The sequence below is a fragment of the Cynocephalus volans genome, chromosome 3 (genome assembly GCF_027409185.1).
Source record: "Cynocephalus volans isolate mCynVol1 chromosome 3, mCynVol1.pri, whole genome shotgun sequence".
Taxonomy (NCBI): Eukaryota; Metazoa; Chordata; class Mammalia; order Dermoptera; family Cynocephalidae; genus Cynocephalus; species Cynocephalus volans.
In genome coordinates this window covers 8,960,482-9,102,938 of record NC_084462.1, presented here as the reverse complement: position 1 = coordinate 9,102,938, position 142,457 = coordinate 8,960,482, and the positions used below count along the sequence as shown (strand labels likewise).

At 41.7% G+C, this 142,457-nt stretch overlaps 3 protein-coding genes and 1 pseudogene across 3 annotated transcripts; 1 reads left to right on the top strand and 3 right to left on the bottom strand.

The window, feature by feature from the left end:
* Positions 1-20,702: 20,702 nt before the first annotated feature.
* Positions 20,703-24,717, bottom strand: LOC134373841 (leukocyte immunoglobulin-like receptor subfamily A member 5). The gene is given in 6 exon segments (XM_063091867.1): positions 20,703-20,839; positions 20,989-21,039; positions 23,538-23,840; positions 23,973-24,257; positions 24,449-24,484; positions 24,648-24,717. Coding segments are annotated over 6 exon segments (846 nt in total). The 5' UTR covers positions 24,682-24,717.
* Positions 24,718-41,855: 17,138 nt separating this feature from the next.
* On the bottom strand, positions 41,856-104,055 carry LOC134372394 (leukocyte immunoglobulin-like receptor subfamily A member 6; annotated as a pseudogene).
* LOC134371660 (putative killer cell immunoglobulin-like receptor like protein KIR3DP1) lies at positions 54,021-100,811 on the top strand. Its single transcript, XM_063088514.1, is given in 7 exon segments — positions 54,021-54,132; positions 59,100-59,165; positions 59,405-59,440; positions 60,232-60,513; positions 61,809-62,117; positions 63,445-63,744; positions 100,672-100,811. Coding segments are annotated over 7 exon segments (1,245 nt in total).
* Positions 104,056-123,424: 19,369 nt separating the features above from the next.
* Positions 123,425-127,458, bottom strand: LOC134373840 (leukocyte immunoglobulin-like receptor subfamily A member 5). Its single transcript, XM_063091866.1, has 6 exons — positions 127,389-127,458; positions 127,182-127,225; positions 126,717-126,996; positions 126,285-126,584; positions 123,711-123,761; positions 123,425-123,561 (listed from the first exon to the last, which is right to left on the bottom strand). The coding sequence occupies exons 1-6, from the start codon at positions 127,420-127,422 to the stop codon at positions 123,425-123,427; spliced, it is 846 nt and encodes a 281-aa protein (XP_062947936.1). The 5' UTR covers positions 127,423-127,458.
* Between the last annotated feature and the right edge of the window lie 14,999 nt (positions 127,459-142,457).

The following is a 142,457-nucleotide window of genomic DNA, read 5'->3' as shown; positions in this document are numbered from 1 at the left end:
CCTGGGGGTTGGGGTCCCTTCAAGATTAGGGTCTTTCCATCCTCTTTAAATCTCTCCAAGGCAGAGCTAGGTCATGAGGGAGGGAGTCTTGACATATCTCTCTCTGTCCCCAGCGGTGCAGATGAATGAGACCATACTGCACAGTAGGATAGACAAACACACAGGGTATGGGCGTGGACACTTGGGGGCTGGGCTTTCTTGCCATAGGGCTGTTCCATCAGCAGCCCCAAGCGAAGAGGAACTGCTCTCCCAGGGAGGCTGCATCTTATTTGTCCAGGGCATGGGCTGGGGAGAGCATCAGGGTCTCTGCAGAAAATTCCAAAGAAGAAAAAAGGGGGGTGGTGGGTGGTTCTTGACCCCTGGCCTCTGTCTTTCTGACCTGTCCTCAGGTCACTGAGGGCCAGGATGTAGCAGCAAATAGACCAGGTCCTTTTCTGAGTCATCCCTTTCCAAGGAAGTGTTACTGAGAGCTTGTCCTATCAGAGCTTCTCCCATGAGGTCTCTTTCACTCCTTCAGCCCGTCCATCATCACATGGTTGTGGGGTCCTTACTTGGCCATGGGCATCTCACCTGCCCTGGAGATGCTTCAGGGAAGATGCAGGTTCATGCTTCATGGCAGACTCAGATCAGCAGAGACACACTGAACATTGACTGTGCAGTTCAAGTTGAGTCTTGTGGCAAAGAGCACAATGGCGAGATGCAAGAAACTAAGGGAAGAAAACACAACTCTTCTCCTGGCTTCTCTGAAATACTCTCCATTGACTTCCCTACTTGCGTGTGTGTGTGTGTGTGTGTGTGTGTGTGTGTGTGTGTGTGTGTGTGTGCGCGTGCTGCAAAAGCATCTACCCTCATCTTCCTGGAAACAAATTTCTGAGTCATTTCTGACTCCTCAGTGCCTGTGTTTCTTTTCCCAGAACTCTCCTCCTCTTCCTCTCTTTTCCCCAAGGTATTGGGTCAGTTAAAGCTGTGACTTATGAGGTAAAACTCATCCTTATTTAAATTGATGTTCATCATCTACTCCATCTGTGACTTGAGCACTAGGATAATGATATAATTTTTTTTTTACTAATTTTTAAAATTTATTCTCTTCTAAGTTGATTTGAGAGACTAAATTATGATTTTTTTCTCTTGAACTATCCTTGTTAGCTTTTCATGATAGCCTATCAAAATGTGTTAAGAAGTAGTAATTCTGGACAATTGTGGCAAAGAATTGTGTTTAATCTTCATGAAGGTTTGAAAGAATGCATATAGCAAAGTTGTGGGAGCAGAAGTTTATTTCCTTGGAAGATTTTAATTTTTGGATATGTCTTATAAAATAACTCACTGATTCTTAGTATCTTTGTATTTCAGAGGCTGTTTTGAAATTTTTTGTGATATTTTTCCACTTCAAGTAAGTAAGATAATTTTTTTAATAATGTTGACTTATAGTGTTTGAAGTCTGCAGGATCTGCAGTGTATTCCTTGTTTCATTTCTGACATTGGTAATTACCCTAGGGTAGGATTCTCATCCTCATGCTGTGATTCTGCCTTCATGCTTTAGGGAACAATGGGATGGATTAGTTCTGTGATTTTAAAGAGAAAGCTAATTTTTATTTAAATGTTTGTCTATCATCTTCTGGCCATATAGATCAGCATGTTAACTTTTCGTATGGGCCTCCGTTTCCTCATCTGAAGCATGTTGTCATCACAGTGGTCCTGGTGGTCAGTGGTGCCTGTGTCATGGGAAGAAATCAATCATGGTTAATTTGCAGATAGCTTAAGACATGAGAAGTTTGAGACATAGAGGATCCTGGTGTCTGACTCCTCAGTCAAGGTGGACAATTGATGCGACCACTCAAGAATTTCTGTCTCTTCCTAACACTAAGAAATGTTGCCTACAATGTTTATGATATATGTAGTTATGATTGTATGCAGGAAAAAAGAAATGAAAGTTTCTGAATAGACAGACCAGAAAAAAGAGTAGAGACCAAATCTAAGTGGCCACTAGTGTCTGGTACCATCAAGGAGTCATTAAAGAGGAGGTTTCCACCTGGAGGTGGTACACAGGAGGAACTTCAGGGCCGCAACAGATAGGGAGGAATCCCGGGTTATGTGTTGAGGCTGGAATCTGTGGTTTTCTCTCCTTTAGGGAAGCTAACCTCTATAATATCTCTGCTCTGTAGACTGCCAGAGATGTGCGTGTGTGTGTATAACAGATTCACTGCAGTATTTTCAGACATGGGCGTCTGTTCCATGTGTGAGTGTGAGGCTCCCATTGGATGCATCCCTGTCTGATGCAAACCACAGCAGACACTAAGTTTGTGAGGTAGATATCGTGTGGCAAGGGCATATGAAACAATCCCCCAGTTTCAGGCTTGAAATCCAAGGAAAGCCATTGAAGAAACCTTTTTTGGAAAATGAGATGTGAAGGAGGTGAGCCATCCAATCAAAATGACCTGCAAAGAGTAATCTTAATAACGATAAAAGTGCTATGATTGACAATCTACAGGCTCAGTAACGAGAGTTGTCAAGTCCAAAGAAATAGAATACTAACAGTGTTTGAAACCAATTTTAAATAAAGCATATTTAAATATCCAAAATAATGCAAGAGGAATTTTTTTGGATAAGAGAATATGCCTTATACCACAGACTAATGACCATTATAGAAAGGCGTTAGCAATCTCAACAATTCCATGTTGACTACAGTCAAAATAGTCATCACATCAAAAATAAGACATAGCTGAAAAGACAATTATGAAATTAGAAAACAAATTTGTTGGGATCATGTCCCCCACGTTAACCCCATCAAGTCAGGCTTCACCTTCATGAGGAATGAGAAAGGACTGGGGGTGTATTTCTTAACCATTGGATGTATTTTCCTTTCCAAGGATTATATTTTATCCTTATTTAATACGCAAAAATAGGTTTTAAGTATTTTGATTAAGGGAGTGAGAGAGAAGAGAAGGCATTCAGAGAGCCACATTTTCCCAGATATTTTACTATTTTTCCAGTCAGTGAATGAATTTCTAAAGGATGTAACTCATTTAGAAGATCAATGAATCCAAATGTAGAATGTGAAATATCACAGTGAGAAAAAATAAAATAAAAAAAATATTTAAAAATCACGCACATGCACACACATACACACACACAGGAAAACACATGCACAATCATACACAGGCTCACAGAGAGACATATATCTATTTATCTCTATCTGTCTATCTATCTATCGATCTATCATTCGATCAATTGATCGATCGATCTATCACCTATCTAGAGTCCTCAGAGTTCAGCTAAAGTGTAATTAGAGCCTGTTTTAAATTTATAAAAAGATAAATAAATCATTTTCAGAAAATACATAAATTTTTCTCATATCTTGGCTTTTGTGAATTATGTTGCAATGAACCTGGAAGTGTAGACAGGCCTTAGTATACTGATTTCGTTTTTAGGCTAGGATTATATACTGAGAAATGACATTGCTGGATCATATGGTAATCGTCCTTTCATTTCTTTTAAGAACCTCCACATTTTCCTCAAATAACGCTACTAGTTTACATTCCCAGCATCAGTGTATCTGGGTTCCCTTTTCTTCACATGCTGGCTAACGTATGTTATCTTTCATCTTTTAAATTATAGCCAATGTGAGAGTATGAGGTGACATGTCATTGTGTTTTTTATTTTTAGTTAATTTTATTTTATTTTATTTTTTTTTAAGGTTAGGACTGCTTTTATTTTTTTTTTTTTATTTTTATTTTTTTTAAATTTTATTTTGTCGATATACATTGTAGCTGATTAATGCTCCCCATCACCAAAACCTCCCTCCCTTCTCCCTCCCCCCCTCCCCCCCAACCATGTCCTTTCTGTTTGTTTGTTGTATCAACTTCAAATAATTGTGGTTGTTATATCTTCTTCCCCCCCCCCCCCGGTTTGTGTGTGTGTGTGTGTGTGTCTGTGTGTGTGTGTGTGTGTGTATGTGTGTGTGTGAATTTATATATTAATTTTTAGCTCCCACCAATAAGTGAGAACATGTGGTATTTCTCTTTCTGTGCCTGACTTGTTTCACTTAATATAATTCTCTCAAGGTCCATCCATGTTGTTGCAAATGGCAGTATTTCATTCGTTTTTATAGCTGAGTAGTATTCCATTGTGTAGATGTACCACATTTTCCGTATCCACTCATCTGATGATGGACATTTGGGCTGGTTCCAACTCTTGGCTATTGTAAAGAGTGCTGCGATGAACATTGGGGAACAGGTATGCCTTCGACTTGATGATTTCCATTCCTCTGGGTATATTCCCAACAGTGGGATGGCTGGGTCGTATGGTAGATCTATTTGCAATTGTTTAAGGAACCTCCGTACCATTTTCCATAGAGGCTGCACCATTTTGCAGTCCCACCAACAATGTATGAGAGTTCCTTTTTCTCCGCAGCCTCGCCAGCATTTATCGTTCATAGTCTTTTGGATTTTAGCCATCCTAACTGGGGTTAGATGGTATCTCAATGTGGTTTTGATTTGCATTTCCTGGATGCTGAGTGATGTTGAGCATTTTTTCATATGTCTGTTGGCCATTTGGATATTTTCCTTAGAGAAATGCCTACTTAGCTCTTTTGCCCATTTTTTAATTGGGTTGCTTGTTTTCTTCTTGTAAAGTTGTTTGAGTTCCTTATATATTCTGGATATTAATCCTTTGTCAGATGTATATTTTGCAAATATTTTCTCCCACTCTGTTGGTTGTCTTTTAACTCTTTTAATTGTTTCTTTTGCTGTGCAGAAGCTTTTTAGTTTGATATAATCCCATTTGTTTATTTTTCCTTTGGTTGCCCGTGCTTTTGGGGTCGTATTCATGAAGTCTGTGCCCAGTCCTATTTCCTGAAGTGTTTCCCCTATGTTTTCTTTAAGAAGTTTTATTGTCTCAGGGTGTATATTTAAATCCTTAATCCATTTTGAGTTGATTTTAGTATATGGTGAGAGGTATGGATCTAGTTTCATTCTCCTGCATAACGATATCCAGTTATCCCAGCACCACTTGCTGAAGAGGCAGTCCCTTCCCCAGTGAATAGGCTTGGTGCCTTTGTCAAAGATCAGATGGCAGTAAGTGTGAGGGTTGATTTCTGGATTCTCTATTCTATTCCATTGGTCAGTGTGTCTGTTTTTATGCCAGTACCATACTGTTTTGGTTATTATAGCTTTGTAGTATAGCTTAAAGTCAGGTAGTTAATTTTAATTGACACATTGTAACTGTACATCCTTATGGGGTACAATCTGATGTTTTGATACATACTTACACACACACACACACACACACACACACACACACACACACACAGTATGATGATCCTGTCAGAGTAGTTATGTAACTATTAGCTCATGCATTTATCATTTGTTTGTAGCAAAAACCTTCAAAAGCCTCTCCTCTAGCTTTTATATAATATACAAAACTTAACAGTTAACTATAGGTACCCTACTGTGCATTAGAATGCCAGAACTTATTCCTCCTATCGAATTGTGATTTTGTATCCGTCGGCCCGACTCTGGCTGTTTTCCCTTCCTCCTCCTCCTTCTAGTCTCTGATAATGACAGTTCTACTCCCTGTCTCTATAATAGCAATTTGTTTTTTGAAGGGAATCTTTTCCCTTTATTTTTATTATTTGATTTTATTTTTGGAGAGAGAATTTACATGTCTATATTTTAAAATTTAATTTTTAAAATTTTAATATATCAATGTACAATGTAGTTGATTTTTGTGTCCCTTTACCAATTCCTCTTTTGCCCGTCTCTCTCCCCTCTCCCCAGATCCATACCACATCTGTTCCCTTATCTCAATAAGTTCAAGATATTGTTGTGATTGGTTTTTATTTTTTAAATTAATTATTTATTTTAATTTTTAAATTTATTTTTTATTATACATACTTGTGGGGTCCAATGTTGATTTTCAGTAACTGTGTACAATGTGTGGTGGTGAGATCAGTATAGTTGGCTTATTCATCGTTACAATAGGCAATCATTCTTTGTTGGCCAATTCCTCATTAGCCCCGTCCCTCTTTCCCTCCCCTCCCCTTTTCCACCTCTATTTTCTGAAAGTTCAATATATTACTGTGATTGTTGTTTTTTTTCTTTCTTTCTCTCTATCTCTCTTTATTGTTCATTTGTTTATTTATGGATTCAGCTCCCAGGTATGAGTGAGAACATGCAGGATTTCTTTTTCTGTACCTGGGTTGTTTCACTAAGGATAATTTTCTCCAGGATCATCCATGCCGTTGCAAATGGTATTATTTCATTCTTTTTTATGGCTGAGTACTATTCCATTGTCTATGTGTACCACAATTTCCTCATCCAGTCATCCATCAGTGGACATTTACATTGGTTCTATCACCTAGCTATCATAAATAGAGCTGCAGTAAACACGGGAGTGCTGGTATACCTTCGACCTGATGTTTTCCAATCCTCTGGATATATCCCTTGTAGTGGGATTGCTGGATCATATGGTAGTTCTGTCTGCAGGTGTTTAAGGAACCTCCATACTGTTCTCCATAATGGTTTTGCTAATGTACAGTCCTGCCAACAGTGCAGGAGGGTACCTCTCTCTCCACTTCCTCACCAGCATTTGTTATTCTCTGTCCTTTTTATAATAGCCAGTCTGATTGGGGTGAGGTGATATCTCAATGTAGTTTTGATTTGCATTTCCCTTATGATTAGTGATGCTGAGCATTTTTTCATATACCTGTTGGCCATTTGTATGTCTTCCCTTGAGAAATGTCTATTCAGCTCCTTTGCCCAATTTTTAATTAGATTATTTGCTTTTTGTTTTTTCACTCTGAAGTTGTCTGAGGTCTTTGTATGTTCTGGATATTAACCCTTGTCAGATGCGTATTTTGCAAATATTTTGTCTCATTCTGTAGGATGTCTTCTCACTCTATTGCTTGTTTCCTTTGCTGTGCAGAAGATTTTAGTTTGATATAATCTTATTTGTTTATGTTTTCTTTTGTTGCCTGTGCTTTTGGGGTGTTTTTCATAAAGTCAGGGTCTAGTCTTAAATGTTGTAATGTTTGCCCTATGTTTTCTTCTAGGGATTTGAAAGTTTCAGGTCTTATGCGTAGGTCTCTAATCCATTTGCTACATGGTGAAAGGTACGGATCAAGTTTCATTTCATTCAGCACCATTTGTCGAAGAGGTAGTCTTTTCCCAAATGTATGTTTGTGGTGCCTTTGTCAAAGATCAGTTAGCTGTAAATATGTGGGTTGATTTCTGATTTCTCTATTCTGTTTCATTGGTCCAGATGTCTGTTTTTATGCCAGTACCATGCTGTTTTTATGCCAGTACCATGCTGTTTTTATTCCTACAGATTTGTAATATAGTTTGAAGTCAGGAAGTGTAATGCCCCCAGCTTTACTTTTTTTGCTCTTTGTTTTTTTTAACTAGTGCATTAAAAAAATTTTATTTATTTATTTTTTATTGGTTATGAATATTTATGAGATACAAAGCTGATTGTCACCCCTCATGCCCATGATGTGAGGGCCAGATTCATACTGGCAGCATACTCATTACCACAAATTGCATTTGTATCCCGTGTCCCCCACACAATTATCCTCAACCTTCTTCTCCCTCCCTCTTTTCCTCCAACTCCACTTTGTAGCCTAGGGAATGTTCTCTCTCTCTGCAAGTCCAGTGCACTACTGTGGTCTTTCTTTTTGCTCAGGATTGTTTTGGCTATTAAGGTTCTTTTGTTGTTCCATATGAATGTTAGGATTGATATTTCTATTTCTGTGAAGAATGCCATTGGTATTTTGATGGTAATCACATTGAATGTATAGATGGCTTTGAGTAGTATGAACATTTTTACTACATTGATTCTTCCAATCCATGAACAAGGAATGTCTTTCCATCTCTTAGTGTCTTCTTTAATTTCTTACAGAAGTGAATAGTCCTCATTGTAGAGATCATTCCCTGCTTTGGTTAGATTTTTTCCCAGGGGTTTTTTTTTTTTTTTTGAGACTATTGTAAATGGTCTTGCTTTCTTGATCTCTTTTTCTTCTCATTTGTTGTTGGAGTATAAAAACACTACTGATTTTTGTATGTTGATTTTGTGTCCTGCAACCTTACTGACTTTGTTTATCAGCTCCTAGAGTTTGTTGATAGTGTTTTTTGGGATTTGTATATATAGAATCATGTCATCTGTGAACAGGGACAATTTGATTTTCTCTTTACCTATTTGGATGCCCTTTATCACATTCTCCTGTCTAACTGCTCTGGCAAGTACTACGAATACTATGTTAGAAAGGAGTGGAGAGAGTGGGCATCCTTGTCTTGTGCCTAATCTTAATGGAAAAGCTCTCAGCTTTTCCCCATTGAGGATGATATTGGCAGTGGATTTATCATGTACAGCTTTTATTATGTTGAGATACCTTCTGTCAATACCTAATTTGTTGAGAGTCTTTGTCATGAAGAACTGTTGAATTTTGAAATGCTTTTTCTGCATGTATTGAGATGATCATATGGTTTTTGTTTTTCATTTTGTTGGTGTGGTGTATCACATTTTTTGACTTGCGTATGTTGAACCATCCTTGCGTTCCTGGGATTAATCCCACTTGATCACTGTGTATAATCTTTCTGATATGTTGCTGTATTCTGTTTGGTAGTATTTTGATTTAGCATCTAAATTCATCAAGGAAAATGGCCTATAGTTTTCTTTTTTTGTTGTATCTTTGTCTGGTTTTGGTATCAGTGTGATGTTGGCTTCATAGAATGAGTTTGGGAGAATGGTGTCTGTTTCAATATTTTGAATAGTTTTGAAAGAACTGGTGTTAGGCTTCTATTCAAGTTGGCAGAATTGATGTTCCCCAGCATCATTCCCACAAAGTAATTTACAACTATCAAAAAGCACCGACACCCAAGCTGGGGCTTCTAGAGCTCAGGAGAAGAGGAGGAGAGACCCACAGAGTGCACGAAGGTGGGAGAAGCCATGATAAAAGAAAGCAAAAACCACTCTGACCGTTTTGAGCCCCTGCTGTGTCCAGGCTGGAGCTGCTGAGTGCAGAGAGCAGGAGCTGGCAAAAGCCACAGGTGTGCCCTTTGGATGAAGTTGCTTGGAGGTGGCAGGGGAGAAGAGGGCCATGGTGGCTCCTAGGCCAGCAAGACCACTAATAGGGTTCCTGTGGACCCACATGGGAGTGAAGTATCAGAAGAACTGAAAGAAGGAGCTACTCAGAGGCTGGTGAGTCATTGCAAGGGACTGACACATGGCCTGTCCCATTGGATGGGTTTGCAGCATGGGTGGTGGGAGAGATCGGCCCACCAGGAGAACACTGGGGCTCAGCAATGACAGCTGATCTGCACCCTAATCAGCGAAGGACCACTCAGAGGAGATTGGTCAGGAATATAGGATTGCATGGGATGCAGTTTAATGAAAAGACTCAGGCCCAGACCAGAGTTTCTACATGACCTAGGTGCTCCAGACCTCTCCAGAGCTGGAAGTACCTATAAAGTCAGCCATTAAAATGTTAGCTACACAAAAAGCCTTCCCTAGGGAATCAGCAGCAAAGCAGAAATTTAGCTCAACCACAGAGATCAGTATTTATCCCCACAGGAAGTCCCCTCATTTTAGAAGTAAGCAAAGGACAACAAGTTAGTTCCAGTGCAGAGTTTAAATGGTGGGAACAGGAAATAATCCAACACCAAACTGAAACAAAAATCAAAGTACCTGTAATCAGAGACAAAGTTTCATATTAACTAGTAAGGGTCTCATTTCACTGAAGAACCTAATACCTAGAATAATACCTAGAATGGCCAGAATTTCCTTAGAGCTTCCAAGCCAGATAGTGGGGAAGTCCAGGGGCCTCAGCAATGCCCTCCAACACCCACAACCAATCCTGAGAGTGGGGGATGAGGCCCTTGGTCATGCCCCCATGACATGCCCAGCCAGCCCAGTAGTGACCACCGAGATACTGAAGGAAGTACCCTTGGCTCTCCCAACTTGGGGCAGTGGGTCACTGAGGGCCTTGGCCACGCTCCCCTTACATGCAGCCAGCCCAGCGTGAACCACCAAGCTGCCACAGGAAGCACCACAGTCTCTCCTCAGCTGGAGTGTGGGGGACACATTGTCTGTGGCCACACTCCCGACACATGCAAACATCTCATGGACAACCATCAAGCCATAGCAAGAAGGGCCTCGGTTTCTGAGCTGGGATGGTGGGGGATGAGGGCTTTTGCCACATCCCCCAGACATCTGTACCTGGCCTGGCAATGACCAAGCCACTGCTGGAAGCCCCGTGGTCTCCCTTGTGGGTATGAGGGGGGTGCCACAGGCCTCAATCCTACCCCTCCTCCTTCCTCCTTCTTCCATCCCATTTCTTTCCCTTTTCCACTCTCCCCTTCCCTCCCCTGCTCTGCAACAACATCCTAGAATGTAAAAAATAATATTAATAAAATTACATTTTCTTTTTTAAAAAGTAGAAGTGGTATTAATTCCTCTTTAAAGGTTTGGTAGAATTCAGCAGTGAAGCCATCTGTTCCCGGGCTTTTCGGTTTTGGAAGATTTCTAATCATTGCTTCAATGTCGTTGCTTGTTATTGTTCTGTTCAGTTTTTCTATGTTTTCTTGGTTCAATCTTGGTAGTTTGTATGTTTCTAGAAATTGATCCATTTCCTCCATATGTTTAAATTTGTTGGTGTATAGTTGTTGTTCATAGTAATCTCTAATAATTCTTTGTATTTCAGCTGTATCAGTTGTAATATCCTCTTTTTCATTTCTGATTTTTATTATTTGGGTCTTCTCTCCTCTTTTTTTTAGTAATTCTGTTTAGTGGCTTGTCTATTTTGTTTATCTTCTCAAAAAACCAACTTTTTGTTTCATTTATCTTTTGTATTGTATTTTTGGTCTCTATGTCATTTAGTTCTGCTCTGATTTTTATTACTTCTTTCCTCCTATTATCTTTTGGATTGGACTGTTCTTGTTTTCGTAGTTCCTTGAGGTGTAAAGTTAGGTTGTTTATGTGGAATCTTTCTGTTCTCTTGATGTAAGCATTTATTGCAGTAAACTTTCCTCTTAGTACTGCTTTTGCAATATCCCATAGGTTTGGATATGATGTGTTGTTATTGTCATTAGTTTCAAGAAATTTTTTGATGTCCTGTTTGATTTCTTCTTTAACCTGTATGTCATTCAGAAGCATGGTGTTTAATTTCCAAGTATTCGTTTGATGTCCAAAGTTTCTTTTGTTATTAATTTCTAATTTTAATCCTTTGTGGTCTGAGAAGATGCATGAAATGATATCAATTTTTAAAAATTTGTTGATACTTGATTTGTGACCTAATATGTGATCTATGTTGCAGGATGTTCCATGTACTGATGAGAAGAACATATATTCTGTAGTTGTTGCATGAAATATTCTATATATATCCACCTAGTCCAATAGGTCTAGAGTGTAGTTGAAATCCTGTGTTTCCCTACTGACTTGTTGCCTAGATGATGTTTCCATTGTTGAGAGGGTGATGTTCAAGTCCTTAATTATTACAGTATTGAGGTCTATCTCTGTGTTTAAGTGTAGCCATGTTTGCTTTATAAATCTGAGTGCACCAATGTTGGGAGCATATATATTTATGATTGTTATGTCTTCTTGGTGGATAGATCCCTTTATCATTATATAATGGCCTTCTTTATCTCTTTTTATAGTTTTTGATTTAAAGTTTATTTTATCTTATATAAGGCTAGCTACTCCTCCTTGTTTTGGGTTTCTATTTGTGTGGTATATCTTTTTCCATCTTTTCACTTTTAATCTGTTTGAGTCTTTACAGGTGAGGTGGATTTCTTGTAGGCAGCATATAGTTGGGTCTAGTTTTTTAATCCATCCAGCCAGTTGATGTCTTTTGAGTGGGGAGTTCAATCCATTAACATTGCTATTGGAAGATATTGTTTGATTCCTGTCATTTAATTGCTTTTGTGTGGCTTTTTAAAGTGTCTGTGTTCCTTTCTTTCCCTGCTATTCTATGACTTCACACCTTGTTGGGTTTTGAAGAGGAATGGTATAGGATTTTCCCCCTCTTTCTCTTTTGCCTGTGTCTTTTATCCGTGTGATTTATTCTTCCTAGTGCATTCATGGTGGGGATTATTTTTTAGGGGGTTCCAGTTGTAGGACTCCCTTGAGGGTTTCTTATATGGCTGGTCGTGTGGTACAGAATTAGTATAGTTTTTGTTTATCTGGGAAATACACTAGACCTCTTTCATATCTGAAGGATAGCCTTGCTGGGTATAGTGTTCTTGGTTGACAGTTTTTCTCTTTTAATGCTTTAAATACATCATCCCATTCTCTTCTGGCCTACAGGGTTTCTACTTAGAAGTCTGCCATTAGTCTGATGGGGACTGTCCTATAGGTGACTCGATATTTTCTCTTGCTCTTTTTAGGATTCTCTCTTTGTCTGTAACTTTCACCAGTTTAACTATGATGTGTCTTGCAGAGGACCTTTTTAGATTGAACTTGTTTGGGGATCTTTGTGCTTGTTGTATTTGGAAATCCATTTCTCTACCAATACCAGGGAAATTTTCTGCTATTATATCATTGAATAGGTTCTCAATGCCTTTTTCTTTTTCTTCCTCTTCTGGAACACCCATAATTCAGATGTTTGTATGCTTGGGGCTCTCTGATAGTTTTCAGAGATATTCTTCACTTCCTAAAATTCTTTTTTTTTCTTTGTCTGCTTGGGTTATTTTGAAAATAGAGTCTTTGAGGCCAGAGATTCTTCTGCTTGCTCTAGTCTGCTGCTAAAGCTCTCAAATGTTGTTTTTATTTCATTGAATGAGTCTTTCAGTTCCAAGAGTTCTGCCACATCCTTTTTTATGGCATTAATCTCTTTGTAGATTTCCTCCTTCATATCTCGGATTATTTTTCTCATTTCATTGTGCTGCCTATGCATCTCTTTTTGTATCTCACTGAGTTTCCTTATGATTGTTGCTTGGAATTCTTTTTCAGACCATTCAAGGGCTTCTCGTAGACTGGGATCTTGTGTTTAAGTGTTATTACATTTTTTGGGGTATTCCTAGTTTCTTGTTTTTTCATATTTCTGGTATATCTATGTTGATGTTTGGTCATGTGGTGGAACAGTTGCTTCTTCAGTTACTTGAGTTTCTTTTGGAGAGAAATAATCTCTCCTGAAGGTTTGTTTTATGTTCCCTGTTGGGTAAGATTGTTCGGTTTTGATTCCACATAGACTTTGGTTGGGAGGAGACTTCTGGGTCTGCTGTCCAGTGATTCATACCTCCTGGAATTGGAGGTTGCAAGACGTGGGACTCTTGTGGCTGGTGCTGAGCCTCTGAGGCCTCTTGCAGGCAAAGATGTGAGGGGAGGGTTTCAAAAGCAGGTGTAGGACTGTTCAGGTCTCTCCTGGCAAATGCTGTGAGGATTAATGTTCTTGGGGCTGGTGACGGTCTGCTGAGGTCTATTCCAGTGTGAGCCACAGGAGGCAGGACTCCCAGGGCTGATATATATGTGCTCAAGTCACTCCCAGTGAGAGCTATGAGGGGCAGGGCTCCTTGGGCTGGAGCCAGACTTCTGGGGGCCCTCCCAGTGAAAGTCTTGCAGAATGGGATTCTGGGTGGTATTGCTGGGGTGCTGAGGCATCTCTCTGCAAAAGCTGTGAGGGAGTGTGGTCCTGGTGGTGGCCTAGAGATGCTCAAGACAGTACTGGCAAGAGCTGCAGGGGGAGGGCCTCCTGGGTTAGGTGCGGCACTCTCAAGTCTCTGCCAGTGAGAGCAGTGGGCGGTGGTGCTCTTGGCTTGTTGCGTAACTGCTGGGGCCTCTTCCTCCAAAAACAGCAAGGGGCAGAGCTCCCGGTACCAGGGTGTTGAGTCCTCTTCCTGCCACAGTCGCAGGATGTGAGGCTTGTGGGGCTGGCATGAAAGAGGTCAAGTTACTCCCTGTAGGAGCGGTGGTCAGGGGGCTTTTAGGTCTGCTGCGATGCTGCTGCAGCCCTTCTCTGTGGGATCCACGAGGAGCAGGGCACTCACAGCTGATGCCAAGCTGCTCTGATCTCCATGTAGCAAATGCCTGAAGGGGAGGGGCTGTAAGGTTTGCTACCCACCTGCTCCAGTGTCCTGTTAAGAAAGCCCCACAGGGTGTGGGCTCTAGAAGCCATGGCCACACCCCGGTTTTGGGTGATAGGGGCTGCACGGTGGCTGTGGTGGATTTGCCTGGCCTGCAGTTTCAGTGGTTGGGGCTGCAGCTTCTAGATGGCATGAGCCACACAGTGGTGAGCACAGGTGGCTGTTGTAGGGTGCATGAGCAACTTCCGTAGAGGACGATGAAACCCTGTGCAGGGGCCAGACAATGGCACTGGCAAGCTCGTGGTAATAAAGGTGAGCTCAGGCAGGAGTAATCGGGGGTTACCGCTGAGAAGTGCTCCAGATGAGTAGACTCTTCATTGCTCAAGGGAGAATTTCTCTTGCTCTGATTTCTGCTGTCCACTCTCTGTTCTGGAACTCTTCTGTGGAAGAACTGGATGCTGGGCACCTCTACTCTGCTATCTTGTCCCTCTCTCCTAGATTTTAATTTAAATCTGTTGTGATTGTTATGTCTTCTTTCCCACCCCCATTTGTTTGTGTATTTATTTGCTTATTTATTTTTTTCTCCCACAGATAAGTGAGAACATGTGGTATTTCTTTTTCTCTGCCTGGCTTATTTCACTTAGTGTAATTTTCTCTAAGTCCATCCTTGTTCCTATGAATGGTAGTATTTCATTCGTTTTTATAGCAGAGTAGTATTCCATGGTGTAGATATACCACATTTTCCTTATCCACTCATCTGATGATGAACATTTATGCAGTTCCAACTCTTGGCTATTGTAAGTAGTGCTGCAATAAACATTGGAGTCCAGGTATCTCTTGGATTTAATGATTTCCATTCCTCTGGGTATATTCCCAACAATGGAATAGCTGGGTCATATGGTAGATCTATCTGTAATTGTTTGAGGAACTTCCATACCATTTTCCATAAAGGTTGTACTATTTTGCAGTCCCACCAACAGTGTATGAGGGTTCCTTTTTCTCCACAATGTTGTCAGCATTTATCAATCTCAGTCTTTTGTATATTAGCCATCCTAACTGGAGTGAGATGGTATTTCAAGTGATTTCGATTTGCATTTCCCAAATGCTGAGTGATGTTGAGCATTTTTTCATGTGTCTGTTGGCCATTTGTATATCTTCCTTAGAGAAATTCCTATTCAGCTCCTTTGCCCATTTTTTAATTGAATTACTGTTTTTTTGCCGTAAAGTTCTTTGAGTTCCTTGTATATTCTGGATATTAATTCTCTGTCAGATGAATATTTTACAAGTATTTTCTCTTCCTCTGTTTGTTGTCTTTTCACTCTGTTAATTGTTTCTTTTGCTGTGCAGAAGTTTTTAGTTTGATATAATCCCATTTATTTATTTTTTCTTTGGTTGCCTGTGGTTTTGGGGTCATACTCATGAAGTCTGTATCCAATCCCACCTCCTGGAGTGTTTCCCCTATGTTTTCTTTGAGGACTTTTGTTGTTTCAGGATGTATATTTAATTAGCAATTAATTTAAAAAAATTTTTATTTTGTCGATATACAGTGTAGTTGATTATTGTGGCCCATCACCAAAACTTCCCTCCCTCCTCCCTCACCTCCCTCCCACGCAACAATGTCCTTTCTGTTTGCTTGTATCAACTTCAAGGAATTGTAGTTGTTATATCTTCTTCCCCCCCCTCCCCGGTTTTTTATTTGTGTGTGTGTGTGTGAATTTATTTATTTATTTTTAGCTCCCACCAATAAGTGAGAACATGTGGTATTTCTCTTTCTGTGCCTGACTTGTTTCACTTAATATAATTCTCTCAAGGTCCATCCATGTTGTTGCAAATGGCAGTATTTCATTCGTTTTTATAGCTGAGTAGTATTCCATTGTGTAGATATACCACATTTTCCGTATCCACTCATCCGATGATTTACATTTGGGCTGGTTCCAACTCTTGGCTATTGTAAAGAGTGCTGCGATGAACATTGGGGAACAGGTATACCTTCGATAATTAGCAATTAATTTTGCAAGACAAAAAACCCCACATGATCATTGTGGTTTGAATTTATATATACTATGTATAAATAGTTATTTGTCAATTAAAAATAAAATTGGATGAGCAGCACAGCCAGAATCTCAGCAGCCACATGTAGGCCATGGCCAACCTAACTAATAGCAGCTCCCTGGGGACCTCAGAGACATGGAAAGCATACCACTTCTCATGACTAACTGCATGAGTATGCCTGCGGTCCTCAGCATCTGAGGGCCACCCTGCCACTGCTGCAAGCACTGCTGACATATGAGTGGTCCACCATAGCTGTTTCCCCTGCTAGGGTGGCTTGCTGCTACAGCAGCAGCCACTGTTACCTTATAGTTGGCATGCTGACCGCTTGACAGCATTGACAGAAGGACAGTCACAAGTGGAGGCTGGTGAAAGAAGTGGGCTAGTGCAGGCCCATGACTCATTGGCCCAACCCACAGGAGATATTATGCTGCCACATGTCGTACCACACCTGAGGGTGGGAGGTAGGTGCATAGCCCATGAAATCACCTTGATCTGGGTCAAGACACACAGAGAAATCCTCAAGAGTGCAGAAATCCAGGATAATCAAACATAGTCAGGAAGAAAACTCATGATCACCACTAATCCAATCCCCAACCAGGGGAAGCAAGGACCAGGAGCCTCTGCCTGTAAGAAAGAGGAAAGAGAAAACCCATCCAGGGTCACTATTCAAACTGAGGAGCTCCAGTATACCACAGTTCACCCATCAGGATAATGGGACACTAGCCAGTATTCCAACCAAGCCTTCCCTGGGTCACCAAACCACGCCAAAGAGTGACAGGGAAACCTAGGCACTTCTTGCAAGAAACTGAGAGCTTTTCCATATCTTCAATGAACCAACACAGTGTTACTAACCTCAGTAAGGGAGGTTAGTGCCTGAGTGCCTAAGCCACAGAGGCATTCACATACAACTCCAACAATGAATATGACTAAAGTACCCACATGGAGAGTACATGACTGCATCTATCTGGAAATAACACTAAAACACCCCAGTAAACAGTCAACATAAAACACATCTGCAGGAGGAAGTCTCCATCCTCAGAGCCAACTCCAGAATAATAGATGAAGCATCTGCTCTCCCAGATGACCAGATATCAACCTAGAGATACTAGAAATATGAAAAAGTAAAATAAAAAACCCAAGAACACATGACACCACCAAGGAAACACAATAATTCTAAAGTACCAGAATCCACAGAGCAGGGAGCCCTTTAAATGACTGAAAAGAAATTCTGAGCAGCAATCTTACAGAAACTCAATGAGATACAAGAAGACTCAGTTAGACAACAGAACAAAATGAGGAAAACTATCCAGCATATAAAGGAGAAAATTTACAAAGTGATCAATACCTTGAAAAAGAATGTATGAGAACTTCTGGAGCTGAAGGATGCACTCAATGAAATAAAAAACACAACTAAGAGGTTAAGCAGTAGCTTAAAGTAAGCAGAAGAGAGGATTTATGATCTTGAAGACAATCTTTTCAAAATAAGCCAGGTGGGCAAAGAAAAAGAATAAAGAATACAAAATAATGAAGAAAATCTAAGAGAGCTAGCAGACAATCTTAAGTGCAAAAGGGGAGGGGGAGGGAGGTTGGGGATAATTAGGTGGGGGATACAGGGTACAAATGCAATTTGTGGTAATGGGTATGCTGCCAGTATGAAGTTGGCCCTCACATTCATGGGCACGAGGGGTGACAATTAACTTTGTATCTCATGAATATTCATAATTTAAAAAAGGCACAAGGGAAATCTTTGTACTATCTTTATAACTTCATATAAATCTATAGTTATTTAAAAATTAAAGATAAAAATGCAGGAACTACAATTGTTACGATCTATCCAGCACCTATTCTTTCTTCCTCTGATAAGTGTCTTGATTTTACTTTGAAGCTACTCTTTCCTTTTTGGATATGATCTCAGTGGGACTAAAAAAAAAAAAAAATCTGAATCATGGTGTTCCTGAAGGGGAGGAGAAAGGAAAAGGTATTGATAACTTATTCAACGAAACCACAGTGGAAAACTTCCCAAGTATAGGGAGAGATGCAGACTTTCAGATCCAGGAGGCTCAAAGATCACTAAACAGATTCCATCCAACAAGATCCCCTTCAAGACACATTATAGTGAAACTGGCAAAATTCAAAGACAAAGAGAGAATCCTAAACACAGCAAGAGAAAAGCATCAAGTCACCCATAAGCGAGTCTGCATTAGACTAATGGCAGACTTCTCAACTCAAACTCTATAGGCCAGAAGACAATGGGATGATATTTTCAAAATACTAAATGAAAAAAACTGCCAGCCAATAATACTATACCCAGCAAGTCTATTCTTCAGAAATGAGGGAGAACTAGTGTATTTCCCAGACAAAGAAAAACTGTGGGAGTTCACCATTACATGACCAGCCCTGCAAAAAATTCTCCAGGTAGTCCTACATCTGGAATCTGAAAAACATTAATCACTCCCATGAATACACGAGAAAGAACAAAACCCACTGGTTGAACAAAAATGCAAATGAGAAAGAGAAGGAAACTAAATCTTACCACCTCAAAAAACCAACAAACATGGAAGACAAACAATAAAATTGGAAGAAAGGAACAAAAGATATTTAAAACATCTAAAGGGAAATTGATTAAAAGCCAGGACTAAGACAATATCTTTAAAGAACAACCTTAAATGTAAATGGATTGAACTCTCCACTCAAAAGATACAGATGGACAGATTGGATTATGAAGCTAGACCCAACTGTATGCTGTCTTCAAGAGACTCACCTTGCTTTTAAAGAAACATGTAGCCTAACAGTGAAGGCATGGAAATACTGATATTTTATCTTTTAATGATGCTATTAACAGGAACAGTATTACACTCATAAACTTTCATTTATTTAATCATATAGTCTTGAAATACATACAGCAAAATTTGATACATAATTGGTGATTCAAGTAGCATTTATCAGAATCTAATAGATTAAGGGGACGAAAAAGAAAATCTATGAGTAAGTAATTCAGTGTAATGCTTGTTCTAATATACATACATATGGTAAATATTTGAAATTACATACAATATAGAATTTGTGTAGAAAAAATGAAATCTGATATATATCTATAGATACATAGATATGTTAATGTGTGCATATCTTTACATATTACATACACATATATACATATATACTATGCATATAGATGTGTGTGTATATATATATCAACAATGAGGGAATGTACATACTTAATGCATGCATTAGACATAAAATATTAGGTATTTCCTAGAGAAGAAAAGAAGTATTTCTAAATCTTTCCAAATGGCTCTCTCATACATTATGTTCCCTGATATCCTGAAATGCAGTTAGCAGTTAACAGTAAAAGAATATCATGAAAACACCTCAAAATTGCTTGAGATAAATTTTCAATAATTTTATGGAAAATATATTTAAATTTAAGATGTACTATAAAAATTCTTTTTAGTTCATGGATGTTTGTATTTTAATGTGTTTGGCTAATAGGAACAGCACTCCTATGAAAATAATGAATGTATTCTGGCGAATATGTACATATTTTGCTTTAGGGTATGAACTTAAGGGCCATAGATATATGTCTCTTTATTTTAACCATATAATTCAAATTTATTCCCTTAACTGGTGAAAGCAATTTGTACTCTTATTAGAAATGTACTAAACTTCCACATGCTCAATATTCTCTCCACAAATTGGTGTTGTATTAATTTCTTTTGCCTCTACTGTGCTATAAGTTTGGCATCACAATTTTCTTGGAACTGCACCCTAACAATGTGGGAGAAGTTATCATAACCTTTGAACAAAAGGAAACATAGATGCACATTGAGGATTCCATAGAGATACATTACAGCTGGTTCACACTCACCGCGAAAGAGAATTCTGTCCACTACTTCCCAGCTCTGCATTCAGTGTCACATTAGCACCTTGGAACTGGCCGTGAAAGGAGTATTTATATCACAGCAACAAGCACATGCCACCAATCAAGGCTTTTTAAAAAACATTTTTTTCCCAGAGAGCCAGTGTTACAGCATGCCACCAGGCTGTTCCACCAGACACCAGTGTGTTAGTTCCTAGTGATGATATTTCTGGAGATGCTACATAGGCAACATTTGATGAACAGTGACAGGTACCATAGCATCATTTTGTAATTACCCTTTTGGATTCTGGCTAGAATCTGATTTTTGCTCATTTATTCAGTTATTTAAACTAAGTTCCATGTTATTAGCTGAAAAGATAATCAATGAAATTGCTAATATATATATGTAAATATATCAGAGAATCTGGTAGTTGGAAATTAAGAAAAATGTGTCGCATGAAAGTGGAGCAGAGCATGAAGTCACAGAAGTGAGGACCCAAACCTGCCAAAGGTACATAGGCTCCTGTGTAGGAGAGAGAATGGAAGGGGACAGTCTAGGAAAGTCGACAACGAGAGGGAGGGAAACTACCATAGTTTAATAGAAGAAAAGTCCTCTAAGACAACACCCCAGTCATCTTCTTGCACCAAAACCTTGTTTACTTCCTTTGACATTCTCAGCAGATGGTTCTCCAATTAATGCTGTGAATTTTCTTCCGGAACCTCCTGGGATCATCAGATGTATTTCCAAGCCTCCACGATGCTCATAGTGCATTGTTCTCTCAAGTTTACCTCGTGGCTGCATCTTGGGGGCTTCTGTGGCTGTGCTGAGCCTGAAACAGCAGAATCCCGAGGACCACCAGGATCAAACCAGCCATGCTCATCCTGATGAGATTCTCTACTGTGTAATCCTGGGGGTGTGAGGCTAGGAATTGTGGACAAAGAGGTCACAGTAGTCAGGGAAAATCAGAATCATTCCAGGATCCCTTGCTGTTCACCCAGGCATCCTCCTCCTCTTCACTGAACTTGACTCTCTGTGTTCAGCCCCATAACTGAGAGTATCTCCATACTCACCAGTCCTGGAGTCTGACTTGTTTTGTGGTGGGCTAAAGGTGTCAGCTGCTTCTGAAAACTCAAAAGGGAGGGTGTTGGTGAGGACTTGAAGAGACCTGAGTCTTTCCCCTGAGGTCTGTGTTTTTATTTCCTCCACTTCTCATGACAAAACATCTACGTAGTTGCTTAATACATCCTTTTTTTTTTTTTTTTTTTACTGTGGCAGAGTTCCTTTGGTCTCTTCATGGGATGCTTCCACCTCTCTGTATTCTCTGAACTTAGACCTTTGTCTGAGTCACTTTGGAATAATGTTTACCTGATCTGTAAGAGCTCAGGATTGGTGAGAAAAAGAAAGTCTGAAACAATTAAACTCATGTATGCTCTGTGTTCAGACTCGGACACAAGACCCTGTAAGGTTTACCCTGTACAGGAGCATTTTCATGTCTTTATCAACTAAAAGTCTAGCATCCTTGGATGAGAGGTTGGTTGTCAGGGGCTCGTAAATGTCGGGAGCAAAAAGAGGTGAAAGTCTGGAGCTTTCTCCCCTGCACTCCTCCTCCGCCAGTTCTTGTGGTGTTTGACCATTTGTTTATCTCTTGTTACCTAATTATATAGTTAGGAAAACTTACACATTGTGACACACACACACACACACACACACAGATATTTATTTTCTAAATGGTGGCCTTACCAGAGGTTCATAAAAGTATTTCTGCTTTTATAGAGCATGAATGTAGGTATGAAAACTAATGACAAACATGAGGAACATATTAGAAAAAATATTAAGTATGTGGATGAAAATATATGTAAAATAAATACATGTAAGCTTATATAGAAATGTCCTTGAAAAAGTTTGTGGATAGTATTATATTTTAATTCTATTTTTTCAAAAACTTTTTGTAGTACCCTCATATATACATACGTATAAATTTATGTATTGAGTATAGAATCATACATACCTGGGTGTATGTATATAACTTTAGATTTTTTAAAATATGTAGTTACATATATTCATATTTAAAGTGAGAAATTGGCATACAATTTAGAGACAAAGAAATGAAATTTCTATTTTCTTGTGGTTGATATGTATTTTGTTCCTTTTTCTATTATTTTAATTTATCAATAAATTTCGATTTCCATGTCCCTTTACCAATTCCTCATTTTCCTCCCTCCCCCTATTGGAGCAGATCAATTGAAAAGTTATTGGAAGTGCGATAATCTATAGTAAGTTAGTACAAAATAAAATGAACATGTACAAACCAATAGCTTTGTCATGTTTAGTAAATTCACTTAAAAAACATAAAGGAATCAATTAATTATAAGTTGTTAAAGTAGTTGAACAATTGAGAACAAGTTCTGAAGTTCTACTGCACAGTAGGGTGACCCCACCCATTCTATTGATAGGGAGACTAAGGCTCAGAAAGGTAAATTGCCTGCCCCAGGTTACCTAACAAGACAGCAGCAGAGCTGGGAATTGAACCCAGGTAGTCCAACTTCTAATCTTCGATCTTTAAGCCAGAGCTGAGCATCCTAAACTGAGGGAAAGAGTCTGCATGGTCCCTCCCCCTGGACCAGCTCCCCGATCCTGCACAATGTCACCATCACTGCTCAGATGGGACAGGGCCACTGCAGAATCAGGTCCTGGGAGGCTTCCCCGGGAGGCTTTCTCTCCCAGGAGGTCACAGCCAGAAGGCAGAACTGAAAATTACTTTAGGATCCGGGGCAGGCCCTTTCCTTTTACACTTGGAGAAACTGAGGCCCAGATGGGAAGTCCTGTCCAAGTCTGTCTCCAGAGGAGCCTGAACTGAGGATATAACTCAGCTGTTGCCTCTTCTGAACCCCACCTTCACCTCCCAACACAGCCCCTCACTTACCGTCTTGGGTGCCTGACTCTGTGGAGGTGAGGGGCTGAAAATTGAGGGACTGGAGCTGCTGTGCTCCTCACTTCAGTCCAGCTGCTCCTCCCCCAGGTTGGGCCACTAATATCTTTCTCTGCCTGGACCACCCACCCCTCAACCACCCCAGCCTCAGAGCCCCTGGCGGCCCCTGTGGTACCGGCTGACATCTCTCTGGGACTTCCCAGCTCCCCTGGACACAAGCCACGCTGAGAACTGGAACTAGGACTTAGATCAGCTGAGGGTCTCTTGAGGCAAGCCTGGGGAAAATTGTAAATTCTCTTGACAGAGGTCCCTGTGACTCACCAACTGCTGAGCTGGGCCCTGTGGGTGGGGGGCTGCTGCCCCCTGGGGATCTTAGGAATAAGGACAAGAGAAGTGTGAGGTATAGCAGCTGCCCCCAGACCCATTTCTGCTCAGTCTTATCTATATCTGCCCTGTAGCCTCCCAAGACCCTCCCTCTGCCCACCTGACACCTTCGGGAGATATGAACATGGAAAGGGACAGGCTTGAAAAAACTCCTGATGGCCTCCTCCTTTCTGAGGAATGAATTCCCCTCTGGCTGACCCTCCCTCAGGGTTTCCCTTACTCCCATCCCAGCCCAGAGCTCTCCTGGGGGCAGGGTCCTGATTTGACCCTTTGAGCTAAGACGGGAGAGGTTTAGAAGCCCCTCACCTGAGACCACGAGCTCCAGGAGGTCACTGGGTTCTGACCACAGCTGGGGTGTGTTCCTGTAATAGCCATAGCATCTGAACGTCCGCCTGTGCATTGCGGTCATGGAGCCCACAGAGAACAGGGCCTGGAACTACCAACCAGTGTGTTGCTGTAAGTTCAGGGTCTGGGAGAGATTGTTTTCTCCTTCCTCAGTCAGAACAAACGTGCCAAATCTGAGGCTTGAGATACACTGGAGGGTCACATTCTCTCCTGTAGTCACAACAGGGCTGGGCAGGGCTGAGAGGGTGGGTTTGCTGTAGATTCCTAGAAGTAAAGGAGGCGGGTATGTTGAATGGGGCTCACACCACTGGGCTTTGAGAGGGGAAGACACCCCTGAGAGCAGACCCCCTTCCTGCGGGCAAAGCCTGCGGCTGGGACCCATGAGTGTCCTCTCACCTGTCACCACCAGCTCCAGGGGGTCACTGGACTCTGACCAGCCAGCAGGGCTCCGATAGTAACAGTGATATCGCCCTGCATAGTCCTCTGTCATGGATGGGATGGGGAACTTGGCCTTGTTTCTGGGCTCCAGTGGGCTCCGTGTGTCCCAGGGTGCTGATCTTCCCTCTTTATACAGGTGGTACTCCTGGGCCTCCAGGGTCCCCTGACACCAGATGGTCACGGGACTCCCCGAGGTGATCACAGAGCCTGGTTCAGCCCAGACTGTGGGTTTTGAGAAGTTCTCTGGAAGGAAAGCACAGGTTGGATCCCAAGACATTCCCCGCCCCCTTGGATCTCCCCTCTCATCCCCATGACCCTCCCAGACACTTCCCTCAGTCAGCCCAGAACTGCTGTCCTCCACACCCAGCAGCCCTGAGGTGGACCCCTGTCCCTAGTGAGGAGGTTGAACCTGGGACATCTGGAGACAGACTCACCTGCCTGCACTTGGATCCTGTGGCGCAGACTCACACCTGGAAAGAGTTCACTGTGAGAGACTCACCACCTCCAGGCTGGTCAGATCCTCTCCTCTGATGAGCCCTTCTGATTCCCTGGGGTCTCCTAATGCACGAGGGCTTGGCTGTGGGTGGAGTCCCTTGCAGCCTAAGGTCTCCCGTCCCCCTCCTCAAATCTCACCAAGGCAGAGCAGGGCTGTGAGGATGGGTGTCATGGTGCCTCCTCCCACTGGCCCCAGCTGAGCAGATGGATGAGAACCCAGTGCCTGGCAAGACAGACAGACACACAAGATGTGGATGTTTGGAAGCTGGGTTTTTTGTCATGAGGTTGTCTCATAAGCAGCCCCACAGGAAGAGGAACTGCCCTCCCCAGAAACCTGGCTTTGGTTTCACCAGGGCTGAGGCCAGGACAGGAACCAGGCTCCCTGCAGACATTTCAGATGTAAATGGGGTCTCTCATGACACCCAGACTCTGCCTGACCTGTCCTCATCTCACTTAGAGCGAGCCGGTGCCTTCCTGAGTCTGTCCCTTCCAGGTGAGGGTGACTGAGGCTTCTCATTCCCTCTCAGAGCCTCCCCATAGGGTCTCCCTCACTCCTTCAGCCCGTCCATCATCACATGGCTGTGGGGCCCTAACGATGGCCAGTCGTCTCACAGGCCCTGGAGATGCTTCAGGGAAGATGCAGGTTCATGCTGCACGGCAGACTCAGATCAGCAGACACCCATTGAATATCTGTGCAGTTCAAGTTGAGATGCACTGTGGCAGAGGGCACAAAGGAGAAATAAAGGGAAATAAAGGAAGAAAACACCACTCTTCTCCCATCAGTTTAGTGTGGGTTTTCTTCTAACTAATGTTCTTCTTCACTGTGATGTCTTTTTTTGTCTTCTCAACAGCATCTACCATTATGTACCTGGGAACAAACCTCTGAATAACTCCAGCCTCTCCAGGGCCCCTGATGTTTGAGCATTTCTTTGTACTCCATCTGGTTTCTTTTTGCTTGATATATAGGGAACAATTACTACAGTTCAGGCTCTGATTTGTGGGGTGGGGACAGGGAAGCTGATTTTTATTTAATTGGTGGCTATCATTTAAAACTGCCTGTTTGGCTCTAAACACTCATGTCTCTTTTCTGAGCCTTAGTTTGCTCATTTGGAGCAGTTTGTCATGAAGCCCAGTCCTGAGAGGGATTGTGGTTGTCAGTGGTGTCTGGGTAATAAAAGGGGCTTAATCATGGTTAATTTTCAGACCAGGTTATGACATGAGGTGTCAGGACATGAGGAGATCCTTGTGTGAAATTCTACAGTCAAGGTGGAAGATTGATTTACCCATTTAGGAGCCCCCATCTGTTCCAAACACTGCAAAATACTACTTTCAGTGTTCTGAAATATGTAGCCATCATCCTAGGCAGGAAGAGAGAAACAAACATTTTTGAAATAGGCAGGCAACCACAAGAAAAAGCAGAAGCCAAAGTTAAGTGGCCATTGGTGTCTGAGGCCATCAAGCAATCATTCAGGAGGAGGTTTTTACTTCTGTGTGGGAGAAGAGGAACCCTAGTGTCCTTATACACAGGGGTATGGTCAGGTCTCTGGGGTGAAGTCGGAAGCTGTGATTCCCCTTCCCTGTGTTTGCAGATGTGCACTGGCATGTCTGTGCTCACAGACCCGGGCCCATGGTCAACACTGAGCCACCTCCCCTGTGTGTGTGTGTGAGGCACATTCACAGTAGCGTTTTCAGACATGCGCGTCTGCACCATGTGTGAGTGTGAGGCTTGCACTGGATGCATCCCTGCAGGGAACAACCCTGGGAAGACACTAAATTTGGGAGAGTGGACACCATAGAGAAGGAGTAGCTATAGCAATCCCCCTTCATCAAGCCTTACTCATAGGGCAGCCATGTAATATTCCATGAAGGATGAGGTACATGGTAGGTGAGCAGTCCAACAATCATGGAAAACACAGAGTAATATGTAAAAAGATAAACTGTGCTACAAATGACCATCTACAGACCATAATTGGAATTATCATATCCAAGGAAATAGAATACTTGGCATTTATGAGACTCATTTTGAATTAAGAATGTGTTTAAATATCTGAAAAAAAAGGAAGGAACTGAATAGTTTAGACAAGAATATGAATTATACTTTAGGAGAATTGGCAATATTAGAAATGAGTTAGAAATCCAATTGAATGAACACAATTAAAACATTCATTTCATCAAGGACAAGACAGATCTGTCAATTATAAAATTGGAGTACAGTATTGAGGACATTTTTCAGAATGTGGAACAGTGAGACCACAAACAGAAATTTAATGTACTTGGGGAAATAGGAAGAGGAGGGACAATAGCATCACTATTGTATGTATCAGAAGGAAAGAAGTGTGAATGATGTCTGCTAACAGCCCAAGAGATAGTTAATCACTTAACAGAGATGAAGAAAGATCAACTAAGTACTAGGGTGCATGCGTTTAAAAATGTTTCCATATCTTGACAGTTTATAAATAAATAAAGAAAACCCAGAGTAAATTTACACACACACACACACACACACACACACACACACACACACACAAATCATATGCTGAATAAAACATTTTAAAATAGTTAATTGTATTATCTGTGAATTTCACCTCAATTAACAAATATAAAATGGCATCTGGCTTGGCGTCTTCAAAAAAAATGTACTAAAACTACTTACAACAGAAAATGCCTGTTACCCTCAATAGAATTACAAGCTCATTTGAACTGGATTTCCCAAAGCAAACATAGATGCCAAAAGATTTTAGAAAACTACCTAAGGAATTAATTGTTAGTAGTGAATTCTATACTGAACCATAATATTATTGAAGGGGAAAGCAAAAGGGTCAAGAGGGACAAACTGGTGAGCCGGAGGCGACTCAGGGCACTTCTGACCAGTTGGGACTCGTGTCTTTCATGCTAAACCATCCTTGTGAGGCTGTCGTCACTTGAGATGAAGAGGGGTTGGGAGGTAGAGCTCTTAACCATGGGATGCATTTTCCCCTTCAAGTAGTTGTATGTTAACCTTTACTTGAAATAAGAAAAAATAAACAAATGGGACTATATCAAACTAAAAAGCTTCTGCACAGCAAAGGAAGCAATCGACAGAGTGAAATGACAACCTACAAAGTGGGAGAAAATTTTTGCTAACTATGCATCCAACAAGGGATTAATATCCATAATATACAAGGAACTTAAGCAAATACACAGTAAAAAAACAACCCAATTATAAAATGGGCAAAGAAGCTGAATAGACATTTTTCAAAGGAAGACATACAAATGGCCAACAGGTACATGAAAAAATGCTCAACATCACCAGTCATCAGGGAAATGCAAATTAAAACTACATTGAGATATCACCTCACCCCAGTTAGACTGGCTATAATCAAAGAGATGGTGAATAACAAATGCTTGTGAGGGTGTGGAGAGTAGGGAAGGCTCCTGCAGTGTTGGCGGGACTGTAAATTAGTACTACCACAATGGAAAACAGTATGGAGGTTTCATAGACAACTGCAGATAGATTTTCCATATGACCCAGCAATCCCACTTCAGAGTATATACCCAGTGGGATGGAAATCACCATGCTGAAGGGATACTTGCACTCCCATGTTCATCACAGCTCTGTTTTCAATAGCTAAGACATGGAACCAACCTAAATGTCCATGGATGGATGACTGGATAAGGAAACCGTGCTATATATACACCATGGAATACTACTCTGCCATGAAAAAGAATAAAATTCTCCCATTCACTGCAACATGGCTGAGCCAGAGAAACTTATGTTGAGTGAAATAAGCAAAGCACAGAGGGATAAATACCACAAGTACTCACTCATATGTGGGAGCTAAGAGAGAAAGAAGGAAGGAAAGAAAGACCACAGTGGTTTGTTGGAATTGCAGAGGGAGAGAACATACGTAGGGATAAAAAGTGGAATGTGGACGGGGACAGAGGCCAGACATAATTGCCAAGGGGACATGTGGTATAATTGCAATTTGTGGCAATGGGCATGCTGCAAGTATGGATCTGGCCTCACGCCTTGGGCATGAGGGGTGACAATCAGCTTTGTATCTCATGAATATTCATAACCAATAAAAAAATAAATTGACACAGAAAAAGCATGTGACAAAATTCAAGATCTCTTTATGATAAAAACTGTTAACAAAGTAGGTATAGAAGTTATGCACTTCAATACAATAGAAAAGACATGTATGACAAACCAACAGCTAAGATGATTCTGAATGGGGAAAAGGTGAAAACTTTTCTTCTTAGATCAGGAACCAGACAAGGATGCACACTTTTACCACTTATATTTGACAGAGTACTGGAAGTTTTAGCAAGAGCAGCTAGGCAAGAAAAAAAAATAATAAAGGACATCCAAATTGGAAATAAGGAAGATGAACTGCCCCTGTTTACAGATGACATGATATTTGACATAGAAAACACTAAGGACGCCACCAAAAAACTGTTCGAACTAATAAACAAATTTATTAAAGTTTCAGGATACAAAATCAACATACTAAAGTCAGTAGTATTTATGTATACTGACAGTAAACTGTCTAAAAAAGAAATCAAGAAAACAGTTCTTTTTATGATAGATATAGTTATAAAAATATGATACCTATGATATATTCAACCAAGGAAGAGAAAGACCTGTACAAAGAAAACTACAAAACTTTGAAGAAAAAAATTGAAGAGGACATAAATCAATGGAACGATATCCTATGTTCATGGATTTGAAGAGTTAATATTGTTAAAATGGCCATTCTACCTAAAGTGATCTACAGATTTAATCCAATCCCTATCAAAATATGGATGACATTCTTTACTGAAATAAAAAAATACTAAAATTTATATGGAACCAAAAAAGACCCTGAATAGCCAAAGCAATCCTGAGAACAATGAGCAAAGCCAGAGACATAACACTAGCTGACTCCAAATTATACTACAAAGCTATAGTAACCCAAACTGCATGGTACTGGCATAAAAACAGACACATAGATCAATGGAACAGAAATAAATTCACGCATCTACAACCAAATGATTTTTGACAAAGGTGCAAGAAAACACATTGAGGAAAAGATAGTCTCTTCAATAAATAGTGCTGGGAAAACTAGATATCCTCATGCAGAAGAAGAAGATCAGAACCCTCCCGCTTCCCATATACAAAAAATCAATTCAAAATGGATTAAATCTTTAAATATAAAACTGAAATTAAGAAACTATTAGAAGAAAACTTAGGGAAAACAATCTATAACATGGGGCTGGGCATGGATTTTAAAAATAAGACTTCAAAAGCATGAGCAATAACAGCAAAAATAGACAAGTAGAATTACATCAAACTAAAAATCTTTTGCACATCGAAGAAAACTATTAGAGTGAAGAGACAACCTACAGAATGAGAGAAAATATCTGTAAACTACACATCTGTCAAGGGGTTAATATCAAGAATATATAATGAACTTAAACAACTCAATAGCAAAAACCAAATAACCCAAATGAGAAATGGGCCCAGGATCTTATGAACATTTCTTAGAAGAAGAGTTACAAGTGGCCAACAGGCATATTAAAAAATGCTCATCATCACTAATCATCAGAGAAATGCAGATCAAAACAATAATGAGATACCACCTCACCCCAGTTAGAATGGCTATTATCAAAAAGTCAAAAGAAAACAAGCATTGGCAAGGTTGTGGAGAAAAGGAAGTACTTGCACACTGTTGGTGTGAGTGTGTATTAGCACAGTCATTATGGAAAACAGTATAGATGTTCTTAAGAAATTAAAACTAAGATTATCATTTGATCTGGCAATCCTATTACTGGGCATATACTCAAAGGAAATGAAGTCAGTAAGTCAAAGATACATCTGCACTCCCACGTTTATTGCAGCACGACTTAAAATAGCCAAGATATGGAATCAACATAAATGTTCCACAACAGATAAATGGATAGAAAATGTGTGGTATATATACACAATGAACAACTATTCAGCTATTTTTTTTTCTTTTTTTAAAAAAATTTATTTATTTATTTTCTTCTTTAAATTTTATTTTGTCGATATACATTGTGGCTGATTATTGCTCCCCATCACCAAAACCTCCCTCCCTTCTCCCTCCCCCCATCCCCCCCAACAATGTCCTTTCTGTTTGCTTGTCGTATCAACTTCAAATAATTGTGGTTGTTATATCTTCTTCCCCCCCCCCCGGTTTGTGTGTGTGTGTGTGTGTGTGTGTGTGTGTGTGTGTGAATTTATATATTAATTTTTAGCTCCCACCAATAAGTGAGAACATGTGGTATTTCTCTTTCTGTGCCTGACTCGTTTCACTTAATATAATTCTCTCAAGGTCCATCCATGTTGTTGCAAATGGCAGTATTTCATTCGTTTTTATAGCTGAGTAGTATTCCATTGTGTAGATGTACCACATTTTCCGTATCCACTCATCCGATGATGGGCATTTGGGCTGGTTCCAACTCTTGGCTATTGTAAAGAGTGCTGCGATAAACATTGGGAAACAGGTATACCTTCGACTTGATGACTTCCATTCCTCTGGGTATATTCCCAACAGTGGGATAGCTGGGTCGTATGGTAGATCTATCTGCAATTGTTTAAGGAACCTCCATACCATTTTCCATAGAGGCTGCACCATTTTGCAGTCCCACCAACAATGTATGAGAGTTCCTTTTTCTCCGCAGCCTTGCCAGCATTTATCGTTCATAGTCTTTTGGATTTTAGCCATCCGAATTGGGGTTAGATGGTATCTCAATGTGGTTTTGATTTGCATTTCCCGGATGCTGAGTGATGTTGAGCATTTTTTCATATGTCTGTTGGCCATTTGGATATCTTCCTTAGAGAAATGCCTACTTAGCTCTTTTGCCCATTTTTTAATTGGGTTGCTTGTTTTCTTCTTGTACAGTTGTTTGAGTTCCTTATATATTCTGGATATTAATCCTTTGTGAGATATATATTTTGCAAATATTTTCTCCCACTCTTTTGGTTGTCTTTTAACTCTGTTAATTGTTTCTTTTGCTGTGCAGAAGCTTTTTAGTTTGATATAATCCCATTTGTTTATTTTTCCTTTGGTTGCCCGTGCTTTTGGGGTCGTATTCATGAAGTCTGTGCCCAGTCCTATTTCCTGAAGTGTTTCTCCTATGTTTTCTTTAAGAAGTTTTATTGTTACAGGGTGTATATTTAAATCCTTAATCCATTTTGAGTTGATTTTAGTATACGGTGAGAGGTATGGATCTAGTTTCATTCTCCTGCATATGGATATCCATTTGTCCCAGCACCATTTGCTGAAGAGGCAGTCCCTTCCCCAGTGAATAGGCTTGGTGCCTTTGTCAAAGATCAGCTGACAGTAAGTGTGTAGGTTGATTTCTGGATTCTCTATTCTATTCCATTGGTCAGTGTGTCTGTTTTTATGCCAGTACCATACTGTTTTGATTATTATAGCTTTGTAGTATAGCTTAAAGCCAGGTAGTGTTATGCCTCCAGCTTTATTTTTTTTGCTCAGCATTGCTTTGGCTATGCGTGGTCTTTTATTGTTCCATATAAATGTCTGGATAGTTTTTTCCATTTCTGAGAAAAATGTCTTTGGAATTTTGATGGGGAGTGCATTGAATTTGTATATCACTTTGGATAGTATGGACATTTTCACTATGTTGATTCTTCCAATCCAAGAGCATGGGATATCTTTCCATCTTCTTGTATCCTCTCTAATTTCTCTCAGCAGTGGTTTGTAGTTCTCATTATAGAGATTTTTCACCTCCTTGGTTAACTCAATTCCTAAGTATTTTATTTTTTTGGTGGCTATTGTAAATGGGCAGGCTTTCTTGATTTCTCCTTCTGCATGTTCACTATTGGAGAAAAGAAATGCTACTGATTTTTGTGTGTTGATTTTGTATCCTGCTACTGTGCTGAAATCATTTATCAATTCCAGCAGTTTTTTTGTAGAGGTTTTAGGCTGTTCGATATATAGGATCATGTCATCTGCAAACAGGGACAGTTTGACTTCATCTTTTCCAATCTGAATGCCCTTTATTTCCTTCTCTTCTCTGATTGCTCTGGCTAGTACTTCCAACACTATGTTGAATAGGAGTGGTGAGAGTGGGCATCCTTGTCTAGTTCCTGTTCTTAAAGGAAAAGCTTTCAGCTTTTCCCCATTCAGGATGATATTGGCTGTGGGTTTGGCATATATAGCTTTAATTATGTTGAGATACTTTCCCTCTATACCTAACTTATAGAGGGTCTTTGTCATGAATGAGTGCTGAACTTTATCAAATGCTTTTTCAGCATCTATAGATATGATCATATGGTCCTTGTGTTTGAGTTTATTAATATGGTGTATCACATTTATTGATTTGCGTATGTTGAACCAACCTTGCATCCCTGGGATGAATCCCACTTGATCGTGGTGAATAATTTTACGTATGTGTTGCTGTATTCTGTTTGCTAGTAATTTAGTGAGGATTTTTGCATCTATATTGATCAAGGATATTGGCCTGTAGTTTTCTTTTTTGGTTATAGCTTTACCTGGTTTTGGTATCAAGATGATGTTTGCTTCATAGAATGAGTTTGGGAGATTTGCGTCCGTTTCAATCTTTTGGAATAGTTTGTAATGAATCGGTGTCAATTCCTCTTTGAATGTTTGGTAAAATTCTGCTGTGAATCCATCTGGTCCTGGGCTTTTCTTTGCTGGGAGCCTTCTGATAACAGCTTCAATCTCCTTTATTGTTATTGGTCTGTTCAAATTTTCTACGTCTTCACGGTTCAGTTTTGGGAGCTTGTGTGTGTCCAGAAATTTATCCATTTCCTCCAGATTTTCAAATTTGTTGGCGTATAGTTGTTTATAGTAGTCTCGAATGATTCCTTGTATTTTGGATGAATCAGTTGTAATATCGCCTTTTTCATTTCTAATTTTTGTTATTTGAGTCTTCTCTCTTCTTTTTTTTGTTAGCCATGCTAATGGTTTGTCAATTTTATTTATCTTTTCAAAAAACCAACTTTTTGAAACGTTGATCTTTTGAATTGTTTTCTGGTTTTCAATTTCATTCAGTTCTGCTCTGATCTTAATGATTTCTTTCCGTCTGCTAACTTTAGGTTTGGATTGTTCTTGTTTTTCTAGTTCTTTAAGGTGAAGTGTTAGTTTGTTCACTTGCCATCTTTCTATTCTTCTGAAGTGAGCATTTAATGCAATAAATTTTCCCCTCAATACTGCTTTTGCAGTATCCCACAGGTTTTGGTATGATGTATCATTGTTTTCATTAGTTTCAATAAATTTTTTGATTTCCTGCTTGATTTCTTCTTGGACCCATATGTCATTAATTAGAATGATGTTTAATTTCCATGTGTTTGTATAGTTTCCAGAGTTTCGTTTGTTATTCATTTCTAGTTTTAATCCATTGTGGTCTGAGAAGATACATGGGATAATTCCAATTTTTTTGAATTTATTGAGACTTGATTTGTGACCTAATATGTGATCTATCCTGGAGAATGATCCATGTGCTGATGAGAAAAATGAATATTCTGAGGTTGTTGGATGGAATGTTCTGTAGATATCTGCCAATTCCAATTGGTCTAGAGTCTTGTTTAGATCTTGTGTTTCTCTACTGATTCTTTGCCTAGATGATCTGTCTAATATTGACAGTGGGGTGTTCAGGTCTCCTGCTATTATGGTATTAGTGTCTATTTCCTTCTTTAGGTCTAATAGAGTTTGTTTTATAAATCTGGCTGCTCCAACATTGGGTGTGTACATATTTATGATTGTTATGTCTTCTTGATGGATCAGTCCTTTTGTCATTAAGTAGTGTCCCTCATTGTCTCTTTTTATGGTTTTTAGTTTAAAGTCTATTTTGTCAGATATAAGAATAGCTACTCCAGCTCATTTTTCTTTTCTGTTTGCATGGTAAATCTTTTTCCATCCTTTCACTCTTAGTCTGTGTGAATCTTTATGGGTGAGGTGGGTCTCTTGTAGGCAGCATATAGTTGGGTCCTGCTTTTTGATCCAGTCAGCCAGTCTGTGTCTTTTAATTGGGGAATTTAAGCCTTTTACATTAAGAGTTGTTATTGAATGGTGTTGATTTATTCCTAGCGTTTTATTGGTTGTTTGGTTGTCTTAGGTGTCTTTTGTTCCTTGCTTTCTGATTTACTGTTTGGTTTCTGTGTTTGTTGGTTCCTTAGGTTGTACATAGTGTTTTTGTTAGCTTGTTTTCTCTTCATGAATGCCATTTTTATTATAGTAGCGGGTTTAGATTTTTCTTGGGTTTTTATGGCAGTGGTAGTTATTTTTCAGGAACCAAACCCAGTACTCCCTTGAGGATTTCTTGTAAGGGTGGTCTTGTGGTAGTGAACTCCCGCAGTTTTTGTTTGTCTGAGAAATATACTATTTGCCCCTCATTTTGGAAGGATAGCCTTGCAGGGTAGAGTATTCTTGTCTGGCAATCTTTGTCTTTTAGTATTTTGAAAATATCATCCCATTCCTTTCTAGCTTTTAGGGTTTGTGATGAAAAGTCTGATGTTAACCTGATTGGGGCTCCCTTATAGGTGATTTGACGCTTCTCTCTTGCAGCTTTTAAGATTCTCTCTTTATCTCTGAGTTTTGCCAATTTGACTATGACATGTCTTGGAGAAGGTCTTTTTGGGTTGAATATATTTGGAGATCGTTGAGCTTCCCGGATCTGAAGATCTGTGATTTTTCCTATACCTGGGAAGTTTTCTGCCACTATTTTGTTGAATATGTTTTCAATGGAATCTCGATTTTCCTCCCCTTCTGGAATACCCATGACTCAGATATTTGAGCGCTTAAGGTTGTCTGATATCTCTCTCAGATTTTCTTCAATGTCCTTGATTCTTTTTTCTTTCTTTTTGTCTGCTTGTGTTATTTCAAACAGCCCATCTTCAAGTTCAGAGGTTCTCTCTTCAACTTCGACAAGCCTGCTGGTTAAACTCTCCGTTGTGTTTTTTATTTCGTTGAATAACTTCTTCAGTTCAGCAAGTTCTGCTACATTTTTTTTCCGGACATTGATTTCCTTGTACATTTCCTCTTTCAGATCCTGTATACTTTTCCTCATTTCATCATGATGTCTAGCTGAGTTTTCTTGTATCTCATTCAGTTTCCTTAGAATTATCACTCGAAATTCCTTGTCAGTCATTTCAAGGGCTTCTTGTTCTATAGGATCTAGAGTTTGAGATTTATTAACTTTTGGTGGTGTACTTTCTTGATTTTTTGTATTTCTGGTATCTTTTTTTTGGTGTTTATTCATTGTGGCCAGGGGTTTCACAGTCCACCGGTTTGAGACTAATGACTAACTAGGATGTTGCTGTGGTTGCCAATTTCATATGGCTCCCTCCGTGACTGCTCAGTTGGCCTCTAGTGCCTTGTGTGTGTGGTTGCCTCGGGTCTTGGGCTTCTCCGGGGAGCCACCTTTCTGGTCAGCTTGGACTCTGCTGGGCTGGTGGATCACGTACCACAGGGTGTGTGATCTCTGTTGAGCTTTCACTTCCTGTGCAGGACTTCTCCCTGTTCCGTGTGCTCTGGCCCAGGCTGTTAGATCATGCAGTGGCGACCCCACCGGGTGTGTGGTTTTTGTCGAGTCTCCGCCTCCCTGGCCACACGTCTCCCCACTCTTTGCGCACTGTGTTGGGCTGGGGCGTGTCTTCTGCACCCCTTGTCTATCAGCTGGGCCTTCAAGACCCTGCTCGGCACCGCCTCGCCCAGGAAGTCTACCAGGTTTCTGCTGGGCACAGACAACCGGTCTCTCTTGGTGCCTTTATAGCACTATGTAGATCTTTCTCGGGTCTTGTTCACCTTTGTATCCCCCCAGTATAAACCGAGTCTAGCGCCCACCTGCAGCCTGGTCTCCGGCAGGTTCAAGCGGACCTGGGAACTCTCCTACCACACTATTCCCAACCAGAAATTCATTAGGCTTTTTTCCAAACTGGTGGCCGCAGAGATGGTATCTGCCTCCCAGTAACAGGGAGTTTACCTGGGGCCGGAGTCCAGGGTATGGTGGAGTGACAGTCGGCCCGCCCGTACTTCCTTGCCCTCCCGACACTGGCCCCGGACGCCCCCCGCCACCAGCCCCACCAGAGAACCGTGGAGGGAGTGGGAGTGGAGGCCGGTCCGCAAGCTCCGGAAAGCTTGGCGCCAGGCCAGCAAGTGGGAGGGCTCAGTGATGGCTGAGCAGGGCGGAGCTGCCCGCACCTGGGAAAATGGAGGCAGCACCGGGCGGTGAGTGGCCTGGTGGTGCAGGCGGGAGCTGCGTGGGCATCCACCCCCCGAACATAGCTGTGCCAGGGGTCACTCACAGTGCTGTGCCAGGTCGGGTGCTCGCTCTCTGTCTTTGGTTTGCCGCCTTTCCCAGTTCTCGGCCGCTGCCGCCTCGGGCTGTTCAGTCGCGGCGCGGCTCGGGCGCTCCCAGGAATTTTCTTTAATGCCGGCCTGAAACCTCGAATCCTGAATAGGGCAGCTGGCTGCCTTCAGCGCGGCCCCGGCCTCCGGGATCCTGGCTGCGTCCACAGCAGCCCTGGCGCCGTGTTCCCTGTTTCGAGACTCGCTTTTGCATCTAAGAAACAGTTCTTTTCCTGCTCCACACTTCAAAGCTGTTGCCTGTAAATGAGGCAGCCTCTCCTGCCGGGGGCAATGTGGCGGTCACCCCCCACGACCGGCCAGCAGCAGCAGTCCTCCCTTAAGAGATGGCGAGAGGAAGGTCCACAAGTTTCCCGGCTGTCTGAGGCCCAGTGGCCGCCTTTTCCACCTCAGCTACTCCGCACCAGCCACCGCAGCTGCCGCCATCTTGAAAAAATCAACTATTCAGCTATTAAAAGAATGAAATCCTGTCATTTATAGCATCATAGATGGACTTGGAGGTCATTATGTTAAGTAAAGTAAGTCAGGCACAGAAAGACAAGTACAAAACGATCTCACTCACATGTGGAATAAAAAATAAATAAATAAAAAGTTGATATTGTAGAGACAGAGAATAGAACAGTGGTTACCAGAGACTGGCAAGGGGAGGGAGGAAGGGAAAATAGAAGGAGGTTGGTCAAAGGGTACAAAAATACATTCGGAGAGGAGGAATAAGTTCTGGTGTTCTATTGCACAGCAGGGTGAATATTGTTAACAGTTACATTCTGCAGATAGCTAGAGAAGAGGCTTTTCAATGTTTCTGACACAAGGAAATGATAAGTCAATGAGGCGATGGTTACATTAACTACCCTGACCTAATCATTATACAATATATATATGTATTAAATCATCAGATTGTACCCCATAAACATGCACAATTACAATGCATCAGTTAAAATATATAATGGATGGCTGCTCAGGTCAGTTGGTTGGAGTGTGGTGTTATAACACCATGGTCAAGGGTTCAGATTCCCATACTGACCAGCTGCCAAAATAATAATAATAATAATAGTAATAAAATTAAAAAAATAATAATCGCATTGACTTGAGTGGGACAACAGTACCTGTGCATCATCTTGCCTAGAGCTATGTTGATTTTCAGCTCTCTTTTATAGTGCTATCTGAAGGGACAGTATTGTATACACCACACGCTGGTCCACTCTACTGATAACATCATTTTAAACGCACTTGATTAGTAAAAAGCAGCAACTGCCTTGGATGTTGTGATGAGACATATGTGCTGCAGAGGCATAATTTTTAAATAACTATAAATGTTTTAGAACCTGGATAATTAGTAAAATTTATGTGAGACTTGCTGTTTTATTCATGAAAATATATCCCCTACCAGGTAAAGAAAATATATTAATCATTGCATCTACCACAAAATAATAGGTGGAATTCTCTATTATAAAACTTATTTGGGGCTTGGGTACAGCAGATAATGCACACAGGATTACTAATCTCTTACATTTATCTGTTGTGGTCAGCCAGGTTATGTCTTTGGCTACAGGCCAATGTGGGTACAACAAGCACATTATGGAGTAGCCAGGATAGCAGGTAGGGTCTGTGCATGGGGTGTAACGACATGCGTTTCTTCTCACCAAGGATGTCTTAACTACTGCTGCTATTGAATGTACAGAGTTCGAGCATCAGAAACTGAATCAAAGCCCTTGATACAGCACCAGCCCTCAAGCAGACAAAGTAGCCACTGGTTGAAAGTTAGTGACATCAGACCCATTCCCTGTAAGGGCAGAAATTTATCTTTATCAGACCCAGGTTCCAGGTAAGTGTCTGTCTTTCTGATTGGCAACTTTTCAGCCAGAACCACCGTCTGCGTGCTCATTGCCTCATTTCTTATGGAAAAGGAGGTGCAGAGATGCTATGTTGCTGAGGAATCCGCCAGTCTTATCATGTACAGCATCACTTAAGCGATGCCAGCCTGATGGGATGTGCGGTGGCCTCCTGGTGGTACAGCTGAGGTGGAGTGTGGAGAGGACGCCCTGCAGGGGTGGAGTACGGTCCTTCCTGATGAGGTGTCATGTGTGCTTTGTATCCCACAGCTATAGGTTTTCTGGGTCTAGATATTCCGTTTCTCAGAAGAAGGATTGCTTCAGTCATGGGAAACCATAAGGATTACAGTGACCTTGAAGTTCTAGATGCCACCTGATGATATCCAGCTCCTTGTGCTGTTTAATGACAACTGTAGAATGGAGATGGTATTTAGGCTTGGATAAGTGGTCCTGACTTTCCTAAAATGATATCGCTGCTACCTCACGTGTCAGGAGAAGTATACCTGGAAATTATAAAGAGGGGGTCTCTTGGTGCTCCAATGCCCAGACTAATTAGCAATGCTCAGTTGAAGAAAACACAGCCTTCCAGGGTTATAATTAAAACAAACATGCAAACAATAAAAACAGGCTAATGTCCTTCAGGAATGAAGTCATCAGTCAGCCAGCCAGGCAAAGAAATCAGACACACTGACGTGCAGCTGACAATGAGGAAAATCTCGAAAGGGAGATAGACAGGTATGGCATGTGAAATAAAGCCCCAAAGAAATCCATGTTCTAATCCCTGAAACCTGTGAATGTTGCCTTATGGGGCAAAAGGGACTTTGCAGATGTGAGGAAATTAAGGATTTTGAGAAGGGGAGATTATCTGAAATTTTATAGATTTTCCCTAGGTGTTATCATCAGTGTCTGTTATAAGAGAGGGGCTGTGGGAGACTTGACTGTACAGAAGAGCAGTAGATGATGAAAGGATGGAAGCACACAGCAGGATCTGAAGACGGAGGAAGAGACGTGAGCCAAGAAATGCAAGGATTGCAGATCTGGAAGCTGGGAAAGGCAAGAAAACGGACTCTCTACTAATTTAAAGTGTTCCGATTGAGTGTGATCCTGGTGGCAACTTGATTTCAACTCAGTGAAACTGATCACACTTCTGCCTTCTAGACCTGCACAAATAGGAATAAATAAATAAATAAGAGAATAAATGTGTGTTGTTTAAAGCTAGCAAGTTTATGGTGATTTCTTGCAGCAGCGATAAGAAACTAATACAAGGAGGAATAATAAATATAATTTGTGGTATGAATTCAGTTTTAGTGGTGGTGGTAAAGTAAGTCTTCTCAATAAGCCTAATGTGTGTGTGTGTGTGTGTGTGTGTTTTGCTACAATTTTGAGCAGTCACCATTCTGAGAAACTGGTGCAGTAAACTGAACAAGAGGCACGAAGTGCTTTAAGTGGCGCAAAGGGTGGACTGTGGCCCTGCTGAAACCGCTCTGCCTGCTCTGCCTGTGTTCGCCATTTTTGTGAACATTGCCTACGAGTGTTCTTTCACCTCCTGCATCCAGCACCTGCAACTCCTTGCTGGAGGGCAACCCTCAGGCTGCCAGAACCCACTTTTTTTCTGGATAGATAGCCATCTAGAAGGCCCTGGGAATTTTTGTCCCATTGGGTCAGCTTATAACTGAAGACCGATGGGTATAGGAGCATGAATCATCTAACTCCATTTCACACTGTGAAGGTTGACTCTGAGGTGTGACCTATACCTTTTCTAGAGTTCGCCTGAGAGATTTTGCCAAAATCACCTCCCTGGGAATTTGCTTGATGTCATACCTATTAGGGGTTTTCTTCTCTTCTCCTTTGTCCCTAATCCTCTACAAGTGCCTCCTTTCTTACCCCAGGAACATTTCCAAAATAAATCACTTTTATAGAAAGTTTTATGTTAAGGATTTTCTGGGTAATACAACCTACGGTAGTACCTTTTTGGTTTGTTTATATGTTTCACTTTCTATTTGTTGCTGTTACACAGGAATGTCTTGGATTGTATATTTTTATTTTTCATCCAATGACTTTGATAAATTTGCTGTTTTTATTCTAACAGTTTACTGTATTTTTTCCATGTACACAATTAAGTTATCTGAGAATAATGGCTGTTTTATTACCTTCTTCTCAATGTTTATATCTGTTCTTAGTATTATCATTACCATTATAATTTTTATGCTGTTATTTTCATTGTTTAGCCTTAATGAACTTCTTAGGACCTTCAGGAAAATGTTGGGTAAAAGTAGCAATAGGAAATGTTATTATCTCATTTCTAATCTCAGGAGCAAATATATCAATTTTTCTACTGGAAGTATAATTTTTAATAGGTTCTATGTAGATTTCTTTGTAATACAAATAAATATTCATTCAATTTTTAAAAATTGCTAACACCTATTATCATTTACTAAATCATATTTCTGCATCTGTTCAGGTAAACATATTTTTCCTATATCCTGTTAATGTAATAAAATGTATTGATTAAGTTTTCTAATTTTATGAAATAAGCTGAAATTGATCATTACATATTGTCCATATTATATATCAGCATATTTTATTTGCTAATATTAAGTGCAGGTTTTTTTTTTTTTTAACTTCTCATAAGATCTTATACTTTTAATTTTTCCATCTTGTAAAGTAATGGTAAGGTTCTGGTCTAAACATTATTATTCTGGACTCATCAAGTAAATTGGAAAATATTTAATTGTTTAAAATATTTTGTGAATATTTGTTGTTTTTCAGATCAGTGTTGCTAGGGTTTCATAAATTTAATCAGACTTTAAAAACCATTTTGTGAATTTATGTTTTTAAAAATATTTTTTGACAAACTATTATTTGTTCTTAAAATTATTACATTTTTCTTTTTGCCTTTCCCAGGAATTAATTTGCTGTACTTTTGCAACACTTCTTGTAATGCAAGGTGTAATTACTGATTGTTTTTCAGACATTTTTCTTTTTCAGTAAATTTATTTGAATCTCTCATTTGTTCTGTACATACTTCTTTTCTTGCACTTCTTTGGTTTGATGTGCAATTTTTATATTATCATATAAGATGTTTAAAACATTATCTCACTTGGTGATTTTCTTCTTTAACCTGTTGTATATTCAGAAGAAAATTTACTAACTGTCCCAGATATGCTGGTATTATTTATCTTTCACTGCAGAATCAGGTGACCTCCGAAAGGTCTCAGAAGTTCCTGGCTGTCCATGTCAGATCTCCACTCTGGCTGGGGGTCATTAGTGGAGAGTCCACGGGGGCAGCTCCTGTGCCTTCTGAGGTCCCTAAAGTCCCACTCCTTGGAGTGTGGGGTCTGGGTCTTGTCCTGGGCTAGTGGGTACCAGAGCAACATACACACTGGGATCAGTTGGGAACTCCCCTTCCTGGGAGGAAGATGTTGTTGTCTCCCATCTGGGCTTGAATCTGTCTGGCTTGGCGTAAATCACATCGTGGGGGCTTCAGATGCAGCAGCCTGAAGTTAGGGAAGAGTGAGGGGTTAGGTGTAAAGTGGGGGTGGGGGAGAAGTCCGTAGAAATGGAGATGAAAGAACCCACCTGACTGTTCATCTGTCTGTCCTTAGTGTCCAGCAAGTCCCCGGGTGGGGGAGGGGGAGGCAGGATGGCCACTCCCTGCCTGAATCTGGAGTGATTTACCTGGGCGTATGTCACCCCCTGGAAGTCTTCATCTTCGAGGCTCTGCTGTAGGTAGACAGTGAGCAGGGTTGTCTCCTTGATTGCACTCTTGTATTCATCACTCGGTTTTCCCCACAAAACCCATAGTTTTTTGTCTTTTTAACAAACCATGTCAGATTATATGCCTTCCTGAACAAAATCCCCAAACCTTCCAGTGGCTTCACAAGCTCTGTCACAGCCTGAAAGACCTACAGGATCCAGCCCCTGACAAACTCTCCACCTCACCCCTAACACTTTCGTTCCTTGAACATTCACCTCTAGCCACACTGGGCATTTTGCTGTACCCGTGCATGGGAAGCATGTTCTCACCTCTAAGCCTTTGCACTTACTGTTCCCTCTGACAGGAACGCTCTTCCATCAGATAGTCACGTAGCCTGTTCTCCCCACTCTGTTTAAGTCTGCTCCAATGTTTCCTTCTCAGAGAATTCTTTCTTGGCTATTCTGTTTAACATACCTGCTGTTACCAACACACACTCTATCCCCTTACCTTATTCTGTCATTAATTTACAGCACATTGCACTGTCTGGTTTTGTGTGTGTGTGTCCGTGTTTATTTCATCATCGTCTGTCTGTGCTAGTGGACTGCGAGGTCATTGAGGACACAGGATGCGTTTGTTGCTGTTGTGTGTCTAGCACTGAAACAGAGCCTGGCAAATATTGGACCCTAAAGTGCTAACAAACCAAATCCAATAGCACATCCTGATGATACATCATCGTCAAGTGGGATTCATCCCAGAGATGCAACATACACATGATCTCTAAAAGTGATACATAACATCAACAAAATGAAAGATAAAAATAAAAAATCATCTCAGTAGGCACAGGAAAAGCATTTGACAAAATTCAACATTCCTTTATAATAAAAACTCTCAACAAATTAGGTATAGAAAGAAAATATCTCATCACAATAAAGGCCATATGTGACAAACACAGCTAACATCATACAGAACAGAAAAAAGTTGAAAGCTTTTTATCTAAAAACAGGGACAGGACAAGAATGTCCATTTTCTCCACTCTTATTCAACATAGTACTGGAGTCCTAGCCAGAGAAATTACGCATGAGGAAAAAAAAAAAAAATAAAAAGCATACAAATGGAAAAGAGGAAGTCAAATTTGACCCGTTTGCAGACTACATAATCTTATGTAAAAAAAAACTAAAGACTTCATAAAAATAATTTAGAACTGTAAAGCAAATTCAGTAAAACTGCAGGAAACAAATCAACATACAAAAATTAGTAGCGTTTCTATTCACCAACAACCTACCTTTAAAAAAAAAACAAAAAGAAAGAAACGAACAAAAATCAAGAAACCATCATATTTATAATAGCTAAAAAAAAGGAATAAATTTATCTAAGGATGTGAAAGATCTTGAGAATGAAAATTACAAAACGCTGATGAAAAAATTGGAGAGGTGCAGAAAATGAAAAGACATCCCATGTCCAAGGATTGGGAAAGTTAGTGTTGTAAAAATGTCTATTTTACTGAAATCAAGGTACAGATTCAATCCAATCACTATGAAAATACCAATGATATTCACCTAAATAGAATAACAATCCTAAAATTTATATGAAACTAAAACAAACAAACAAACAAAACCCCAATTAGCCAAAGCAATTCTGAGCAAAAAGAACAAAGCGGGAGGTATCATGGAGGTATCATACTACATAACTTTAAACTATACTACAAACCTATAGTAACCATAACATCATGGTCCTGGTATGAAAAATAGACACACAGACCAATGGAACAGAATACAAAACCCAGATATAAATCCACCATTTAGACCCAACTGATTTTCAAAAAAGGTGCCAATATCATACACTGGAAAAGGGCTGTCTTTTCAATAAATGATGCTGGAACGACTGGATATTCATATGCAGAAGAATAAAACTAGGCCCCTATCTCTCACCATACACAAAAATCAGCTCAAAATCAGTCAATTCTTTAAATGGAAGACCCGAAACTAAAAAACTATTAGAAAAAAACATAGGGGAAACACTCCAAGACATTGGTCTGGGCATAGATTTTATGGAGAAGACTTCAAAAGCACAGACAATGAAAGCAAACATAGACAAATGGGATTATATCAAACTAAAAAGCTTCTGCACAGCAAAGAAAATACTAAGCGAAATGAAGAGACAACACACAAAATGGTAGTAAATATCTGTAAAATATTCACTCAACAAAAGATTATTACTCAAGATTTCTGGCCAAGATGGCAGAACAGAGGGTCCCCAGTGTCACCCTCTCCCACTGTCAAACAATTTACAACTATTAAAGAGCAACCACTGCCAAGTTGGGGCTACTAGAGCTCAGGGGAAGAGGAGCAGAGACCTATGGAGTTCATGAAGCAGGAGAAGCCACCATGAGAGAAAGAAAGGATCACTTCCAACATTTCGAGCCCCACAGACCAGAGACAAAGTTCTGATATTAATCAGTAAAAGTCAAACACCACCAAAGAACACCTATAAAACCTAGAAGGACCAGAAGCCCCCTGGGCTCCCAAGTCAGGGTTGGAGGAGGGCTAAGGGCCTCAGCCACACCCCCATGACTGCATCCAGTCCAGCGATGACCACTAGGCAACTGCTGGAAGCTCCCTGGGCTCCTGAGCTGGGACGGTGGGGGGCTGAGGGCCCTGGTCATGGCCCCCTGACATCTGCATCCAGCGCAGAGATGACCAGCTGCCACTGGAAGCTCCCTGGGCTCTCCTGCCTGAATGGGGGGGTGCCATGGGCCTTCCTCTTTCCCCCACCCAACTCCCTACCCCTTGTTCTCTCCTCCTTCCCCCGAACTGCTTCACAACATCTTAGAATGTAAAAAAGAAAAAAAAAATTAAGAAAAGAAAAAAAGATTATTATTCAGGATATACAAGGAACTCAAACACCTCAACAGCAAAACAAAGAGATAATCTAATTAAAAAATAAGCAAATAGCCTTAATAGACATCTCTCAAAAGAAGACATACAAATGGCCAAAAGGTATATAAAAAATACTTCACACCACTAATCTTCAGAGAGATTCAAATCAAAACCACAAGGAGATAGCATTTCACCGCAGTTAGAATGGCTATTATCAAAAGGAAAAAACAAACAAACAAACAAACAAAAACAACCCAGTTTCTGGCAAGGATGCTAAGAAAAAGGAATTCTTATACACTGTTGCTGAAAGTGTAAATTAGTACAGCCATTACGGAAAGCGGTTTAGAGGTTTCTCAAAACATTCTAAACAGCCCCTTGATGGAGCCTGATCAAGGATGAGCTCCGTGGCTTCTAAAAAATTTCTGTTATAAACCAAAGGAAAAATAAACAAATGGGATTATATCAAACCAAAAAGCTTCTGCACAGCAAATGAATCAATTAACAGAGTGAAAGGACAACCTACAGAGTGGGAGAAAATATTTGCAAAATATACATCTAACAAAGAATTAATATCCAGAATATACAAGGAACTCAAACAACTTTACAGGAAAACAAAAACAAAAACAACTAACCCTAATAAAAAATGGGCAAAGGAGCTGAATAGGCATTTCTCAAAGGAAGATATACAAATAGCCCACAGACACATGAAAACATGCTCAACATTACTCAGCATTTGGGAAACGCAAATCAAGGCCACTGTGAAATGCCATCTCACTCCAGTCGGGATGGCTAATATCCGAAAAACTGAGAATGATAAATGCTGACGAGGTTGCAGAGAAAAAGGAACTTTCATATACCGTTGGTGTGACTGCAAAATGGTGCAGCCTCTATGGAAAATGGTATGGAGGTTCCTCAAACAATTGCAGATAGATCTGCCATATGACCCAGCTATCCCACTGCTGGGAATATACCCAGAGGAATGGAAATCATCAAGTCGAAGGTATACCTGTTCCCCAATGTTCATCGCAGCGCTCTTTATAATAGCCAAGAGTTGGAACCAGCCCAAATGTCCATCATTGGATGAGTGGATATGGAAAATGTGGTATATCTAGACAATGGAATACTACTCAGGTATAAAAAAGAATGAAATACTGCCATTTGCAACAACATGGATGGACCTAGAGAGAATTATATTAAGTGAAACAAGTCGGGCACAGAAAGAGAAATATCACATGTTCTCATTTATTGGTGGGAGCTAAAAATAAATAAATAAATAAATACACAAACAAACAAATGGGCATGGGGGAAGAAGACACAACAATCGCAGCAATTCCTTGAACGTGTTAAGACAAGTGAACAGATATGATGTAGGTGGGGGGAGGAGGAGAGGCATGAAGCTGGGCAGTCGGGTGAGACCCCTGCCCCTGGAGAGGGGGGAGGGAAAGAGGAACAGGTAAAGGGACATGAAAATCAACTACATTGTATATCGAGAAGTCAAAATAACAATAAAAAAGAAATAAGTAACAATAAAGAAATAAAATAAAAAATGAAAAAATAAAATATGTGAGCTCCCCGTGAACATTTGTGGGATGAATGAATGAAGGGGAGCACAGGGGTCTTGGGTGGTTCATTTATTCCTGAATTCTTCTGAGACCTGGGGGAGCACTCTAAGAACCAGACAGTCAAACAGAGGATGAGTAGCCAGAAGGGGGACCAGGCAGGAGGCGACCTGAGGTCACAGGAAAACCAGGAAAGAGTGAGGTCACAGAAGGCAGGAGGCTGTGTGCTTTGAGAAGGGAGGGTCAGCTTGGAAGGATACTGAGAGCTGAGTGGTGGGAGGACAGAGAAGTGTTCACTGGATTAAATTTGGCAAGTGGAAGGCTTTTGGTGCCCTGGACAGGACAGGGGCAGGGTCTCACCCGACTGTCCAGCTTCACGGCATCCTCAGGATGTGTGTCCTCATGGCATCATCTGCTGGGGCACAGCAAGCGGGTTCATCTCTTGGCAAGATTCCCTTGGATCCTTCAGTCCTGCAGGTCTCTGCCTTGTTCCAGGATGGGGCCACTGAGATCCAGAGAGCAACGGTGATGTCCCCATGGTCACGCAGTGTTGGGGTTCAGTCCTGCTCAACTCTTGAGCCCCAGATACTTCCCAACCTGCCCCTCTTCCTCCTGTTGCCTGCTGAAACCTCACTGCTCCTGTCACCCACCCCCAAGTTGCCCCCTCCTCTGCCTTTCACGTGTATTTTCTTTTTGGACATCAACATCTGGGCTGGGGCTGGGGAAGATATAGGAAGGTTGGCAGTGAGGAGACCAAGGGTAGGTTGTGAGTCTGGGGCCTTTGGACAGGAATTACCTCTTCTGCACACCTCTGTTCTTGGGCGCTGACTGTGCAGCCCCTGAAGGAAGTTGGAAATCATCTTCTCTCTGGGCTGGGTGAAGATGAACAGAGTATCAGTCCTGGGAATGTTAGAACCACTCACCATCCACATGCAACTCAAGAGAAAAGAAGGAAACCTTAAAACACATTTGCATTTATGTTTCAAATATTTCATAAGATTGAAAAGCTCAAAGAATACCTTCATTTGTACTTCTATGGTGACTTAAATCATTTTCTTTGTAGATTTTTCAATCTGAAATGCTAGAAAAGTTTTTCTAAGCTGACCTTCCCCATCTGTTTGTTTTCCCTTTGGCTGGTCCCTGAGCCTACCTTGGTCAACTCACAAGGGACCCACCACCTCATGAGGCCTGAGTCTGTCCACTCACTACTTACCTGACTTCTTGCATTTGCCCTGACAGTGGTGCTGGATGAGAAGAAAGAGGAGGAGGAAGATCAGCAGGATGAAGGCCACAGAGAACCTGATCGGAGCTTTCTGGTACTTTTCTTGACCTTGGGAACCAGAGTTGTCATGACTGAGCCAAAGATGCCTTTTGACTGGGCACCTACTGTAGCCAGGTATGTGCTGGGTCCTTGCATTCATCACCTCCAAACCTCACACAATCGTGCAACAAAGGATTCCCACCCCCACCCCACCCATTTTACAGATGAGGAAACTGAGGCTCTGAGAAGTAAATCACCTGCCCTAGGCCACCCAGCCAGGAAGGAGCAGAGCTGGGATTTGAACCCGGCAGTCTGACTTCCAACCCTTGAACTTTCCACCAGGCCTGAAACCCCTGAGCTGAAGGAAAAGAGCCTGAATGCCCCCTAGCTCCCACATTGTGCATGGCCCTGCTACCCCTTCCCTGCATAATGTCACCATCACTGCTCAGATGGGGCAGGCCCACTGCAGAATGGGTCTTGGGGGGATTCTCTGGGAGAACTCCTCTCCCAGGAAGTCACAACCAGAAGTAAGAAATGAAAGGAATATTTGGATCTGGTCTGGGCCAGGCCTTTTCCTTTCACACTTGGAGAAACTGAGGCCCAGACAGTGGAAGGTCTTGTCCAAGTCTCTGTGTCCAGAGGAGCCCGAACTGAGGTCGTAACTCAGCCCCTGCCTCTTCTGAACCTCACCTCACCTCCCAACATAGCCGCTCACTTACCACCCTGGGAACCTGACTCTTTGGATGTGAGGTGGTGATCCTCGGGGCCTCCTGAGATCAGGACAGGGAGTTGAGGGGCTGGAGCTGGTGTACCACTCACTTCAGTCCAGCTTCTCCTGCTCCAGCCTGGACCTCCAACAGCTCCCTCTACCTTAACCACCCACCCCTCATCCAGCGCAGCCTCAGAGCCCCGCCCCTGGGAGCCTGTGGTCTCATCTCTGCCAGACACCTAGCTCCCCTGGACACAAGCCATGCTGAGATTTGGGACGAGGACATAGATTAGCTGAGAGTCTCTCAAGGCAAGCCTGGGAGAATTTGAAATTCTCTGGACAGGCCCCTGAGACTCACCAGCTGTTGAGCTGGGCTCTGTGGGTAGGGGGCTTGGGACCCCAGAGGATTCTAGGAATAAGGGCAAGAGGAGAATGAGGGGTGGGGGCTTCCCTCAAGACCTCATTTTTGTTTATTCTTCTCTTACATCTGCCTTGTCACCTCCCTAACGTCCCCCCACTATCCACTTGGCACATTCTGGTGATGAGAACGTGGGAGGGACGGGGTGAGAAGGCTCCGGTGTGCCTCCTGCTCTGTAGAAGATAAACCCCCCTCTCCTGACCCTCCCTCAGGGCCCTCCCCCCCACTCCAATCCCAGTCTAGGGGTCTCCCAGGAAGGGACTTACGCTGACCCATTGAGCTTAGAAAGGACAGGGTCAAGAGCCACTCACCTGAGACCACAAGCTCCAGAGGGTCACTGGGGTTTGACAACAGGTTGGGGAAGTTGCTTTGTGAGCCATAGCACCTGTAAGTCCCCCGGTGAGATGACATCTCAAGTCTCATGGAGAATTTGGCCTGGTACTGCTGAACTCTGTACTTTGATCTAAGACACAGAGGGGGATCGTTTCTCCCCACTTTGGATAGAAGAAAGGGTCCATTGGGCTCCATGTCTGACACAGCAGGGTCACGTTCACTCCCGAGGCCACCTTGGGGCCCAGCTTCATGGAGAGTCAGGGTCTGTCATGGAGCTGACCTAGAGAGAGAAGGATGGGTGAGGGGCTGTCCCCCACTTGGTTCTGAGCTGAGACCTCACCAGGACCTCTCTCTGAGGACGCCCGGTGTCTCTGCCTATCTCTGTTTTCAGAGCCTCTGCCCCTCCCCACCTATCCCCCCTCTCTGTCTCTCTCCCTCTCTTGTGACCCCACCCCTCATCCTGGCCATCACTACCTGCGACTCCCCCAGCAGGGCCTGTGCAGAGTCTGGGTCCCATACTGAATCCACTGGGCTCCTCACCGGCCATCAGGATGTCCAGGGAGTCACTGGGGGCCGACCACTCAGAGGATAGGTTGCGTGCACCGTAGCACCTGTATCTGCCCCCATGGGAGCCACTCCCAGGGTCCAGGGGAAAGTCAGCCTGAGAGAGCCCAGCCTGACACTGCTGGCCAGGGCGCTGGGAGAGATCACATCCCCCCTCCTTGGACAGAGTGAGTCTGTCATAGCTGACATCAGAGAGACACTGGAGGGCCAGACTCTCTCCAGAGGCCATGAAAAGGCTGTGCTGGGTCACCAGGTAGGGCTTCTTGGACAAACCTGGAGGGAAAGACAAGCTGGGACTACAGAGACTGGTTTGTCCCAAACACCTCCCATCTCCCATCCTGGCCCTTCTTTCAATGTTTGGTAGAATTCAGCAATGAAGCCATCCTGTTCTGGGCTTTTATTTGTTGAAAGACTTTTTATTATTGATTCAATCTCATTACTTGTTATTTTTCTATGGCCCCTTAGTAGGTTGAGCCATGGGGGCTGGTGCTCCCCTCCAGGTGCAAGGGGAGTTCAGGTGTCACTGATGCTGCGTGGGTCTGCTGGGCTCACCTCACCAGGCTGGGCATTGGGGGATGGTGCTACCCTCCAGGTCCAAGGAGAGGGGAGAGAGTTACAAATGTATGAATTGTATTCATATGTCTAAATATGCTCTACATAAAATTCCACAATTTACATCTGTCATTATAGTTATTGAACCGCAGGAAAAAATCACAGAACTACATTCTGTAAAGTAAAGATTCAATATAAATTTTTTCAGTTTCATTAATTGTTTTGAAATTCATATTCTCTATATATCACATTAATTTCTATTATGTATAAGCATATATATTATAAAAATGTATATTATATATACATTTATATGTAAACCCCTCATCTTCAAGAGCAAAACTTTAAATGTTATTAGTATTCAAATTTTTTTATTATTTGAAGGACATAACTATGAAGAACCTTTACTATTTATTATTCTGTGGCTTTTTCTTGTCAGCCCAGAATGTATTTACTTTCTTTGCACTTAAAATATATTAAATAAATATACAATTGGATGAAAAATAGTTAACTTCATAAATTTATTGGCTTCGGTCCAAGGTGTGAATACTGTTAACCATTCTTCCTGGCAAGAAAGCCACAAACACCTTCAAACACATTCTAGTAAAGTCTATGTGCTCAAATTCTCATCATTCTTAAGCAATGCAAGCTTCATACTTTCCAATGGGTAATTGCTCTGCGTGCTTATTTGGAAAGTGACTGACTTCAGCTCTGTGCATACCACTTATAATTCAAAAAGCTTGCAACAGGTTTTATGAATCACAGCCTACTGTATAATATTGAGTATTATTGGTTCACAAAAATATCCTCTGACACATGACAAAGTTGCTTGCATTATATATGTTTCAATTACAGTATTTATTTAATATCCCATTGTATGGTATGATTTTTTAATTAAATACGAACATCTAATTTATCCTCTGCCATAATTAATCAGGTCTTTCTTGGGAAGCGGGAAACCTGGTAGAGTCTGACAGTAGCTGCTGGGAGTAAATGGCAGCATCATTACGGAAAGAGCGTGTTATCATCTAGCGTATTTCAATCTTGACATGCCACATACCCCAGCAATTCTACCCTGGGGTATATATTCAGAGAAAATTCTCACTCATACAATGCAGGGGACATTTGTAAGAATGCTCAAGGCACTGCTCTTAAAAGCAAAATGCAGGGAAGAACATGTCATATGAAGCAAAGAAATAAAAAGTCGAGGAATATTCAGGCAATAGAACATGAAATATCTGTCAGGAAATAAGCAATAGCCATGCTAAACAGTATGGGCATATTAATATAATTTTGAAAACAAAAAGACAAAACCAGACTTCTTTTGTTCTATATTTAAAACTTAAATATAAATAATTATACAAACACACACACAAAAATTATATAATGTAAGTAACAAATATGAAAGAACCACACGTGTAAAAAATAGGATGGAAGACATGAACACAAGATCCAGAATGACGGTTGTTTTATAGGTTGGCAAGTTCAGGGACAGGTGACAAAACATAAGTTGATATTATTATTGTAAATGTCCTCTTTTTAAATTCAGTAGTGATTTCACAGGGCTTTTCTTTCTATAATGTCTGTGATTTTTTCTGATAATATCAGTTGACTGTTGGAAAGAACTTTCAGCATGATGTATACATATCTAAGTACGTATTCACATTTTATAGATGTAAAACATTTCAAATAAAATTTCAAGAGCCAGAATTTGCATGCTTTGTTCTGTGTTAATAATGCAGAAAAAATATTTCTGTTAACTTCTTGATGCTTGAAACAAAAATTTAAGTTTGAATATAGTTCTCAATTTGCAATTAATGCAATTTTCAAAATAATATAATCATTCGATTTTTATTCTGCAAATACTAACAATACTAATGCTAACGATGCATATATGTTAATTTCTCAGGGGAAAATGGCATAATATAAATTGAATCACATATAGGTCTCAGAAAGCACTAAGACATGTTAAAACATCATTTTATAATTTTCCATCAAGAAAAATTAAATTCGAAGTTTGTATATGAGGCGTTGGTCAGTGATGGGCTTCAAGTCAGGTCTGTATAAGGGGCTGCATGGACCAAGAATATTGCCTAAAATTTTTCCACAGCACCCCCCATATCTAAGATAAGAAGAAGCTGTTCATCTTCCTGTGTGGTGGGCAACACGTAAACTCTGCAAACTGTGAAGCTGGGGCCATGGCAACCACACCTTTGTTATTTTCCCGTTTTGCTCAGCACCTGTGTACTGTCCAGCGGAAGTAGCTCAGTGTCCTCCAAATTTGTTAGGCTCCTACACCTTGGTAAGTCCTGAAAGAAAAGAGAGGAGAGGGTTAGGGTGGAGATCCTGGTCTGAAGAACTGGCTTCTCCACCACACAGGACTGAAGGTAGGATCCATGGAAAGCTGCGTTCATCGACTATCTGAACACAGGCTGAGCCACCAAGGCTAACATCCAAGGCAAGTCACAGCTACTGGAAGGGAAGGATTCACTGGGAAAGAGTCATCTTTGATGTAGTTTTCCTCCCAGGAGTCTGTCTGGGTCGGAGGATCTGTGCACACATGGGTGAGTCCTTCTTCAGCCCCATGTTTCTGTGTTGGCCAGACACAAAGAGCTCCCCCAGGCAGGAAGGATGGAGAACAGAGATGGGCTGATGCACATGCCTTGGGAAGGGCTTTGCAGTGAATCTCCTGGGGCACAAGAGGAGGGGTCCTCTGGACACCTGAGGCTCTCATTCTGTTCTAGTGACCTTCCCCAGATACCCCTCTGGGCTCACCCAGTCTCCTGAAGGAGTCTGTGATGTTTGGAATCTGGGTTCTCTAGGAATGGGTTAGAATGACATCAGTAAAGAGGGAAGGGCCCAATAGTGGGCCACATGAAACCGTCTGAAGGCCAGGAACAAACCCAGATCTTCCTGTCTGTCCACAACACTCAGCTAAAGGGCCTTCCTGCTACCAGAGTCTGAGGAGGGACCGGTCTGCTGGCAGCGGCCTCAGGTACCTGGTGGCACATTTTTGTACAGAAGAATTATTTTAAGTAAACTTCCTATGTTGTCATATATTGCTTGAATCAGATAGATTTCACCCTTCTACCCTATAAGTATATTATGATTATTAAAAAAATTTAAGAGGAACTTTGTTCAATGTTTTATCAACACTCTAAGTGAAATTGCTGCTCTAGGAGATCTGTCATGTCCATGCTGGGGTGGGCTCTGTTCCTTGCCTACCACCAGGTAGTCCTGAGCATCAGAGACTCTGGTTTGAATGACAAACCTTGACTGCACTGTCACTCCCGTCTTCAGTTCGTCAAATTCAAATTATCCACAAGAAGGGAAGTCCATGTCCCAGAGCTCTAGAGTGGTCTTTTCAACAACAGCTTCACCATGAATGCTGGGACCACAGTCCATGCAGGGACCTACAGATGTTTTGTATCTTACGCCTACAACCTGGCTCTCTGGTCAAGGCAGAGCGACCCCCTGGAGATTGTGGTCACAGGTACGAGAAGTGCAGCCCAGCCCACGCCCACTCTGTGTCCCGACAGTCCTACCCAGAGTCCACACACAGTGGAAGCGGAGAGTTATCATAGGATTCCTCATCAGGACCCAGTGAAAGAAGAATAACACGCTCTGAGATTTTAAAGACGGGGAATACCTTGCTCATGTGAAGGAAGAAAGGGAAAGCCGGTAACCTTTATGATGTAACCCCATTTGTCTATTTTGGGTTTTTTTTTGTCTATGTTTTCAGGTTTATAGCCATAAAATCATTGCCCAGATGAATGTCATATATCTCTTCCTCTGTGCTTTCTTCTAATGGTTTTGTAGTTTCAAGTCTTACATTTATGTCTTTAATTCTTTCTCACTTGATTTTTTATATAGTGTGAGGTGAAGTTCTAGTTTCATTTTATTCTTTTGCTTGTTGTGATGGTTAATTCTAGATGCATTTTAATTAGATTAAGGAATACTGACAGACCTGACAAAGCTATCTTTTTAGGTGTGTCCATGAGGGTGTTTCCAGAAGAGATTAGCATGACAGCCTGAGTGGACTGGGTGGGAAAGATCCGCCCTCAATACGGACGGGAACCATCCCATTTGCTGGGGACCCAGAGAAGGCAAAAATGGAGGAAAAGTGCGACTCTCTCTCTCTTTGTCGAGCAGGAATCCACTCTGCTCGCCTGTACGTGGATATTAGAGCTCAAGAATCTTCAGCTTGTGGGTGCCAGGACTTACACCGACGGCTCCATCAGCTTCCCTCATTCTAAGGCCTTCAGACTGACACCAGCATCCAGTTTGCAGATGGCCTATCCTGCGACTCCTCAGCCTTCACAATCGGGTGAGACAATTCCCCTAGTAAATCCCCTTATTATAAACACATCCTACTGGTTCTGTCTCTCTGCAGAACCCTGACTAATGTACAAGAGGAAATCCAGACTTTCCAGGACCATTTACTGAAAAGACTTTCCTTTGTCCTTTTTCCATTATGTGCTAGTGGCAGCTTTGTCAGAAATCAGTTGACTGTAAATGAGTGAATTTCTGTCTAGGCTCTTTATTCTGTTCCATTTCTCTATGTGTCTGTTTTCATGCCAGCAGCGTGACATTTTTTTGGTTTATCATTTTAATTTTAATTTTTTTTGACAGATTATACTAGTGCATAATTATGGAACGCAGTAGTGCTGTGATATATAATGTGATATAAAATGTGTTGAATGAATCAAACTAATTAACATGTGTTGATTATAATAGCTCTGTAGTAGATTTTGAGATGAGATAGTGTGATCCTCATAATTGGTTTTTGTTTGTTTGTGTTTTGCTCAAAATGGCTTTGGCTATTCAGGGTAGTTTGCAGTTTCATATGAATTTTACAATTGTTCTTTCTATTTTTATAAAAAATGCCATTGGAATTTAAATAGAAATTTCACTTAATCAGCAAGATTTCCAACTTTTCCCTTCCACTCATACACGTTAGTCAGACAAAAGTATATGTTAATTACTGGTGCATATTCTTCTTTCAATTCTCCCAAATGCAGCAAAATAACTTAAGACATACCATTAAAAAGCTAAATATTTCTATGTTAAAATTAGTGTCATATTAGAAAATATGTAAAACCCTACTGCACAGGGTGGAATATGTGGATGGGTGAACCAGAGAAACATGAATGTCCAAATAGTTCCTAACTTTTTAGGACAACAGAAGCAGCCACTCCACTCCTACTTTCTGGAGTGAAGCAATCTTCTCAATCGGGGTCACTTTCAAAGAATTCACCTGGGATGGGGCATCACCAAATTGTGTTTTATGTTTTACCTGTACTGCATTGGCCAGCTGTTACCTTATTGTCTCCAAACCAGGTCTGGTATTCAGGTTAGTAAATGTTATCAGTTTGGTTTTTTCTTCAAATAGTCCGGAGTTTCCTTCTGACATTCAAAATTGGATGTGGACAACTTGATTTCCTACAGAATTATGTTAGTGGATATTTATGTATAATCTAAAATGAGAGAGACAGACAGAGAGAGAGAAAGAAACATGAGTTTGGAATCTTGGGTCATAGAAAAATATCAGCTAATACTACAAAATTTTAAATTTGATTGTTTTGTTTTTGCTAATAAAGAGGAATGCTATGATACTAAATAACTGCATAATGCTTCTACTGGGAAATTAAATAATTTTAACTGGTACTGATTCAATGTTAGATATCCTAACATGGAAAATCATTTTGATTTATATGTTATGATTGTTCTGTAATATCACTAATACCTATTGAATATGTCATGTATTACACATGAAGAAGAGTTTCAAGCTCAGAAAAAAACAAAAAAATATGTGTCAGAACTCTATTTTTTTTTTTTTTTGGATAGCACTAAACATACAAGATCTCAGTTTTAAAGTGCACATTATTTGCAAGGATACACACAACATTAAAAAATGGGTTGCACTAAAAAGTATAAAGCAAGTTTGAACAACAACCAAAGAATACAGAACATAAGTTCTGTATTAATATAATTAAGGGAGAAATCAATTTTATGAAAACTTTTATAATAGATGTGCTTCTACACACTCCTGGGCCAAACAGGAAAACAGAATTAGAAAATTCTTGAAACTGAACAGTAATGAAAATGCCACAGGTTTTTTCCCCCTTTTCAACTCCTTTTCAGTTCTTTGTGTGTGTGTGTGTGTGTGTGTGTGCCACAAAACAAGTCTCAATACATTTAAAGAGACTAAGATCATAGAAAATATATTCTCTGACCACAATGACAGAAGGATATTTAGAAAACTCACAAATGTGTGGAAATTCAACAACACTGTCTTACATAAACAATGGATAAAAAGAGAAATCACAAGGAAATTAGAGTACTTTGAGATAAAAATAGAAGAGCAACATATCAGAATTTATCGGATGAAGGGCTCTCGCAGTGCTTAGAGGAAAATTTATACTTTTAAACACCTGTATTAAAAGTAAGAAAAATCTCAAACCAGTAAAGTAAATTTTTACCTTAAGAAAATAGAAAAAGAAGAGCAAACTAAACCTAAAGCAAATATAAGTAGGAAATAACAAAGATTACAACAGAAACATATGAAACAGGGAGTTAAAAAACAGAGAAAATCAACAATAGCAAAAGTTGATTCTTTAAAAAAACCAACAAAATGTGCAAACTTCTATCTAGATTGACCAAGAAAAAAAGAGAGAAGACTGAAATTACTGAAATCAGAAATAAAGCAGGGGCACTGTTACATTGCCATTATGGTTTTTTGTGGTGTTAAGATTTAGTTTCTTTCTCTTTCTCATTTGCACTTTTGTTCTGCCAGTGGGTTTTGTTCTTGTATATTCGTGGTAGTGACTGTTGTTTTTTGGATTCCAGGTGTAGGAATTCCTTGAGGATATCTTGCAGGGCTGGTTGTGTGGTGGTGAACTCCCACCATTTTTGTTTGTCTGGAAAACACACTATTTTTCCCTCATTTCTGAAGGAGAGCCTTGCCTACTATAGTATTCTTGGCTGGTACTTTTTCTATTTTTAGTATTTTGAATACATCATCCCATTTTCTTCTGGCCCGTAGAGTTTCTGTTGAGAAGCCTGCTGTTTGTCTGATAGGGGCTCCCTTATAGGTGACCTGACGCTTTTCTCTTGCTTCTTTGAAGATTCTCTCTTTGTCTTTGAGCTTTGCCAGTTTGACTATGAAGTGTTTTGGAGAGGAACTTTTGGGGTTGAATCTGTTTGGATCTTTGAGCCTCCTGGATCTGAAGGTTCAAGTGTCTTCCCATGCTGGGAAATTTTCAATTATTGCTTCATTGAATGTATTTTCAATGCTTTTTTTTTTTTTTCTCCTCCATTTTTGGAACACCCATGATTCAGATGTTTGTATGTTTCAGGTTGTCTGTTAGCTCTCTTAGATTTTCATTTTTTAAAATTCTTTTTTCCTCTTTTTTTTTTCTTTTTGGTATGCCTGGGTTCTTTCCAAAAGACTATCTTTAAGATCAGAAATTGCTTCTTCTGCTTATTCTAGCCTGCTGATTAAGCTGTCAGTTGTGTTTTATATTTCATCGAGCGAATCTTTCATTTCCATGAGTTCTGCTACATTGCTACTTGCTTTTACAAGGTATTAATCTCTTTGTAGATTTCCTCCTTCATATCCTGGATTTTTTTTTCTCATTTGATTATATTGTCTGCATAAGTCTTTGTATATCTCAGTGAGTTTCCTTAAGATTGTTTCTTGGAATTCCTTTTCAGTGATTTCAAGGGTTTCCTGCAATTACTGCATTCTTTTGGTAGTGTCCTATTTTCTTGCATTTCCATATTTCTAGTATCTCTATGTTGATGCTTGGTCATCTGGTAGAGCAGTCACTTCTTCTGTTACTCTGGAGTGGGCTTTGAGCAGAGAGACATCCTCTTTTTTTCCAGTTTCCTCTGGGACTCTCCTTGAGTCAATGCAGTCTAGTGTCTGGCAGGCAGCCTGCATGGTGGCTGTGTCTACTGCTGTGGCATCAAGTGACTGTTGCAGCAGCCATGGCTGTGACAGAGGCTGTGATGGGCCAACCACACATCAGTGGTGTTTTTGACGTGCTCCTTGCCGACTCCCAGGTGGGGGATGCTGCTCTTGGCTCCTGTCTAGGACCACAAGTATGATCTGCTTCTTGCCTGTTTCTGGGAGGAGGGGGCTGCCCTTAGCTCCTGCCTAGGACCTCAGCTGTGTTCTCCTCAAAAGTCATTCATGTGAGTACAGGAATCAATCATTCTCAGTATGAGTGGTAGGTACAAGATGTGTTTCAAGTCAGACCATACTAAATGGTTTGAAGAAGCAATCTAGTCTGAACAAATTCTAGGACCCATATTCTTCCTTGGCTGGGCCTCCATCCCCAGCCTCATGGAAGATAAGGGGAGTTTACCTTTGTCACCATTCCATGTTATTGTCAACTTGTAAACTATGGAAGCTGGGCCCACTCATGACATCCTGTGCACTGCTCAATTTTGCAGGATCTCTGCTCTCTGTCAGCAGAAGCAACACCATGTCACCCACATTCATCAGCTTGCTGTGTCTTGGTGAGTCCTGGAAGGAAATAAATGAAGTCAGCACTAGGGTGGAAGTATTGGCCTCGGGGGCTGGGTCTCTCCATAGCAGAATGCCATGCTTCCGTGAAGGCAGGTGGGCATTGATATTTGAGCTTATCTTTTCTTGAGCTCAGGCCTGGCTGCCCAGGATCATAGGCCAGGTGAGAGCCAGAGGAGAAGGTCAGCTTTTGTGTGGAGATGGATCGTTCATCCTGGATCTTTCTTTCCAGGGTTCTTCATGGTCCAGATCATCTGCATACAAGCGGGTAAGTCTTTTGCCTAAACCTTGGGTTGCCATCTACCCAAAATAAGAGAATTTTCCTGTAATAGCAGGTCAGGTGGCATAGAAGGTTGGACTGATGCACTGACTGTTAGAAGCCTGTGGGTGAATGTCTTGTGAACTAGAAAGTGGAGGTCCTGGGAACGTGTGCATTAATTCTGTCCGAGAAACCCGACCTAGCTACTCTCCTCTTAGCTGAGCCAAGCTCTAAGGGAACCTAAAGGAAACTGTGGCACTCAGAGCTGGGCTGTGTGGAGAGGAAGTGATGTCATTTGTAGAGTAAGAAAGGAAGCAGTGCTCAGAAATGGGGGCTTCTCTGAGAACAGGATGGTAACTAACATTCTCCAGCCCTTTCCTGACCAAAAGAGCTGCAGAGTATGGTACCTATTTTTCTATCAGAAAAGGTGGAGAGCTGAAATTTCAGAATATTCTGATGCAGCTTTAATTGTTTAATACGTACCACATGTTAGGTGACATTATTTCATTCACACAGAACTTGCCCACTTTAATCTGTCAACTCTGTGATGTTTTCTTTAACACATTTTGTGTTCTGAATCTAGGAAGAGTCATTTGTTCAGTACTTGCAAAAATGTCTCAGCCACGACATTTTGTAGAAAGATTTGTCATGTCCATGTGGCAGAGGTGCCTTCATGTACCTCTGGGCACCCCTGGTTTGAAAAGGAGCCTAAGAAACATAGAAGAGAGAGGAGATAATGTGCACAGATTGGGAGAGGGTGATTCACATTTTTCTCTCTAAGACTGCCTCTTCTCCTCTAGGAGATTATGACAAGCTCTTTCTGTCTGCTTGGCCAAGCCCTGTGGTTCCTCAAGGAGGACAAGTCACTCTTTGGTGTGACTCTCTTCTTGGGTATGACATATTCAAACTGTACAAGGAAGATGGGGCCCATGTCCCTGAGCTTCAGGACGGAATGTTCAAAAACAATTTTACCATGAACTCTGTGACCACAGCACATGCGGGGACCTACAGATGTTTCAGGCCTTATTTTCACTCCCCAAAGAGATCAGCAACCAGCAACCCCCTGAAGATCATGGTCACAGGTAAGACAGCTCCTGTCCAGAATGGACGTTTATTGTCCCAGCTTTTCCAATTTCAGAGTTTCCAATTTCTAGTAGGAGTGTCAGTCAGGGTCCAATCAAACAAAAGAACCTGTCCAAGTATCTTAAATAAAGGAGGATTTAATACAGGGAACTGAGTACATGGTAGGGAGAATAAGTGTTCCCAATGATGTGTACACCAAAACACACCAAACTATGAATATGTTCTGGTACATTCCAAGGGCAATTAAAGTTGGAGAGGAAATTAAGGTTGTTAATCAGTTGACCTGGAGATGGGGACTGTCCTTGATTGTCCAGCTGGACTCAATGTAGTTACCAGGGTCCAGAGAAGAAAAAGAAGAAATCAGGAGCATGAGGGTCATGGTAATGTGGCAGAATTGAGACTCCACCTGCCATTGCTGCCTTGAAGATGGAGGAAGGGCCACAGGCCAAGGAATGCAGGTGGCCTCTAGAGGCTGTAAAAGTCAAAGGAAAGGCTTCTCCCCTAGAGTCTCCAGAAAGAACACAGCCCTGCAGGTCCCTTGATTTTTACTAGTGAGACTATTTCAGATTCCTGACGTCTAGAACTGTAAGATAGTACATTTGTGTTCTCTTCTGTCACCATGTTTGTGGTATTGGTTACGGCAGCAAATGGAAACCTATACAGGGACCCAAGTCAAGAACAAAATAAGAAGCCCAACAAGGGAAAGGGAAGACACCAGAAATCAGTACAGGCAGGATGCTGATGCTACCACCAGGCTGGAGTAACGTAGGGAGAGGTCAGTGCTCCTGGAGCCAGACTCAGACCAATTCCGTGGAAGCATGGAGAAGACCCAAACACAGCAGAAGATGCCCCACCTCCTGTCTGCACCTGAAACACGCTGAATAGACATTGCGGATTACCTTGCCACATGCTTTACTCTTTATTTCTTACATCCCTCCAGGAATTCCAGTTTATCAAAAAGAGCATTAACCGTGCTGACAGGGAAACTGGAAGTGAAGTGTGTAGTGGTTGCTCTCCCATCTCCACCATAAAAATCATGTGAGGTCTGTGGGAAACATACTACAGACAAAGGTGCTAAAAACCCTCCCAGTGGGAATGAAATACGGTGTTACTAGAGACAGAGAAACAGAGAAAAGAGAGAAAGGGGGGGATGTGGACACAGAAAAGGACATGGAGACACAGAGAGGAAGGAGAAAGACAGACATGGGGTAAGGGGCCCTCACTCATTCCAGGTTCCATAGAATGGACTGAGAAAGGGTGACTCCTTCTAAACTCACCATGCCTTTGCTCCTAGGAGTCCACAGAAAACCTTCCCTCTTGATCCAACCTGGTCCTGTGGTGAAATCAGGAGAAAATCTTACCCTGATATGTTGCTCAGAGTTCATGTTTGACAGCTTCGCTCTGATTCTACAAAGAAGTGTTGGGGTAACCGAGGACCCTTTAGTCATTGCTGGAGAGCCCCATGATGGGGGCTCCCGGGCCCACTTCTTCCTGGCTCCTGTAACATCTACCCATGCAGGGACCTACAGATGCTACGGTTTTCTCAGTCACTCCCCCTATGAGTGGTCAGCTCCTAGTGACTTCCTGGACATCGTGATCACAGGTGAGTGTCCAGACCTGCCCCTCATCCATTCTGTAATCCAGACTACAGAATGTTCTAGGACTTGGAATCCCCAGGTGGCCATGGGGAAGATGAGTGAGTGGATCTTATGGAGAGAGACAGACTTGGAGAGTGCTACCCCACAAGAGTCTAAGAAAGAGAAGACAAAGTATAGTCCACTTGTCATAACACAGAGGACAGATACACAGGCAGAGACAGTGCAACCAGAAATGAGATAAAGAGCAAAGGGATAAATCCCAACAGTTATACCTGTAATCAGAGGGAGGGTGCCTTTCTATCCTCACATGTTCAGAGACCCAAGATAGCTTAAAAGTTTGGTTTCCATGTTTCCCCTATACTCTCTTCTCTGACGTGAGTTGGATCTTGTGGCCTCAGCCCATTGGCCCCCACAAATGCTTTGTTTATTCTGACATCTCTTCCTTCTGAATTCATCCCAGAATATCGTGGTCCTGGGTAAAAGAGTTGAACACCAGTTCTTCTAAGCTGTGTGTTCTCTGCGTTCCCAAACTGGTTTCCCAGGCCTGTGTTTCAAAGTTAACCCATGTGTTAGGGGATAACTGAGGACAAAAATCCACAGAAAAACCCAATTGGAGGGAAAGCAGAGACACTGGAAAGCAGAGACATAGAAACACACACACGCGCGCAGTTTGAGACAACGAAGGGAGATTTGGAGACTCAGAGACACAAAAGGAGAAAGAAGAGAGGGCTGAGAAGTGGTGAGAATGATAGAAGGCAGCTGAGAACACCCCCAAAAATCAAAGACCTGGGGGTGGGGCACAAAGATAGAGAAAAGTGGAGATATGGTGATGGATGCCAGAAATTCCAAAGGAGAACGAGAGAGACAGAGAAGCAGAGAAAGACTCTAAGACAGAGATGATAGACAGACAGACAGACAGACAGACAGACAGACAGATAGATTGATAGACAGATGATAGGTAGATAGAAGATGACAGATGACAGATAGATAAGCATAAAGGTGGGGCAAGACAAAGTGAGAGACTCAAAAAAAAAAAAAAAAGAAAGACAGAAAGATCAAGCCAACTAATCCAAGGAGAAAGAAAGACTAAAATATACAGTAAGGGGAAAAATATCTGGGGGAGTTAGGTTGAGGTCAGACAATTAAGAGACAGAAAGCAAGAGATAAAGAAAACAGAAGGTGAAAAAGAGACACGAGGAGAGAGCGAGAGCGAGAGTGAGAGAGAGAGAAAGGTAAGTCATGGCAGCAGGGAGAATGAATTCTCAGATCGGTGTGAAGGACACTGTGTTAAGGAAGTGTCTCTCTAACTAAACAGCCTCTTTTCTCTTCCAGATCTATACAAGAAGCCTTCTCTCTCAGCCCAGCCATGGCCTGTGGTGAGGTAAGGAGAGAACAGGACATTGTTCTGCAGCTCTCAGAGCTCATTTGACTTCTACCATCTATATCGGGAGGGGAAGGCCCTTGAACGCCGGCTCCCCGCAGTGCAGAGCCACAATGGCACATCCCAGGCCACCTTCCCTCTGGGCCCTGCCACCCCAGCCCATAGTGGGACCTACCGATGCTATGCCTCTTTCAGTGGCTCTCCCTACACGTGGTCAGCCCCAAGTGACCCACTGCACCTTTCTGTCACAGGTGAGGAAGCCCTTTCCTGCCACATGCTTTGAGACACACTAAGTTATAGAGCTGTATCTGTGGTTCTTTCTGCTGGTGATTCAGGGATCTTAGGAAATCTGAAAAAAAGAAGCTGTAAGAAGCACAGAGACGAAAAGACAGTCTGAATATGACAGGGGCCGTCAGGGTGTAGGATGATAGACAGGGCACCTGCAAACCCTCCTTCACCTCCTGTATGGAGGTTACTTTGGGATTCTGTGATCCAGGTGAAAGAAGAAAGGGGTCTGGACAAACCCAGGGGAAGGAGAGGCCAGAGGCAGCTTGAGGAGATGAGAGGTTGCATCAGCCCCTCACCCTTATCCATTTATCAGAAGCCCCTCCTGACCTCTCACCCACAGAGAGAATTCCCTGTTGGGGACCATCGATGTTTATCATCCTGAGAGATATAATGTCTTTTGATTTGGGGCATCTTTTATCACCAGGCATCTTCTAGGCCTGTCTACACCTTCATGTCTAAGGGAGGGAGTCGTCACCTGGGGAATTCTAAGAGAGAGAGATCTCAGGACCCAACTGTCTTTAGAAGAATGACAGAGTGAGGATGGTCAAGGTACCAAACCTCCAGAACGAATGATCCCACTCAGTGGTGCAAGGAAGAACTATTGCTCAGCCCTTTTTCCCACTGAATCTGGTGACCAAAGGAGAGCTCAGCCTAGACTGTGAATCCCTGGAGAGACAAAAGTCTATTGCATGAGTGACGACTGTGCCGCTGCCCAGCTCTGTGACCTTGAACTAGTCACCTTCCCTTTCTGATCCCCAGATTCTCCATTAGTGTTTGAGTCTGTGATCAGATGCAGATTAGAGGGGCATTTCGCCTCTCATGCTCTGGAACTAAGGCCTCATCCAAAAGGAAGGGAGGGGTCAGAGTGAAACCAACCCTCTGCTGAGAAGCGATTCCAGCCCGCTCCCAGGGTCTATGAGGATGGGAATGCTGGGAGATGGGAAGGATTTAAGAACATAACTTAAATATTTATCGTCCGTCTATCAATGTTCTATAATCTGAATATTCAACAGTTACAAAGGAAAAAGTTCCTATCTTCATGAAGATTTTATTCCAGGTATGTGTGGAGGGAAATAAATTCTAATCAATCAATCAATCAATGGATTCATTAATAATCATTAATTTGCATTCATTAAGGTAGACTCATGTCATAGAGGAAGCTCAACTGGATACTTTAGCATGGATGGGTTGGTAGGGAAGACCCTACTGAGGAGTTTTGATCTTAATGACAAGGGGTGCCAGTCTTTAGAAGATTGTTGGAGAGACATTCCCCCCAGATGGAACAGTGAGTGCATGAATGTGATGTAGCAATGAGCTTGGTTCATTCAAAGCTGGGTTCATTCATGTGGCTGATGAGTGGTAAGCGAAGTGGAGCTGAGGGACGTAGACAGGAGTCAACCTATGTGAAGGTTTCTAAGCAATGGTAAAGAGTTTGGATTTTATTCTGACGAGATGTAAAGCCATCAAAGATGATTTGAATCAGCGTGTTATGATCTGTATTCTATTTTAGATGGAACAGTTGGCAGATGTGAACAGAATTCGTTTCAGGGAAATACGAGTAGAAGCCATGACTCTTGTCTAGACTATGACATTTTGGGGTAGAAAAGTCATGGCAACTTAGACCTGGAGGTGCTGGGGTAATAATTGAGTAGGTGGATTCAGGACATACTCAGAGGTAGACTCATTAAGAAGTGTTTCAGAATCTAGTTCTGATATTTCTCAGCCTGGTGACCTTGGGCATTCTCAGATATCTCTGAGTCTCTGTTTTATGGGCAGAAACTTACAGTTGGGCTATCAGAGCATGAGACAGCTCAGCAGGGAGCCTCGTGGGGGAACATTACATAGGCCCAGATAGAGAAAAAATTGGAGTCAGGCTCTTGTGCGCAATTCATGGCTCTGCTTGCTGTAATCACCAACCTCACGAAATATCAGTGTTCTTGACTAGAATGTGGAGTTAATAACGCCTCTCTCCTGGGTTTGCAATCAGAGTAAGATGCACTCACAAATGTGACAGTCCTCTTACCCCTAGAATGGGTCCTGGTACAGAAAATGTGCTCAATATATAATATAGCCCTTGCTACCCTCCCTCATCCCTCCTGAATCCTCCACCTACTGCACTCTCAGACATCACTGGAAGGGCATGTCATTCTACACAACAACTTCAAATCTCAGCAACAGCAGTAGAAGCACGTCCATTCTCTGGCTGTCTCCACCTCAGTTCTCAGAAAGTACAGTTGTGGTGGGTGAGAAGAGATGAGTGGAAATGGTGGTCAGCTGCAGTGGATTCCGGGAATTTCCCTTTCACGCAAATAATAAACTGTCTTGTCTCACGGGACTGCAGAAACACACACGCATTGGAGTCTGGTAGACCTGGGCTTAGACCCCGACTTGTCTCCTACCAGCTCTTTAATTTGGATAACTGTTATAACTTCTTTTGGAATTTTTTGCACATGTCAGACAAGAGAGAAGGTGATTGGTCAGGATTAAGGATGATGGCAAAGTTTGAGATAACATACTTGGGACACACTGGTATGTCATGTGTGCAGTACGTACTGGCCCAAAATAGGCAACGGATAATGGGAGATTTTATCATTTGCTTATTGACAGAATCACATCCTCCTCAAGGACAGTCCAGCAGGATGAACATCATCCTTGGACTTTCAGCAGCCATCATCTCCAAGGCCATTTTTCTCTTTGCTCTTATTGGTCACTGGTGTTGTATCAAAAATCGTAAGTCTGAAAGAGAAGACGGCATCATGAGAGCAGAGTGGGAGTGTAACTCAGGCTCAGAAGTGTGTGTTCATGTCCTGTGGCTTGCTCTGTGGCTTTTTACTGAGGACCATGATTGGGCAGGGACCCCTGTCCCTTCCCTCATATCCTCAAATTATAAACCACTCTTTTCTCTCTTCTAAGTGCCCCTCAGCTCTGGGGAGGCCACTGTCCTGCAGAAGTAGATGATATGCAAGAAAGGAATTAGATGGATGCCATGGGTTTGGAGGGGACCCTAGGGCAGTCGGGGTGGGCCTGGGATTATTGATGGGATAGTTCTCTGAATCTAGTAGGGGAGAATGGCTGAGCAACCTCAGTCATACCCTGGCCTCTTTCTGGTCATGGTGTATGCATCTCTGATGTGAGAGTATCGAGGAGCTCTGTTAAGAGCCTTGACTCCCTCTTCTACCTCACAAAGGCCACCATTATGGACACAGAGCCCAGGGAAGACCAAATGATGGATGGAGAGGTGAGTTCTTTCAGTCCAAGCCCTCACCACAGTTTCATTTTCTCCACATGTCCCATGACCCTGTCCTTAATTATTAATTCTCACCCTCTTATTCTTCACCTTCCTCCTCTCAGGTTCCTGCAACAGAAGAAACACAGGAGGTGACATATGCCCAGTTAAACCACCAGACCCTCTCACAGACACGGTTTACTCCAACTTCCCGAAGTTCCAAGCACCTCTCAGCTGAGCCCAGAATCTGCACAGAACTCACCACACACCCAGCCCACGCTGAGGTCATACCTGGCCCCAGGCTCTGAGAACACAGAGCATTACCAAGCAGAAACCTGGGTCTATCCCTTGGAAGGTTTTCTTCATGAGCATTTTCTCCTTCTCCAATCATCTCAGCATCTCTGAGGTGACAACAAGCCCCTTAGTAAATACCCAGCTAGCTACACTCTGATAAATATCCAACCATTTCAGGAGATTTTTCTATATTCACCCACACATTCTGGACATCTAATCATTATCATCTTACTTTTTTAAAACTCTACTGAAATGATTCTATATACTCAAATTATTCAATAAAAGTTTAGAAAGTGAGATATATTCTGTCTGAGATGTCTAATATGGTAACCTTTAGTCATATGTTGTTATTTAAATTAAAATTTGAATAGATTGAGTTAGATAAAGTTTACAATTCAGTTCCTTAGCCACGGGAGCCACAGTTCAAGTGCTCAGAAGCCACATGTGCTGTTGCCACCTTAGAGAACAGCCCAGATACAAAGCATTTCTACTGCGGCAGAGAGTTCTCACTGTTCTAGACTGAAGATGCAAATTTGAAGATACAGAGTCCATTTTCTCATGGAGCTCAGTCTGAAGAAAGAGACCTGTAGGTAACGATAATATTGAACATCTGTTGCAAGCTGGCTTTATCTAATCAAATGTGAGTAGCAAGCAGAATCCTCTTCTCCTCTCCCAGAATGTCTTATCACCTCTTATGCTCATACTAATTTCTGCTATAGTGTGATTATTACCCAGACTCTGGGAATGTATTTTTTTTGTCTGTTTTTCACATTGTCTTGGTCCCCATTGTCTTCTGGAGAGAATGCACAAATGTATTTTAGCACAAAATATGCTCTGGAAGTTGGTTTCTGCTGACATCTTCATCTTACCCCTTATTTATTTTCTTCCTACTAGAATCAGCATCTACACAGAACAACCCACAAACCGCTACACACAACAAGCTGTTGCTTAGTTCTTAGGATTAGCAGATGCAGCTCCTTCACCTGGCAATGTACCGAATTTCTTGAGCATCTCAGTGTAAACATCCACTTACATGCAAACATCTTGATCTCATAGTCTGAGTCAGGTGAGCCTATTCACCTCACAGTGTCTGTTCTACACCTTTCATATGCTGAGTTTTGAGTGGCTGTTCTCCACTGGCCTATCATGTCTGCACCGTAAGAGTCCTGAAGCAGGGGTGGAGTGTAATTAATGTCCAGCACCCAAGTGCCCATCCAGAGAGACTGTAGGAGTCACAGGAAACCCATGTCTGGTGAATGATCAGGATAGCCAACCCCTCCAGAGAGGATCACGGTGCAGACTTCAGAGATCCTCTAATGCGACCCCCCAAAATAGTTACTATGTCTTCCTGGGCCAAACGGAGGTTTAAACTTCCTTCACTGTCTGAGCTGATGGGGTAAATGGCCAGTGCTGGTCATTGGGTGTGAGACCGAATCACTCACAGACACACTCCTAGCCTGGCTGTTTATATGATGGCCCCACACTCACCAGTGTATAGTCCATAGCTAGGGTGGTCCTGGAGGAATCCTGTTGTGATAAGAAAGGTGTGAATAAAAGACCAAAGCCCTTCTCCTCCCTGTACTACTGCAGGAAGGATGGTTACTCTGCAGAGTCAACTGATGCTAAGAAAAACTGCATAAGCAAGAGATAAATTTAATTTCGCGTCCACAACATAAACACTCAAAAATAACAGTGAGGGTCATTATTCTTTAAAAGAAGTGGTTTTACATAAATGATAAATGGGAGCTGAAAAGACAGTTTACGTATTCTGTGCTCCTACAATTTTATTGTACTTCAGTGTGGCTTCAACGTTTATCTGGTGGAAAAGTGGATCAACCAATTTGTATTCATAAAACTGTTTTACCTCTGTATGTTTTCTCCTACAAAATAATGATTACGTGGGCTGTCCCCGTGGTTCACTCAGGAGAGTGCAGCGCTGATAGCGCTGAGGCCGCAGGTTCGGATCCTGTATGGGGATGGCCAGTGCGCTCACTGGCTGAGCGTGGTGCAGACAACATCATGCCAAGGGTTGTGATCCCCTTACCAGTCAAAAAAAAAAAAAAAGATTAAATGATCCACATTTATAACTTTCATAATTATCGCATCCATATGCTGATGAGTCTCTTATTTTCTTTCTTGGTTGTAGACATGGGGTGGGCACGTTTCATTTGAATCACGTTTCAGGTACAGCTCCTGCATCTCCTGTGGGTCAGATCATGCTGCTCTGTAGTCTGTGGATTCCTCTGCTGGGGTCTCTCTGCTCAGTCCAGTCTGGGGTGTGTGGGGATACAGACTAGGACAGGGGTGGTCATGGGCATGGTGCATCCAAGCACTCCCCTGCCATAAGGACACACAAAGCATTTCCTACTCTGAGGAGCAGCCAATACCAACCCCACCAGGTTGAATGTGCAGGTCTTTCACATCACCAAGCTCCTGTCAGCTCCGGGGCTGATCCCAGTGAGGCAAGAGGATCTTTCTAGGGCAGCCACAGATGGAACCTCTCTGTTCTGTGTCCTCTCACCACTGATATGAGACCTCATTATGACTCTCCCTTCATTCAGGACCCCCGGCTTATCTTTCCCTCCAGGTGTGTCTAGAAAGCCCTCCCTCGTGACCCAGCAGGGCCCTATCCTGGCATCTGGAGAGAGTGACCCTCCAGAGTCACTCTGATTTGGCTACGACAGATTTGCTCTGTCCAAGAAGTAGGAACGTGACCTCCCCCAGAGCCCAGGCCCACAGTCCCAGGCTTGGCTCTCTCAGGCCATCTTCCTCCTGCGCCCTGAGAGCAGCTCCCACAGGGGCCAATAGAGCTGCTACAGTGCATAGAACCTCTCCTCTGAGTGGTCGGCCCCCAATGACCCCCTGGACATCCTGATTGCAGGAGAGCAGCCCAGTGGATTCAGTCAGGGACCCAGATTCTGCACAGAGAGCTTTTCATGTATGTAGGTGGAAGTGTGTGTGTGTGTGTGTGTGTGTGTGTGTGTGTGTTTGTATCTGTGTCTTTGACTCTTTGCACGTGTTTGTTTCGATGTGTATATGTATGCATGTTTGTGCATTTTACGTCTGTGTGTTCGTGTGATTTGTTCCTGTGCATGTGTTTCAAATTCTGTGTATATATGTGACTATGTTTGTGTGGTTTTGTTTGTGTTTGTTTGTGGTTGGGCAGCTGTGTTTGGATACAACACAGCAGATGGTCATGGGAGATTCCTGGTTTCCATCCATGTGACTGTGTTGATAAATAAATACTGAGTCAAGGGTTCTTTGAAAATGAGGCAGGAGCATCTCACAGTTCTGGGAGACCCTGTCATCCCTTTTCTGCCCAGATCCAGACGCCACAGTCTGGGGCCGTGCCAGGCCCCTCGAGTGCACCCTCCACACTGCCCGGACAAAATGATGTCCATTGGAGGGAAGAGACTGGACACCCTGGTCCCAACTCAGGCTGGCTCTAAAGCAGGTGACACCCTGAAGCTTTAGTCTGTTAGGGTACAGGCTGTTCTTATGATAGATGGGGATAACCTACACAGGACCATGGTCCCTCTGCTCTCCCCTCACCTCAGACCTGTCCCTGATATCCAGGGACATCCTAAGATTTCAGAGTCAGTACCTTGACACCTGGGCCATGGTTTCCAGAGGCTACAAACTGATTGGAAGACATTTTTTTTTAGCAGATTTGTGACTGTATTTAATGAACAACACATACACCTAGTTCTAAATGTAACTTAATGTGAGCTGTATTTGCAAAGATAGGCATTATGGGATCATTGATTCCTCCCCAAACTCCTTCCTGGCCACAGTCACCTGCAGAAATGGAGTGAGCAAGCATCTCTCAGGAGAGTCTGAGCTGGGGGTGTGGACAAAGGAGGGCCAAGCACATCATCAAACTTCCTGAGCTCCCACTTCCCCAAACCTTCTTGTGGATCCTCACTGCACCTCTAAGACATGGACAGTAACCCAGGCTTTTTAAGTTAAGAAAACTGGGCATCAACCCGTTGTGGTCAAATTCCAGACTCCACATTGTGTGAAGGATTTTGGTCATGAATCCGAACCAGTCATGTGCCTGGCTCCAAACTCCACAGCTCCCTGCTCCCAACATCTCCACGTTGACTGACAATGCTGCAGGTGAAGGGCGCCTCCTTTGACCAGGGCAGAAAACTCACTCTGTGAGAACAGGGTGAAACGTCACTCCATCAGAGCTCCCAGCAACCACGCCGTGGACGTGCTCTCATTACTCACATCTAGTCGTGTTCATAAGTAAGTGCTTCTCAGCGTGTGTGCGCCCCGGGATTCCTGAAGTGGTTGTTGCAGAGCATTTTTTTACCAGCTTTAGAGTTGCTTACTAAGGAAATGGTTTGCATCATCCCACTCACTTTGTTATTCTGAAATTTGGAAATTTCCATTTCACACAATTTTAAAAATTTCATTCAAATATATAAAAAACATTAAATTTAATTAGTTAAGTTAAATTAAACCTTAATTTTTTCTGCAAAAACTAACAAGGAAACTCACAACACCTTTACACACATTTAAGCAAAATCTAGATTTGCAATTTCTTCACATTTTTACCCAATGCAACCCTTATCATTTCACATGGGTCCTTGCCTCTCGCATTTCTTTGCAGGGTGTCTTCCCAACAGGCCCTCCTTCCTGACATCCTGAGATCTCTGCATCAACTTCCCTTTCAATAACCATATAACTCAGCTTTATGAATCAAAATACTCAACTTAATGCTTGAAGTATGTTTTTTATTTTTGAAAGAGTGTAATCAACAGCCTGCTTTTACAGATGAGGAAGCGAGGATTTCTAAGAAGCAAAGTAACTAGCTAGATCATGAGGTCACCGCAGAACAAAATGAAGGAAATCTTCTGTCTGCTCTTTCCCAGCTCAGGGCCCCGTCACCATCCCATGATATTTTGGATGCATAGGTTGCATGTCTACATGTGTGGGGTTTATGACAATATAGCTATACCCCTTCTAAATTTGTCAAAGGAGTGGCCATGTTTCTTGAACCAAGGGGGTAATAAGTTGCACTCAAATTTTGCTCTTTTGAGAGCTAATTTTGAGCTAGATTTTTAAAAAAGGCTTTTAAAACATTTCCTATACTTTGATTTACACTGAATTTTAATATTCTAGCAAGCCTTTTAAGGTTTTTTAAAAAAATATTTACTTCAGGTTTTCACGATGTAGGGATATTTTAGAAGAACACTTACTGGTAATATGTTCAAACTATTAAGATACAACACGTTTTTCCATTGATACTCAAGCATAGTATGTATTTAAAGCATTCAAAATTGATCCAAAGTGTAATGAAATCCTAAAAGTGACTAACAAAATTATTTCCATTTTTTCTCTTTGCAAATCTTAGCTTCTTTTTTTCCAGGTTGAATGTCGAAATTTATGAAATAAATACCAGACTATTTTTTTTAAGTTGCTTAGTGGAATACATAATTATGTTGCAAACATTTTTTATTATCACTTGGCAGCGAACGATTCTCAACTAAATTTAATTAATAAATTTATCTCTGGTCTGGTGTAACTTACCTGGAGAGCATGAAAAATATTGGAGTCAGACAATACCAAATGTTGGAGGCTTTGTGAATCTATTTGTCTGTCTGTCTACCTACCTACCTACTTACGTATCTACCTGTGTTTATATGGATCTAAGTATCAATCTCTCTATCTGATGCAGCCACAAAGAATGTTGACAGCCACCAGAAACTAGAAGAGGCAAGGAAGGATTCCCCGCTAGAGCCTCCAGAGGGAGTGTGGCCCTGGCCCTGATATGCCGACACCTTGCTTTTGGACTTCTGACCTCCAGAACTCTGAGAGAATAAATTTTTGTTGTCAAACCGTCCAGTTTGTGATAATTTGTTATGTCAGCCTAGAAAACTAATTATTTGTATCTTTCTTTCATCTATCCATCTATCTACAAATCAATCTATCCAAATTCACACTTATTTGATGTAAATTTGTTTGTGTATATGTAAGTTCTTTGTATTGGGGGCGGTGGAAGAGAGCACATTCTCTCTTTGAAAACTGGGTTTTGACTCATAACCAAGAAATGATTTCAGATAAAACACCAAGAGCCAGAATTTGCATGTTCTATGATCCTCTAGAAATTAGAATCAAAGTTAGCTGGTTTTGTTTGGCAGTAGAAGTAAAAAATTTGCAAGCAGTGCTAAACCTGAAAATACAGATTGGAGGTACATTTGAGTTTTTTCTGCAAAGGGTTTCATAACATTTACAACATTTATATATTAGCTTGCAAAGGGAATATTACATGTTATGAAATAAGTTATTACTTATAAAAAACAGAAAAATATGGTAAAATAATTATATGATTGCAGAGTTTAGGAATTAAATGTGATAGTTAAGACGGCAGGGCTTGTTCAGCAATGTGGCTCAAGTCAGCTCTCAGCACCCACCCTCCTCTGGTTGAGAAGAAGCTGGTCTTCTTCCTGTGTGGTGGCCACCTTGTAGACTGTACAAACTGTGGTGTGGTGAGGGGACCCTGTGCACCACATCCTGTGGCTTTGACAGTTTTGCTCAGCTCCTGCCTCCTGTCCAACAGAAGCAGCACCATGTCCCCGCAAATAATGATCTTCCTGTACCTCGGTAAGTCCTGGAAGAGAAGGGAGGAGAGGGTTATAGTGGAAAGTCTATGCTTTATCACAGCATGTAATCAGAGACTCATGGATTTGGGGGGGGAGCACATGGGGCTTGGGATATACTGGGGACACATCTGTGAAGTGGTTTTACTTCCAGGACTCTTTCTGCATCAGATTTTCTGGGCACAAGTGGGTGAGTCCTCACTTTACCCTTGGTTACTATGTTGGCCAAACATGAAGGGGCTTACCCTGGGCAATAGGTGAGGGGCAGATGCAGATGACACTGGAGGGCTTGTGATCAAGACTTCTGGAAATACAAGGAGAGTGACATGCCCTGTGGATCTCAGGTTCTTATTCTTTCCTGGAGACTCTACCTAGCTGCTTCCTTGGTATAAGCCCAGCTCCACATTCATGTGAAGGAGGCTTTGAAGTACAAAGCTGGGTCAGGGCAGATGAGTGTAACCTCTACAATGAGAGGGGAACAAAATGCAGGACCCTACAGATGTCCCCAAGGACAGGAACCCACACCATTCTCCAGCCTGTCCTTGACAATAAGGTCTGCAGAACATCCCACCCATGCCTCAGGAGAAGGGACTGGTCAGCAGGTAGAGACCACCTAGACCTTGTGGCACATTCTTGCATAGGAGAGGTTTAAACATATATATATTAAGGTTCATATTTCATGATATTTTTTCAATCAAGTAAATCTTGTACTACTTTCCCATTTATAATTTTTGTCGTTGTTAAAAATGTGTTTAAATACAAACTTCGTTCAACATTTTATCAATACTCTAAGTAAAATTGTTGTTCTGGGGAGACCTGCCATGTCCATGTTGGGGTACGATGTGTCCCTGGCTCCCACCAGGTAGCTCTTGGCATCAGGGGACTCTGGGTTGGGGGACAAACCTTGGAAGAATGTAAAGGAGGAAAAGCCAACTGAGGACAGTGAGAGGAGGGGGCAGCTCTGCATTTTCCTCTCTAACGTTGTGCCTCCTTCTCTCCCAGGTGGTCACGACAAGCCCTTGCTCTCAGCCTGGCCAAGACTTTGGTTCTCCTAGGAGGGTACATGACTCTTTACATACTCAACTCCAATTTGTAACATTCAAACTGTTCAAAAGAGTTGAGATCCGTATTTCTGACATCGAGTGAACTTTTCAACAGCAACGTCACCGTAAACCCTGAGACCACAGCACATGCAGGGACTTACAGATGTTCTTGATATTACAGCCCTGGGTGTTCAGCACAGTCTCCATCTAGAGATTATGGTCATAGGTAGAAGAATTTCAGCCAAGCCCACATCAGTCCTGTGTCCAGATGGAGGTAACTAGGTCCACACCAGTGGAGCCAGAGAGTTATTGTGGAGTTCTTAGTCAGGACCTAATCATGGAAAGAGAATCCACTCTGAGAATTTAAAGAGGGGGTACTCAATGGAGGAAATTAGATTCCCAGATGAAAAAAGCAGGAATCTAATAGGTTTTATGTAATCTCATTTGTCTATTTTGCTTTTGTTGTCTGTGCTTTTGGGGTCATAACAAAAAAACTCATTGTCCAGACCAGTGCCATGAAGGGCTCCCCCTATGTTTCCTATTAGTTTTATAGGTTAAGGTCTTGTGTTTAAGTCTTTACTCCATTTTCAGTTGATTCCTGTATTTGGTGTGAGACAAATGTCTAACTTTTTAAATTTCATTCTTCTTCATGTTGATATACAGTTTTCCCAGCACCACTTATTAAAGAGACTGTCCTTTTTTCATTATGTTCTTTGCAGCCTTGTCAAAAATCAATTGACTGTAAATGTGCAAATTTTCTTCTGGGCTCCTTTCAGTTCTATTGGTCTGTGTCTATTTATATGCCATTGCCATACTGTTTTTTTTTGTTTGTTTGTTTTGCTTTAACTTTATTAAATGACAAATTATAATTATTGGGTACACAGGAACATTATGATATACATATATACAGTGTGAAATGATTTAATCAAGCTAATTAACATGTTTTATAATCTTTTTCTATCAGCATATTCATTATTAAAAATCGTAATTTTTCTTTATACCCTTTACCCAAACTATCAGTCCCCAAAACCCCTCCCTCTATCTATCCCCATCTCTAGTATCCTTAGGTTTGTTCTCTCCATCTGAAAGTTCAGTGTATTGTTGTAGTATTTTTCCTTCTTCCTTCCTTCCTTCCTTCCTTCCTTCCTTCCTTCCTTCCATCCATCTATCTTTCTTTCTTTCATTCTTTCTTTGTACCCAGTTGAGAGTTAGAATATGTGGTATCTCTCTTTCCTTGTCTGGCTTATTTCATTTAATTTTCTCCAGGCTTATCCATGTTGCTGCAAATGGCAGAATTTCATTCTTTTTTTATGGCTGAGTAGTATTCTGTTGTGTATATATACCACATTTTCCTTATTCAGTCATCTGTCAATGGATGTTTAGGTTAGTTCCATATTTTGAGTATTGTAAATAGAGCTGCAATAAACATGGGAGTGCAGGTAACCCTTTGACATGATGATTTCCATTCCTTTAGATATATACCCAGTAGTGGCATTGCTGGATTGTATGGTAGATCTATCTGTAGCTGTTTGAGGAAACTCCATATTGTTTTCCATAATGGCTGTGCTAATTTACAGTCCCACCAACAGTGTAGAAGAGTTCCCCTTTCCTCATATCCTCACCAGCATTTGTTATTCTCAGTCTTTTCGACAATAACCAGCCAAACTGGGGTGAGATGATATCTTAATGTGGTTTTGGTTAGCATTTCTCTGATGATTAGTGATGCTGAGCATTGTTTCATGTACCTGTTGGCCATTTGTATGTCTTCCTTTTGGAAAATGTCGATTCATCTCCATTGCCCGTTTTTTACTTACATTATTTGGTTTATATTGTATAGTTATTTGAGTTCTTTATATATTCTGTATATTAATTCCTTGTCAGATGTATAGCTTACAAATGTTTTCTCCCATTCCATAGGTTGTCTTTTCACTCTCTTGATTGTTTCCCTTGCTGTGAGGAAGCTTTTTAGTTTGGTATAATCCCATTTGTTTACTTTTGTTGTTGCTGCTGGTGCTTTGGAGGTCTTATTAATAAAGTCTTTGCCTGGTCCTACTTCCCAGAGTATTTCCCCTCTATTTCCCTATAGTAATTTTATGGATTCAGGTCTTATATTTAAGTCTTTAATCCATTTTGAGTTGATATTGGTATATGGTACAGGTCCAGTTTCATTCTTCTGCATATGGATGTCCAATTTTCCCAACATCATTTATGAAAGAGGCAGTCTTTTCCCCAATAAATGTTCTTCTTGCCCTTGTCAAAGATCAGTTGGTTGTAACTAAGTGGATTGATTCTCAGGTTTTCTATTTTGTTCCATTGATGTGAGCTTCTGTTTTTATGCCAGTACCACACAGTTTGGGTTAAAATAGCTTTGTAATATAATTTGAAGCTGTGTAGTGGTATGTCTCCAGCTTTATTTTATCTATCTATCTATCTATCTATCTATCTATCTATCTATCTATCTATCTATCTATCTATCTATCATCTATCTATCTATCTATCTATTTATTTTGCTCAGGATTTCTTTGGCTATTCTGGGTCTTTTGTTGCTCAATATGAATGTTAGGATTACTTTTTCTACTTCTGTGAAGAATGTGATTGGTATCTTGGGGGGATTATACTGAATGTGTAGATTGCTTTGGTTAGATTGGACTTTTTCATAATGTTAATTCTTGCCATCCAATAATGGTATGTCTTTCCACCTTTTTGTGTCTTCAGTTTCTTTCAGTAGTGTTTTATAATCCTGACTGTAGAGATCTTTAACCTTCTTGGTTAAGTTGATTCCTAGATTTTTTTTTTTTTTTGGCAACTATTGTTAATGCACTTGCTTTCTTGATTTCTTTTTCTGCTAGTTCATTACTGGAGTATAAAAATGCTACTGATTTTTGGGTGTTGATTGCGTGTCCTGAACCATTACTGAAATTATTAATCAACTTTAAGAGTTTTTTTGGTAGAGTCCATAGGTTTTTCTATGTATAAGACCATGTCATCTGCAAACAGTGACAGTTTGGCTTTGTCCTTTCCAATCTGGATGCCCTTTATTTCTTTCTCTTGCCTGATTGCTCTGGCTATTACTTCCACTACTGTGTTAAATAGGAGTGGTGAGAGTGGGCTTTTTTCTCTTGTTCCTGTTCTTAAAAAAAAAAAGTTTCAGTTTCTCAGGATGATATTGGCAATTGATTTGTCATATATGACTTTTATTGTGTTGTTGTAATTTCCTTCCATACCTAATTTGTTGAGAGTCTTTATCATAAAGGGATGTTGAAATTTTCAAATGCTTTTTCAGCATCTATTGAGATAATCATATGGTTTTTGTCCTTGACTTTGTTGATGTGATTTATCACATGTAGTGACTTGCATATGTTGAACCATCCTTGCATCCCTGTGATGAATTCCATATGATCATGTTGTATTTTTTTTATCTGTTGCTGAATTCTGATTGCTAATGTTTTGTTGAGGATTTTTGCATCTATGTCCATCAAGGATATTGGCCTTAATATTCTTTTTGTTGTTGTTGTGACTTTATCTGGTTTTGGTATGATGCTGGCTTCATAGAATGAGTTGGGAGAATGGTTTCTGTTTCAATTTTTTGGAATAGTTTGAGGAGAAATGGAATTGATGCTTCTTTAAAAGTTTGATGGAATTCAGTTGTGAAGCCATCCAATCCTGGGCTTTTCTTTGTTGGAAGGTTTCTGGTTACTGCTTCAATCTCATTACTTGTTATTGCTCTGTTCAGGTTCTCTATTTCTTCTTGGTTCAGTCTTGGTAATCTGTAAGTATCCTAAAAAGTAATGATTTCTTCCAGGTTTTTAAATTTGTTGTTGTGCAGTTGCTTATAACAATTTCTAATGATTCTTCATATTTCTGTGGTGTTGGTTCTAAATTATCCCTTTTCATTTCTGATTTTTATTTGGCTCTTCCCTCTTTTTTTTTTTTAAGGCTAACTAATGGTTTGTCTATTTTATTTAACTTCTCAAGAAAACAACTTTTTGTTTTATTGATCTTTTGTATTGTTTTCTGGGTTTCTACTTCATTTAGTTGTGCCTTGATCTTAATAATTCCTTATTGTCTACTACTTTTAGGATTTTATTGGTTTTGCTTTTCTAGTTCTTTGTGGCATAGTGTTAGGTCATTTATCTGAAGTCTTTCCATTCTTTTAATTTAAGCATTTATTGCAGTAAACTTCCCTCTTAGTACTGCTTTTGCAGTATCCCACAGGATTTTTTATGATGTATCTTTAGTTTTGTTAGTTTCGAGAATTTTTTTTATTTCTTGTTTAATTACTTCTTGGACCCATAGGTCATTTGGGAGCCAGTTATTTAGTTTCCATGCATTTGTTTAATTTTCAGAGTTTCACTTGCTATTAATTTCCAGTTTTTATCTATTATGGTCTGGAAATATAGTTGGAACTTTTTTTCAGTTTGCTTAGACTTGATTTGTGACCTAGCAGGTGGTCTTTCCTGGACATGTGCTAATGAGAAGAATGTATATTCTGAAGCTGGATGAAATGTTCTGTAGATATCTGCCAGGTCCAATTGGTCTGAGGTGTAGTGTACATCTTATGTTGTTTTGTTGATTTGTTGCCTGGAAGATCTGTCCAATGCTGAGAGAGGGGTATTCATTAATCTGCTATTATAGTATTAGGGTCCTGCCACAGCAGAATAGGGGTTTTATTAAAGGACCAAATAAAAGCATTTTTTTTTGGAGGATATAAGCACACAGATATCAGGGGAAAGGCTCAGGTCTCTTCAACTCCTCACCAACACTAGTTCTCCCTCATTTCTGAAGAATGGCCTTGCTGGGTATAGTATTATTGGCTGGCAGTTTTTTTCATTTCGTATTTTGAATATATCATCCCATTCTCTTCTGGCCTATAGAGTTTGATTTGAGAAGCCTGCCATTAGTCTGAAGTGGACTCCCTTATATGTGACTTGATGCTTTTCTCTTGCTGTTTTTAGGATTCTCTCTTTGTCTTTGGATTTAGCCAGTTTGACTATAATGTGTCTCAAAGAGGACCATTTTGCATTGAATCTGTTTGGTGATCTTTGAGCCTCCTGTATCTGAAAGTCTGTGTGTCTCCCTGTACTTGGGAAGTTTTCCACTATTACTTCAACGAATAGGTTATCAGTACCTTTTCCTTTCTTCTCCCCTTCAGGAATACCAGGATTCATATGGTTTTCCATGTAAGATTGTCTGCTAGCTCTCTTAGATTTTCTCCATTATTTTGAAAAGGCTGTCTTCAAGATCATAAATTCTTTCTTCTGCTTACTCCAAGCTGCTGCTTAGCCTCTTGGTGGTGTTTTTTATTTTGTTGAGTGAATCCTTTGGCCCCAGAAGTTCTCATACATTCTTTTTCAAGGTATTGATCTCTTTGTAAATTTCTTCCTTTATATGCTGGATAGTTTTCCTCATTTTGTTCTGTTGTCTAACTGAGTCTTCCTATATCTCATTGAGTTTCATTAAGATTGTTGCTCAGAATTTCTTTTCAGTCATTTCAAGGGCTCCCTGCTCCATGGAGTCTGGTACTTGAGAATTATTGTGTTTCCTTGACGGTGTTATGTTTTCTTGGGTTTTTTTATTTTACTTTTTTCATATTTCTTGTATCTCTATGTTGATGTTTGGTCATCTGGGAGAGCAGCTGCTTCAGCTGTTATTCTGGAGTGGGCTCTGATGAAGGAGACTTTCTCCTGCAGATGTGTTTTATGTTGACTGTTGACTAGGGCGTTTTAGTGTTGGTTCCAGGTAGATGCAGTAGGTAGTCCATGTGGGTACTTTAGTCACATTCAGTGTTGGAGTTGCATGTAAGCACCTCTATGACTTAGGCACTCAGGCACTAACCTCCCATGCTGAGGTTAGTAACACTTTGCTGGTTCATTGAAGACGTGGAAAAGCTCTCAGTTTCTTGGGAAAAGTGCCTAGGTACCCTGTCAATCTTTGGCTTGGTTGGGTGACCCAGGGCAGGCTTGTTGGAACCCTGGCTGGTGTCCCATTATCCTGCTGGGTGCACTGGGGTACACTGGAGCTCCTCTGTTTGAATAGTGACCATGGATGGGTTTTCCCTTTCCTCTTTTTTATAGGCAGAGGCTTCTTCTGGTCCCTGCTTCCCCTAGTTGGGGAATGGATTAGTGGTGATTGTGAGTTTTCTTCCAGAATCTGATTATACTAGATTTCTGCACTGTTGAGGAGTTCTCTGTGTCTCAACCTAGATTAAGGTGGTATCACGGGCTATGCACCTACCTCCCACCCTCAGATGTGGTACCACATGTGGCAGCATAATTTCTCCTGTGTGTTGGGCCAATGAGTCTTGGGCCTGCACTAGCCCACCTCTTTCATCACCCTGCCATTGTAACTGTCCTTCTGTCAATGATGTCAAGTGGTGAGCATGCCACCTAAAGGGTAACAATGGCTGCTCCTGTAGCACCAAGCCACCTTTGGGGTGGATATGGCTGTGGTGGACCAATTATCTGGCACCAGTGTTTGCAGCAGTGACAGGCTGGCCCTCAGATGCTGAGGACCACAGGCACGCTCATGCTGTCAATCATGGGATGTGGGATTCATCCCATGACTGCTGAGGTCCCCAGGTTGTTGCTATCCGTGAGGTCGGCCAGGGGCTACATATGGCTGCTGATGTCCCTGGCTGTGCTGCACTTTCAGTTTTATTCTTAATTGACAAATAACTAATATATATATTATGGAGTACAAAGTGATATTTTGATACATGTAAGTTAAAATCACAATCATCATGTGGTATTTTTGTGTGTGTATGTCTTACCAAAAAAAAAATTGCTAATTAAATATACATCCCAAAACAAAAAAACTCCTTAAAGAGAACATAGGAGAAACAATCCAGGAAATAAGATTGGGTGCAGACTTCATGAATATGACCCCAAAAGCACAGGCAACAAAAGAAAAAATAAACAAATGTGATTATATCAAACTAAAAAGCATCTGCACAGCAAAAGAAAAAGCACATTGAAAATACAAGCAACATAGTGGGAGAATATATTTGCAAAATATTCATCTGATAACAGCTTAATAGCCAGAATATACAAGGAACTGAAACAACTTTACAGCAAGAAGAAAGCGAAATAACCCAATTAAAAAATAGGCAAAGGAGCTGAATATGTATTTCTCAAAGGAAGACATACAAATGGCCAACATACACATGAGAAAATGCTCAACATCACTCAGCATCTGGGAAATGCAAATCAAAACCATTTTGAGATACCATCTCACCCCAGTTAGGATGGCTAATATCCAAAAGACTGGGAATGATAAATTCTGGCAAGGTTGTGGAGAAGAAGGAACCCTCATACACTGTTGGTGAGACTGCAAAATAGTGCAACCATTATGGAAAATGTTATGGAGGTTCCTCAAACAATTGCAGATAGATCTACCATAAGACCATATTCCCAGTTATTCCACTGCTGGGAATATACAAAAAGGAATGGAAATCATCATGTCAAAGGGATACCTGTACTCCCATGTATTTTGCAGCAGTATTTACAATAGCCAAGAGTTGGAACCAGCACTAATGTCCGTCATAGGATGAGTGAATAATGAAAATCTGGTACATCTACACAATGGAATACTACTCTGCTACAAAAAAAGAATGAAATACTACCTTCTCAACATAGATGGACTTAGAGAAAATATTGTTAAGTGAAATAAGCCAGGCACAGAAAGGGAAATACTGAATGCTCTCACATATTTGTGGAAGAAAAAAGAAATAAGAAAATAAACATAGAAACAAACATGGGGGTGGGGAAGTTGACACAACAATCACAACAGATTTATTTATTTATTTTTCAATTTTATTTTGTCGATATACATTGTGGTTAATTATTGTTGCCGCTTATGAAAACCTCCCTCCCTCCTCCCTCTCCTCCCTGCCCCCCAGCAATGTCCTTTCTGTTTGCTTGTTGTATCAACTTCAAGTGATTGTAGTTGTTATATCTTCTTCCCCCTCCCCGGTTTATTTTTGTGTGTGTCTGTGTGTGAATTTATATATTAATTTTTAGCTCCCACCAATAAGTGAGAACATGTGGTATTTCTCTTTTTGTGCCTGACTCGTTTCACTTAATATAATTCTCTCATGGTCCATCCATATTGCTGCAAATGGGAGTATTTCATTTGTTTTTATAGCTGAGTAGTATTCCATTGTGTAAATATACCACATTTTCGGTATCCATTCATCCAATGATGGACATTTGGGCTGGTTCCAACTCTTGGCTATTGTAAAGAGTGCTGCAATGAACATTGGGGAACATGTATACCTTCGACTTGATGATTTCCATTCCTCTGGGTATATTCCCAACAGTGGGATAGCTGGGTCATATGGTAGATCTATCTGCAATTGTTTGAGGAACCTCCATACCATTTTCCATAGAGGCGGCACCATTTTACAGTCCCAAAAACAATGTATGAGGCTTCCTTTTTCTCTGCAACCTCTCCAGCATTTATCGTTCAGAGTCTTTTGGATTTTAGCCATCCTAACTGGGATTAGATGGTATCTCAGTGTGTTTCTGATTTGCATTTCCTGGATGCTGAGTGATGTTGAGCATTTTTTCATATGTCTGTTGGCCATTTGTATATCTTCCTTAGAAAAATGCCTACTTAGCTCTTTTGCCCATTTTTTAATTGGGTTTCTTGTTTTTTTCTTGTAAAGTTGTTTGAGTTCCTTGTATATTCTGGATATCAATCCTTTGTCTGATGGATATTTTGCAAATATTTTCTCCCACTCTGTTGGTTGTCTTTTAACTCTGTTAATTGTTTCTTTTGCTATGCAGAAGCTTTTTAGTTTGATATAATCCCATTTGCTTATTTTTCCTTTGGTTGCCCGTGCTTTTGGGGTCATATTCATGAAGTCTGTGTCCAGTCCTATTTCCTCAAGTGTTTCTCCTATGTTTTCTTCAAGAAGTTTTATTGTTTCAGGGTGTATATTTAAATCCTTAGTCCATTTTGAGTTGATTTTAGTATATGGTGAGAGGTATGGGTCTAGTTTCCTTCTCCTGCATATTGTTATCCAGTTCTCCCAGCACCATTGCTGAAGAGGATGTCCCTTCCTCAGTAAATAGGCTTGGTGCCTTTGCCAAAGATCAGATGGCTGTAGGTGTGTGGGTTGATTTCTGGATTCTCTATTCTATTCCATTGATCAGTGTGTCTGTTTTTATGCCAGTACCATACTGTTTTGGTTATAATAGCTTTGTAGTATAGCTTAAAGACAGGTAGTGTTATGCCTCCAGCTTTATTTTTTTTTGCTCAGCATTGCTTTGGCTACACATGGTCTTTTATTATTCCATATAAATGTCTGGATAGTTCTTTCCATTTCTGAGAAAAATGTCTTTGGAATTTTGATGGGGATTGCACTGAATTTGTATATCACTTTGGGTAGTATGGACATTTTCACTATGTTGATTCTTCCAATCCAAGAGCATGGGATATCTTTCCATCTTCTTGTATCCTCTCTAATTTCTCTCAGCAGTAGTTTGTAGTTCTCATTATAGAGATTTGTCACCTCCTTGGTTAACTCAATTCCTAAGAATTTTATTTTTTTGGTGGCTATTGTAAATGGGCAGGCTTTCTTGTTTTCTCTTTCTGCATGTTCACTATTGGAGAAAAGAAATGCTACTGTTTTTTGTGTGTTGATTTTGTATCTTGCTACTGTATTGAAATCATTTATCAAATCCAAGAGTTTTTCTGTAGAGGTTTTAGGCTGTTCGATATATAGGATCATATCATCTGCAAACAGGGACAGTTTGACTTCATCTTTTCCAATCTGGATGCCCTTTATTTCCTTCTCTTCTCTGATTGCTCTGGCTAGTACTTCAACACTATGTTGAATAGGAGTGGTGAGAGTGGGCATCCTTGTCTAGTTGCTGTTCTTAAAGGAAAAGCTTTCAGCTTTTCCCCATTCAGGATGATATTGGCAGTGGGTTTGGCATATATGGCTTTAATTATGTTGAGATACTTTCCCTCTATACCTAACTTATAGAGGGTCTTTGTCATGAATGAGTGCTGAATTTTATCAAATGCCTTTTCAGCATCTATACAGATGATCATATGGTCCTTGTGTTTGAGTTTTTTGATATGGTGTATCCCATTTATTGATTTGTGTATGTTGAACCAACCTTGCATCCCTTGGATGAATCCCACTTGACCGTGATGAATAATTTTACGTATGTGTTGCTGTATTCTGTTTGCTAGTATTTTAGTGAGGATTTTTGCCTCTATATTCATCAAGGATATCGGCCTGTAGTTTTCTTTTTTGGTTATATCTTTACCTGGTTTTGGTATCAGGATGATGTTTGCTTCATAGAATGAGCTTGGGAGATTTGCATCCGTTTCAATCTTTTAGAATAGTTTGTAAAGAATCGGTGTCAATTCCTCTTTGAATGTTTGGTAAAATTCTGCTGTGAATCCATCTGGTCCTGGGCTTTTCTTTGTTGGGAGCCTTCTGATAACAGCTTTAATCTCCTTTATTGTTATTGGTCTGTTCAAATTTTCTATGTCTTCACGGTTCAGTTTTGGGAGCTTGTGTGTGTCCAGAAATTTATCCATTTCCTCCAGATTTTCAAATTTGTTGGCATATGGTTTTTTATAGTAGTCTCGAATGATTCCTTGTATTTCAGATGAATCAGTTGTAATATCGCCTTTTCATTTCTCATTTTTGTTATTTGAGTCTTCTCTCTTCTTTTTTTTGTTAGCCATGCTAATGGTTTGTCAATTTTATTTATCTTTTCAAAAAACCAACTTTTTGATTCGTTGATGTTTTGAATTGTTTTTTGGTTTTTAATTTCATTCAGTTCTGCTCTGATCTTAATGATTTCTTTCCGTCTGCTAACTTTAGGTTTGGGTTGTTCTTGTTTTTCTAGTTCTTTAAGGTGAAGTGTTAGGTTGTTCACTTGCCATCTTTCTATTCTTCTGAAGTGAGCGTTTAATGCAATAAATTTTCCCCTCAGTACTGCTTTTGCAGTATCCCACAGGTTTTGGTATGATGTATCATTGTTTTCATTAGTTTCAATAAATTTTTTAATTTCCTGGTTCATTTCTTCTTGGACCCATATGTCATTAAGTAGAATGCTGTTTGATTTCCATGTGTTTGTATAGTTTCCAGAGTTTCGTTTGTTATTAATTTCTAGTTTTAATCCATTGTGGTCTGAGAAGATACATGGGATAATTCCAATTCTTTTGAATTTATTGAGACTTGATTTGTGACCTAATATATGATCTATCCTGGAGAATGATCCATGTGCTGATGAGAAGAATGAATATTCTGAGGTTGTTGGGTGGAATGTTCTGTAGATATCTGCCAATTCCAATTGGTCCAGAGTCTTGTTTAGATCTTGTGTTTGTCTACTGATTCTTTGCCTAGATGATCTGTCTAATATTGACAGTGGGGTGTTCAGGTCCCCTGCTATTATGGTATTAGTGTCTATTTCCTTCCCTTAGGTCTAATAGAGTTTGTTTTATAAATCTGGCTGCTCCAACATTGGGTGTGTACATATTTATGATTGTTATGTCTTCTTGATGGATCAGTCCTTTTATCATTAAGTAGTGTCCCTCATTGTCTCTTTTTATGGTTTTTAGTTTAAAGTCTATTTTGTCAGATATAAGAATAGCTACTCCAGCTCATTTTTCTTTTCTGTTTGCATGGTAAATCTTTTTCCATCCTTTCACTGTTAGTCTGTGTGAATCTTTATGGGTGAGGTGGGTCTCTTGGAGGCAGCATATAGTTGGGTCCTCCTTTTTGATCCAGTCAGCCAGTCTGTGTCTTTTAATTGGGGAATTTAAGCCCTTTACATTAAGAGTTGTTATTGAAAGGTGTTGATTTATTCCTAGCATTTTATTGGTTGTTTGGTTGTCTTAGGTGTCTTTTGTTCCTTGCTTTTTGATTTACTGTTTGGTTTCTGTGTTTGTTGGTTCCTTAGGTTTTTGTTAGCTTGTTTTCTCTTCATGAATGCCATTTTTATTATAGTAGCAGGTTTAGATTTTTCTTGGATTTTTATGGCAGTGGTAGATATTTTTCAGGAACCAAACCCGGTACTCCCTTGAGGATTTCTTGTAAGGGTGGTCGTGTGGTAGTGAACTCCCGCAGTTTTTGTTTGTCTGAGAAATATACTATTTGCCCCTCATTTCGGAAGGATAGCCATGCAGGGTAGAGTATTCTTGGCTGGCAATCTTTGTCTTTAGTATTTTGAAAATATCATCCCATTCCTTTCTAGCTTTTAGGGTTTGCGATGAAAAGTCTGATGTTAACCTGATGGGGTAGATAGCATTTTTATTTGTATGTTTTCTCTTCATGAATGCCATTTTTATTATACTAGTGTGTTTTGATTTTTCTTGGGTTTTTATGGCAGTGGTAGTTATTTTTCAGGAACCAAACCCAGTACTCCCTTGAGGATATCTTGTAAGGTTGGTCGTGTGGTAGTGAACTCCCGCAGTTTTTGTTTGTCTGAGAAATATACTATTTGCCCTTCATTTCAGAAGGATAGCCTTGCAGGGTAGAGTATTCGTGGCTGGCAATCTTTGTCTTTTAGTATTTTGAATATATCATCCCATTCCTTTCTAGCTTTTAGGGTTTGTGATGAAAAGTCTGATGTTAGCCTGATTGGGGCTCACTTATAGGTGATTTGACGCTTCTCTCTTGCAGCTTTTAAGATTCTCTCTTTGTCTCTGAGTTTTGTCAATTTGACTATAACATGTCTTGGAGAAGGCCTTTTTGGGTTGAATACGTCTGGAGATCGTTGAGCTTCCTGGATCTGAAGATCTGTGTCTTTTCCTATACCTGGGAAGTTTTCTGCCACTATTTTGTTGAATATGTTTTCAATGGAATCTCCATTTTCCTCCCCTTCTGGAATACCCATGATTCGGATATTTGAGTGCTTAAAGTTGTCTGATATCTCTCTCAGATTTTCTTCAATGTCTTTGATTCTTTTTTCTTTTTTTTTGTCTGCTTGTGTTATTTCAAACAGCCCATGTTCAAGTTCAGGGGTTCTCTCTTCAACTTCGACAAGCCTGCTGGTTATACTCTCCATTGTGTTTTTTATTTCGCTGAATAACTTCTTCAGTTCGGCAAGTTCTGCTACATTTTTTTTTTCAGGACATTGATTTCCTTGTACATTTCCTCTTTCAGGTCCTGTATACTTTTCCTCATTTCATCATGACGTCTCGCTGAGTTTTCTTGTATCTCATTCAGTTTCCTTAGAATTATCACTCGAAATTTCTTGTCAGTCATTTCAAGGGCTTCTTGTTCTATAGGATCTAGAGTTTGAGATTTATTAACTTTTGGTGGTGTACTTTCTTGATTTTTTGTATTTCTGGTGTCTTTTTTTTGATTTTTATTCATTGTGGCAGGGGGTTTCAAAGTCCACCGGTTTGAGACCTTTGACTAACTAAGATGATGCTGTGGTTGCCAATTTGTTATGGCTACATCACTGACTACTCAGGTGGCCTCTAGTGGCTTGTGTGTGTGGATGCCTCAGGTCTTGGGCCTCTCCGGGGGGCCACCTTTCTGGTCAGCTTGGACTCTGCTGGGCTGCTGGATCACTGGGCAGTACCGCAGGGTGTGTGGTCTCTGCTGAGCTTCCACTTCCCGTGCAGGACTTCTCCCTGTTCCATGCACTCTGGCCCGCTTGCTGGATCTTGCAGTGGCGGGCCTGCAGGGTGTGTGTTTTCTGTCGAGTCTCTGCCTCCCCAGTCGGATATTTCCCCACTCTGTGCACACTGGGCTGGGCTGGGACGTGTCTTCTGCAACCCTTGTCTATCAGCCGGGCCTTCAAGTCCCTGCTCAGCACTTCCTCGACCAGGAAGTCTACCAGGTTTCTGCTGGTAGGCGCAGAGGACCGGTGACTCTGGGTGCCTTTGTAGTACTGTGTAGATCTTTCTCAGGACTTATCACCTTCCTCCTGGTATCGCGGTTATTTGTGTACTTGTCTTATATCCCACACCAGATCATGAGCTCCTCGGGGGAGGAGCCCACAGCACACGGTTCACCTTTGAATCCCCCCAGCGCTGACCAACTCCGGTGCCCACCCACAGTCAGCTCTCCGGCAGGTTCAAGCGAACTCGGGAATGCTCCAACCACACTATTCCTAACCAGAAATCAGTTGGGCATTTTTCCGAACTGGTAGCCACAGAGATGGTATCTGCCTCCCGGTAACAGGAAGTTTACAGGGGGTCAGAGCCCAGGGTGAGGTGGAGTGGCAGTCGGCCCAGCCCGTACTTCCTTGCCCTCCTGACACTGGCCGGGGATGCCCCATGCCACCAGCCCCACCAGAGAACCGCAGAGGGAGTGGGAGGGGAGGCCGCCCGCAGGCCCCGGGAAGCCCTGCGCCGGGGCAAGCAAGTGGGAAGCCTCAGTGCGGAGCCGAGCTGGGCGAGAAGGATAGGCCTGGCCGAGCCGGGCCGGAGCCACCACCACCTGAGAAAATGGAGGCAGCCCCGGGGCCGGTGAGTGGCCTGGTGATGCAGGCAGAAGCCAGGTGGGTGTCAGCTCCCCGAGCAGGGCCAGGTCGGGGGTCACTCACAAGGCTGTGCCAGGTCACGCTGCTCCATCTCTGCCTCCGGTTCATCGCCGTCCCTGTCCTTGGCCACTGCCCCCTCGGGCTGCTCACTCGGTCCTGCAGCGCGGCTTGGGCGCTCCCAGGAATCTTCTTTTATGCTGGCCTGAAACCTTGAATCCTGAATAGGGCAGCTGGTCGCTGCAGCTAAGAAACAGTTCTTTTCCTCCTCCACACTTCAAAGCTGTTGCCTGTAAACAAGGCAGCCTCTCCTGCCAAGGGCAAAGTGGCGGTCAACCCTCACGACTGGCCACCAGCAGCGGTCCTTCCTTCACACAACAGATTTAAATTAAAATCTAGGAGAGAGGGACAAGATAGCAGAGTAGAGGTGCCCAGCATCCAGTTCTCCCACAAAAGAGTCCCAGAATAGAGAGTGGCCAGCAGAAATTGGAGCAGGAAAAATTCTCCCTTGAGAAATGAAGAGTCTACTCATCTGGAGCACTTTTCAGTGGTAACCCCCGATTACTCCTGCTCGAGCTCACCCTTAGTACTGTGAGTTTGCCAGTGCCATTGTCTGGCCCCTGCACAGGGTTTCATCATCCTCTAGGGTAGTTGCTTGTTTTAGTCCATTTTGTGTTGCTATAACCGAAATACCTGAGACTGGGTAATTTATAAGGAAAAGAGGTTTATTTGGCTTACAATTCTGGGACAGCTGCATGTAGCATGGGCCTCAGACTGCATCTACTCATGGTGGAAAGTGGCAGGCAGCCGGCAAGTACAAGCAGATCACATTGCAAGAGGAAGCAAGAGAGAGAAGCATGAGAGAGAAAGTGCCAGGGTCTTATTAAGCAACAAGCTCTCATGGGAACTAGCAGAGCAAGAATTCACTCATTAATCCCCCCTCCACAAGGGAGAGCACTAATCCATTCATGAGGGATCCACCCCCATGACTCAGTCAGTTTCCAACACTGCTCCATTGGAGATCAAAATTCCACATGAGTTTTGGAGGGGACAACACATCCAAACTCCATCATCGCTTTTGCTCTCTACAGCAGCCACCTGTGCTCACCACTGTGTGGCTTATGCCATCTAGAAGCTGCAGCCAAACCACTGGAAATGCAGGCCAGGCAAATCCAGCCACAGCCACTACACAGCCCCTAACCCCCAACAGTGGTGTGTGGCCACAGCTTCTAGAGACCACACCATGTGAGGCTTTCTTAACAGGATGCTGGAGCAGGTGGGTAGCAAACCTTACAGCCCCTCCCCTTCAGGCTTTTACTACATTGAGATCAGAGCAGCTTGGCATCAGCTGTGAGAGCCCTGCTCCTTGTGGATCCCACAGAGAAGGGCTGCAGCAGCATTGCAGCAGACCTAAAAGCCCCCTGACCACCACTCCCACAGGCAGTAACTTGACCTCTTTCACGCCAGCCCCACAAGCCCCACATCCTGGAACTGTAGCAGGAAGAGGACTCAACAACCTGGCACCGGGAGCTCTGCCCCTTGCTGTTTTTGGAGGAAGAGGCCCCAGCAGTTACGCAACAAGCCAAGAGCACCTCCGCCCACTGCTCTCACTGGCAGAGACTTGAGAGTGCCGCACCGACCCCAGGAGGCCCTCCCCCTGCAGCTCTTGCCAGTACTGTCTTGAGCATCTCTAGGCCACCATCAGGACCCCACTCCCGCACAGCTTTTGCAGAGAGATGCCTCAGCACGCCAGCAATAGCACCCAGAGTCCCATTCTGCAAGACTTTCACTGGGAGGGCCCCCAGAAGTCTGGCTCCAGCCCAAGGGGCCCTGCTCCTCATAGCTCTCACTGGGAGTGACTTGAGCACATCTATACCAGCCCTGGGAGTCCTGCCTCCTGTGGCTCACACTGAAAGAGACCTCAGCAGCCCGTCACCAGCCCTGAGAACATTAATCCTCACAGCATTTGCCAGGAGAGACCTGAACAGTCCTACACCTGCTTTTGAAACCCTCCCCTCACAGCTTTGCCTGCAAGAGGCCTCATAGGCTCAGCACCAGCCCCAAGAGTCCCATCTCTTGCAACCTCCCACTGCAGGAGGTATGAATCACTGGAGAGCAGACCCAGAAGTCTCCTCCCAACCGAAGTCTATGTGGAATCAAAACCGAAAAATCTTACCCAACAGGGAACATAAAACAAACCTTCAGGAGAGATTCTTTCTCTCCAAAAGAAACTCAAGTAACTGAAGAAGCAACTGTTCCAGCAGATGACCAGACATCAATGTAGAGATACCAGAAATATGAAAAAAACAAGAAACTAGGAATACCCCAAAGAAATGTAATAACACTCGAACACAAGATCCCAGTCTACAAGAAGCCCTTGAATGGTCTGAAAAATAATTCCAAGCAACAATCGTAAGGTAACTCTATGAGATACAAGAAGAGATACATAGGCAACAGAATGAAATGAGAAAAATAATCCAAGATATGAAGGAGGAAATCTACAAAGAGATTAATACCATAAAAAAGGCTGTGGCAGAACTTTTGGAACTGAACGACTCATTCAATGAAATAAAAACAACATTTTAGAGCTTTAGCAGCAGAATAGAGCAAGCAGAAGAAAGAATCTCTGACCTCAAAGACTCTATTTTTGAAATAACCCAAGCAGACAAAGAAAAAAGAAAAAATTTTAAAAATGAAGCATATCTCTGAGAAATATCAGAGAGCTTCAAGCATGCAAACATCTCAACTATGGGTGTTCCAGAAGGGAAAGGAAAAAGCACTGAGAACCTATTCAATGATATAATAGCAGAAAATTTCCCTGGCATTGGTAGAGAAATGGATTTCCAAGCACAAAGATCCCCAAACAATGGGGGGTTCTATGATATAATGGTTTGCACTCTGGGCTCTGAATCCAACGATCCCCAAACAAGTTCACTCTAATATAGTCCTCTCCCAGACACATTATCGTTAAACTGGCAAAAGTTACAGGCAAAGAGAGAATCCTAGAAAGCGCAAGGGAAAATGTCAAGTCACTTATACGGGAGTCCCCATCAGTCTAATGGCAGAGTTCTCAGCAGAAACCCCACAGGCCAGAGGAGAATGGGATGATGTATTTAAAGCACTAAAAGAGAAAAACTGCCAACCAAGAACACTATACCCAGCAAGGCTATCCTTCAGATATTAAAGAGGTATAGTTTATTTCCCAGATAAACAAAAACTATGGGAGTTCTGCACCATATGACCAGCCACGCAAGAAACTCTCAAGGGAGTCCTCTACCTGGAACTCCCCCGAAAATAATCCCCACCAGGAACGCACTAGGAAGAATAAATCCCACGGATAAAAGACACAGGCAAGTGAGAAAGGGTGGAAAAAAACTAAACCATTCCCCTTCAAAAACCCAACAAGTTGCAAAGTCATGGAAGAGCAGGAAAAGAAAGGAACAAAAGACACTAAAAACAACCACACAAAAGCTATTAAATGACAGGAATTAAACAATACCTTTCAATAACAATGCTAAATGTTAACGGATTGAACTCCCCACTCAAAAGACATCGACTGGCTGGATGGATTAAAAAACTAGACCCAACTCTATGCTGCCTGCAAGAATTCCACCTCACCTATAAAGACTCACACAGAGTAAAAGTGAAAAGACAGAAAACGATATATCACACAAATAGAAACCAAAAATGAGCAGGAGTAGATAGTCTTATATCAGATAAAATAGACTTTAATCCAAAAACTAAAAAAAGGAGATAAAGAGGGCCATTATATAATTATAAAAGGGTCTATCCACCAAGAAGAAATAATGGTCATAAATATATATGCTCCCAACATTGGTGCACCCATGTGAAGTATGCATAAAGGAAATGTACTTTACAGGGCCTGGCTTTCCAAAGCCTTGCAGTTTCAATAATTGACCTTGCAAAGGACAGGAAATTTTCCCCAGGCTACAGTCTCTGTTGTAAGATAAAGAATTGGAACACAGCAAGGTTGCTGGCTCAAAGACAGGTTACTGATTGATGTGTTAAGATACTGGGAAATTGCTGTAGGAAGAGAATGTTTGCTAAAATCAAGCTTTTGTAAATGGATCAACTTAATTGCATTATAGAATGTTACCTTACTGAATGTTAACAGCTTCTATTGTTAAGCTTGTTAAACTGTACTTAGCAAAATCCCCACCTATGTTCTCTTCCTGGAACTTCCTGGTCTGGAGAATAAATGTGGGAAGAGAACCCAAATTCATGGTTACTTTCCCAAATGGAAGGAATGCCACAATCGTGAGGGTTCTGGGAGATTAACCCCTTTTTGGGGCATCTCTGTGCTCAGGAGAGATGGGCTTTGAGTAATCGATGGTGGCTCCATCACCCAGGGGAGAATAGGTGACAAATCCGTGGGAGGCAAAGCAATATGCCCAGACTTATAAAGCAAACATTACTACACTTAAAGAGAGAGATAGACCTCAATACTGTAATAATTTGGTACCTGAACATTGCCCTCTCAACATCGGACACATCATCTAGGCAACAAATCAATAGGGAAACACAGGATTTAAACTACATGCTAGACCAATTGGACTTGCTGGATCTATATAGAACATTTCACCGAACAACCACAGAACATACATTCTTCTCATCAGCCCATGGAACATTCTGCAACAAAGATCACATATTAGGTCACAAATCAATTATCAACAAATTTTTAAAAATTGAAATCATTTCATGTATCTTCTCAGACCACAAAGGATTAAAACTAGAAACCAATAACAAAAGAAATTTTGGACATCACACAAATACTTGGAAATTAAACAACATGCATGTGAATGACATACAGGTTAAAGAAGAAATCAAACAGGAAATCAAAAAATTTCTCAAAACTAATGATAATAACAACACATCATACACAAATCTGTGGGATACTGCAAAAGCAATACTAAGAGGAAAGTTTACATCAAGAGAACAGAAAGAGTTCACATAAACAACCTAACTTTACACCTCAGAGGACTGGAAATACAGGAACAATCCAATCCAAAAGTTAGTAGTCAGAAAGAAATAATAAAAATCAGAGCAGAACTAAACGAAATAGGGACAAAAATATGATACAAAAGATCAATGGAACAAAAAGTTGGTTTTTTGAGAAGATAAACAAAATAGACAAACCACTAGCCAGACTTCCTAAAAAAAGAAGAGAGGAGAGCCAAATAACAGAAATCGAAAACGAGAAAGGGGCTATCACAACTGATAAAGCAGAAATACAAAGAGTCACTAGAGATTACTATGAATAACAATTATACACCAACAAATTTAAACAAATGGAGGAAATGGATCAATTTCTAGAAACATACAATCTACCAAGATTGAACCAAAAGGACATAGAAAAACTGAACAGACCAATAACAAGCAATGACATTGAAGCAGTAATCTGAAATCTTCCAAAAAAGAAAAGGACTGGAACAGGTGGCTTCACTGCTGAATTCTACCAAACCTTTAAAGAGGAATTAATACCACTTCTATTTTTTTAAAAAGAAAATGTAATTTTATTAATATCATTTTTTGCATTCTATGATGTTCTTGCAGAGCAGGGGAGGGAAGGGGAGAGAAGAAAAAGGAAGGAAATGGGATGGAAGAAGGCGGAAGGAGGAGGGGTAGGATTGAGGCCTGTGGCACCCCCCTCATTCCCACAAGGGAGACCAGGGGCTTCCAGCAGTGGCTTGGTCATTGCCAGGCCAGGTACAGATGTCAGAGGGATGTGGCAAAAGCCCTCATCCCCCACCATCCCACCTCAGAAACCGGGGCCCCCTTGCTGTGGCTTGATGGTTGTCCATGGGGTGTTTGTATGTGTCGGGGGTGTGGCTGCAGCCAATGTGCCCCCCCCACTCCAGCTCAGGAGAGACTGTGGCGCTTCATGTGGCAGCTTGGTGGTTCATGCTGGGCTGGCTGCATGTAAGGGGGGTATGGCCAAGGTCCTTGGTGCCCCTCTGCCCCAAGGTGGGAGAGCCTGGAGCACTTCCTTTGGCAGCTCGGTGGTCACCACTGGGTTGGTTGAGCATGTCATGAGGGCATGGCCAAGGCCCTCATCCACCACCCTCAGGATAGGTTGCAGGTGGTGAAGAGCATTGCTGAGGCCCCTGGACCTCCCCGCTTTCTGGCTTGGTAACCCCATGGGAATTCTGGCCATTCTAGGTGCTATAGGTGTTCTTTGGTGAAATGAGACCCTTACTAATTAATGTGAAACTTTGTCTCTGGTTGCAGGTACTTTGTTTTTTCCTTCAGTTCTGTGTTGGATTATTTCTTGTTCCCACCACTTAAACTCTGCACTGGAACTAACTTGCTGTCCTTTCCTTACATCTAACGTGGGGGAACTTCCTGTTCAGAGTACGACCTCTGTGGTTGAGCTAAATTGCTGCTGTGCTGCTGATTCCCTAGGGAAGGCTTTTGTGTAGCTAACATTTTAATGGCTGATTTTATAGGTAATTCCAGCTTTGGACAAATCTGGTGCACCTCGGTTGTGTAGAAACTCTGGTCTTGGCCTGAGTCTTTTCATCAAACTGCACCCCATGCAATCCTATATTCCTGACCAATCTCCTCTGAGTGGTCATTCGTTGATTAGGGTGCAGATCAGCTGTCCTTGCTGTGCCCCAGTGTTCTCCTGGTGGGCCGATTTCCCCCACCACCCGTGCTACAAACCCTTCTGATGGGACAGGCCATGTTTTGGTACCCTGCAATGACTCACCAGCCTCTGAGTAGCTCCTTCTTTCAGTTCTTCTGATACTTTACTCCCATGTGGGTCCACAGGAACCCTATTAGTGGTCTTGCTGGCCTAGGGGCCACCATGGCCCTCTTCTCCCCTGCCATCTCTAAGCAACTTCATCCAAAGGGCACACCTATGGCTTTTGCCAGCTCCTGCTCTCTGCACTCAGCAGCTCCAGCCTGGACACAGCAGGGGCTCAAAATGGTCAGAGTGGATTTTGGTTTCTCTCATCATTGCTTCTCCCCCCTTCATGCACTCTGTGGGTCACTCCTCCTCTTCTCCTGAGCTCTAGCAGCCCCAGCTTGGGTGTCCTTGCTTTTCAAAAGTTGTAAATTAATTTGTGGGAATAATGCTGGGGAACGTCTATTCTGCCATCATGATTGGAAGCCTAAACCAGTTCTTTCAAAACTTCCAAAACATTGAAACAGAAACCATTCTCCCAAACTCATTCTATGAAGCCAACATCACACTGATACCAAAACCAGACAAAGATACAACAAAAAAAGAAAACTATAGGCCATTATCCTTGAAAAATTTAGATGCTAAATCAAAATACTACCAAGCAGAATACAGCAACATATCAAAAAATTATACATCGTGATCAAGTGGGATTCATCCCAGGAATGGAAGGACGGTTCAACATACACAAGTCAAAAAAATGTGATACACCTCATCAACAAAGTGAAAAACAAAAACCATATGATCATCTCAGTACATGCAGAAAAAGCATTTCACAAAATTCAACAGTCCTTCATGATAAAGACTCTCAACAAATAAGGTATTGATGGAAGGTATCTCAACATAATAAAAGCTGTTTATGATAAACCCACTGCCAATATCATCCCGAATGGGGAAAATCTGAAAACTTTTCCATTAAGATTAGAAACAAGACAAGGATGTCCACTCTCTCCATCCCTTTTTAACATAGTATTGGTAGTACTTGCCAGAGCAATTAGACAAGAGAAAGAAATAAAGGGCATCCAAATAGGTAATGAGAAAATCAAATTGTCCCTGTTCACAGATGACATGCTTCTATACATACAAATTCCCAAAAAACACTATCAACAAACTCTAGGAGTTGATAAACACATTCAGTAAGGTTGCAGATAACAAAATCGACATAAAAAATTCAGTACATCTTTTATACTCCAACAACAAACTGGAAGAAAAAGAGATCAAGAAAGCAAGATTATTCACAATAGTCTGAAAAAAAAAAAGACCCTGGGAAAAAATCTAATCAAAGCAGTGAATGATCTCTACAATGAGGACTAATCACTTCTGAAAGAAATTAAAGAAGACACTAAGAGATGGAAAGACATTCCTTGTTCATGGATTGGAAGAATCAATGTAGTAAAAATGTTCATAGTACCCAAGGCTATCTATAGATTCAATGTGATTACCATCAAAATACCAATGACATTCTTCACAGAAATAGAAATATCAATCCTAACATTCTTATGGAACAACAAAAGACCCTGAATAGCCAAAACAATCCTGAGCAAAAAGAAAGGCCAGAGTAGTGCACTGGACTTGCAGAGGGAGAGAACACTCCTTAAAGTGGAGTGGGAGGGAAAGAAGGAGGAGAGGGAGATTGGGGATAATTGGATGGGGGACACAGGATACAAATGCAATTTGTGGTAATGGGTATGCTGCCAGTATGAATCTGGCCCTCACATCATAGGCATGAGGGGTGACAATCAGTTTTGTATCTCATGAATATTCATAACGAATAAAAAATAGATAAACAAAAAATTTTTAAGTGCACTAGTTTACAAAAAAAAAAAACGAGAGCAAAAAAAGTAAAGCTGGGGGCATTACACTTCCTGACTTCAAACTATATTACAAATCTGTAGTAATAAAAACAACATGGTACTGGCATAAAAACAGACATGTGGACCAAGGAAACAGAATAGAGAACTCAGAAATCAACCCACATATTTACAGCCAACTGATCTTTGACAAAGGCACCATGAACATACATTCAGGAAAAGACTACCTCTTCAACAAATGGTGCTCGGAAAACTGGATGTCTGATTGTAGAAAATGAATCTTGATCCGTACCTTTCACCACGTAGCAAATGGATTAGAAACCTAAACATAAGGCCTAAAACTTTCAAATTCCTAGAAGAAAACATAGGGCAAACACTACAAGATTTAAGACTAGGCCCTGACTTTATGAATAACACCCAAAAGTACAGGCAACAAAAGAAAACATAAACAAATAAGATTATATCAAACTAAAATCTTCTGCACAGCAAAGGAAACAATAGAGTGAGAAGACATCTTACAGAATGAGAGAAAATATTTGCAAAATATGCATCTGACAAGGAATTAATATCCAGAATATACAAAGATCTCAGATAACTTTACAGTGAAAAAACAAATAATCCAATTAAAAATATATACAAATAGCCAACAGACACATGAAAACATGCTCAACATTACTTAGCATTCGGGAAATGCAAATCAAAGTCACTTTGAAATACCATCTCACTCCAGTCGGGATGGCTAATATACGAAAAATTGAGAATGATAAATGCAGATGAGGTTGTGGAGAAAAAGCAGCTGTCTTATACCATCGCGGGGCTGCAAAATGGTGCAGCCTCTATGGAAAATGGTATGGAGGTTCCTCAAGCAATTACAGATAGATCTACCATATGACCCAGCTATCCCACTGCTGGGAATATACCCAGAGGAATGGAAACAATCATGCCGAAGTACTCCTGTGCTTATTGCAGCACTATTTACAATAGCCAAGATTTGGAACCAGAACAAATGTCCATCATCAGATGACTGGATAAGGAAATTGTGTTATATCGACACAATGGAATACCACTCTACTATAAAAAAGAATGAAATACTACCATTTACAGCAACATGGATGGACTTGGAGAAAATTATATTAAGTGAAACAAGTGAGGCACAGAAAGAGAAATACCACATGTTCTCACTTATTTGTGGGAGCTAAAAATAAATAAATAAATAAATACACAAACAAACAAATGGGCATGGGGGAAGAAGACACAACAATCGCAGCAATTCCTTGAACGTGTTAAGACAAGTGAACAGATATGATGTAGGTCGGGGGGAGGAGGAGAGGCATGAAGCTGGGCAGTCGGGTGAGACCCCTGCCCCTGGAGAGGCGGGAGGGAAAGAGGAACAGGTAAAGGGACATGAAAATCAACTACATTTTATATTGAGAAGTCAAAATAATAAAAATAAGAAATAAGTAAAAATAAAGAAATAAATAAAAAATGAAAAAATAAAAAAAGTGAGCTCCCTGTGAACATTTGTGGGATGAATGAATGAAGGGGAGCACAGGGGTCTTGGGTGGTTCATTTATTCCAGAATTCTTCTGAGACCCGGGGGAGCACTCTAAGAACCAGACAGTCAAACAGAGGATGAGTAGCCAGAAGGGGGACCAGGCAGGAGGGCACCCGAGGTCACAGGAAAACCAGGAGAGAGTGAGGTCACAGAAGGCAGGAGGCCCTGTGCTTTGAGAAGGGAGGGTCAGCTGTGGAAGGATACTGAGAGCTGAGTGGTGGGAGGACAGAGAAGTGTTCACTGGATTAAATTTGGCAAGTGGAAGGCTTTTGGGGCCCTGGACAGGACAGGGGCAGGGTCTCACCCGACTGTCCAGCTTCACGGCATCCTCAGGATGTGTGTCCTCATGGCATCATCTGCTGGGGCACAACAAGCGGGTTCATCTCTTGGCAAGATTCCCTTGGATCCTTCAGTCCTGCAGGTCTCTGCCTTGTTCCAGGATGGGGCCACTGAGATCCAGAGAGCAACGGTGATGTCCCCATGGTCACGCAGTGTTGGGGTTCAGTCCTGCTCACCTCTTGGGCCCCAGATACTTCCCAACGTGACCCTCTTCCTCCTGTTGCCTGCTGAAACCTCACTGCTCCTGTCACCCACCCCCAAGTTGCCCCCTCCTCTGCCTTTCACGTGTATTTTCTTTTTGGACATCAACATCTGGGCTGGGGCTGGGGAAGAGATAGGAAGGTTAGGTGGCAGTGAGGAGACCAAGGGTAGGTTGTGAGTCTGGGGCCTTTGGACAGGAATTACCTCTTCTGCACGCCTCTGTTCTTGGGCGCTGACTGTGCAGCCCCTGAAGGAAGTTGGAAATCATCTTCTCTCTGGGCTGGGTGAAGATGAACAGAGTATCAGTCCTGGGAACGTTAGAACCACTCACCATCCACATGCAACTCAAGAGAAAAGAAGGAAACCTTAAGACACATTTACATTTATGTTTCAAATATTTCATAAGATTGAAGAAGCTCAAAGAATACCTTCATTTGTACTTCTATGGTGACTTAAATCATTTTCTTTGTAGATTTTTCAATCTGAAATGCTAGAAAAGTTTTTCTAAGCTGACCTTCCCCAACTGTTTGTTTTCCCTTTGGCTGGTCCCTGAGCCTACCTTGGTCAACTCACAAGGGACCCACCACCTCATGAGGCCTGAGTCTGTCCACTCACTACTTACCTGACTTCTTGCATTTGCCCTGACAGTGGTTCTGGATGAGAAGAGAGAGGAGGAGGAAGATGAGCAGGATGAAGGCCACAGAGAACCTGATCGGAGCGTTCTGGTACTTTTCTTGACCTTGGGAACCAGAGTTGTCATGACTGAGCCAAAGATGCCTTTTGACTGAGCACCTACTGTAGCCAGGTATGTGCTGGGTCCTTGCATTCATCACCTCCAAACCTCACACAGTCGTGCAACAAGGGATTCCCACCCCCACCCCACCCATTTTACAGATGAGGAAACTGAGGCTCTGAGAAGTAAATCACCTGCCCCAGGCCACCCAGCCAGGAAGGAGCAGAGCTGGGATTCGAACCCGGCAGTCTGACTTCCAACCCTTGAACTTTCCACCAGGCCTGAAACCCCTGAGCTGAAGGAAAAGAGCCTGAATGCCCCCTAGGTCCCACATGGTGCATGGCCCTGCTGCCCCTTCCCTGCATAATGTCACCATCACTGCTCAGATGGGGCAGGCCCACTGCAGAATGGGTCTTGGGGGGCTTCTCTGGGAGACCTCCTCTCCCAGGAAGTCACAACCAGAAATAAGAAATGAAAGGAATATTTGGATCTGGTCTGGGCCAGGCCTTTTCCTTTCACACTTGGAGAAACTGAGGCCCAGACAGTGGAAGGTCTTGTCCAAGTCTCTGTGTCCAGAGGAGCCTGAACTGAGGTCGTAACTCAGCCCCTGCCTCTTCTGAACCTCACCTCACCTCCCAACACAGCCGCTCACTTACCACCCTGGGAGCCTGACTCTGGATGTGAGGTGGTGATCCTCGGGGCCTCCTGAGATCAGGACAGGGAGTTGAGGGGCTGGATCTGGTGTACCACTCACTTCAGTCCAGCTTCTCCTGCTCCAGCCTGGGCCTCCAACAGCTCCCTCTACCTTGACCACCCACCCCTCATCCAGCGCAGCCTCAGAGCCCCTGGGAGCCTGTGGTCTCATCTCTGCCAGACACCTAGCTCCCCTGGACACAAGCCATGCTGAGATTTGGGACGAGGACATAGATTAGCTGAGAGTCTCTCAAGGCAAGCCTGGGAGAATTTGAAATTCTCTGGACAGGGCCCTGAGACTCACCAGCTGTTGAGTTGGGCTCTGTGGGTAGGGGGCTTGGGACCTCAGAGGATCCTAGGAATAAGGGCAAGAGGACAATGAGGGGTGGGGGCGTCCCTCAAGACCTCATTTTTGTTTATTCTTCTCCTATATCTGCCTTGTCACCTCCCTAACGTCCCCCCACTACCCACTTGGCACATTCTGGTGATGAGAACGTGGGGAGGGATGGGGTGAGAAGGCGCCTCTGGGCCTCCTGCTCTGTAGAAGATAAACTCCCCTCTCCTGACCCTCCCTCAGGGCCCTCCCCCTGACTCCAATCCCAGTCTAGGGGGTCTCCCAGGAAAGGCCTTTAGCTGACCCATTGAGCTCAGAAAGTACAGGTTCAGGAGCCACTCACCTGAGACCACAAGCTCCAGAGGGTCACTGGGGTTTGACAACAGGTAGGGGAAGTTACTTTGTGAGCCATAGCACCTGTAAGTCCCCCCGTGAGATGACGTCTCAGGTCTCATGGAGAATTTGGCCTGGTACTGCTGAGCTCTGTACTTCGATCTAAGACACAGAGGGGGATCGTTTCTCCCCACTTTGGACAGAAGAAAGGGTCCATTGGGCTCCATGTCTGACACAGCAGGGTCACGTTCACTCCCGAGGCCACCTTGGGGCCCAGCTTCATGGAGAGGCAGGGTCTGTCATGGAGCTGACCTAGAGAGAGAAGGATGGGTGAGGGGCTGTCCCCCACTTAGTTCTGAGCCTAGACCTCACCAGGACCTCTCTCTGAGGACGCCCGGTGTCTCTGCCTATCTCTGTTTTCAGAGCCTCTGCCCCTCCCCACCTATCCCCCCTCTCTGTCTCTCTCCCTCTCTTGTGACCCCACCCCTCATCCTGGCCATCACTACCCGCGACTCCCCCAGCAGGGCCTGTGCAGAGTCTGGGTCCCATACTGAATCCACTGGGCTCCTCACCTGCGATCAGGATGTCCAGGGTGTCACTGGGGGCCGATGACTCAGAGGACAGGTTGCGTGCACTGTAGCACCTTTATCTGCCCCCATGGGAGCCACTCCCAGGGTGCAGGGGAAAGTCAGCCTGAGAGAGCCCAGCCTGACACTGCTGGTCAGGGCGCTGGGAGCGATCACATCCTCCCTCCTTGGACAGAGTGAATCTGTCGTAGCTGACATCAGAGCGACACTGGAGGGTCAGACTCTCTCCAGAGGCTATGACAAGGCCCTGCTGGGTCAGGAGGTAGGGCTTCCTGGACAAATCTGGGGGGAAAGAGAAGCTGGGACTACAGGGATTGGTTTGTCCCAAACACCTCCCTTCTCCCATCCTGGCCCTGCAGGTCTCACTGTCTCTCACACTCTGTGTCTCCAGCCTTAGCATCCCTGACCTCTCATCACTCCACTCACCTATGGCTCCCTCCCCTGGAGCAAGGCTTGTATCAACAGGTCAAGGGACACAAAAAATAAACGAGGTAAGGAAGGAACTTCATCGCTCAAAACCAGGAGCTCCAGGGTATTGCTGTGTTCTGACCACACCTGGGGTTTGTTCCTGTCATAGCTGTAGCATCTGAATGTCCACCTCTGGCTTGTGGTCATGGGGCCCACAGGTAACAGGGGTTGGAACAGCCCATAATAGTGTTGCTGTGAGTCCCCGATCCAGAACGGCTTCTGTGTTCCTTCCTTAATCAGAACAAACCTGCTAAATCCCAGCCCTGAACCACACTGGAGGGTCACATTCCCTCCTGAGGTCACAACAGGGCTGGGCAGGGCTGAGAGCCTAGGTTTGCTGTAGACTCCTAGGAGAGAGAAGGCAGCTATGTTAAATGGGGATCACACCCCCCACATTATACCCCAGGGCTGTGTTGTGAGCGGGGAGACACCCCTCACAGCAGATCCCCTTCCCGAGGGCAGAGCCTGGGGCTGGGACCCACGAGTGTCCTCTCACCTGTCACCACCAGCTCCAGAGGGTCATTGTGCTCTGACCAGCCAGCAGGGCTGTGATAGTAACAGTGACATCGCCCTGCATAGTGCTCTGTCGTGGATGGGGTGGAGAACTTGGTCTTATTCTCGGGCTCCAGTGGGCTCTGTCTGACCCAGTATGCTGGTCTTCCCTCTTCATCCAGATGGTCCTCCTGGGCCTCCAGGGCTGCCTGACAGCAGATGTTCACTGACCTCCCCCAGGTGATCACAGAGTCTGGCTCAGCCCATATGGTGGGTTTGGGGAGGGTCCCTGGAAACAAATCAGAGGCTGGGTCTGAAGAAGGTTCCCATCCCTCAGCCCCAGGGTCCTCCAAGATGTCCCCATTCCTCAGCCCAGAACTGCTGTTCTCCATCCGCAGCTACCGAGGGTGGCCCCTAGTCTGCAGTGAAGAGGAGAAACTTGGGACAGCCAGGGACAGACTCACCTGTCTGTGCTCGGGTCCTGGAAAACAGACTCAGCCTTGGAAGAGAGTTGCCTGTGAGAGATTTGCCCCCGAATCCTGAGCAGGTCCTCTCTACCCCGTAAGTCCACTGAGCCCCTGGGGTCTCCTAAAGGATGAGGGTCTGCCTGGGGGTTGGGGTCCCTTCAAGATTAGGGTCTTTCCATCCTCTTTAAATCTCTCCAAGGCAGAGCTAGGTCATGAGGGAGGGAGTCTTGACATATCTCTCTCTGTCCCCAGCGGTGCAGATGAATGAGACCATACTGCACAGTAGGATAGACAAACACACAGGGTATGGGCGTGGACACTTGGGGGCTGGGCTTTCTTGCCATAGGGCTGTTCCATCAGCAGCCCCAAGCGAAGAGGAACTGCTCTCCCAGGGAGGCTGCATCTTATTTGTCCAGGGCATGGGCTGGGGAGAGCATCAGGGTCTCTGCAGAAAATTCCAAAGAAGAAAAAAGGGGGGTGGTGGGTGGTTCTTGACCCCTGGCCTCTGTCTTTCTGACCTGTCCTCAGGTCACTGAGGGCCAGGATGTAGCAGCAAATAGACCAGGTCCTTTTCTGAGTCATCCCTTTCCAAGGAAGTGTTACTGAGAGCTTGTCCTATCAGAGCTTCTCCCATGAGGTCTCTTTCACTCCTTCAGCCCGTCCATCATCACATGGTTGTGGGGTCCTTACTTGGCCATGGGCATCTCACCTGCCCTGGAGATGCTTCAGGGAAGATGCAGGTTCATGCTTCATGGCAGACTCAGATCAGCAGAGACACACTGAACATTGACTGTGCAGTTCAAGTTGAGTCTTGTGGAAAAGAGTACAATGGCGAGATGCAAGAAACTAAGGGAAGAAAACACAACTCTTCTCCTGGCTTCTCTGAAATACTCTCCATTGACTTCCCTACTTGCGTGTGTGTGTGTGTGTGTGTGTGTGTGTGTGTGTGTGTGTGTGTGTGTGCGCGTGCTGCAAAAGCATCTACCCTCATTTTCCTGGAAACAAATTTCTGAGTCATTTCTGACTCCTCAGTGCCTGTGTTTCTTTTCCCAGAACTCTCCTCCTCTTCCTCTCTTTTCCCCAAGGTATTGGGTCAGTTAAAGCTGTGACTTATGAGGTAAAACTCATCCTTATTTAAATTGATGTTCATCATCTACTCCATCTGTGACTTGAGCACTAGGATAATGATATAATTTTTTTTTACTAATTTTTAAAATTTATTCTCTTCTAAGTTGATTTGAGAGACTAAATTATGATTTTTTTCTCTTGAACTATCCTTGTTAGCTTTTCATGATAGCCTATCAAAATGTGTTAAGAAGTAGTAATTCTGGACAATTGTGGCAAAGAATTGTGTTTAATCTTCATGAAGGTTTGAAAGAATGCATATAGCAAAGTTGTGGGAGCAGAAGTTTATTTCCTTGGAAGATTTTAATTTTTGGATATGTCTTATATAATAATTCACTGATTCTTAGTATCTTTGTATTTCAGAGGCTGTTTTGAAATTTTTTGTGATATTTTTCCACTTCAAGTAAGTAAGATAATTTTTTTAATAATGTTGACTTATAGTGTTTGAAGTCTGCAGGATCTGCAGTGTATTCCTTGTTTCATTTCTGACGTTGGTAATTACCCTAGGGTAGGATTCTCATCCTCATGCTGTGATTCTGCCTTCATGCTTTAGGGAACAATGGGATGGATTAGTTCTGTGATTTTAAAGAGAAAGCTAATTTTTATTTAAATGTTTGTCTATCATCTTCTGGCCATATAGATCAGCATGTTAACTTTTCGTATGGGCCTCCGTTTCCTCATCTGAAGCATGTTGTCATCACAGTGGTCCTGGTGGTCAGTGGTGCCTGTGTCATGGGAAGAAATCAATCATGGTTAATTTGCAGATAGCTTAAGACATGAGAAGTTTGAGACATAGAGGATCCTGGTGTCTGACTCCTCAGTCAAGGTGGACAATTGATGCGACCACTCAAGAATTTCTGTCTCTTCCTAACACTAAGAAATGTTGCCTACAATGTTTATGAAATATGTAGTTATGATTGTATGCAGGAAAAAAGAAATGAAAGTTTCTGAATAGACAGACCAGAAAAAAGAGTAGAGACCAAATCTAAGTGGCCACTAGTGTCTGGTACCATCAAGGAGTCATTAAAGAGGAGGTTTCCACCTCGAGTTGGTACACAGGAGGAACTTCAGGGCCGCAACAGATAGGGAGGAATCCCGGGTTATGTGTTGAGGCTGGAATCTGTGGTTTTCCCTCCTTTAGGGAAGCTAACCTCTATAATCTCTCTGCTGTGTAGATTGCCTGAGATGTGCGTGTGTGTGTATAACAGATTCACTGCAGTATTTTCAGACATGGGCGTCTGTTCCATGTGTGAGTGTGAGGCTCCAATTGGATGCATCCCTATCTGATGCAAACCACAGCAGACACTAAGTTTGTGAGGTAGATATTGTGTGGCAAGGGCATATGAAACAATGCCCCAGTTTCAGGCTTGAAGTCCAAGGAAAGCCATTGAAGAAACCTTTTTTGGAAAATGAGATGTGAAGGAGGTGAGCCATCCAATCAAAATGACCTGCAAAGAGTAATCTTAATAACGATAAAAGTGCTATGATTGACAATCTACAGGCTCAGTAACGAGAGTTGTCAAGTCTAAAGAAATAGAATACTAACAGTGTTTGAAACCAATTTTAAATAAAGCATATTTAAATATCCAAAATAATGCAAGAGGAATTTTTTTTGATAAGAGAATATGCCTTATACCACAGACTAATGACCATTATAGAAAGGCGTTAGCAATCTCAACAATTCCATGTTGACTACAGTCAAAATAGTCATCACATCAAAGATAAGACTTAGCTGAAAAGACAATTATGAAATTAGAAAACAAAATTTGTTGGGATCATGTCCCCCACGTTAACCCCATCAAGTCAGGCTTCACCTTCATGAGGAATGAGAAAGAACTGGGGGTATATTTCTTAACCATTGGATGCATTTTCCTTTCCAAGGATTATATTTTATCCTTATTTAATACGCAAAAATAGGTTTTAAGTATTTTGATTAAGGGAGTGAGAGAGAAGAGAAGGCATTCAGAGAGCCACATTTTCCCAGATACTTTACTATTTTTCCAGTCAGTGAATGAATTTCTAAAGGATGTAACTCATTTAGAAGATCAATGAATCCAAATGTAGAATGTGAAATATCACAGTGAGAAAAAATAAAATAAAAAAAATACACGCAAATGCACACACATATACACACACAGGAAAACACATGCACAATCATACACAGGCTCACAGAGAGACATATATCTGTTTATCTCTATCTGTCTATCTATCTATCGATCTATCATTCGATCAATTGATCGATCGATCTATCACCTATCTAGAGTCTTCAGAGTTCAGCTAAAGTGTAATTAGAGCCTGTTTTAAATTTATAAAAGGATAAATAAATCATTTTCAGAAAATACATAAATTTTTCTCATATCTTGGCTTTTGTGAATTATGTTGCAATGAACCTGGAAGTGTAGACAGGCCTTAGTATACTGATTTCGTTTTTAGGCTAGGATTATATACTGAGAAATGACATTGCTGGATCATATGGTAATTGTCCCTTCATTTCTTTTAAGAACCTCCACATTTTCCTCAAATAACGCTACTAGTTTACATTCCCAGCATCAGTGTATCTGGGTTCCCTTTTCTTCACATGCTGGCTAACGTATGTTATCTTTCATCTTTTAAATTATAGCCAATGTAAGAGTATGAGGTGACATGTCATTGTGTTTTTTATTTTTAGTTAATTTTAATTGACACATTGTAACTGTACATCCTTATGGGGTACAATCTGATGTTTTGATACATACTTACGTACACACATACATACATATATATACATACATACACACACACATATATATATAGTATGATGATCCTGTCAGAGTAGTTAGTGTAACCATAGGCTCATGCATTTATCATTTGTTTGTAGCAAAAACCTTCAAAAGCTTCTCCTCTAGCTTTTATATAATATACAAAACTTATCTGTTAACTATAGGTACCCTACTGTGCATTAGAACGCCAGAACTTATTCCTCCTGTCGAATTGTGATTTTGTACCCATCGGCCCGACTCTGGCTGTTTTCCCTTCCTCCTCCTCTTTCTACTCTCTGGTAACGACTATTCTACTCCCTGTCTCTATAATAGCAATTTGTTTTTTGAAGGGAATCTTTTCCCTTTATTTTTATTATTTGATTTTATTTTTGGAGAGAGAATTTACATGTCTATATTTTAAAATTTAATTTTTAAAATTTTAATATATCAATATACAATGTAATTGATTTTTGTGTCCCTTTACCAATTCCTCTTTTGCCCGTCTCTCTCCCCTCTCCCCAGATCCATACCACATCTGTTCCCTTATCTCAATAAGTTCAAGATATTGTTGTGATTGGTTTTTATTTTTTAAATTAATTATTTATTTTTATTTTTTACATTTATTTTTTATTATACATACTTGTGGGGTACAATGTTGATTTTCAGTAACTGTGTACAATGTGTGGTGGTGAGATCAGTATAGTTGGCTTATTCATCGTTACAATAGGCAATCATTCTTTGTTGGCCAATTCCTCATTAGCCCCGTCCCTCTTTCCCTCCCCTCCCCTTTTCCACCTCTATTTTCTGAAAGTTCAATGTATTACTGTGATTGTTGTTTTTTTTCTTTCTTTTTCTCTATCTCTCTTTATTGTTCATTTGTTTATTTATGGAGTCAGCTCCCAGGTATGAGTGAGAACATGCAGTATTTCTTTTTCTGTACCTGGGTTGTTTCACTAAGGATAATTTTCTCCAGGATCATCCATGCCGTTGCAAATGGTATTATTTCATTCTTTTTTATGGCTGAGTACTATTCCATTGTCTATGTGTACCACAATTTCCTCATCCAGTCATCCATCAGTGGACATTTACGTTGGTTCTATCACCTAAGCTATCATAAATAGAGCTGCAGTAAACACGGGAGTGCAGGTATCCCTTCGACCTGATGTTTTCCAATCCTCTGGATATATCCCTTGTAGTGGGATTGCTGGATCATATGGAAGTTCTGTCTGCAGGTGTTTAAGGAACCTCCATACTGTTCTCCATAATGGTTTTGCTAATGTACAGTCCTGCCAACAGTGCAGGAGGGTACCTCTCTCTCCACTTCCTCACCAGCATTTGTTATTCTCTGTCCTTTTTATAATAGCCAGTCTGATTGGGGTGAGGTGATATCTCAATGTAGTTTTGATTTGCATTTCCCTTATGATTAGTGATGCTGAGCATTTTTTCATATACCTGTTGGCCATTTGTATGTCTTCCCTTGAGAAATGTCTATTCAGCTCCTTTGCCCAATTTTTAATTAGATTATTTGTTTTTTGTTTTTTCACTCTGAAGTTGTCTGAGCTCTTTGTATGTTCTGGATATTAACCCTTGTCAGATGCGTATTTTGCAAATATTTTGTCTCATTCTGTAGGATGTCTTCTCACTCTATTGATTGCTTCCTTTGCTGTGCAGAAGATTTTAGTTTGATATAATCTTATTTGTTTATGTTTTCTTTTGTTGCCTGTGCTTTTGGGGTGTTTTTCATAAAGTCAGGGTCTAGTCTTAAATGTTGTAATGTTTGCCCTATGTTTTCTTCTAGGAATTTGAAAGTTTCAGGCCTTATGCGTAGGTCTCTAATCCATTTGCTACATGGTGAAAGGTACGGATCAAGTTTCATTTCATTCAGCACCATTTGTCGAAGAGGTAGTCTTTTCCCAAATGTATGTTTGTGGTGCCTTTGTCAAAGATCAGTTAGCTGTAAATATGTGGGTTGATTTCTGAGTTCTCTATTCTGTTTCATTGGTCCAGATGTCTGTTTTTATGCCAGTACCATGCTGTTTTTATTACTACAGATTTGTAATATAGTTTGAAGTCAGGAAGTGTAATGCCCCCAGCTTTACTTTTTTTGCTCTTTGTTTTTTTTAACTAGTGCATTAAAAAAATTTTATTTATTTATTTTTTATTGGTTATGAATATTCATGAGATACAAAACTGATTGTCAGTCCTCATGCCCATGATGTGAGGGCCAGATTCATACTGGCAGCATACTCATTACCACAAATTGCATTTGTATCCCGGGTCCCCCACACAATTATCCTCAATCTTCTTCTCCCTCCCTCTTTTCCTCCCACTCCACTTTGTAGCCTAGGGAATGTTCTCTCCCTCTGCAAGTCCAGTGCACTACTGTGGTCTTTCTTTTTGCTCAGGGTTGTTTTGGCTATTAAGGTTCTTTTGTTGTTCCATATGAATGTTAGGATTGATATTTCTATTTCTGTGAAGAATGCCATTGGTATTTTGATGGTAATCACATTGAATGTATAGATGGCTTTGAGTAGTATGAACATTTTTACTACATTGATTCTTCCAATCCATGAACAAGGAATGTCTTTCCATCTCTTAGTGTCTTCTTTAATTTCTTACAGAAGTGATTAGTCCTCATTGTAGAGATCATTCCCTGCTTTGGTTAGATTTTTTCCCAGGGTTTTTTTTTTTTTTTTTGAGACTATTGTAAATGGTCTTGCTTTCTTGATCTCTTTTTCTTCTCATTTGTTGTTGGAGTATAAAAACGCTACTGATTTTTGTATGTTGATTTTGTGTCCTGCAACCTTACTGACTTTGTTTATCAGCTCCTAGAATTTGTTGATAGTGTTTTTTGGGATTTGTATATATAGAATCATGTCATCTGTGAACAGGGACAATTTGATTTTCTCTTTACCTATTTGGATGCCCTTTATCACATTCTCCTGTCTAACTGCTCTGGCAAGTACTATGAATACTATGTTAGAAAGGAGTGGAGAGAGTGGGCATCCTTGTCTTGTGCCTAATCTTAATGGAAAAGCTCTCAGCTTTTCCCCATTGAGGATGATATTGGCAGTGGATTTATCATGTACAGCTTTTATTATGTTGAGATACCTTCTGTCAATACCTAATTTGTTGAGAGTCTTTGTCATGAAGAACTGTTGAATTTTGAAATGCTTTTTCTGCATGTATTGAGATGATCATATGGTTTTTGTTTTTCATTTTGTTGGTGTGGTGTATCACATTTTTGGACTTGCATATGTTGAACCATCCTTGCGTTCCTGGGATTAATCCCACTTGATCACTGTGTATAATCTTTCTGATATGTTGCTGTATTCTTTCTGGTAGTATTTTGATTTAGCATCTAAATTCATCAAGGAAAATGGCCTATAGTTTTCTTTTTTTGTTGTATCTTTGTCTGGTTTTGGTATCAGTGTGATGTTGGCTTCATAGAATGAGTTTGGGAGAATGGTTTCTGTTTCAATATTTTGAACAGTTTTGAAAGAACTGGTGTTAGGCTTCTATTCAAGTTGGCAGAATTGATGTTCCCCAGCATCATTCCCACAAAGTAATTTACAACTATCAAAAAGCACCGACACCCAAGCTGGGGCTTCTAGAGCTCAGGAGAAGAGGAGGAGAGACCCACAGAGTGCACGAAGGTGGGAGAAGCCATGATAAAAGAAAGCAAAAACCACTCTGACCGTTTTGAGCCCCTGCTGTGTCCAGGCTGGCTGCTGAGTGCAGAGAGCAGGAGCTGGCAAAAGCCACAGGTGTGCCCTTTGGATGAAGTTGCTTGGAGGTGGCAGGGGAGAAGAGGGCCGTGGTGGCTCCTAGGCCAGCAAGACCACTAATAGGGTTCCTGTGGACCCGCATGGGAGTGAAGTATCAGAAGAACTGAAAGAAGGAGCTACTCAGAGGCTGGTGAGTCATTGCAAGGGACTGACACATGGCCTGTCCCATTGGATGGGTTTGCAGCATGGGTGGTGGGAGAGATCGGCCCACCAGGAGAACACTGGGGCTCAGCAATGACAGCTGATCTGCACCCTAATCAGCGAAGGACCACTCAGAGGAGATTGGTCAGGAATATAGGATTGCATGGGATGCAGTTTAATGAAAAGACTCAGGCCCAGACCAGAGTTTCTACATGACCTAGGTGCTCCAGACCTCTCCAGAGCTGGAAGTACCTATAAAGTCAGCCATTAAAATGTTAGCTACACAAAAAGCCTTCCCTAGGGAATCAGCAGCAAAGCAGAAATTTAGCTCAACCACAGAGATCAGTATTTATCCCCACAGGAAGTCCCCTCATTTTAGAAGTAAGCAAAGGACAACAAGTTAGTTCCAGTGCAGAGTTTAAATGGTGGGAACAGGAAATAATCCAACACCAAACTGAAACAAAAATCAAAGTACCCGTAATCAGAGACAAAGTTTCATATTAACTAGTAAGGGTCTCATTTCACTGAAGAACCTAATACCTAGAATAATACCTAGAATGGCCAGAATTTCCTTAGAGCTTCCAAGCCAGATAGTGGGGAAGTCCAGGGGCCTCAGCAATGCCCTCCAACACCCACAACCAATCCTGAGAGTGGGGGATGAGGCCCTTGGTCATGCCCCCATGACATGCCCAGCCAGCCCAGTAGTGACCACCGAGATACTGAAGGAAGTACCCTTGGCTCTCCCAACTTGGGGCAGTGGGTCACTGAGGGCCTTGGCCACGCTCCCCTTACATGCAGCCAGCCCAGCGTGAACCACCAAGCTGCCACAGGAAGCACCACAGTCTCTCCTCAGCTGGAGTGTGGGGGACACATTGTCTGTGGCCACACTCCCGACACATGCAAACATCTCATGGACAACCATCAAGCCATAGCAAGAAGGGCCTCGGTTTCTGAGCTGGGATGGTGGGGGATGAGGGCTTTTGCCACATCCCCCAGACATCTGTACCTGGCCTGGCAATGACCAAGCCACTGCTGGAAGCCCCGTGGTCTCCCTTGTGGGTATGAGGGGGGTGCCACAGGCCTCAATCCTACCCCTCCTCCTTCCTCCTTCTTCCATCCCATTTCTTTCCCTTTTCCACTCTCCCCTTCCCTCCCCTGCTCTGCAACAACATCCTAGAATGTAAAAAATAATATTAATAAAATTACATTTTCTTTTTTAAAAAGTAGAAGTGGTATTAATTCCTCTTTAAAGGTTTGGTAGAATTCAGCAGTGAAGCCATCTGTTCCCGGGCTTTTCGGTTTTGGAAGATTTCTAATCATTGCTTCAATGTCGTTGCTTGTTATTGTTCTGTTCAGTTTTTCTATGTTTTCTTGGTTCAATCTTGGTAGTTTGTATGTTTCTAGAAATTGATCCATTTCCACCATATGTTTAAATTTGTTGGTGTATAGTTGTTGTTCATAGTAATCTCTAATAATTCTTTGTATTTCAGCTGTATCAGTTGTAATATCCTCTTTTTCATTTCTGATTTTTATTATTTGGGTCTTCTCTCCTCTTTTTTTTAGTAATTCTGTTTAGTGGCTTGTCTATTTTGTTTATCTTCTCAAAAAACCAACTTTTTGTTTCATTTATCTTTTGTATTGTATTTTTGGTCTCTATGTCATTTAGTTCTGCTCTGATTTTTATTACTTCTTTCCTCCTATTATCTTTTGGATTGGACTGTTCTTGTTTTCATAGTTCCTTGAGGTGTAAAGTTAGGTTGTTTATGTGGAATCTTTCTGTTCTCTTGATGTAAGCATTTATTGCAGTAAACTTTCCTCTTAGTACTGCTTTTGCAATATCCCATAGGTTTGGATATGATGTGTTGTTATTGTCATTAGTTTCAAGAAATTTTTTGATGTCCTGTTTGATTTCTTCTTTAACCTGTATGTCATTCAGAAGCATGGTGTTTAATTTCCAAGTATTCGTTTGATGTCCAAAGTTTCTTTTGTTATTAATTTCTAATTTTAATCCTTTGTGGTCTGAGAAGATGCATGAAATGATATCAATTTTTAAAAATTTGTTGATACTTGATTTGTGACCTAATATGTGATCTATGTTGCAGGATGTTCCATGTACTGATGAGAAGAACATATATTCTGTAGTTGTTGCATGAAATATTCTATATATATCCACCTAGTCCAATAGGTCTAGAGTGTAGTTGAAATCCTGTGTTTCCCTACTGACTTGTTGCCTAGATGATGTTTCCATTGTTGAGAGGGTGATGTTCAAGTCCTTAATTATTACAGTATTGAGGTCTATCTCTGTGTTTATGTGTAGCCATGTTTGCTTTATAAATCTGAGTGCACCAATGTTGGGAGCATATATATTTATGATTGTTATGTCTTCTTGGTGGATAGATCCCTTTATCATTATATAATGGCCTTCTTTATCTCTTTTTATAGTTTTTGATTTAAAGTTTATTTTATCTTATATAAGGCTAGCTACTCCTCCTTGTTTTGGGTTTCTATTTGTGTGGTATATCTTTTTCCATCTTTTCACTTTTAATCTGTTTGAGTCTTTACAGGTGAGGTGGATTTCTTGTAGGCAGCATATAGTTGGGTCTAGTTTTTTAATCCATCCAGCCAGTTGATGTCTTTTGAGTGGGGAGTTCAATCCATTAACATTGCTATTGGAAGATATTGTTTGATTCCTGTCATTTAATTGCTTTTGTGTGGCTTTTTAAAGTGTCTGTGTTCCTTTCTTTCCCTGCTATTCTATGACTTCACACCTTGTTGGGTTTTGAAGAGGAATGGTATAGGATTTTCCCCCTCTTTCTCTTTTGCCTGTGTCTTTTATCCGTGTGATTTATTCTTCCTAGTGCATTCATGGTGGGGATTATTTTTTAGGGGGTTCCAGTTGTAGGACTCCCTTGAGGGTTTCTTATATGGCTGGTCGTGTGGTACAGAATTAGTATAGTTTTTGTTTATCTGGGAAATACACTAGACCTCTTTCATATCTGAAGGATAGCCTTGCTGGGTATAGTGTTCTTGGTTGACAGTTTTTCTCTTTTAATGCTTTAAATACATCATCCCATTCTCTTCTGGCCTACAGGGTTTCTACTTAGAAGTCTGCCATTAGTCTGATGGGGACTGTCCTATAGGTGACTCGATATTTTCTCTTGCTCTTTTTAGGATTCTCTCTTTGTCTGTAACTTTCACCAGTTTAACTATGATGTGTCTTGCAGAGGACCTTTTTAGATTGAACTTGTTTGGGGATCTTTGTGCTTGTTGTATTTGGAAATCCATTTCTCTACCAATACCAGGGAAATTTTCTGCTATTATATCATTGAATAGGTTCTCAATGCCTTTTTCTTTTTCTTCCTCTTCTGGAACACCCATAATTCAGATGTTTGTATGCTTGGGGCTCTCTGATAGTTTTCAGAGATATTCTTCACTTCCTAAAATTCTTTTTTTTTCTTTGTCTGCTTGGGTTATTTTGAAAATAGAGTCTTTGAGGCCAGAGATTCTTCTGCTTGCTCTAGTCTGCTGCTAAAGCTCTCAAATGTTGTTTTTATTTCATTGAATGAGTCTTTCAGTTCCAAGAGTTCTGCCACATCCTTTTTTATGGCATTAATCTCTTTGTAGATTTCCTCCTTCATATCTCGGATTATTTTTCTCATTTCATTGTGCTGCCTATGCATCTCTTTTTGTATCTCACTGAGTTTCCTTATGATTGTTGCTTGGAATTCTTTTTCAGACCATTCAAGGGCTTCTCGTAGACTGGGATCTTGTGTTTAAGTGTTATTACATTTTTTGGGGTATTCCTAGTTTCTTGTTTTTTCATATTTCTGGTATATCTATGTTGATGTTTGGTCATGTGGTGGAACAGTTGCTTCTTCAGTTACTTGAGTTTCTTTTGGAGAGAAATAATCTCTCCTGAAGGTTTGTTTTATGTTCCCTGTTGGGTAAGATTTTTCGGTTTTGATTCCACATAGACTTCGGTTGGGAGGAGACTTCTGGGTCTGCTGTCCAGTGATTCATACCTCCTGGAGTTGGAGGTTGCAAGACGTGGGACTCTTGTGGCTGGTGCTGAGCCTCTGAGGCCTCTTGCAGGCAAAGCTGTGAGGGGAGGGTTTCAAAAGCAGGTATAAGACCATTCAGGTCTCTCCTGGCAAATGCTGTGAGGATTAATGTTCTCGGGGCTGGTGACGGGCTGCTGAGGTCTATTCCAGTGTGAGCCACAGGAGGCAGGACTCCCAGGGCTGATATATATGTGCTCAAGTCACTCCCAGTGAGAGCTATGAGGGGCAGGGCTCCTTGGGCTGGAGCCAGACTTCTGGGGGCCCTCCCAGTGAAAGTCTTGCAGAATGGGATTCTGGGTGGTATTGCTGGGGTGCTGAGGCATCTCTCTGCAAAAGCTGTGAGGGAGTGTGGTCCTGGTGGTGGCCTAGAGATGCTCAAGACAGTACTGACAAGAGCTGCAGGGGGAGGGCCTCCTGGGTTAGGTGCGGCACTCTCAAGTCTCTGCCAGTGAGAGCAGTGGGCGGTGGTGCTCTTGGCTTGTTGCGTAACTGCTGGGGCCTCTTCCTCCAAAAACAGCAAGGGGCAGAGCTCCCGGTACCAGGGTGTTGAGTCCTCTTCCTGCCACAGTCGCAGGATGTGAGGCTTGTGGGGCTGGCATGAAAGAGGTCAAGTTACTCCCTGTAGGAGCGGTGGTCAGGGGGCTTTTAGGTCTGCTGCGATGCTGCTGCAGCCCTTCTCTGTGGGATCCACGAGGAGCAGGGCACTCACAGCTGATGCCAAGCTGCTCTGATCTCTATGTAGCAAATGCCTGAAGGGGAGGGGCTGTAAGGTTTGCTACCCACCTGCTCCAGTGTCCTGTTAAGAAAGCCCCACAGGGTGTGGGCTCTAGAAGCCATGGCCACACCCCGGTTTTGGGTGATAGGGGCTGCACGGTGGCTGTGGTGGATTTGCCTGGCCTGCAGTTTCAGTGGTTGGGGCTGCAGCTTCTAGATGGCATGAGCCACACAGTGGTGAGCACAGGTGGCTGTTGTAGGGTGCATGAGCAACTTCCGTAGAGGACGATGAAACCCTGTGCAGGGGCCAGACAATGGCACTGGCAAGCTCGTGGTAATAAGGGTGAGCTCAGGCAGGAGTAATCGGGGGTTACTGCTGAGAAGTGCTCCAGATGAGTAGACTCTTCATTGCTCAAGGGAGAATTTCTCTTGCTCTGATTTCTGCTGTCCACTCTCTGTTCTGGAACTCTTCTGTGGAAGAACTGGATGCTGGGCACCTCTACTCTGCTATCTTGTCCCTCTCTCCTAGATTTTAATTTAAATCTGTTGTGATTGTTATGTCTTCTTTCCCACCCCCATTTGTTTGTGTATTTATTTGCTTATTTATTTTTTTCTCCCACAGATAAGTGAGAACATGTGGTATTTCTTTTTCTCTGCCTGGCTTATTTCACTTAGTGTAATTTTCTCTAAGTCCATCCTTGTTCCTATGAATGGTAGTATTTCATTCGTTTTTATAGCAGAGTAGTATTCCATGGTGTAGATATACCACATTTTCCTTATCCACTCATCTGATGATGAACATTTATGCAGTTCCAACTCTTGGCTATTGTAAGTAGTGCTGCAATAAACATTGGAGTCCAGGTATCTCTTGGATTTAATGATTTCCATTCCTCTGGGTATATTCCCAACAATGGAATAGCTGGGTCATATGGTAGATCTATCTGTAATTGTTTGAGGAACTTCCATACCATTTTCCATAAAGGTTGTACTATTTTGCAGTCCCACCAACAGTGTATGAGGGTTCCTTTTTCTCCACAATGTTGTCAGCATTTATCAATCTCAGTCTTTTGTATATTAGCCATCCTAACTGGAGTGAGATGGTATTTCAAGTGATTTCGATTTGCATTTCCCAAATGCTGAGTGATGTTGAGCATTTTTTCATGTGTCTGTTGGCCATTTGTATATCTTCCTTAGAGAAATTCCTATTCAGCTCCTTTGCCCATTTTTTAATTGAATTACTGTTTTTTGCCGTAAAGTTCTTTGAGTTCCTTGTATATTCTGGATATTAATTCTCTGTCAGATGAATATTTTACAAGTATTTTCTCTTCCTCTGTTTGTTGTCTTTTCACTCTGTTAATTGTTTCTTTTGCTGTGCAGAAGTTTTTAGTTTGATATAATCCCATTTATTTATTTTTTCTTTGGTTGCCTGTGGTTTTGGGGTCATACTCATGAAGTCTGTATCCAATCCCACCTCCTGGAGTGTTTCCCCTATGTTTTCTTTGAGGACTTTTGTTGTTTCAGGATGTATATTTAATTAGCAATTAATTTAAAAAAATTTTTATTTTGTCGATATACAGTGTAGTTGATTATTGTGGCCCATCACCAAAACCTCCCTCCCTCCTCCCTCACCTCCCTCCCACGCAACAATGTCCTTTCTGTTTGCTTGTTGTATCAACTTCAAGGAATTGTAGTTGTTATATCTTCTTCCCCCCCCTCCCCGGTTTTTTATTTGTGTGTGTGTGTGTGAATTTATTTATTTATTTTTAGCTCCCACCAATAAGTGAGAACATGTGGTATTTCTCTTTCTGTGCCTGACTTGTTTCACTTAATATAATTCTCTCAAGGTCCATCCATGTTGTTGCAAATGGCAGTATTTCATTCGTTTTTATAGCTGAGTAGTATTCCATTGTGTAGATATACCACATTTTCCGTATCCACTCATCCGATGATTTACATTTGGGCTGGTTCCAACTCTTGGCTATTGTAAAGAGTGCTGCGATGAACATTGGGGAACAGGTATACCTTCGATAATTAGCAATTAATTTTGCAAGACAAAAAACCCCACATGATCATTGTGGTTTGAATTTATATATACTATGTATAAATAGTTATTTGTCAATTAAAAATAAAATTGGATGAGCAGCACAGCCAGAATCTCAGCAGCCACATGTAGGCCATGGCCAACCTAACTAATAGCAGCTCCCTGGGGACCTCAGAGACATGGAAAGCATACCACTTCTCATGACTAACTGCACGAGTATGCCTGCGGTCCTCAGCATCTGAGGGCCACCCTGCCACTGCTGCAAGCACTGCTGACATATGAGTGGTCCACCATAGCTGTTTCCCCTGCTAGGGTGGCTTGCTGCTACAGCAGCAGCCACTGTTACCTTATAGTTGGCATGCTGACCGCTTGACAGCATTGACAGAAGGACAGTCACAAGTGGAGGCTGGTGAAAGAAGTGGGCTAGTGCAGGCCCATGACTCATTGGCCCAACCCACAGGAGGTATTATGCTGCCACATGTCGTACCACACCTGAGGGTGGGAGGTAGGTGCATAGCCCATGAAATCACCTTGATCTGGGTCGAGACACACAGAGAAATCCTCAAGAGTGCAGAAATCCAGGATAATCAAACATGGTCAGGAAGAAAACTCATGATCACCACTAATCCAATCCCCAACCAGGGGAAGCAAGGACCAGGAGCCTCTGCCTGTAAGAAAGAGGAAAGAGAAAACCCATCCAGGGTCACTATTCAAACTGAGGAGCTCCAGTATACCACAGTTCACCCATCAGGATAATGGGACACTAGCCAGCATTCCAACCAAGCCTTCCCTGGGTCACCAAACCACGCCAAAGAGTGACAGGGAAACCTAGGCACTTCTTGCAAGAAACTGAGAGCTTTTCCATATCTTCAATGAACCAACACAGTGTTACTAACCTCAGTAAGGGAGGTTAGTGCCTGAGTGCCTAAGCCACAGAGGCATTCATATACAACTCCAACAATGAATATGACTAAAGTACCCACATGGAGAGTACATGACTGCATCTATCTGGAAATAACACTAAAACACCCCAGTAAACAGTCAACATAAAACACATCTGCAGGAGGAAGTCTCCATCCTCAGAGCCAACTCCAGAATAATAGATGAAGCATCTGCTCTCCCAGATGACCAGATATCAACCTAGAGATACTAGAAATATGAAAAAGTAAAATAAAAAACCCAAGAACACATGACACCACCAAGGAAACACAATAATTCTAAAGTACCAGAATCCACAGAGCAGGGAGCCCTTTAAATGACTGAAAAGAAATTCTGAGCAGCAATCTTACAGAAACTCAATGAGATAAAAGAAGACTCAGTTAGACAACAGAACAAAATGAGGAAAACTATCCAGCATATAAAGGAGAAAATTTACAAAGCGATCAATACCTTGAAAAAGAATGTATGAGAACTTCTGGAGCTGAAGGATGCACTCAATGAAATAAAAAACACAACTAAGAGGTTAAGCAGTAGCTTAAAGTAAGCAGAAGAGAGGATTTATGATCTTGAAGACAATCTTTTCAAAATAAGCCAGGTGGGCAAAGAAAAAGAATAAAGAATACAAAATAATGAAGAAAATCTAAGAGAGCTAGCAGACAATCTTAAGTGCAAAAGGGGAGGGGGAGGGAGGTTGGGGATAATTAGGTGGGGGATACAGGGTACAAATGCAATTTGTGGTAATGGGTATGCTGCCAGTATGAAGTTGGCCCTCACATTCATGGGCACGAGGGGTGACAATTAACTTTGTATCTCATGAATATTCATAATTTAAAAAAGGCACAAGGGAAATCTTTGTACTATCTTTATAACTTCATATAAATCTATAGTTATTTAAAAATTAAAGATAAAAATGCAGGAACTACAATTGTTACGATCTATCCAGCACCTATTCTTTCTTCCTCTGATAAGTGTCTTGATTTTACTTTGAAGCTACTCTTTCCTTTTTGGATATGATCTCAGTGGGACTAAAAAAAAAAAAAAATCTGAATCATGGTGTTCCTGAAGGGGAGGATAAAGGAAAAGGTATTGATAACTTATTCAACGAAACCACAGTGGAAAACTTCCCAAGTATAGGGAGAGATGCAGACTTTCAGATCCAGGAGGCTCAAAGATCACCAAACAGATTCCATCCAACAAGATCCCCTTCAAGACACATTATAGTGAAACTGGCAAAATTCAAAGACAAAGAGAGAATCCTAAACACAGCAAGAGAAAAGCATCAAGTCACCCATAAGGGAGTCTGCATCAGACTAATGGCAGACTTCTCAACTCAAACTCTATAGGCCAGAAGACAATGGGATGATATTTTCAAAATACTAAATGAAAAAAACTGCCAGCCAATAATACTATACCCAGCAAGTCTATTCTTCAGAAATGAGGGAGAACTAGTGTATTTCCCAGACAAAGAAAAACTGTGGGAGTTCACCATTACATGACCAGCCCTGCAAAAAATTCTCCAGGTAGTCCTACATCTGGAATCTGAAAAACATTAATCACTCCCATGAATACACGAGAAAGAACAAAACCCACTGGTTGAACAAAAATGCAAATGAGAAAGAGAAGGAAACTAAATCTTACCACCTCAAAAAACCAACAAACATGGAAGACAAACAATAAAATTGGAAGAAAGGAACAAAAGATATTTAAAACATCTAAAGGGAAATTGATTAAAAGCCAGGACTAAGACAATATCTTTAAAGAACAACCTTAAATGTAAATGGATTGAACTCTCCACTCAAAAGACACAGATGGACAGATTGGATTATGAAGCTAGACCCAACTGTATGCTGTCTTCAAGAGACTCACCTCGCTTTTAAAGAAACATGTAGCCTAACAGTGAAGGCATGGAAATACTGATATTTTATCTTTTAATGATGCTATTAACAGGAACAGTATAACACTCATAAACTTTCATTTATTTAATCATATAGTCTTGAAATACATACAGCAAAATTTGATACATAATTGGTGATTCAAGTAGCATTTATCAGAATCTAATAGATTAAGGGGACGAAAAAGAAAATCTATGAGTAAGTAATTCAGTGTAATGCTTGTTCTAATATACATACATATGGTAAATATTTGAAATTACATACAATATAGAATTTGTGTAGAAAAAATGAAATCTGATATATATCTATAGATACATAGATATGTTAATGTGTGCATATCTTTACATATTACATACACATATATACATATATACTATGCATATAGATGTGTGTGTATATATATATCAACAATGAGGGAATGTACATACTTAATGCATGCATTAGACATAAAATATTAGGTATTTCCTAGAGAAGAAAAGAAGTATTTCTAAATCTTTCCAAATGGCTCTCTCATACATTATGTTCCCTGATATCCTGAAATGCAGTTAGCAGTTAAGAGTAAAAGAATATCATGAAAACACCTCAAAATTGCTTGAGATAAATTTTCAATAATTTTATGGAAAATATATTTAAATTTAAGATGTACTATAAAAATTCTTTTTAGTTCATGGATGTTTGTATTTTAATGTGTTTGGCTAATAGGAACAGCACTCCTATGAAAATAATGAATGTATTCTGGCGAATATGTACATATTTTGCTTTAGGGTATGAACTTAAGGGCCATAGATATATGTCTCTTTATTTTAACCATATAATTCAAATTTATTCCCTTAACTGGTGAAAGCAATTTGTACTCTTATTAGAAATGTACTAAACTTCCACATGCTCAATATTCTCTCCACAAATTGGTGTTGTATTAATTTCTTTTGCCTCTACTGTGCTATAAGTTTGGCATCACAATTTTCTTGGGACTGCACCCTAACAATGTGGGAGACGTTATCATAACCTTTGAACAAAAGGAAACATAGATGCACATTGAGGATTCCATAGAGATACATTACAGCTGGTTCACACTCACCGCGAAAGAGAATTCTGTCCACTACTTCCCAGCTCTGCATTCAGTGTCACATTAGCACCTTGGAACTGGCCGTGAAAGGAGTATTTATATCACAGCAACAAGCACATGCCACAAATCAAGGCTTTTTAAAAAACATTTTTTTTCCCAGAGAGCCAGTGTTACAGCATGCCACCAGGCTGTTCCACCAGACACCAGTGTGTTAGTTCCTAGTGATGATATTTCTGGAGATGCTACATAGGCAACATTTGATGAACAGTGACAGGTACCATAGCATCATTTTGTAATTACCCTTTCGGATTCTGGCTAGAATCTGATTTTTGCTCATTTATTCAGTTATTTAAACTAAGTTCCATGTTATTAGCTGAAAAGATAATCAATGAAATTGCTAATATATATATGTAAATATATCAGAGAATCTGGTAGTTGGAAATTAAGAAAAATGTGTCGCATGAAAGTGGAGCAGAGCATGAAGTCACAGAAGTGAGGACCCAAACCTGCCAAAGGGACATAGGCTCCTGTGTAGGAGAGAGAATGGAAGGGGACAGTCTAGGAAAGTCGACAACGAGAGGGAGGGAAACTACCATAGTTTAATAGAAGAAAAGTCCTCTAAGACAACACCCCAGTCATCTTCTTGCACCAAAACCTTGTTTACTTCCTTTGACATTCTCAGCAGATGGTTCTCCAATTAATGCTGTGAATTTTCTTCCGGAACCTCCTGGGATCATCAGATGTATTTCCAAGCCTCCATGATGCTCATAGTGCATTGTTCTCTCAAGTTTACCTCGTGGCTGCTTCTTGGGGGCTTCTGTGGCTGTGCTGAGCCTGAAACAGCAGAATCCCGAGGACCACCAGGATCAAACCAGCCATGCTCATCCTGATGAGATTCTCTACTGTGTAATCCTGGGGGTGTGAGGCTAGGAATTGTGGACAAAGAGGTCACAGTAGTCAGGGAAAATCAGAATCATTCCAGGATCCCTTGCTGTTCACCCAGGCATCCTCCTCCTCTTCACTGAACTTGACTCTCTGTGTTCAGCCCCATAACTGAGAGTATCTCCATACTCACCAGTCCTGGAGTCTGACTTGTTTTGTGGTGGGCTAAAGGTGTCAGCTGCTTCTGAAAACTCAAAAGGGAGGGTGTTGGTGAGGACTTGAAGAGACCTGAGTCTTTCCCCTGAGGTCTGTGTTTTTATTTCCTCCACTTCTCATGACAAAACATCTACGTAGTTGCTTAATACATCCTTTTTTTTTTTTTTTTTTTTTACTGTGGCAGAGTTCCTTTGGTCTCTTCATGGGATGCTTCCACCTCTCTGTATTCTCTGAACTTAGACCTTTGTCTGAGTCACTTTGGAATAATGTTTACCTGATCTGTAACAGCTCAGGATTGGTGAGAAAAAGAAAGTCTGAAACAATTAAACTCATGTATGCTCTGTGTTCAGACTCGGACACAAGACCCTGTAAGGTTTACCCTGTACAGGAGCATTTTCATGTCTTTATCAACTAAAAGTCTAGCATCCTTGGATGAGAGGTTGGTTGTCAGGGGCTCGTAAATGTCGGGAGCAAAAAGAGGTGAAAGTCTGGAGCTTTCTCCCTTGCACTCCTCCTCCGCCAGTTCTTGTGGTGTTTGACCATTTGTTTATCTCTTGTTACCTAATTATATAGTTAGGAAAACTTACACATTGTGACACACACACACACACACACACACACACACACACACACACACACGGAGATATTTATTTTCTAAATGGTGGCCTTACCAGAGGTTCATAAAAGTATTTCTGCTTTTATAGAGCATGAATGTAGGTATGAAAACTAATGACAAACATGAGGAACATATTAGAAAAAATATTAAGTATGTGGATGAAAATATATGTAAAATAAATACATGTAAGCTTATATAGAAATGTCCTTGAAAAAGTTTGTGGATAGTATTATATTTTAATTCTATTTTTTCAAAAACTTTTTGTAGTACCCTCATATATACATACGTATAAATTTATGTATTGAGTATAGAATCATACATACCTGGGTGTATGTATATAACTTTAGATTTTTTAAAATATGTAGTTACATATATTCATATTTAAAGTGAGAAATTGGCATACAATTTAGAGACAAAGAAATGAAATTTCTATTTTCTTGTGGTTGATATGTATTTTGTTCCTTTTTCTATTATTTTAATTTATCAATAAATTTCGATTTCCATGTCCCTTTACCAATTCCTCATTTTCCTCCCTCCCCCTATTGGAGCAGATCAATTGAAAAGTTATTGGAAGTGCGATAATCTATAGTAAGTTAGTACAAAATAAAATGAACATGTACAAACCAATAGCTTTGTCATGTTTAGTAAATTCACTTAAAAAACATAAAGGAATCAATTAATTATAAGTTGTTAAAGTAGTTGAACAATTGAGAACAAGTTCTGAAGTTCTACTGCACAGTAGGGTGACCCCACCCATTCTATCGATAAGGAGACTAAGGCTCAGAAAGGTAAATTGCCTGCCCCAGGTTACCTAACAAGACAGCAGCAGAGCTGGGAATTGAACCCAGGTAGTCCAACTTCTAATCTTCGATCTTTAAGCCAGAGCTGAGCATCCTAAACTGAGGGAAAGAGTCTGCATGGTCCCTCCCCCTGGACCAGCTCCCCGATCCTGCACAATGTCACCATCACTGCTCAGATGGGACAGGGCCACTGCAGAATCAGGTCCTGGGAGGCTTCCCCGGGAGGCTTTCTCTCCCAGGAGGTCACAGCCAGAAGGCAGAACTGAAAATTACTTTAGGATCTGGGGCAGGCCCTTTACTTTTACACTTGGAGAAACTGAGGCCCAGATGGGAAGTCCTGTCCAAGTCTCTGTCTCCAGAGGAGCCTGAACTGAGGATATAACTCAGCTGTTGCCTCTTCTGAACCCCACCTTCACCTCCCAACACAGCCCCTCACTTACCGTCTTGGGTGCCTGACTCTGTGGAGGTGAGGGGCTGAAAATTGAGGGACTGGAGCTGCTGTGCTCCTCACTTCAGTCCAGCTGCTCCTCCCCCAGGTTGGGCCACTAATATCTTTCTCTGCCTGGACCACCCACCCCTCAACGACCCCAGCCTCAGAGCCCCTGGGGGCCCCTGTGGTACCGGCTGACATCTCTCTCTGACTTCCCAGCTCCCCTGGACACAAGCCACGCTGAGAACTGGAACTAGGACTTAGATCAGCTGAGGGTCTCTTGAGGCAAGCCTGGGGAAAATTGTAAATTCTCTTGACAGAGGTCCCTGTGACTCACCAACTGCTGAGCTGGGCCCTGTGGGTGGGGGGCTGCTGCCCCCTGGGGATCTTAGGAATAAGGACAAGAGAAGTGTGAGGGATAGCAGCTGCCCCCAGACCCAATTCTGCTCAGTCTTATCTATATCTGCCCTGTAGCCTCCCAAGACCCTCCCTCTGCCCACCTGACACCTTCGGGGGATATGAACATGGAAAGGGACAGGCTTGAAAAACTCCTGATGGCCTCCTCCTTTCTGAGGAATGAATTCCCCTCTGGCTGACCCTCCCTCAGGGTTTCCCTTACTCCCATCCCAGCCCAGAGCTCTCCTGGGGGCAGGGTCCTGATTTGACCCTTTGAGCTAAGACGGGAGAGGTTTAGAAGCCCCTCACCTGAGACCACGAGCTCCAGGAGGTCACTGGGTTCTGACCACAGCTGGGGTGTGTTCTTGTAATAGCCATAGCATCTGAACGTCCGCCTGTGCATTGCGGTCATGGAGCCCACAGAGAACAGGGCCTGGAACTCCCAACCAGTGTCTTGCTCTAAGTCCAGGGTCCAGGTGAGATTTTTTCCTTCCTCAGTCAGAACAAACGTGCCAAATCTGAGGCTTGAGATACACTGGAGCGTCACATTCTCTCCTGTAGTCACAACAGGGCTGGGCAGGGCTGAGAGGGTGGGTTTGCTGTAGATTCCTAGAAGTAAAGGAGGCGGGTGTGTTGAATGGGGCTCACACCACTGGGCTTTGAGAGGGGAAGACACCCCTGAGAGCAGACCCCCTTCCTGCGGGCAAAGCCTGCGGCTGGGACCCATGAGTGTCCTCTCACCTGTCACCACCAGCTCCAGGGGGTCACTGGACTCTGACCAGCCAGCAGGGCTCTGATAGTAGCAGTGATATCGCCCTGCATGGTGCTCTGTCATGGATGGGATGGGGAACTTGGCCTTGTTTCTGGGCTCCAGTGGGCTCTGTCTGATCCAGGGTGCTGATCTTCCCTCTTTATACAGGTGGTACTCCTGGGCCTCCAGGGTCCCCTGACACCAGATGGTCACGGGACTCCCCGAGGTGATCACAGAGCCTGGTTCAGCCCAGACTGTGGGTTTTGAGGACTCTGGAAGGAAAGCACAGGTTGGCTCCCAAGACATTCCCCACCCCCTTGGATCTCCCCTCTCATCCCCATGACCCTCCCAGACACCTCCCTCAGTCAGCCCAGAACTGCTGTCCTCCACACCCAGCAGCCCTGAGGTGGCCCCCTGTCCCTAGTGAGGAGGTTGAACCTGGGACATCTGGAGACAGACTCACCTGCCTGCACTTGGATCCTGTGGCGCAGACTCACACCTGGAAAGAGTTCACTGTGAGAGACTCACCACCTCCAGGCTGGTCAGATCCTCTCCTCTGATGAGCCCTGCTGATTCCCTGGGGTCTCCTAATGCACGAGGGCTTGGCTGTGGGTGGAGTCCCTTGCAGCCTAAGGTCTCCCGTCCCGCTCCTCAAATCTCACCAAGGCAGAGCAGGGCTGTGAGGATGGGTGTCATGGTGCCTCCTCCCACTGGCCCCAGCTGAGCAGATGGATGAGAACCCAGTGCCTGGCAAGACAGACAGACACACAAGATGTGGATGTTTGGAAGCTGGGTTTTTTGTCATGAGGTTGTCTCATAAGCAGCCCCACAGGAAGAGGAACTGCCCTCCCCAGAAGCCTGGCTTTGGTTTCACCAGGGCTGAGGCCAGGACAGGAACCAGGCTCCCTGCAGACATTTCAGATGTAAATGGGGTCTCTCATGACACCCAGACTCTGCCTGACCTGTCCTCATCTCACTTAGGGTGAGCCGGTGACTTCCTGAGTCTGTCCCTTCCAGGTGAGGGTGACTGAGGGCTTCTCCTTCCCTCTCATAGCCTCCCCATAGGGTCTCCCTCACTCTTTCAGCCTGTCCATCATCACATGGCTGTGGGGCCCTAACCATGGCCAGTCGTCTCACCAGTCCTGGAGATGCTTCAGGGAAGATGCAGGTTCATGCTGCACGGCCGACGCAGATCAGCAGAGACACATTGAATATCTGTGCAGTTCAAGTTGAGATGCACTGTGGCAAAGGGCACAAAGGAGAAATAAAGGGAAATAAGGGAAGAAAACACCACTCTTCTCCCATCAGTTTAGTGTGGGTTTTCTTCTAACAAATGTTCTTCTTCATTGTGATGTCTTTTTTTGTCTTCTCAACAGCATCTACCATTATGTACCTGGGAACAAACCTCTGAATAACTCCAGCCTCTCCAGGGCCCCTGATGTTTGAGCATTTCTTTGTACTCTATCTGGTTTCTTTTTGCTTGATATATAGGGAACAATTACTACAGTTCAGGCTCTGATTTGTGGGGTGGGGACAGGGAAGCTGATTTTTATTTAATTGGTGGCTATCATTTAAAACTGCCTGTTTGGCTCTAAACACTCATGTCTCTTTTCTGAGCCTTAGTTTGCTCATTTGGAGCATTTTGTCATGAAGCCCAGTCCTCAGAGGGATTGTGGGTGTCAGTGGTGTCTGGGTAATAAAAGAGGCTTAATCATGGTTAATTTTCAGACCAGGTTATGACATGAGGTGTCAGGACATGAGGAGATCCTTGTGTGAAATTCTACAGTCAAGGTGGAAGATTGATTTACCCATTTAGGAGCCCCCATCTGCTCCAAACACTGCAAAATACTACTTTCAGTGTTCTGAAATATGTAGCCATCATCCTAGGCAGGAAGAAAGAAACAAACATTTTTGAAATAGGCAGGCAACCACAAGAAAAAGCAGAAGCCAAAGTTAAGTGGCCATTGGTGTCTGAGGCCATCAAGCAATCATTCAGGAGGAGGTTTTTACTTCTGTGTGGGACAGAAGAGGAACCCTAGTGTCCTTATACACAGGGGTATGGTCAGGTCTCTGGGGTGAAGTCGGAAGCTGTGATTCCCCTTCCCTGTGTTTGCAGATGTGCACTGGCATGTCTGTGCTCACAGACCCGGGCCCATGGTCAACACTGAGCCACCTCCCCTGTGTGTGTGTGTGAGGCACATTCACAGTAGCGTTTTCAGACATGGGCGTCTGCACCATGTGTGAGTGTGAGGCTTGCATTGGATGCATCCCTGCAGGGAACAACCCTGGGAAGACACTAAATTTGGGAGAGTGGACACCATAGAGAAGGAGTAGCTATAGCAATCCCCCTTCATCAAGCCTTACTCATAGGGCAGCCATGTAATATTCCATGAAGGATGAGGTACATGGTAGGTGAGCAGTCCAACAATCATGGAAAACACAGAGTAATATGTAAAAAGATAAACCGTGCTACAAATGACCATCTACAGACCATAATTGGAATTATCATATCCAAGGAAATAGAATACTTGGCATTTATGAGACTCATTTTGAATTAAGAATGTGTTTAAATATCTGAAAAAAAGAGGAAGGAACTGAATAGTTTAGACAAGAATATGAATTACACTTTAGGAGAATTGGCAATATTAGAAATGAGTTAGAAATCCAATTGAATGAACACAATTAAAACATTCATTTCATCAAGGACAAGACAGATCTGTCAATTATAAAATTGGAGTACAGTATTGAGGACATTTTTCAGAATGTGGAACAGTGAGACCACAAACAGAAATTTAATGTACTTGGGGAAATAGGAAGAGGAGGGACAATAGCATCACTATTGTATGTATCAGAAGGAAAGAAGTGTGAATGATGTCTGCTAACAGCCCAAGAGATAGTTAATCACTTAACGGAGATGAAGAAAGATCAACTAAGTACTAGGGTGCATGCGTTTAAAAATGTTTCCATATCTTGACAGTTCATAAATAAATAAAGAAAACCCAGAGTAAATTTACACACACACACGCACACACACACACACACACACACACACACACACACACACCATATGCTGAATAATACATTTAAAAATAGTTAATTGTATTATCTGTGAATTTCACCTCAATTAACAAATATAAAATGGCATCTGGCTTGGCTTCTTCAAAAAAAATGTACTAAAACTACTTACAACAGAAAATGCCTGTTACCCTCAATAGAATTACAAGCTCATTTGAACTGGATTTCCCAAAGCAAACATAGATGCCAAAAGATATTGGAAAACTACCTAAGGAATTAATTGTTAGTAGCAAATTCTATAATGAACCATAATATTATTGAAGGGGAAAGCAAAAGGGTCAAGAGGGACAAACTGGTGAGCCGGAGGCGACACAGGGCACTTCTGACCAGTTCTGACTCGTGTCTTTCATGCTAAACCATCCTTGTGAGGCTGTCTTCACTTGAGATGAAGAGGGGTTGGGAGGTAGAGCTCTTAACCATGGGATGCATTTTCCCCTTCAAGTAGTTGTATGTTAACCTTTACTTGAAATAAGAAAAAATAAACAAATGGGACTATATCAAACTAAAAAGCTTCTGCACAGCAAAGGAAGCAATCGACAGAGTGAAATGACAACCTACAGAGTGGGAGAAAATTTTTGCTAACTATGCATCTGACAAGGGATTAATATCCATAATATACAAGGAACTTTAGTAAATACACAGTAAAAAACAACCCAATTAAAAAATGGGCAAAGAAATTGAATAGACATTTTTCAAAGGAAGACATACAAATGGCCAACAGGTACATGAAAAAATGCTCAACATCACCAGTCATCAGGGAAATGCAAATTAAAACTACATTGAGATATCACCTCACCCCAGTTAGACTGGCTATAATCAAAAAGATGGTGAATAACAAATGCTTGTGAGGGTGTGGAGAGTAGGGAATGCTCCTGCACTGTTGGTGGGACTGTAAATTAGTACAACCACAATGGAAAAGAGTATGGAGGTTTCATAGGCAACTGCAGATAGATTTTCCATATGACCCAGCAATCCCACTTCAGAGTATATACCCAGTGGGATGGAAATCACCATGCTGAAGGGATACTTGCACTCCCATGTTCATCACAGCTCTGTTTTCCATAGATAAGACATGGAACCAACCTAAATGTCTATGGATGGATGACCCGATAAGGTAACTGTGGTATATATACATCATGGAATACTACTCTGCCATGAAAAAGAATAAAATTCTCCCATTCACTGCAACATGGCTGAGCCAGAGAAACTTATGTTGAGTGAAATAAGCAAAGCACTGAGGGATAAATACCACATGTACTCAGTTGTATGTGGGAGCTAAGAAAGAAAGAATGTAGGAAAGAAAGACCACAGTGGTGTGTTGGAATTGCAGAGGGAGAGAACATACGTAGAGATACAAAGTGGAGTGGGGACGGGGACCGAGGCCAGACATAATTGCCAAGGGGACATGTGGTATAATTGCAATTTGTGGCAATGGGCATGATGCAAGTATGGATCTGGCCTCACGTCTTGGGTATGAAGGGTGACAATCAGCTTTGTATCTCATGAATATTCATAACCAATAAAAAAATAAATTGACACAGAAAAACCATGTGACAAAATTCAAAATTTCTTTATGATAATAACTGTTAACAAAGTAGGTATAGAAGTTATGCACTTCAGTACAATAGAAAGGACATGTATGACAAACCAACAGCTAAGATGATTCTGAATGGGGAAAAGGTGAAAACTTTTCTTCTTAGATCAGGAACCAGAAAAGGATGCGCACTTTTACCACTTGTATTTGACAGAGTACTGGAAGTTTTAGCAAAAGCAGCTAGGCAAGAAAAATAAAAAAATTAAAGGACATCCAAATTGGAAATGAGGAAGTCAAACTGCCCCTGTTTACAGATGACATGATATTAGACATAGAAAACACTAATACCTCCACCAAAAAACTGTTCGAACTAATAAACAAATTCAGTAAAGTTTCAGGATACAAACTCAACACCCTAAAGTCAGTAGTATTTTTGTATACTGACAGTAAACTATCTAAAAAAGAAATCAAGAAAACAGTTCTTTTTACGATAGATATAGTTAAAAAAAAAAAGATACCTATGATATATTTAACCAAGGAAGTGAAAGACCTCTACAATAAAAACTACAAAACTTTGAAGAAAAAAATTGAAGAGGACATAAATCAATGGAACGATATCCTATGTTCATGGATTAGAATAGTTAATATTGTTAAAATGGCCATTCTACCCAAAGTGATCTACAGATTTAATCCAATCCCTATCAAAATACGAATGACATTCTTAACTGAAATAAAAAAATACTAAAATTTATATGGAACCAAGAAAGACCCCATATAGCCAAATAAATAAATCATTGTCAGAAAATACATAAATCGTTCTCATATCTTGGCTTTTGTGGATTATGTTGCAATGAACCTGGAAGTGTAGACAGGCCTTAGTATACTGATTTCGTTTTTAGGCTAAGATTATATACTGAGAAATGATATTGCTGGATCATATGGTAATTGTCCTTTCATTTCTTTTAAGAACCTCCACATTTCCCACAAAATAACGCTACTAGTTTACATTCCCAGCATCAGTGTATCTGGGTTCCCTTTTCTTCACATGCTGGCTAACATATGTTATCTTTCATCTTTTAAATTATAGCCAATGTAAGAGTATGAGGTGACATGTCATTGTGTTTTTTATTTTTAGTTAATTTTAACTGACACATTGTAATTGTACATCCTTATGGGATACAATCTGATGTTTTGATACATACTTACATACATACATACATACATACACGTTATATATATATATATACATACATACACACACACACACACACACACACACACACACACACACACACACAGACACACATATATATATAGCATGATCATCCTGTCAGAGTAGTTAGTGTAACCATTAGCTCATGCATTTATCATTTGTTTGTAGCAAAAACCTTCAAAAGCCTCTCCTCTAGCTTTTATATAATATACAAAACTTATCTGTTAAGTATAGGTACCCTACTGTGCATTAGAACGCCAGAACTTATTCCTCCTGTCGAATTGTGATTTTGTACCCGTCGGCCCAACTCTGGCTGTTTTCCCTTCCTCCTCCTCCTTCTACTCTCTGGTAACGACTATTCTACTCCCTGTCTCTATAATAGCAATTTGTTTTTGAAGGGAATCTTTTCCCTTTATTTTTATTATTTGATTTTATTTTTGGAGAGAGAATTTACATGTCTATATTTTAAAATTTAATTTTTAAAATTTTAATATATCAATATACAATGTAGTTGATTTTTGTGTCCCTTTACCAATTCCTCTTTTGCCCGTCTCTCTCCCCTCTCCCCAGATCCATACCACATCTGTTCCCTTTTCTCAATAAGTTCAAGATATTGTTGTGATTGGTTTTTATTTTTTAAATTAATTATTTATTTTTATTTTTTAATTTTATTTTTTATTATACATACTTGTGGGGTACAATGTTGATTTTCAGTAACTGTGTACGACGTGTGCTGGTTAGACCAGTATAGTTGGCTTATTCATCGTTACAATACGCAATCATTCTTTGTTGGCCAATTCCTCATTGGCCCCGTCCCTCTTTCCCTCCCCTCCCCTTTTCCACCTCTATTTTCTGAAAGTTCAATGTATTACTGTGATTGTTGTTTTTTTTCTTTCTTTCTCTCTATCTCTCTTTATTGTTCATTTGTTTATTTATGGATTCAGCTCTCAGGTATGAGTGAGAACATGCAGTATTTCTTTTTCTGTACCTGGGTTGTTTCACTAAGGATAAGTTTCTCCAGGATCATCCATGCCGTTGCAAATGGTATTATTTCATTCTTTTTTATGGCTGAGTACTATTCCATTGTCTATGTGTACCACAATTTCCTCATCCAGTCATCCATCTGTGGACATTTACGTTGGTTCTATCACCTAGCTATCATAAATAGAGCTGCAGTAAACATGGGAGTGCAGGTATCCCTACTACCTGATGTTTTCCAATCCTGTGGATATATCCCTAGTAGTGGGATTGCTGGATCATATGGAAGTTCTGTCTGCAGGTGTTTAAGGAACCTCCATACTGTTCTCCATAATGGTTTTGCTAATGTACAGTCCTGCCAACACTGCAGGAGGGTACCTCTCTCTCCACTTCCTCACCAGCATTTGTTATTCTCAGTCCTTTTTATAATAGCCAGTCTGATTGGGGTGAGGTGATATCTCAATGTAGTTTTGATTTGCATTTCCCTTATGATTAGTGATGCTGAGCATTTTTTCATATACCTGTTGGCCATTTGTATGTCTTCCTTTGAGGAATTCTATTCAGCTCCTTTGCCCAATTTTTAATTAGATTATTTGTTTTTTGTTTTTTCACTCTGAAGTTGTCTGAGCTCTTTGCATATTCTGGATATTAACCCTTGTCAGATGCATATTTTGCAAATATTTTGTCTCATTCTGTAGGATGTCTTCTCACTCTATTGATTGTTTCCTTTGCTGTGCAGAAGATTTTAGTTTGATATAATCTTATTTGTTTATGTTTTCTTTTGTTGCCTGTGCTTTTGGGGTGTTTTTCATAAAGTCAGGGTCTAGTCTTAAATGTTGTAATGTTTGCCGTATGTTTTCTTCTAGGAATTTGAAAGTTTCAGGCCTTATGTGTAGGTCTCTAATCCATTTGCTACATGGTGAAAGGTACGGATCAAGTTTCATTTCATTCAGCACCATTTGTCGAAGAGGTAGTCTTCTCCCAAGTGTATGTTTGTGGTGCCTTTGTCAAAGATCAGTTAGCTGTAAATATGTGGGTTGATTTCTGAGTTCTCTATTCTGTTTCATTGGTCCAGATGTCTGTTTTTATGCCAGTACCATGCTGTTTTTATTACTACAGATTTGTAATATAGTTTGAAGTCAGGAAGTGTAATGCCCCCAGCTTTACTTTTTTTGCTCTTTGTTTTTTTTAACTAGTGCATTAAAAAAATTTTATTTATTTATTTTTTATTGGTTATGAATATTTATGAAATACAAAGCTGATTGTCACCCCTCATGCCCATGATGTGAGGGCCAGATTTATACTGGCAGCATACTCATTACCACAAATTGCATTTGTATCCCGTGTCCCCCATCCAATTATCCCCAATCTCCCTCTCCTGCTTCTTTCCCTCCCAGTCCACTTTAAGGAGTGTTCTCTCCCTCTGCAAGTCCAGTGCACTACTGTGGTCTTTCTTTTTGCTCAGGATTGTTTTGGCTATTCAGAGTGTTTTGTTGTTCCATAAGAATGTTAGGATTCTGTTTTCTATTTCTGTGAAGAATGTCATTGGTATTTTGATGGTAATCACATTGAATCTATAGACAGCTTTGGGTAGTATGAACATTTTTACTACATTGATTCTTCCAATCCATGAACAAAGAATGTCTTTCTATCTCTTAGTGTCTTCTTTAATTTCTTTCAGAAGTGATTAGTTCTCATTGTAGAGATATTTCACTGCTTTGGTTAGATTTTTTCCTAAGTATTTTTTTTTTGAGACTATTGTAAATGGTCTTGCTTTCTTGATCTCTTTTTCTTCTAGTTTGTTGTTGGAGTATAAAAAAGGTACTGATTTTTGTATCTTGATTTTGTTATCTGCAACCTTACTGAATATGTTTATCAACTCCTAGAGTTTATTGATAGTGTTTTTTGGGATTCGTATGTATAGAATCATGACATCTGTGAACAGGGACAATTTGATTTTCTCTTTACCTATTTGGATGCCCTTTGTTTCTTTCTCATGTATAATTGCTCTGGCAAGTACTACCAATACTATGTTAAAAAGGGGTGGATAGAGTGGACATCCTTGTCTTGTTTCTAATCTTAATGGAAAAGTTTTCACGTTTTCCCCATTCAGGATGATGTTGGCCATGGGTTTATCACATACAGCTTTCATTATGTTGAGATACCTTCCATCAATACCTAATTTGTTGAGAGTCTATCATGAAGGACTGTTGAATTTTCTGAAATGCTTTTTCTGTATCTATTGAGATGATCATATGGTTTTTGTTTTTCACTTAGTTGATGTAGTGTATCACATTTTTGGACTTGCGTATGTTGAACCATCCTTGCATTTCTGGGATTAATCCCACTTGATCACAATGTATAATCTTTTTGATATGTTGCTGTATTCTGTTTGGTAGTATTTTGATTTAGCATCTAAATTCATCAAGGAAAATGGCCTATAGTTTTCTTTTTTTGTTGTATCTTTGTCTGGTTTTGGTATCAGTGTGATGCTGGCTTCATAGAATGAGTTTGGGAGAATGGTTTCTGTTTCAATGTTTTGGAATAGTTTTGAAAGAACTGGTGTTAGGCTTCCATTCATGATGACAGAATAGATGTTCCCCAGCATCATCCCCACAAATTAATTTACAACTATCAAAAAGCACCGACACCCAAGCTGGGGCTTCTAGAGCTCAGGAGAAGAGGAGGAGAGACCCACACAGTGCATGAAGGTTGGAGAAGCCATGATGAAAGAAAGCAAAAACCACTCTGACCGTTTTGAGCCCCTGCTGTGTCCAGGCTGGAGCTGCTGAGTGCAGAGAGCAGGAGCTGGCAAAAGCCACAGGTGTGCCCTTTGGATGAAGTTGCTTGGAGGTGGCAGGGGAGAAGAGGGCCATGGTGGCCCCTAGGCCAGCAAGACCACTAAAAGGGTTCCTGTGGACCCACATGGGAGTGAAGTATCAGAAGAACAGAAAGATGGAGCTACTCAGAGGCTGGTGAGTCATTGCAAGGGACCAAAACATGGGAAGGTTTTGTAGCATGGGTGGTGGGGGAGATTAGCCCACCAAGAGAACACTGGGGCACTGCAAGGACAGCTGATCTGCACCCTAATCAGTGAAGGACCACTCAGAGGAGATTGGTCAGGAATATAGGATTGCATGGGGTGCAGTTTGATGAAAAGACTCAGGCCCAGACCAGAGTTTCTACACAACCCAGGTGCACCAGATCTCTCCAGAGCTGGAAGTGCCTATAAAGTCAGCCATTAAAACCTTAGCTACACAGAAAGCCTTCCCTAGGGAATCAGCAGCACAGCAGCAATTTAGCTCAACCACAGAGCTCAGTACTTGCCACCACAGGAAGTTCCCCCATGTTAGAAGTAAGGAAAGGACAGCAAGTTAGTTCCAGTGCAGAGTTTAAATGGTGGGAACAAGAAATAATCCAACACAGAACTGAAAGAAAAAACAAAGTACGTTTCATATTAACTAGTAAGGGTCTCATTTCACTAAAGAACACCTATAGCACCTAGAATGGCCAGAATTCCCATGGGGTTACCAAGCCAGAAAGCGGGGAGGTCCAGGGGCCTCAGCAATGCCCCCCCCACCTGCAACCTATCCTGAGGGTGGTGGATGAGGGCCTTGGTCATGCCCTCATGACATGCTCAACCAACCCAGTGGTGACCACCGAGCTGCTGAAGGAAGTGTTCTGGGCTCTCCCACCTTGGGGCAGTGGGTCACTGAGGACCTTAGCCATGCTCCCCTTACATGCAACCAGCCCAGCGTGAACCAACAAGCTGCCACAGGTAGCACCACAGTCTCTCCTCAGCTGGAGTGTGGGGGACACATTGTCTGTGGCCACTCTCCCGACACATACAAACACCCCATGGACAACCATCAAGCCACAGCAAGAAGGGCCTCGGTTTCTGAGCTGGGATGGTGGGGGATGAGGGCTTTTGCCACATCCCTCTGACATCTGTACCTGGCCTGGCAATGACCAAGCCACTGCTGGAAGCCCCCAGTCTCCCTTGTGGGAATGAGGGGGATGCCAGAGGCCTCAATCCCACCCCTCCTCCTTCCTCCTTCTTCCATCCCATATCCTTCCCATTTTTTCTCTCCCCTTCCCTCCCCTGCTCTGCAACAACATTATAGAATGCAAAAAATGATATTAATAAAATTACATTTTCTTTTTAAAGTAATAGAACTGGCATTAATTCCTCTTTAAAGGTTTGGTAGAATTCAGCAGTGAAGCCATCTGTTCCTGGCCTTTTCTTTTTTGGAAGATTTCTGATTACCGCTACAATGTCATTGCTTGTTTAGTTTGTTCAGTTTTCTATGTCTTTTTGGTTCAATCTTTATATGTTTCTAGAAATTGATGCATTTCCTCCATATGTTTAAATTTGTTGGTGTATAATTGTTGCTCATAGTAATCTCTAATGATTCTGTGTATTTTTGCTTTATCAGTTGTGATATCCCCTTTTTCGTTTTCGATTTCTGTTATTTGGCTCTTCTCTCTTCTTTTTTTAGTAAGTCTGGCTAGTAAGTTTGTCTATTTTGTTTGTCCTCTGAAAAAACCAACTTTTTGTTCCATTGATCTTTTGTATCATATTTTTGTCCCTATTTCGTTTAGTTCTGCTCTGATTTTTATTATTTCTTTCTGACTACTAACTTTTGGATTGGATTGTTCCTGTTTTTCCAGTCCTTTGAGGTGTAAAGTTAGGTTGTTTATGTGAACTCTTTCTGTTCTCTTGATGTAAGCTTTTCTCTTAGTACTGCTTTTGCAGTATCCCACAGATTTGGGTATGATGTGTTGTTATTATCATTTGTTTTGAGAAATTTTTTGATTTCCTGTTTGATTTCTTCTTTAACCTGTATGTCATTCAGATGCATGTTGTTTAATTTCCAAGTATTTGTGTGATGTCCAAAATTTCTTTTGTTATTGGTTTCTAGTTTTAATCCTTTGTGGTCTGAGAAGATGCATGAAATGATTTCAGTTTTTAAAAATTTGTTGATAATTGATTTGTGACCTAATATGTGATCTTTGTTGCAGAATGTTCCATGGGCTGATGAGAAGAATGTATGTTCTGTGGTTGTTGGTGAAATGTTCTATATATATATCCACCCAGTCCAATTGGTCTAGTGTGTAGTTTAAATCCTGTGTTTCCCTATTGATTTGTTGCCTAGATGATGTGTCCAATGTTGAGAGGGCAATGTTCAGGTACCGAATTATTACAGTATTGAGGTCTATCTCTCTCTTTAAGTGTAGTAATGTTTGCTTTATAAGTCTGGGCGTGTTGCTTTGCCTCCCATGGATTTGTTACCTACTTTCCCCTGAGTGATCGAGCTGCCATAGATTACTCAAAGCCCATCTCTCCTGAGCCTTGAGAAGCCCCGAAAAGGGGTTAATCTCCCAGAACCCTCACGATTGTGGCATTCCTTCCATTTGGGAAAGTAACCATGAATTTGGGTTCTCTTCCCACATTTATTCTCCAGACCAGGAAGTTCCAGGAAGAGAATATAGGTGGGGTTTTTGCTAAGTACAGTTTAACAAGTTTAATAATAGAAGCTGTTAACATTCAGTAAGGTGACATTCTACAATGCAATTAAGTTGATCCACTAACAAAAGCTTGATTTTAGCAAACATTCTCTTCCTACAGCAATTTCCCAGTATCTTTACATATCAATCAGTAACCTGTCTTTGAGCCAGCAACCTTGCTGTGTTCCAATTTTTTATCTTACAACAGAGACTGTAGCCTGGGGAAAATTTCCTGTCCTTTGCAAGGTCAATATTTAAAGCTGCAAGGCTTTGGAAAACCAGGCCCTGTGAAGTACATTTGCTTTATGCATACTTCACATGGGTGCACCAATGTTGGGAGCATATATATTTATGACTGTTATTTCTTCTTGGTGGACAGATCCTTTTATAATTATATAATGGCCCTCTTTATCTCTTTTTATAGTTTTTGGATTAAAGTCTATTTTATCTGATATAAGACTATCTACTCCTGCTCATTTTTGGTTTCTATTTGTGTGATATATCTTTTTCTGTCTTTTCACTTTTACTCTGTGTGAGTCTTCATAGGTGAGGTGGAATTCTTGCAGGCAGCATACAGTTGGGTCTAGTTTTTTAATCCATCCAGCCAGACGATGTCTTTTGAGTGGGGAGTTCAATCCGTTAACATTTATCATTTTTATCAAAAGGTATTGTTTAATTCCTGTCATTTAATTGCTTTTGTGTGGTTGTTTTAAGTGTCTTTTCTTCCTTTCTTTTCTTGCTCTTCCATGACTTTGCAACTTGTTGGGTTTTTGAAGGGGAATGGTTTAGTTTTTTTCCACCTTTGCTCATTTGCCTGTGTCTTTTATCAGTGGGATTTGTTCTTCCTAGTGAGATCCTGGTGGGGATTATTTTCGGGAAGTTCCAGGTAGAGGACTCCCTTGAGAGTTTCTTGCATGGCTGGTCACGTGGTGCAGAATTCCCATAGTTCTTGTTTATCTGGGAAATACACTATACCTCTTTCATATCTGAAGGATAGCCTTGCTGGGCATAGTGTTCTTGGTTGACAGTTTTTCTCTTTTAGTGCTTTAAATACATCATCCCATTCTCCTCTGGCCTGTGGGGTTTCTGCTGAGAAGTCTGCCATTAGACTGATGGAGACTCCCGTATAAGTGACTTGACATTTTCTCTTGCCCTTTCTAGGATTCTCTCTTCGTCTGTAACTTTTGTCAGTTTAACCATAATGTGTGTTGGAGAGGACCTTTTTAGGTTGAACTTGTTTGGGGATTGTTGGATTCAGAGCCTAGAGTGCAAACCATTATATCATAGAACCCCCCATTATTTGGGGATCTTCGTGCTTCTTGTGTTTGGAATTCCTTTCCCCACCAATTCCAGGGAAATTTTCTGCTATTATATCATTGAATAGGTTCTCAATGCATTTTTTTCCCCTTCTGGAACACCCATAATTCAGATGTTTGCATGCTTGAAGCTCTCTGATATTTCTCAGAGATATGCTTCATTTTAAATATTTTTTCTTTTTTCTTTGTCTGCTTGGTTTATTTCAAAAATAGAGTCTTTGAGGTCAGAGATTCTTTCTTCTGCTTGCTCTATTCTGCTGCTAAAGCTCTCAAATGTTGTTTTTATTTCATTGAATGAAACTTTCAGTTCCAAGAGTTCTGGAACAACCTTTTTTATGCCATTAATGTCCTTGTTGAATTCCTCCTTCATATCTTGGATTATTTTTCTCATTTCATTGTGTTGCCTATGCATCTTTTCCTGTATCTCACTGAGTTTCCTTATGATTGTTGCTTGGAATTATTTTTCAGACCATTCAAGGGCTTCTCGTAGACTGGGATCTTGTGTTTAAGTGTTATTACATTTCTTTGGGGTATTCCTAGTTTCTTGTTTTTTCATATTTCTGGTATATCTATGTTGATGTTTGGTCATGTGGTGGAACAGTTGCTTCTTCAGTTACTTGAGTTTCTTTTGGAGAGAAAGAATCTCTCCTGAAGGTTTGTTTTATGTTCCCTGTTGGGTAAGATTGTTCAGTTTAGATTCCACATAGACTTCGGTTGGGAGGAGACTTCTGGGTCTGCTGTCCAGTGATTCATACCTCCTGGAATTGGAGGTTGCAAGACGTGGGACTCTTGTGGCTGGTGCTGAGCCTCTGAGGCCTCTTGCAGGCAAAGCTGTGAGGGGAGGGTTTCAAAAGCAGGTATAAGACCATTCAGGTCTCTCCTGGCAAATGCTGTGAGGATTAAAGTTCTTGAGTCTGGTGATGGGCTGCTGAGGTCTCTTCCAGTGTGAGCTACAGGAGGCAAGACTCCCAGGGCTGGTATAGATGTGCTCAAGTCACTCCCGGTGAGAGCTATGAGGGGCAGGGCTCCTTGGGCTGGAGCCAGACTTCTGGGGGCCCTCCCAGTGAAAGTCTTGCAGAATGGGACTCTGGGTGGTATTGGTGGGGTGATGAGGCATCTCTCTCATCTCTCTGCAAAAGCTGTGAGGGAGTGGGGTCCTGGTGGTGGCCTAGAGATGCTCAAGACAGTACTGGCAAGAGCTGCAGGGGGAGGGCCTCCTGGGGTCGGTGCGGCACTCTCAAGTCTCTGCCAGTGAGAGCAGTGGGCGGTGGTGCTCTTGGCTTGTTGCCTAACTGCTGGGGCCTCTTCCTCCAAAAACAGCAAGGGGCAGAGCTCCCAGTACCAGGGTGTTGAGTCCTCTTTGTGCCACAGTCGCAGGTTGTGGGTCTTGTGGGGCTGGCGTGAAAGAGATAAAGTTACTCCCCATGGGAGCAGTGGTCAGGGGGCTTTTAGGTCTGCTGCAATGCTGCTGCAGCCCTTCTCTGTGGGATCCACGAGGAGCAGGGCACTCACAGCTGATGCCAAGCTGCTCTGATCTCCATGTAGTAAATGCCTGAATGGGAGGGGCTGCACAGTTTACTACCCACCTGCTCCAGCATACTGCTAAGAAAGCCTCACATGGTGCAGTCTCTAGAAGCTATGGCCACACACCAGTGTTGGGGGTTAGGGGCTGTGCAGTGGCTGTGGCTGTGTTTGCCTGACCTGCATTTCCAGTGGTTGGGCTGCAGTTACTAGATGGCATGAGCCACACAGTGGTGAGCACAGGTGGCTGCTGTAGAGAGCAAAAGTGATGATGGAGTTTGGATGTGTTGTCCCCTCCAAAACTCATGTGGAATTTTGATCTCCAATGGAGCAGTGTTGGAAACTGACTGAGTCATGGGGGTGGATCCCTCATGAATGGATTAGTGCTCTCCCTTGTGGAGGGGGGATTAATGAGTGAATTCTTGCTCTGCTAGTTCCCATGAGAGCTTGTTGCTTAATAAGACCCTGGCACCTCTCTCTCTTGCTTCTCTCTCTTGCTTCCTCTTGCAATGTGATCTGCTTGTACTTGCCGGCTGCCTACCACTTTCCACCATGAGTAGATGCAGTCTGAGGCCCATGCTACATG

Bases quoted from the DNA above. Each gene is read 5' to 3' on its own strand.
- LOC134373840 (XM_063091866.1), bottom strand. From the start codon at position 127,422: ATGACACCCATCCTCACAGCCCTGCTCTGCCTTG. The intron at 127,226-127,388 runs GTGAGATTTGAG...AACTCTTTCCAG, and splicing joins CACAGCCCTGCTCTGCCTTG to GTGTGAGTCTGCGCCACAGG. The intron at 123,562-123,710 runs GTGAGTATGGAG...CACAATTCCTAG, and splicing joins CAAGTCAGACTCCAGGACTG to CCTCACACCCCCAGGATTAC.